At 43.7% G+C, this 144,179-nt stretch overlaps 3 protein-coding genes, 1 long non-coding RNA gene, 1 other non-coding gene and 1 pseudogene across 18 annotated transcripts; 3 read left to right on the forward strand and 3 right to left on the reverse strand.

Annotated features, from left to right (window-relative positions):
* Positions 1-394: 394 nt before the first annotated feature.
* LOC114114979 (tubulin alpha-1A chain-like) lies at positions 395-1,684 on the forward strand (annotated as a pseudogene).
* Positions 716-11,974, forward strand: HNRNPH1 (heterogeneous nuclear ribonucleoprotein H1). 13 transcript variants are annotated; one of them, XM_012177619.4, is made up of 14 exons: positions 2,977-3,011; positions 3,471-3,626; positions 4,904-5,059; positions 5,270-5,413; positions 6,897-7,035; positions 7,985-8,163; positions 8,244-8,315; positions 8,372-8,505; positions 8,647-8,782; positions 9,137-9,196; positions 9,289-9,378; positions 10,033-10,125; positions 10,579-10,628; positions 11,217-11,393. In XM_012177619.4, the coding sequence occupies exons 2-13, from the start codon at positions 3,530-3,532 to the stop codon at positions 10,626-10,628; spliced, it is 1,350 nt and encodes a 449-aa protein (XP_012033009.1). In that variant the 5' UTR covers positions 2,977-3,011; positions 3,471-3,529; the 3' UTR covers positions 11,217-11,393. The 13 variants fall into 13 exon arrangements, with proteins under 13 accessions (XP_060271330.1, XP_012033009.1, XP_042106797.1 ...); XM_060415347.1 differs by lacking the exons at positions 2,977-3,011; positions 10,579-10,628 and adding an exon at positions 716-2,683 and having other exon boundaries at positions 3,498-3,626; positions 11,217-11,974; XM_042250863.1 differs by lacking the exon at positions 10,579-10,628 and having other exon boundaries at positions 2,977-3,340; positions 11,217-11,974.
* A 2,495-nt stretch (positions 11,975-14,469) lies between these two features.
* On the reverse strand, positions 14,470-80,492 carry RUFY1 (RUN and FYVE domain containing 1). 2 transcript variants are annotated; one of them, XM_015095732.3, is made up of 18 exons: positions 80,207-80,492; positions 66,226-66,399; positions 64,771-64,888; positions 61,015-61,116; positions 59,329-59,452; positions 54,908-54,969; positions 51,318-51,383; positions 45,958-46,027; positions 42,010-42,111; positions 41,036-41,152; positions 40,491-40,658; positions 28,884-28,981; positions 23,090-23,209; positions 22,306-22,435; positions 20,612-20,706; positions 18,009-18,057; positions 16,262-16,339; positions 14,470-15,074 (listed from the first exon to the last, which is right to left on the reverse strand). In XM_015095732.3, the coding sequence occupies exons 1-18, from the start codon at positions 80,478-80,480 to the stop codon at positions 14,928-14,930; spliced, it is 2,094 nt and encodes a 697-aa protein (XP_014951218.2). In that variant the 5' UTR covers positions 80,481-80,492; the 3' UTR covers positions 14,470-14,927. The 2 variants fall into 2 exon arrangements, with proteins under 2 accessions (XP_014951218.2, XP_014951217.1); XM_015095731.3 differs by lacking the exon at positions 80,207-80,492 and adding an exon at positions 66,517-66,629.
* LOC132659792 (uncharacterized) lies at positions 66,832-74,375 on the forward strand. Its single transcript, XR_009600597.1, has 2 exons — positions 66,832-66,933; positions 68,030-74,375. It is a non-coding gene; the product is annotated as an uncharacterized LOC132659792 (long non-coding RNA).
* LOC114115093 (small nucleolar RNA SNORA11) lies at positions 68,652-68,782 on the reverse strand. The gene has a single exon (XR_003589591.1). It is a non-coding gene; the product is annotated as a small nucleolar RNA SNORA11 (small nucleolar RNA).
* A 29,287-nt stretch (positions 80,493-109,779) lies between the features above and the next one.
* On the reverse strand, positions 109,780-111,943 carry LOC114114811 (RNA-binding protein EWS-like). Its single transcript, XM_042250870.1, is given in 3 exon segments — positions 109,780-111,035; positions 111,038-111,200; positions 111,203-111,943. Coding segments are annotated over 3 exon segments (1,428 nt in total). The 5' UTR covers positions 111,386-111,943; the 3' UTR covers positions 109,780-109,953.
* Positions 111,944-144,179: the final 32,236 nt, after the last annotated feature.

Consider the following 144,179-nt stretch of genomic DNA (forward strand, 5'->3'; position numbering starts at 1 on the left):
CACCATGCTTGTCCCATCTGAGTCCTCTTCACACCCAACAATAATTTTCCTTTTCAAACAAGTCCTGTGGTACCCGGATGAAGACCTGCCAAGGCCTGCCGCATTTGGAGTTATCACCATTGTCAAGGCCTAAATGGCCTTTCAGGATTGGGCCTGGCCTACCGCTGTGAACTTATCTTGGATTATCCTCTTCTTCTATTCCATTTCCTCTTCAGTTTTCTCAAACCCATTAAAACTGGAAAACAGAGTGTGTTACTTGACTCTTAGCTTGTCGGGGATGGTAGCCAAGACCGGCGTCTACTTCTGTTGCCTGCGCCTGCTGAGCCATAGCCCCCACGTGTGAGTGCGTCTCCATCTGAGTTGGCCAGGCTTATGTCCAGATCCGCAATGCCTGCTGGGAGCTCTACTGCCTGGAACACGGCATCCAGCCCGATGGCCAGATGCCAAGTGACAAGACTGTTGGGGGAGAGGACTCCTTCAACACCTTCTTCAGTGAGACAGGTGCTGGCAAGCACATGCCCAGAGCAGTGTTTGTAGACTTGGAACCGAGTCATTGATGAGGTGTGCACTGGCACCTACCGCCAGCTCTTCCACCCTGAGCAGCTCATCACAGGCAAAGAAGATGCTGCCAATAGCTATGCCCGAGGTTACTACAACACTGGCAAGGAAATCACTGACCTCGTCTTGGACCGAATTTGGAAACTGGCTGACCAGTGCACAGGTCTTCAGGGCTTCTTGGTTTTCCACAGCTTTCGTGGAGGAACTGCTTTTGGGTTCACCTCCCTGCTGATGGGACGTCTCTCTGTCAATTATGGCAAGAAGTCCAAGCTGGAGTTCTCCATTTACCCAGCCCCCCAGGTTTCCACAGCTGCAAGTGAGCCCTACAACTCCATCCTTACCACCCACACCATCCTGGAGCACTTGGATTGTGCCTTCACGGGAGACAATGAGGCCATCCATGACATCTGTTGTAGAAATCTTGATACTGAGTGCCCAACCTACATGAATCTTAATCTCCTTCTTGGCCAGATAGTGTCCTCCATCACTGCTTCCCTGAGGTTTGATGGTGCCCTGAATGTGGATCAGACAGAATTTCAGACCAACCTGGTGCCCTATCTCCGCATCCACTTCCCTCTGGCCACATCTGTCATCACTGCTGAGAAAGCCTACCCTGAACAGCTTTCTGTAGCAGAGATCACCAATGCTTGCTTTGAGCTAGCCAACCAGATGGGGGAATGCAACCCTCACCATGGTGAATACATGGCTTGCTCCTCCTGTTGTACTGTGGTGATGTTGTTCCCAAAGACGTTAATGCTGCCACTGCCACTAAGCATAGCATCCAGTTTGTGGATTGGTGCTCCACTGGCTTCAAGGTTGGCATTAATTATCAGCCTCCTACCGTGGTACCTGGTGGAGACCTGGCCAAAATAAAGTGAGCTGTGTGCATGCCGAGCAACACTACAGCCATCACTGAGGCCTGGGCTTGCCTGGACCACAAGTTTGACCTGATGCATGCCAAGCATGTCTTGGTTCACTGGTACGTGGGTGAGGGCATGGAGGAAGGAGAGTTTTCTGAGGCCCGTGAGGACATGGCTGCCCTCGAAAAGGATTATGAGGTTGTGTGGATTCTGTTGAAGGAGAAGCAGAGGAAGAAGGAGAGGAATACAAATTACCATTCCTTTGAGGCCTGCAGCATGTCATACTCAGAGCTTCAGCATTAGCTAGCTGACAGGCATAAAAACTTTGACTACACTGTCTTCGCTTTCAACTGTGATCATGGATTGCTTTTCCATGTGTATCTGTAAGACTTTTGTCCAGTCTCAAAATGAAGATTTTAAGGAAAAAAACAAAACAAAACACAAAACCCCCAGAACTGGATGTGGCTTCTACACCATTGCAGGGGTGAAAACATGTTTTACTTGTATCTACCCATGGTGGTACTCAAGACAGACCTGTGCTGTGTTACCCCTGGCTTGAGGACAACTGGGATCAGACAAGGGGAGGACTTGGGGGCAACAGGAATGGTCCCAGTTTCTGTAGTGCTGCAGGAAATCTGGGATTATCCACTAGCCTCAAACATCTCTAGTGTCTTACGAGCACACGACGTGACCCACCTGCGGGGAAGCCATAACGGTTATCTGCTTAGCTTTGGGAGAATTAAGCGGGAGCCTGCTCGAGATAGGGCAGTCGGGCGCGCACCGGCGACTCAACCTGCGCTCACGAGGCGCGGCGGGACGCGGCATCCGGCGCCCCACTCTCGTGCGAGCGCCCGGCCGGCTGACCCGAGGCGAGGAAGCGGGGGTCGCAGGGTGGGAGTTCGTTAGGGCAAAAGCGGGGTGCGGGACTGAGGCACGGGCACGGAGACCCCGCGTGGGTCCAAGCCCCAGGCCCAACGGCGGCAGGTAAGGAGCAGCGGCAGCGCGAAGGCCTCGGATGCGCCCCGGATACCGCGGAGGTGGCTTCGGGCGCACAAGCATGCCGTCCCGCAGCGCCCGCTTGGGCACGGACTGGCTCTAGGGAGAAGAGGAGTGCTGACGGCGCGAGGGCTGGGAGCCTGTGTACCTTCAGGCCGGGCAGGCCTGCGGAGAACACGCTAGGGACACCTCACCACAACCCTGAGCCCGAAACCCATAGAGTTCCTATAGAGAACTGGCCGCCGCCATTCCCCTCCCCCTTCTGAAGGGTAAGTCGAGAGCAGTTTGAAGGAAGACGCATGCGCAGGAAACTAAGCCCGCTAAGGCGCGCTAATCGCGGTAAGGCGCAGGCGCAAAACAGCCTAGTGGGTTTAAGGAGGTGGGTGGGGCTGAACCAAATACGCATGCGAATAAGAATTCGCTGGCGGGAGTGGGCCGGCTCGTACAACTACGCATGCGTCCGAGCTCTGTGTGACGCAAGAGGGCGGTGCGGGCACCTGGCTGCGCGTGCGCAGAGCTTGTTCAATGGGCCTTATTTAGGTTGCGCAGGCGCCCACTAGCCATTTCGTCTCAGCCGCGCCGAAGTTGTGTTTGCAGGTGAGTGTTTGTTGTTCGGTGTTTCCCACCCAGCGTCCCCCGAGGCTGTCAGTTTTGCGAGGATTGCTTGCCCCTAGGTCTGTGTAGAGCGTGAGGGTCTTTGGCAGGGTGAGGGCTGCCGTTAGGAGCCAGGAATGGTTCGCCGAGTTGCGGCAGGGCCGCTGAGGCCTGCAGGCCGCGCCGACTCTATTGTGTGAGATGTCGGAGGAGGCGGAGCGGAAGCGACCGCCGCCATTTCCTAGCCTCCACGCTGGCGCTAGGCCGGGTTCCCCCGCGGCTGGAGGCCACGGTACCTGGGGCGCAGAGCGGCTTCGGGCGTCCGGCTGCTGGCAAGTGGGACACCCGTTGCTACATTCGCTGGGGTCGGAACGTCCTCACGGGCTCGACCCATCCTGAGGCTCCGCGGGCAGGCGGGCCGCCACGAGAGCCGAGGGCTGTTTCATTTTAACGTTTTTCCAGGTCTGACTGCGGTCCCCCGTCTTGCAGTCTGATTCGACGCCAGCACCCACTAGGAGACCATGATGTTGGGCACCGAAGGCGGTGAGGGGTTCGTGGTGAAGGTCCGGGGCTTGCCTTGGTCTTGCTCTGCAGACGAAGTGCAGCGGTTTTTTTCTGGTGAGTCTGAAACGGAGGCTGGAGTTAAGCACCTGGGGCCGCAGGGCGGGCGAGCGAGGAGGCGACTGCAACGGCGGGGCCGAGCCCGTGGCGCCCCCTAGTGGGGCGCGGGCGGCAGCTGTTCCCGCTGTCGAGCGCGCCCAGCCGGCTGCGGTTACGCAATGGAAATTGCGAAAGCCCCACCCGCCAGGCGCTCTTGGGGGGGAATGCGGCCTCTGGTGGAATTTTTGTTTATCTTTCTAAGTATTTTTCTGTGGATGTCTTTTCTTACAAAGGATAAATGGGAATAGACCGGATTTTCCCCGCAATCTTGAAAAAATTTGCCGAGTAGCTCAGCAAATAACCTTACAAATTTAAACTGCTAAAACACTTTTCAAATTTGGGTATTGATTTGAAAAGGGGCATTCTGTTTCGGAAAAAGAAAATATCAATTCTTAGTTTAAGACAGTTTTCCTAGTCGGGGTTTGGTAATTGAAGAGTTCGTGGTCCGGCTTGCTTTGCAGTCGAGGGCACTGAAACTCGGGAAAGTTTGCTTGCCTATGTAGCTTTTTTCCAGTATGTAGGTTTCCTTGAATGTCTGCCAAATGCCCGTGTTCTCAGTGTAAGACTAGACTGAAAGATAATATTTGGAAGAAATTTACAGGTTGGAAGGATATTTGTAGTATTGACTTACTATCTGAATTCAGTGTATGTAACGGAAAACGACCTGTAAAACAAGAAGCAAGTACATTGGAAGCCACCTTGCAGTGAGCAAGACTGGGTTTGGCTTCAGCTGTGCCTTTGGAGCATTTTAGCTTGGTAACATTGATCCCCTTTCAGGTGAGTATTGGCCCTGCAGTTCGGATTTGAGCAAGAAACTGATGTTGCTTCTAGTAAGGTAAAACTGTCAAATACCCCGAATCAAAAGTCCAAACCAAGTGTATTCAGAAAAGACCATAGAATCACAAAGTCCAGATTGAAAAATGTGCTGAGGAGTTATTAAAAGTATGTTTAATGGACACACAGGAGTAATGAGTTGGAGATAAGTTCGGTAAGAAACTGCTTTGAATATTGGATTTTCTTGATGGATTGGGAATGTGTTTAGGGGAATAAAGTTTGGTCATGGGAGGAAAACTGCTTAATTACTAAGACACCTTAGGAGTTAGTAACAATGTTGCTCATTCTAGGTTTTGCAAATGACTTCCTTTGTAGTGGGGGTATGTATAGGCATTTTATCTGTATCACCCAGAGGTGGTTTTTCGTTTTAAATTCTGTATTAACGGTTGTTTTCTTTCCAGACTGCAAAATTCAAAATGGGGCTCAAGGTATTCGTTTCATCTACACCAGAGAAGGCAGACCGAGTGGAGAGGCTTTTGTTGAACTTGAATCAGAAGATGAAGTCAAATTGGCCCTGAAAAAAGACAGAGAAACTATGGGACACAGATATGTTGAAGGTTTGATTTACGTTGCCCTAGTAACAGTAAATAAAACATTAAACAAAATAGAAATCTATCTTACCCCTTCTGAATTTTAGGTATTTGACCGCATGGAAATGGTCATCTAAGAGTTTATGGCAGCTCTTCCTAGATTATCTAAAGACCCAGGAAGTCTGAACATTGTTCTATAACTTTCCGAAGTTGACTAATTCTAAGCACCTCTTTCAGTATTCAAGTCAAACAACGTTGAAATGGATTGGGTGTTGAAGCATACTGGTCCAAATAGTCCTGACACGGCCAATGATGGCTTTGTACGGCTTAGAGGACTCCCCTTTGGATGTAGCAAGGAAGAAATTGTTCAGTTCTTCTCAGGTATGTAGTCGTGTTTGTTGTTGAGCAGTGAGTTCTGGCTAGCAGCTGGCAACATGTGATTGAATAGACTTAAAAGTTGAGAAGCTTAGGTATTTAAATAGGTTGTGAGTATATGCAGATGTTTTCTTCTTCCTGGAGACCGTCAAATAATTTAAGCCCATCTTAAAGGTGGATTTAAGCCCATCTTAAAGGTGGATTAATTATTTCCAAAATGCTAACTTTGCTTATATTTAGTATTGTAGTTCAGAGTAGATCTTTGAGGATTGTCCTCAACAACTTAACTACTTTCCTCACATTGCTGTTCAGCAAAATGCTTCACCTTAAAGGTAAGATCCCTTCACATTAGATTAGTGTGTTAGGCTGCTGTAATTTATGGCAGGAGTCTGTATTGTAAGACACAGTAGGTCCTGGGGCCAGAAATGTCTCTAATAGTCTCATTCTGTTTATGCAAGAGAAAATAGGGAAACAATTAGCTCTAGCCAGGGAATTAAACTTACTGAAAGGAAGTGTAGGTTGAATGTAGTCTTAGTATCTGAAGTACAGAAACTGTTTTGAAATTGTTTTGGGCCTAAAGTATTTGAATGTTTAGCAGAATGTTAGAGCATATATTTTAAGTATTGTTGCTTAATATTCTTGATGTTATAAATTGGAATTAACAAATCCTTTCATGGTTTAGTGTAGTATGTATTAAAATTTTGACTATTAGATATGTATCAAGTCCTAATGTTTTGCCAGAATTTTTGAAATCAAGTCTATTTTTACTGTTTTTGTCTAAATTGGTGAGAATTGAATGCTATCTGTCAACATCGTTAAATATGAACATAATTTCATATCTTCTAGGAAAGTGCTTTAAGTCCTTTTTGTAAGCTTGGGAATGTATCCACGGAAAGGATTTTTCATAGACGGAATTTCCAGAAGTGAATCATACTACTATTAGAGAATAAGAGTGCATGATTGTGCTGTGTTAGATCAGTTGTTTGTTGAAAGCTTAGATTGTATGTTTGTCAATTGTATGACTAAGCAATGTTTCAATTTGTATATAAAATGTTTAAATATGTAATTTTTTAAAACTGAAGTTCCACTAACTTTAAAACATTGAAAAATATGAAATGAGGTAAAAGGTGTATCTTTGAATTTAGCAAAACTATTGTATTTAATGCTTGAAAATGTGTATAATTCTTGTATAATTCAACATTAAGTTGCATAGATAAATAAGTGTTCTTAATTGTTGAATTCTTAATGCATCCTGTGTTCAAAGTGTTTTCTTGTATACCATGTCATGGGATGTGTTAAGAATTGAGTTATAGTTTGTAATAATGGAACTTCATATTACTGCAATGCTTTTTTAAAGAGTACTTGTTGAAAGCATACCATTCACCTAAAGTTAAAATTCTGGTTTATTTAAAGCTATAAGAAGAATCATTTCTGGGCTTGTGATGTTAATATTGCCCCCCTACTGGGGTTATTTGTCCTTGGGTTGAAGGGTTGGAAATCGTGCCAAATGGGATAACATTGCCGGTGGACTTCCAGGGGAGGAGTACGGGGGAGGCCTTCGTGCAGTTTGCTTCACAGGAAATAGCTGAAAAGGCTCTAAAGAAACACAAGGAAAGAATAGGGCACAGGTGGGGATGGATGGTTGGTTGGATTTGTCACTTTTCTTATGGTAAACAATTAAATCCATATTCTCTCTGCTTAGAGTCAAGGGAAAAAATCTGATTTCAGAGTCTATTTGATATTTTGCCACAATTTTCAAACTTTTCCAGTGTCAAAAGTCTGATAGTACTTTCGGATTAAATTTTAGATTTTGAAATTGTCCCCAGTTAATTTGATCTACTTCACAATTTAGTAAGATTCCTAAGTAACCCCAGTCAGTGGAGTTGAGAGACTATGGTTTTAAAAATGTTAATGCAAACCTGGCTTTAGCTGTAATAACACCCACCTAGTAAATTAATATTACCATAAGAAAATGTGATACTTTCTGATCTTGTTTTTAAAGTTGAAATGCAACAAACTTTTTCTTGCTGTATAAATATTCTGCATATGTATTAATAAGCATAGCTTTCAAGAAATTGTCACAAAAGGTTTTATATTCTCTTTGCTTGTGACTATTTTTCATTGAAGCATGCGCTTACCTATGCTGATTCCTACTAAAAGCATAGGCTGGGGAATTTATTGGCGGAAGGATATGTGTAGTGTGGGCTAGACTGTTGGTGGAGGCTGGCTTTTTAGCCCACTTGCTATACATGATGCCAATGGATTTAAGACATGAAATGTTGAAAGTTGAGTGGAATTCTTTCCCTCCTGACACATTTACAGTACTCCTCTCTACCCCTAAGGTTGGGCGCTCTGCCTCAGAGGAGGATGTTTTTCTCCTATAAAGTTTACATTAAATCTTAAAATTGAGTGAATTTCTGGTCATTGCCTATGCAAATATAAGAAATCTGGCTTTAAATATTAGTCAGTTTCATGGCTATGACTTCATTGTTTTCTTGTGTAACTAAATACCTGTATGAAATGAACTAATGTTTTCTCTCCCTTCCCCACCTCCCTTCCTCACGAACAATGCTTTAGGTATATCGAAATCTTTAAGAGCAGTCGAGCTGAAGTTAGAACTCACTATGATCCACCACGAAAACTTATGGCCATGCAGCGACCAGGTCCCTATGACAGACCTGGGGCTGGCAGAGGGTACAACAGCATTGGACGAGGCGCGGGCTTTGAAAGGATGAGGCGTGGGGCTTACGGTGGAGGTAGGTAGACTGTGCGCGTGTCGTGAGGTCTGTTCTTTGTGAGTGTTTTCATGTGGTGATAGTCCTTTTTGTCTTTTCAGGTTATGGAGGCTATGATGATTATAATGGCTATAATGATGGCTATGGATTTGGGTCAGATAGATTCGGAAGAGGTAAGGTAAGAATTGAATTTCTCTTCTGAGGGATACTTACACTCTTGTTCATCTAGACCTCAATTACTGTTTTTCAGGAATGTCTGATCACAGATACGGGGATGGTGGCTCTACTTTCCAGAGCACAACAGGACACTGTGTACACATGCGGGGATTGCCTTACAGAGCCACTGAGAATGACATTTATAATGTAAGTGGAGGATGGGTTGGTGCATTGTCTATTTCAGTATAGCGGTAAAAACGTGGTGGTTCTAAAAGTGAAGCAGCATGTTAGAATTTTGCTTCTTGTAACAAGGTTTGATTTTGATTCTTTGAAATACCTTGTATTTAGTTTTTCTCACCACTCAACCCTGTGAGAGTACATATTGAAATTGGTCCTGATGGCAGAGTAACTGGTGAAGCAGATGTCGAGTTTGCAACTCACGAAGATGCTGTGGCAGCTATGTCGAAAGACAAAGCGAATATGCGTAAGTGTGATCTAAGGATTTTGGGGTCTCTCTACAGGTAGTGTGACTAATGATTATAGAGGAATACTGAGGATGTGAAAATTTTTGATCCAGTGATAGGGGTCTGTGGATCTTTAAAAAGTTAATTTGATAAGAACACTGACTTAAGGTATATGCTTGATTGACAGACTTAAGCTGTTTAGATGAATGCTTGACTGCTTTTTAAAACCTGCATGAATTAAATCACCTGAGAACAAGCAGCTAGGATTTTTATACTAAAAGTAATAAGTTCGCAGATCTACTTAAAAGAACTTAAAAAGAGCTTATTTTTCTTTAACCAACAAATGTTTTCAAACTTTTTTTTTCTCATTTCAGAACACAGATATGTAGAACTCTTCTTGAATTCTACAGCAGGAGCAAGCGGTGGTGCTTACGGTAGCCAAATGCTAGGAGGCATGGGTTTGTGTAAATATCACTTTAGTGTCTTTTTTTTAAGCTAACCTTGTATGCCTTTTCTCTCATTTCAGAACACAGATATGTAGAACTCTTCTTGAATTCTACAGCAGGAGCAAGCGGTGGTGCTTATGGTAGCCAAATGATGGGAGGCATGGGCTTGTGTAAATATCGTTAGTTTTTTTAAAAACCAAAACATTTATATCTATATAAGTGAATTTATATAAGTTAAGTTATTTATAAGGGGTTTAGCAAAATTTAGGCAAAGAAAAGTTTTTATTTGAATAGTATGCTTTTTTAAATGTCTGTGAGTTACATAAAATGCTTAGAATAGATAAGTTGGTTTGAAGTACTTTTGGGGGAGGGGCCTGTAGAAAGAAATTAGTTGTAAGTATGAAGTATAAGCCTAAAATATTTAGCAAAAAAGCACAGGATCAAACTAAATGGTTGGGCTTAATTAGGTGTTCAGGGATACCTGTGTATTGAAACACCCTTATTATATGGAACCATGGGGGGAGATCCCATTAAATCCAATTACGCAGTTTCATAAGGTGTGGTCAGAATGCCTCTACTTAAGGGAATGTGGATTCAGTCCTGCTATGTATGCTTTGGGCCTTGTGGTTTTTAAGTGTTTGACTAGCTCATACGATGGATAGAAAGGTAGTCTGGTCATAGGCAGTAGGCAGAAGGTGGTACAGCAGGCTCTAGTGATACTAAGATCAAGACTGGAAGAAAATAGATTTAGAATTACAAGCCGGGTACCACCAGGTACCACATTACATAAGAAACAGGGTTCTAATGTTGTCTTAACTTAACAGCAAACCAGTCCAGTTACGGTGGCCCGGCTAGCCAGCAGCTGAGCGGTGGCTATGGAGGCGGCTATGGGGGCCAGAGCAGCATGAGTGGATACGGTAAGTGTTCTTTTTTAAATATACTTAGAATAAGTTTAAGGCAGGTTTCTTTAGTTGGGAATGTTCAGGCTCCTTTTTTGGTAAAATTGGGTTATTAAATGTATGTTCTTGATCCTAATATAAATATTCAAATAGTTTAATTTTCAGAATCAATCATTGGGAGGGGGAAGTATTCTGTGAATTCAAAATAGTCAATATTGCAACTTTGAATAACGTTGAGCCAGAAAACATCTGCCTCCGTTTGTTAAAACATTAAAGTCTTTCTCTTTTTCTGTCTTTTTGTTAGCAGTAAATCCATGTTAGATGGAGGGAAAATTTAGACTGGTGGTTGGGTTCAAGACCGTATTTACTAGTCAGTTAACCTAGGATTGGTTTTATTAATTAATTTTTTCAGTTGGTCTAAAGAATGGTGATTTTGGTATTATAGTCTTACCCTACAAAATCCTTTTGCAGACCAAGTTTTACAGGAAAACTCCAGTGATTTTCAATCAAACATTGCATAGGTAAATATTTTCTCAAAAAATATAATTTAAATTCCCAATAGCAAATATTGATATGTTGTAATAACACTTTCTATAGCAGTCAATGGCTCTTATTTAACTCCATGGAGGCTGCCATCTTGGGCACAGTGAGTTGCCTTTAGTCCAACCTTGTCTCACTTCCTGCCCACCATGAATAGGAAAAGCAAGAGATTGCCCCTGTGCTCCCTATTCATACATGCCATTCGATGGACACATTGTGAATGTTTATGGTAAATTTTTTTTAAAATGCTTTGTTTAGCTTTAAAAACGACATGAAGTAATTTTGCAATTTTTGAAAAACACTAGTTTTCCTTTAAACTTTTTTCAACGTTGATCCTGAAGCATCCAAGTAAATGGTAGCACAAGAGTCTGGCAAGTTGGTACTGCAGAGAAAAGGGGTTTATTGAGACTTGTTTGGAGTCGGGAGTCCCTTTTCCCAAACATGCTTCTCGCCACTTGGACAGCAGCCATTTGTACTCGTATACTTTTTAAACTTTTTTTGGAATGCTATATTTTAGTTGACTGCTAATCTGATGCTTATCCTGACTTGTCAAATTGGTCTCTTTGCAGGCAGCCAAGGAGCAGTGAGCAGCAGCTACTACAGTAGCGGAAGCCGAGCATCTGTGGGAGTGAACGGAATGGGAGGGATGTCTAGCATGTCCAGTATGAGTGGTGGATGGGGAGTGTAACTGGCCCTGGTCACTGACTCTTGGTCAACATTTTTTTAAAGAAAAACTTAAGTTTTAACAGTTTTGCAATACAAGCTTGTGATTTATGCTTACTCTAAGTGGAAATCAGGATTGTTTTAAAGACTTAAGGTTCAGTATTTTTGAACACACATTCATCTAGGATGTAACAACTAGGTTGAGCGAACTATTACTGTTAAATAATTTTCAGCTTTTCTCAAGTTAGTTCTATTGTAGGATGTACTTAAGCAGTAAGTGTATTTAGGTTAAAGCAGTTGAATTATGTTAAATGTTGCTCTTACATCACATTACATTGAACACTGTCTGGATGCATGTTGAAAGACATGCTTTTTTTTTGTAAAACTCAATATAGGAGCTGTGTCTACAATTAAAAGTGAAACATTTGGCATGTTTGTTAATTCTAGTTTCATTTAATAACCTCTATGGCACGTAAGTTTAAGCTTTTTTTTAAGTTAATGGGGGAAATTTGACACGCAATACCAATACTTTAGGATTTTGGTCTTGGTGTTTGTATGAAATTCTGAGGCCTTGATTTAAATTTTCCATTGTATTGTGATTTTCCTTTCAGGTGTATTGCGCTAAGTGAAACTTGTCGAATAAACCTTCCTTTTAGAAACTGCACTTTGTCTGGTCTGTGCTTCAGGGTCATGTGGACTGTTTCTTGGTGCTTTCTTGCTGCCTGGGGCGTAGGTGAACAGTGGCCTGCCTCTCTGGCTGTGGCACACAGGCTTGGCAGTTGTGGCTGTTGTGGAGATGTCTTCAGACTTTTCCTTCCAGTACAACTGAAGGTAAATTAAGCTTTGGGATCCTGTGGAAGGTCGGTATGTTTGGCCTGGCTGCACAGGATGCGATCTGAATTGCCTTTGACTTGCTAAGCACTTGCACAAGGGCAAGGGGGAGGCAGAAGTGTCTTCTGTTATGCTCTGCATGTCTGTGGAAGCCTTAGCATGGCTTAGTAAGTGCCAGAGGCAATCTTGTGGCGTCTTTTGAATTTTGCTCCTTCTAGAAGGAGCTAGCTCATAGAGGACTTTGAAATGAGATTCAGTTTTTTGTTTTTGCTTCGCTCCTCAAAATCAAGTCTGCTTAGGAGCAAAATTACTTTATAAAGTATGAAGCTATCAAGTACTGAGAACAAATGATTAGTTTTAACTCTAATTGAAATCTTTATCCATAGGTAAAACTCAGTGTCATTTGCTAGGAAGGTAGTAAGCAATACAGATATAGTTCTAGAATTACCTTCAGACACTTAACACTGGGAATTTGGGAATTGCCGCTCATTCATCATCCCCCTAATGTAAACTGTTTGCTGCATGGAGGTTAGAATTCAGAATTGGAGCTGTGAACAAAGGCTTGTGCTGTTCAAAGCCATTTTTATTTGCTGACAGTGCTGAAGGGGGTGGTTAGTACGGTGAATGTAGAAAAACTGCTTAGAATGAGAGCATTTCTTGACGATTGCAGTTGGCAGCGCTGCACAGAGATACACTGAAGTACTCTGCGTATCCTCTTGCCCTTCCACGTGCTCTGAAAACGGGGTGCATACCTTCAGTTGGGTTGGGGATACAGAAGTACTCTAATGTTTATAAATTGTCTTCTGCAGGCTTGGAGAGAATTTTCTGGGGGTGCACTGCTCTAAACCTAGTAATGCCCTTGAGATCTTTACTTGGTCTGTGTCCGGGGAAATCAGGCACAAGGAGTGTTCTTCATCTTCCCTAGTCCTTTAGTTTTTGGTTTTTTAACAAGGAACATCTTTGTTGAAACTTGAAAAAATGCCTAGAAACATTGTGTTTGTTTGAAACACTGTACTCCATGGACCAGCATCTTCACCTGGGAGTTAGGAATGGTCAGTCTCCAAACTTGGTGTCATTTATCATGACCCTTACCCCTCCACAATCTCTATTTAAGCTGGAGAAACACTGCCTTTTATCTGTCCCTTGTTTGCCCAAGTAAGGGAAAGTTTGCCAAACCAGAAACTCAGGGTTCCAAAGTTCAGTTACATAATGGATGTCTTAAATTTTTCTCCATGCAGCTAGATATTTAGTGTCCGGCACAAGCACCCTTTGTGAATGGTGCTTGGGGCATGGGGGCAGGGGCAGGTTTAAGAAATCAGGATGATAAAGTGAGGTAGTGGTGGGAACTGTCAGAACTGTCTTGAAGCAGGAAGGTATCCTGTTCCCCTTCTGTGTGCAGATGAGACAGGCTGAGAAGTGACTTAACCTAAGGCTCCTCAGCAAGTTGGAGTAAAAATTGGGCACACTGCAAACAAGGTACAGATCTAATGCTAGACCAGTTGGCAGACGTGTGGTATGTGAACTTGGAGAAAGTTGGGCCCTGAATGAGGATAAGAAAGCTGCTCAGACTAGGTTAGGGAAGAGGAGAAAGTCCCTTTTTGCTGCCATGTGCTTCCTTAAATAGGACTAAAAAAATCTGCACTTTGGAATGAATGTAGCTTTGAAGCAGGGCACACGGTTTTGGAGGCTGGTCACACAGATCTGGGACCTAACGTCACCGAATCTTCCATGTTTCCCATCCATAACAGTGTATTTAGGTCAGCGGATGTGGAATCGGCTAGGCTGTGGGTGTGCCTTGTGCTAAGACAGAGTACAGAAGGAAGAGAGAGCCAGGCTCTCAAGCAGAAGCTGGACAGCCAAGGTCAGAACACTGGTGGGAGATGGACACTGAAAAGAGGCCTTGCCTACAGATGGGCTGACCTGGTTGTGTTACAGTGCTTGTTAAACTTCTGTAACCTGAATATTCAAGGCCATTAACTGGTGGAGGGAAGTTAGGGGTGTGTGTGTGTGTACCCTGAAATCCAAAATGACTGCCTGGCAGGTGTTTTTCTATGGGTGCCTCCATCTGTAATTAACTACACTAACTCCCTATTAGAGAAGGGAAGACATTCTGAGCTTTGGTGAGATACTTCCTCTAGGCCTGTTGATGAACTTTAACAGCTCAGCTTGTCCTTTATTCATCTGGGCAGCAGCCTGCACCCCAGAACCCAGCAAGCTCAGGCCTCTACCTCAGATGCGGCCACCCTCACTGAGGGCCTCTAGTCCTGAAACGGGGCTTGCTCTGGGCATCCTGTGAGGCTGACATAAGCTTCCTTATTTATACCAGAATGAAAAATAAACAGTTTTATTGCAGGGCTAATGATGGATATTCACAAGGGTATGAATTCTTGACTCTGAAGCAGGGGAAAGCGCGCTGGAGTAGGAGCGAGGAAAAGGACCTGATTACTACAACTAGCTGGGCTGCTGCAAAAGAGGTTAATTCTTTGGAAATTGAAAAACGATAATAGCAAAATCATGAAGTTACATCTGAACCAAAGCCGGTGCTGTCAAGTGAGAGTTTCAATCCAGAGGAGTTGATTCTGTATAGCTTGGAAAGGAGAGGCCTGTGTAGCTTCCAGTCCTGCGTGCTGCGTTCCAGAGGGCCAGCAGCTCAGCTTGGGAACCAACCTTCCAAGTCCCGGACCAACTCAAGACCCAGAGAGTTTGGCACTGTTCTGAGGCTGCCCACAGGCATGAAGGTAGGCTGGCAGCTGGTCTGGAAGGCAGGCCCTGCGGAGGCCCCTGCCTTAGGAGCTGGTGGAGGAGGAGCACCGCTGAAGGAGCAGGGTGTGGCAGCTGTCGCACACGCGGACTGGTCTCGGGTAGGAGGGCAGGGCCAGCTCATTGCTGGAGCACGCGTTGCAGAAGATGTGGCCGCAGTTCCGGCAGTGGTGCTGGAGGGTGAAAAGCGGCAGTTACCGACTGCTGTGCTGCCTGGGCCTGCACACCCACTCTAGCTGACCAACCTTTAAAGCTTAATATGCTACAATCCCTCCTCCAGAGGCTTGTATCATTTTGAAAGGGGGTTCTTCAAGACCTCATGTTTCCACATTTCTGTTCCTGTAAAATCCGGAGTGTTGGAGGGGGTGTCCAATGGCATGAGTAAGGTTCTTTTTCTTTGTGTTTATTGGACTTGACAACTCTCAGTGAGTTGGTAGTCAGTGATCCTTCAAGTGCCTGGGTATGTTCCCTGTAATTGCTGCATTCCACGGTGGTGACCCAAGGTTTCTTTAGCCAGCCACTCATGCTGCTGCTGCTGAGTCGCTTCAGGTGTGTCCGACTCTGTGCGACCCCATAGACGGCAGCCCACCAGGCTCCCCCGTCCCTGGGATTCTCCAGGCAAGAACGCTGGAGTGGGTTGCCATTTCCTTCTCCAATGCATGAAAATGAAAAGTGAAAATGAAGTTGCTCAGTCGTGTCCGACTCTCAGCGATCCCGTGGACTGCAGCCTACCAGGCTCCTCTGTCCATGGGATTTTCCAGGCAAGAGAACTGCAGTGGGGTGCCATTGCCTTCTCCAAGCCACTCATGAGAAGTCCTTTAATAAAGGCTCTCTATTTTGTGTGGCATCTGTATCTTGCCCTGCCCAACTGGTCAATCAAGGCCTGGTCAACCTTGGACTGAAAGCTGGGTCCAAGGTCACGTGTTCCTGGAACCTGAAGGTGGGCTACCCAGGTGGAGGCAGATTCACTGGACGCAAGTGCCCTGCCCAGATTGCCACCGGGAGGCCTGTCTTAAGACTAACTGCCCATAGGTTCCCTATAGATTCTGGTTTTGCCTAACTAGATTTTGGTCCTATTGCTCTCAAAGAATTTTCAGCTTATATACACACACACCTAGACCACTTCTGCAAACAAGCAGCCCCAACTCCCAAATTACTTACAGGACTGTGGTGGAGACAAGGCCTGTGCTAATGGGCTGAGGTCCCTGAAGGGGGCAGGCTGGGAAGTCATCTGCCAGCAGACCAGTCAGCATGAACCCAATGCAGCGAGCCTAGTCCTACGGGCCTTCTCCAGAACCAGGGCCCAGGCAAGGTACCAACTTAGTCCCTGGGCGAGCAAGTGGAGGGCTACCCCACATACCTTTCTCCGGGAAATGGAGAACTCCTTTTCACACTGCTTACAGTGTGTTGCTTCATCGTCTTTCAGCCAAGTATGGCCCTGAGGAAGAAAGAACACACAGTCCTATTTTATGGCTTGGCTCCTGATGAGCCTTTATCTATGTTCATCCTTCAGCCCAGCAGCCACTGTCCCTAATAGCACCTGGTTTGCCTTTGAGGGACTGCCTCTTCTCCACTAGAAGTGGTCCCAGGATTGTCCCCCACCCTGACCACAGCTGGAACTCATGTGCTGCAGCCTGCCTGTCCTGGGGCTTCCTTGTCTCTGCAGGTTGCCAGATTCTCTAGCCTCGCATTAACCTGAGACTCCTCCACTCCCTAAGACCGAGGTGATCAGAATCAGGGTCTGGTGCTTGTAACTCCATCCCTGGCTGAGACATCATCCAAACTGCCCCTAAACTGGCAGGAGGAAGATGGGCCAACACTGGCTGCCAGACCAGAAAATCTGTGACAGCAGTCCCCGCGAAGAAAGAAGGGCAACATGCTGCGGAGACAGGAGGTGCTTCTCCACACACACTGACGTCCTGATTCTCAGAGCTTCCTGGGGAAGCAGAGGAGGCAACTGAGGCTTAGAGAGATGCCTTTCTGAAAGTCTTTCTAAGGGAAAACCGAGATACGCATTTGCTCGGCTCAGAGACTGAGCTGTTTGAGGGTCAAGCGCCCCAGGCACCTTAATGGCGCCGTGGCGCTTCCTTGGTGACGCAGAGATATGACTAGGAGGTGCAGCACAGCCCCACCACGCTATCAGCCGGGGGCTCCACTGCTCCAGGAAGCTCCAGGGTCCCATTTCATGACTTCTATCCCCCCTCTAGCACTGTCAGCTGATATTATGTGCAAACACTTGTTTACATCTTCAGGGGACAAAAACAGCTCACAGCAATGACATCTAAGGAGCTTTTCAGTCTACAAGGGAGGCTAAAATAAAACTGACGTGAACTGCAAGTCCAGGACGCTGTTAGTTGCTATGACAATTTGCTGCTTCTGACCTGAGGTGGGCTGGTAATCAAGCGCCTAGAGACACAAGGGTCTCTGCTCCAGCGTGCGCTGCAGGGTCCCTTGGGAAGAGGGCTGTCTGTACATTGCTGCCAGAGCAGAGCTCAGGCTGAGGGTCAGAAACTCCTACCCTCTCCCACTCCACTCTCGGCCTCAGCAGGCTAGCTCCGCGCCACACTGGGCCACCTGGCCCACATGTCCCTGCTCTCTTAAGTGGCGTGTGCCATTCTGCCCTTCCCAGAATGGTTCAGAAACGTGGCCCAGCTGAGGGCTTAAGTGGTCCCTGGAAATGGCCCAGGGCACTTTAACGGGACAATGTGGCCTCTAGCACCTTACCTGGAGGGAAACGTCTTACTCTGATCATTAAAAAAAAAAAAAAAAAAAAAAGACAACCTGGATCTCTTTCTACCACATTTCATTTCCTTCATTAGGGCACCTATTATCTAGGTCTAACGTCAACCTGCAGCTGATGGCAGAGAGACCAGAACCAGAGGACCTTGACTCCTCCAGGACCAGTCCAGGCCCTGCCGCTTGTCCGCGCCACCATCTCAGCCTAGACACACAGTTCTGGGCAGCGTTTCCTTATCTGTAAATAAGTTATGGGAGCCAGGACTCAACCGCATATTCTCACCTGACTGCTGTGAGAGAACCTAAGAGCATGCCAAGAGCTGGCTGATAGCTACCAGTAGTGGTTCTTAATGACATTAATAGTCCAGTACCTTCAGTGCCTTATTTACTTCTTTGATGTCTTCCATCTTCAGCTTTGACCTTAGAAAAAGAGAGAGAGAAATTCATAGCCTCACTAAGAGAGACTTTCAAGCTCTCATGAAGTAAATCGACAGTCAACCTTTTGGCTTTGTGAGGGCAACAAGAGGAACGTGATAACATGAGTTCTTACAGAATAACTTCTTTCCACCTTTTTACCATCCCAGAGTCGTCTCACTGTATTGGCTCGTGTCTGGGGCGGTCTTGAGGCTGAGCCTCTGGACCGAATCTGGCCCAAGATACACGCTATTGAGTTGCGGCAGGGTTTAAAAAGGCTTTGAAACAGTTACAATCACTTAACACCTGAGAATGACCTCATCAAAGCCCATGTTTCTGGCTTCTCTGAGCAACTGTTCCCGCCTGTGACGTGTGCGAGGGGCAGGGGCACTCCCTCGCCAGGGGCGGGACCCCTCATCTGTAGGCCCCTCTGCCCCTCCTGCTGCTAGCTCTGTCTAGAACAGCCAGGCTCAGGGGGCACGGTTGCTTGTTCTTGTCCCATTCTCATTCATTAATGGAAGAATAATTCCTTCGTTCTCCACATAGAAGACAGGACCCAACATGGTCTAAAATGGCAGAATTGAGCCAGACAGAGGAGAGCACTATGTGTATGTCGAAGCCCTTCTTAAAGAGCTGAGGTTAGCTTAAACTCTCACAGGATTTGCCTAGTCTAAGTGTCAGAGAGGAAGGCTCTGAGGCACAGGTTAGACTTCTAGGGAAGGAAGAGGAAACCAAACATCAAAGCCTTGAAAGAAAACACCCTGTGGCCTCCAGGAATGCTGGCAGGGGCTCCTCCCCTCCCCGCCCGGCTACAGAAGCAGGCGGGTAGACCGACAGGGCCAGAGGCTGCCCGAGACACAGAACTTCCCTGAGAAACACGATTTGAGCATCCAGATGTGTCTGCAGCTGGTGGAGGCGTCTGACAGGAGGCTTTCCCTTCCCTGTCGTCTGGTGGGGGCTTGCACAAAGGAGGGAACGGGGAGAACCCACATCTCGCTGGCAGCGCTGACCCACCCCGGCTGTGAAGGGCACTCGGAAGGTGGAGGCTGCTCAGGGCAGGGGTGTCTTTCCAAGACCAGCCGTTGTCTGCTTTTCTGAGGCCTCGGCCTTACTAGGAGTGTCTCTCTAACTCTGCCGTTTGTCCAACATGAAGAGGACAGGCAGGAGGAGAGAAATGGGGCGAGCCATGTGAGAAGTGGGAGGGTGCCCTGAGGATGCCTCCCTCTCTCTCTAAATAACGCTCGCATCCAAGAAGCGGCAGCATGTCAGCGTCCACAGCTGGTTCTCAGTTTCAGGGAGCGCTCAGAGCTGGCCGGCGCTCTCTGAGAGCTGCCCCCAGGCGGGGGCGGTGCACGGCAAGCTCCGCCTGAAAGGGGGTAGGCAGCCTTCAGGGGAAGGGACCAGCGGCCCTGAGCTGGTCTAGTCTTTCTAGAAGAAAGACTGAATGGGAAAGGAGGGCGGATGGGCAGCATCATCACATTAAGCTACTGAGAAGACCGCCTTCTCATCAGAGCCGTAACATTCTCCCTTACACTTTGGTGGGCCAGCCCCCCGCACTGCTTGAGGCCTTCCAGCTCTGCAGACAGAAAGCTCCCAAGCTTGTGAACACCTGTGCACTACTCGAGTGTGTCTGATCTCCTCTCCACTGAGTTCCTGTCTCCGGCCAGTGTGTCCTGCTTCGGGCCTGAGCCAGGCTCTGCTGCTCACTGAGTCTGCACCAGGACTCAGGTGGGCCGTGAGTCAACCTGGGATCTCTGTGGAGGGACAGGAAAGAGGAACTCTCGTTCCTTTGACAGACAGCCCTGCTGGGGGCCAGGCCCACCTGCAAGGCAAGTGACAGAGAGGTAGAAACGGACTCCTGATGATTTTTTTGCTTAAGCCAGTTTGAACTGGATTTCTGTCACTCGCAACCAAGAGAGTTGTGACTGGAGAAGAAGTGACCCACTTTGTTTAAAAATGCAACAGTCACACAAATGGGCAAGTTCCACCGCCCGCGGTGTGACCTACCAGACTGTCCAGAACAACCTGGCAGGACTGGGACGTCAGGGAGGAGACCTGTGCAGTCAGAGGGCAGACGGAGCCGCAGGGCGTGCACTCCCGCAGTATCGCCCACCCGGCGGAGGCAGGCAGGCAGACTCTGGCAGATGCGAGTTTACAGGCTCCAGGGAGGGACGCGGTCGCCAGACTTGGACTGTGGCGGGCTCACAGTCTCAAGACACAGCACTCCCTCTGGAGCTAAACACACAACCCTCTTATCACCCATCTGGTTCCCCTGCGACATAGACAGTTTGTGACCGTAAGACTTCCGGTCACTAGAAAAGGGTGTTCTCGATGAATTAATTAACCCAAACCAGTGTTGTGTCCCTGAAGCCTGACTTCCTGGGCAGGGGGTTCCCCTTGAACAGCTGGCAGGCCTCCCTGACTGCCCTTCCCTCCTTGGATAAAAGGACACAGGTTTGCGGCTCGAGCGGTGCAGTGGGCGGGCTGGCGCGACTCTCTAGGGGGAGGGGGGCCCAGTGGCCCTGATGCGGGTGGCAGACAAGGGGAGCGGGTTTCTTACTGGCTGAGGTGCAGACCCATTTCCTGGAGGGCTTGCTCCTGCTCATCACAGATCTTCTGTAACTCTGCCTTCTCGTCCTGGAGCTCCCGCAGCTCCTAAAACAAACAAACCAGGTGCCTGACACAGAACTCAAAGTCCTTTTTTAAAAAAAAAGGTTTAGTCATCACAGTGACAAGCAGGTAGGAATGTTTCTTTTCTTTTCCTATTTTTCACTTTGGTCATGCCGCATGGCATGTAGGGTCTTAGTTCCTTGACCAGGGACTGAACCTTTACCCCTCTGCAGTGGAAGCATGGAGTCTTAGCCACTGGACCACCAGTGAAGTCCCTAGAAACAGTTTTGTTGTATCAGTCTCATTCACAACAGGGTTCTTTCGAGAAACACTTGTGTGTTTCTCCAGAATGGACAATTGGAAGAGAAGCGCTTCATGAGTGGCTCTGCAGTGTGGAATGTGGGGCAGGAAACATTCAAAACAGATTGGCACCGTGCAAAAAAAGTTTTTTCTGTTTCTATTAAAAGTCAGATTTATATCAGGGAAAGCTAGTTTATAGGATAAACTGTTTTTTGGAAAGAGCTGGTCAACATTTTCTGAAAATAAATGAGCAAGGCTGATGAAAGCCAAGATCTGGGATCTCCTTCATAGCCCTGAGGGTGGCAAGTCCTTCCAGGGGCCCTGAGCCATGGAGCGAAGCTCAGCAGGGACGATGCTGATGACTGTAAACTGGGGTGAGCGCACCTTGAGGACACAGGCTGGTGAGGGCAGAGACGAAGACCCGGAAAAGTAACTTGGTTTTCAGGGCTGATCCCAGGGCAAGCAGCAGGGCTTAAGGCCCGAGTGGTGGGCAGTTCCCACCTCAGCCACCCCTCGGCCTTCTGCCCCGGAGACCGTTTAACAAGGGCTCACAAGGCTTCCCAGTGAGGTCAGATATGCTGTCTTGTTCCTTTTGCAGGGTGCGTGTAATTCAAATCTTAGACCAAAGTATTCTGAAGTGAAGGGGGAGTGTTCCATCATGCAGAACTTTCTAGAAGTCCTTTCCTCCCATCTCTGAGCTTGAGTAGCTCCTGGAAAGCTCTCTCCTCACTAGCAACCCCCATGCTGGGCCTAGCAGGCTCTCCCATGAGGGACTCTAGGTACTCTCCAATAGAAATCAAAGGGCTTTTACCTCAGACTGCAGTGGTGCCCGTTACCGTGCTCAACAAGACAAAACCCGTGTCTGGGAACCGCCCCAGCGGCACGGGGAGGCCGTCTGGGGTCGCTGCCCAAGCCCTCCTTCCTCTGCTGCCACACCTGGGGCACACAGCCCCTCTCTGGTCTTTCACCGTGACGGCCCCTCACACTTCCGGCGGCTCTGCACGGCTGGCCCTGGCTCACCACCCAGTTCTCTGCCTGTCACTCTCTTCCCAGGCCACCCTCCACCCCACTGTGGGGACACGCTCCTGCTTTCTTCTCTTCATAGCCCTCAACACTGAATCTCTCTGGTTTGCTCGCTCTTTGTCTTTTCCTCCTGAAGCAGAGGCTCCGAGGATGTGGGAACAGGGTCCCAGACCCAGGGCCGGCGTGTGCACAGCGGGGACGGACTCTGCAGCCACAGGTTGAAGAGCCATGCGTGCGTCTCACTTGCTGGCTGGGAGGCTCTTGGGCAGGAGTTTCTGGAGATCTGGAAGCTCTTTTTCTCCCCAAGACAGCCCACCTTACCTTTTTTAACCCTTCTACTTGTTGTAGCTCTGCTCGGAGTAAAGAGGAAGTGTCTTTCTCATGCTGTAACTCTCTCTGAAGAGCTTGTCTTTGTTCTTTTTCTGATTTCAGCTCTTTCTCTAGACTTGCGCTGTTTTTGCACAGGGAACTTGAGTTAGTCTCAATGAGAGATCTTCATGGAAAAGCACAATCCACAGCCCGAGTCACCACATCAGAGACAGGGGATTCACAGCAATGTGAACTGTGATGTGAGCATACAGACCCTTCCACAAAGCATAGAAATAAGGCTCCCGCTCCCCCAGGGCCATCTGCACCTCCGTAAGAAAGACCAGGAGTACGCCAAGGAAGGCAGGCACAGGCGCATATCTGACAGTTACACAAATGGAAAGGGAGGGAAAGAGCGCTAACACTTGTGGCTGCACACAGAACCTACTACTGAGATGGAGATATTTATTCTGCAACACTTATCCTGCTTTTTAAAGGGGCCAGCTAACAGTGGAGGATACTGGGGGGCTCGGGACAAGGAGGAAGCTACTAAGGGGTGGGGGTGACTTTCAGTTTAATCCTGATGCCTTGCTCACCAGCTGAGTAGCCTTGGGGACTACACTGAGCCCCCATGAAGTCATTTTTCTCATTTGTGAAGCGGGGAATAGACACTTCATCTCTCATCCTAGTCCTAGCCTTGCAGGGGTCACCTGTGAAGTGGGGCACTGCCCCACTTGGGAGATGGCCTCCCCAGTCCTTGCCACACCACGAAGCCACCCGCTGCCTCTGGGGCTCCTACCACTGCTCATGCAGCTGGGCAAGCTGCTGCTGCAGGGCGCTGCTCCTCCCACCGAGCTCCTGCTGCAGCTTGCGGCTCCGCTCCTCGGCCCCCTGCCTCGCGCTCTCTGAGTGCCGTAACCTAGGCCAAAGGAACCAAATACTTGTAAGGAAAAGACCACTCCTCACATTTACCACGATTTTTGCATATCTTTGCTGGCTTTCATTTTTAAAAATTAATATATGATAAAATTGACTCCTTTGTGTGTATAATTCTATTTATACAGGTATAAATCCATGTAAGAATTACCACAATCCATTCTAACAGGTGACATAGACTATTTCCATCGCCCCGCAAAACACCTTACCACTGCCCCTTTGAGTCACACCTCTCCACCCCAAATGTCATATATGAATACACAGAATTATATTTCACACAACCTTTTGAGACTGGCTTCTTTCTTTCAGCATATCTTTGAGATCAATCTGAGTTTTTGTGTGTATTAGTGGCCATTCCTTTTTATGGCTGGGTAGAATTTCACTGGGTAGATGACCCGTTTATCCATTTGTCTGATGAAAGACATCTGAGTTGCTTCTAGATTTTGGCAATTATGAATAGAGATGCTGTAAGCATTTGTGCACAGGTTTTTTTTTTTTTGTGAACATGGGTTTTCACTCCTTTTGAGCAAACAGTCAGGAATGGGATTGTTGGATCATATGAGAGGAGCATGTTTGGCTTTTTGCAGAGACTGTTTTCCAAAGCGCATTCCCACTAGTAATGTACGAGTGCTCCGGTTGTTTTGTGGCCTCACCAGCACCTGGTATTGTCATTAAAAAAAATTTTGCTGTTCTAATAAGTGTGCAGTGGCATCTAATTGTGACTTTAATACGTACTTCCCTAATGGCTAATGCTGAACAATTTTTAAAAGTGGAAATATAGTTGATTTTGGGAAAAACGTTATGACCAACCTAGATAACATATTAAAAAGCAGAGACATTACTTTGCTGACAAAGGTCCGTCTAGTCAAAGCTATGGTTTTTCCAGTGGTCATGTATGGATGTGAGAGTTGGACTGTAAAGAAAGCTGAGTGTCAAAGAATTGATGCTTTTGAACTGTGGTGTTGGAAAAGGAAGACCCTTGAGAGCCCCTTGGACTGCAAGGAGATCCAACCAGTCCATCCTAAAGGAGATCAGTCCTGAATATTCATTGGGAGGACTGATGCTGAAATGCCAGTACTTCGGCCACCTGATGTGAAGAACTGACTCACTGTAAAGCCCCTCATGCTGGGAAAGACTGAAGGCACAGGAGAAGGGGACGACAGAGGATGAGATGGTTGGATGGCGTCACCGACTCAATGGACATGAGTTTGAGTAAACTCCAGGAGTTGGTGATGGATAGGCAAGCCTGGCGTGCTGGAATCCATGGATTCGCAGAGTCAGACACGACTGAGTGACTGAACTGAACTGAACAAGATATTGAATATAGCTCCCTGTGCTACAAAGTATCAGAAAATCACTGTGTTCATCTAGTTTAAAGTGGTACATATCTATTAATCCCATTCTCCCAGTTTATCTCTCCCCACTTTCCCATTTGGTAACCATAAGTTTGTTTTCCTGGTCTGTTTCTGTTTTGTAAATAAGTTCATTTGTAACTTTTTTTTTTTTAGATTCCACATATTAAGTGATATCATATATTTGTCTTTCTCTAACTTATTTTACTTGGTATGATAATCTCTAGGTTTATCCATGTTGTTCCAAATCAATATTTTGTTATTTTTTATGGCTAATATTCCACTGTACACACGTACCACATTTCTTCATCCATTCATTAACTGATAGACACGAAGTGTGCTTCCATGTCTCGGTTATTGTGAACAGTCTGCTATGAACACTAGGGATGCACATGTCTTTTTGAATTAGAGCTTTCATCTTTTCTGGATATACGCCCAAGAGCGGGACTACTGGATCATACGGCAACTCTACTTTCAGTTTTTTAGAGAATCTCCATTCTGTTTTCCACAGTGGCTGCACCAATATTTTATTTCCACCAAGTAGAGGAGGGTTCCTCTTTCTCCACACCCTCTCCTGCATTTACCTGTAGACTTTCCACGTTGGCCATTCTGACTGGTCTGAAATGACGCTTTACTGTAGTCTTGATTTGCATTTCTCATAATTAGCCATGTTGAGCATCTTTTCATCTGTCTTCTTTGAAGACATGTTTATTTAGGTCTTCTGCTCTTTTTTTTTTTTTAATGCAATAATGTCTCAACTTTTATTGGCCTCCTGCTCCACAGGGCACACTGCTTCTATTGATTCAATGCCTCAAAACTTCAGCGTCTGAGGCTTCAGACACCACTTTACTATCCACAAGCCTGAGGGTGGTGGTATTCTGGATGGCTTGCATAGAGTTGCTGCTGTCCAGAGCATCATCAAGACTGACGTCTTCCCCATTTTCCAGCAGGTGGCAGGAGGTGTTGATCTCAGCCTCTAGCTTGACCTTGATGTTCAGCAGGGCCTCATATTTCTGGGTCTAGCATTACCCCTCTGCCTCGGTCTGGGCTAGCTCTGACTCCAGGTGCAGGAGGACCCCGATGGCCTGCTCCATCTGCATGGCATATCGGGCCTCCACCTCCCTCAGGCTGTTTTCCAAGCTGGCCTTCAGATTTCTCATGGAGGCCAGGTTGATCTCCGGGGACTAGATGGTATCTCTGCTCTGAGAAAGTCATCTCAGGAGCTCCTACCTCAGACTGTGTCAGTGCCCACTGTGGTGCTCTCCTTGATCTGCTGCGACCAGTACTGGTCTGGCTCCTGCTGGTTCTCCTGAGCCAGCTCACTGCACAGGGCCCAATGTCTGCCACGATCTTGTTGAGGTCCTGAGGTTTGAGGGCATCCAATTCTACGGTAACCCAGAGTTGGCAGTCTGGCTTTGCGGACCCTTTACTTCCTCCTCGTGGTTCTTCTTTATGAAAAGCAGCTCCTGCTTGAGAGCCTCTGGCTCAGTCTCTGGCTGAAGCTGGGTGACACAGTGTCATCAATAACCTGCGGAGTCTGTGGATGTCACTTTCAACAGACTGGCGCATGGCCGGCTCTGCCTCATACTTGACTGTGAAGTCAGCAGCAGCAAGATGGGATGGGGCATTGTCAGTGTGTAGAACGATGCGGGCATTGTCCACAGAATTTGGAAAAATCTGAGCCCCTAGGTCCTCAATGGTCTTCAAGTAATTCTGCCCGCCCCCCCCCCCCCGCCCCGCCACCACTTCCCTGTCTCCCCAGAAACCTATATGCAGGTCAAGAAGCAACAGTTAGAACCAGACATGGAACAACTGATTGGTTCCAAATCAGGAAAGGAGTGTACCAAGGCTGTATATTGTCACCCTGATTATTTAACTTACATGCAGAATACATCACACAAAATGCTAGGCTGGATGAATCACAAGGTGGAGTCAAGACTGCTGGGAGAAATATCAATAACCTCAGATATGCAGATGAATCCACCCTATTTGGCAGAAAGTAAAGAGGAACCAAAGAGCCTCTTGAAAGAGGAGAGTGAAAAAGCTGGCTTGAAAAAGATTAGAAAAACTAAGATCATGGCATCCAGTCCCATCACTTCATGGCAAATAGAGGGGAAAAAGCGAAGCAGTGACAGATTTTATTTTCTTGGGGTCCAAAACCACTGTGGATGGTGACTGCAGCCATGAAATTAAAAGATGCTTGCTTCTTGGAAGGAAAGCTATGACCGACCTAGATAGTGTATTAGAAAGTACAGACATCACTTTGCTGACGAAGGTCTGTATAGTCAAGGCTATGGTTTTTCCAGTGGTCACATACGGATGTGAGAGCAGGACCATAAAGAAGGCTAAGTACCAAAGAAATGATGCCTTTGAACTGTAGTGCTGGAGGAGACTCGAGAGTCCTTTGGACTGCAAGGAGATCCAACCAGTCAATCCTAAAGGAAATCAGTCCTGAATATTCATTGGAAGGACTGATGCTGAAGCTGAAGCGCTAATACTTTGGCCACCTGATACGAAGAGCAGACTCATTGGAACAGACCCTGATGCTAGGAAGAATTGAATGCAAAAGGAGATGGTTAGACAGATAGCATCACTGACTCAATGGACATGAATTTGACAAACTCCAGGAAATAATAGAGGACAGTGCTACAGTCTGTTGGGGTTGCAAAGAGTTGGACACGACTTATTAGCAACTGAACAACAACAACTTACATTTAAGTCTTTAAACTATTTTGAGTTTATTTTTGCATATAGCGTGAGGGAGTATTCTGACTTCACTGATTTACATGAGGCTGTCCAGCTTTGCCAACACTTGCTGAAGAGACCGTCTTTTCTCCATTGTATATTCTAGCCTCCTTTGTCAGAGATTAATTGACGTAGGTGTGTGGGTTTATTTTTGGTCTCTCTAGTCTGTCCATTGATCCATGTCTGTTTTTGTGCCAATACCATACTGTTTTGACTACTATCACTTTGTAGTATTGTCTGAAGTCTGGAAGGGTTATGTCTCCAGCTTTGCTCTTTTCCCGCAGGATGGCTTTGGCATTCAGGGTCTTTCATGGTTGCATATAAATTTCAGGATTATTTGTTGCAGTTTTGTGAAAAATGTCATAGGTAATTTGATAGGGATCACATTAAGTCTATAGGTTGCTTTGGGTTGTATGGTCATTTTAACTATATTACTTCTTCCAACCCAAGAACATGGCATATCTTTACATTTCCTTGAATCATCTTCAGAGTCTTTCACCTCCTTGGTTAGGTTTATCCCTAGGGTTTTTTTTTTTTAAATGTGATTTTAAACAGCAATTTTTTTTCTTTCTAATATTTCATAGTTAGTGTTAAGATATCCAACAGATTTCTTGACTATCTTTTTGTGTGCTTATTTGCCCTCCATATGTCCTATTTGATGCAGGGTCTTTTCAAGTCTTTTGTCTGTGTTAGACTGGACTGTTCATTGAGAGTTCTTTATATAGTCTAGATATGAGTCCTTTGTCAGATACGGGATTTTTATTCTCTTAGCTGTGTCTTCCACTGAACAAAAGTTTTAAATTTTGAGGAAGTTCAATTTATCAAGTTTTTCTCTTATGAACAGAGCTTTTATGTCACATCTAACTCTTTGTCTAACCTAAGGCCACAAAGATTTTCTCCTATGTTTTCTTCTAAAAGTTTTTAGTTTTAAGTTTTACATGTAGATTCATGATTCTTTTTAACTTTTATATAAAGGTGTGGTCTAAATTGAGGTTCGTTGTTTGGCTTATGGATACCCAACTGTTTCCAATATCATTTATTGAAAAAACTATCCTTTCTCCATTGAAATGCCTTTGTTAAAAAAAAAAAAACACAAACACCAGTCACCTATATTTGCAGGAGTCTTTTTTTTTTTTTTTTTTTACTGTATTCTGATCCCTTACTGACCTGCTATTTATTTATTTAACTTTTATTTTTTGGTCATGCTGTCCAGCATGTAGTTCCCTGACCAGGGATCGAACCTCTGCCCCTTGCAATGGAAGTGCAGAGTCTTATCCACTGGACTGCCAGGCAAGTCCCTGACCTGATTTAAATGTGAGCTCACTGGATAGTTCTGACTCCCTGAGATGTTAAAGTGATAATAGTAGCCCCAAAGTTGAATAACTGAATACATGCTTAGGCAAAACTAGGGAATCCAGTCCCCTTTCTGGGCAAGACTAAAGACCTGAAGGAAAGTCATTCCAACTTGTCTCTGCTTTTGAGAGAGACTCTGAGTAAGTCTCCGGGCCCAGACCATGCCTAGTACCTTCTAGGGAATATCTGCCCGGAGGAAGTGTTTACCTGTCTTCCATTTGTTTCATGCTGGACGTGACTTGATTGGTTTTTTCTTCAAAGGATGTAATGACTTCATTCTTCTGTTGTAAACTGCTCTCTGCATTCTATAAAAGCAAGGAAAGAGGGTCATTTTCTGCTTCTGTCTCACCCCCTGCCTGTTCTGCATTACAAGAGGGTTCAACTGTTCTCTCTGTACTTTTTAAATAACACTTTCAAGAGTGTTTCATTAACTGCTGCTCTTCACACAGCGCTGGAAGACAAACTAGGTCAACGCTCCCAGTGTCATCAACGTAAAGAAAGGCAGAGGGGGACCGTCCTAGTGGTCCAGTGGGTAGGACTTGGCGTTTTCACTGCTGTGGCCTGGGTTCAGTCCCTAGTTAGGGAATTAAGATCTCGCAAGCCAAGCAGAGTGCTGAAAAAAAGGCAGAGAGGGAGGTAATGAAGCCCTGTGTTGGAACAGGCCAGATCCCTTTTTGAAAAGGAACTTCAGAGTCAGACCTGACTCAACACTGCTGAGCCTTCTCATGTGCCAGGCACCTCCATGAGTTTCCATGAGTCTTGCAGAGTTCTCACGGTGGGCATTGTGAGCCCCCACTTCTCTGAGCAAGAGACGGAGGCTCGGGAGGAGAAAGCACCTGGGTAAAGGTTACAGCACAAATGTGGTGCAGCTGGGTTGGTACCCACACCCCCGTGACTTTCTCAGCCAAGCTTTCAGCTGTGGCAGACGCTGAGTGATCAGGAGGCAGCAAACAGACAGACAGACAAACATGTTTCTGTGTGTCTACAAGAGACATTCTTAAATGCAAGGAAACAGAAAGATTGAAGACAGAAAAAAGTACTGATATATTCCCAGGAATACACAGACTGTATTTTCTGGCTTTAACATAATAAAACTAGGTGTAAGCAACGGAAGAATAGCTGAACACCTCACATCTGGAAATGGAATAGCATATTACTAAAATACACTGAGCTAAAAAAAGCAGAAGAGAAATTATGAAGTAGAGCTGAAAGACAATGAAAACACTGCAGTATTTCATTCCATTGAAGATGCATCCTAATTTTATATACCACTAGGAAAGGAAAAGACTGCTACTTGAAACACGTCATGACATTGACTGTAAGACGTGTCCTAATTTCAGAGATGATATGAAAAATATGCTTTCTATTGGGTTGGCCACTAAGGTACTTTGGTTTTTAGGTAAGAAATAAAAGACATATTTTTCATTTTCAACAAGAACTTTACTGAACAACATGTTATTTTGTTCCACTACCTTCTGCCATTTTTCAGGCAACTTCATATTCCATCTTCCCCAAACTTTTTATCTTTTTGAGCAAAGAAGTGTTGCAGGTGCCTTTTACATTCTTCCAAGTAACTGAATTTTTTTCCATGAAGAGAATTTTGTAAAGATTTAAATAAATGGAAATCCGAGAGTGCAGTGTCTGGTGAATACAGGGCACGAATCAGAACTTCCCAGCCAGGGACTTTGCTGATGATCCAGCGGCTGAGAGCCCAGTGCAGGGGGCCCAGGTTCGATCCCTGCTCAGGGAACTAGATCCCACATGCAGCAACTAAAGATCCTGCATGCCACAATTAAGACTTGGCGCAGCCAAATAAATAAATAAAACCAAACAAAACCCTATTTTTTTTTTTCCCCCGAAGAACTTCCCAACCAAGCTGTAACAGTTTTTACCTGGTCATCAAAGAAACATATGGTCTTGTGTTATCCTGATGGAAGACTATGTATTTTCTGTTGACTAATTCTGGACACCTTCCATCAACAGCTGCTTTCAGTTGGTCTAATTGAGAGCAGTATTTATTGGAATTAATCGTTTGGCTTTTCTGGAAGGAGCTCATAATAGAGGACTCCCTTCTAATCCCACCATATATATAACATCACCTCCTTTGGATGAAGACCTGCCTTTGGCGAGGTTGGTGGCAGTTCATTTTGCTCACCCCATGATCTCTTCTATTCTATATTATTGTACAGTATCCACTTTTCACTGCCCTTCACAATTTGTTTTTAAAAAGGAATGTTTTTATTATGTTTCAGAAGAGAATGACATGTGGAAATATGGTCAAGAAGGTTTATTTTGCTTAACTTATGTGGAACCCAAGCCATTAAAATGATTAACATAACCAAGGGTTGCAAATAATTTTCAACACTTAATTTGGATATTTTGAGTATGTCAGCTATCTCTCATGTAATTCAACACTGATTGTTGTCAATTGATGTCTTGATTTAATCTCTATTGACTTCAACAGGTCCATCTAACTGGGGAGCATCATCCAGCAAGAAATCTCCAACAGGAAACTTCACAAACCACTTCTGACACAATTGACCAGCACTTTCTCCACACACTGCACACATACATTTTTCTGCATTTCAGTTGCATTATTACCTTTCTTGCAATAATAAATAATAACAACATGCCCCAAATGCTGCTTTTCCCCTTCCATCTTCAATATTAAAACAGCTTTACAAAAATTCACCAATTTTGCTAAGCTTCTTTGAAAATGCAGGCCAATATGACAACTGTCATGATACAATCTAACAAAACTGTTTTGAGTGAAGTTAAAGATTAAATGTTGAGAGAGCTGTCTAATGGAAAAAACCAAACCAACCTTTTGGCCAACCCAATCAATGAAATACTTTTCTCACAATTTGAGTGCCATAGCTAAAGCAGTGAAGTGAAGTGAAGTCGCTGAGTCATGTCCAACTCTTTGTGATCCCATGGACTGTAGCCCACCAGGCTCCTCTGTCCCGGTGTTTACCAGGCAAGAATACTGGAGTGGGTTGCCATTTCCTTCTCCAGGGGATCTTCCTGATCCGGGGATCAAACCCAGGTCTCCCGCACTATAGGCAGACTCTTTGCCGTCTGATCCACTGGGGAAGCCTAGCTAAAATAGAACTTGTGGGCAATTTTAAACTTTAAATAAAATATTTAATGAAATTAAAAAAAAATAAAACAGATGAGGTAAGTATGCATTTCAGAAGCTGAAAATGAGCCACAGAGTAAACCGTTAAGAAATAAGAAAGAATATAATAACAGTGAAGGTAGAGATCAATGAAATAAGAAACAATAACAGTACAGAATAAGGAATATTAGAGAACAAGCCAGTTCTTTGAAAAGATTATTAGAACAGACACAATTCTTGCAAGATTAGACAAGGAGGAAAGACAGAAAATGCAACAAGAAAACACTGAATTAAAGAGACTTAAAAATTCTGCAAAAGAATATTATAAACAATTATGAGCTAGAACACTTGAAAACCTAAATAAAATAAGACACATTTTGTGGAAAAGTATAAAATATACCAATATTGGTCTGAGAAGAAATGGAAAATATGAATAAACCAGTAAGCATTCAATAAATTGAAATGGCAGTCACAGTCTCCTTGACCCAAAAAGCCTAGCCCAGATGAATCCTGTATTATGGATGGGATTCTCAAAACTTTTGGAGAATAAATACTTGCTATCTTATAAGAGTTACTTCTAAGAAAGAGAACAGGAAACCTTATTTTACAATACCAGTCCAACAATGATTTTGAAGCCAAATAAGGTTAAAGAAAGTTAGAGGTCTGTCTCATGTATAAACATGCATATCAGCTACATGTTTAAATATATCATAATCAAGTAGGAATCCAGGAATGTTAATCTATAAATTGCCACATAAATAAGGAAGAAAAAGAACTATTCTATCACAACAGATAAAATGCAAAAAAGCCTAAAACATTTAATAAAGCTCAATTATTTATTTATGAGAAAAATCTCTGAGCAAAGAACAACTTCATGGACTTCTCTGGGGGTCCAGTGGTTAAGAATCTGCCTGAAAATGCAGGAGACATGGGTTCCATCCCTGATCACGGAAAATCACTCATGCCATGAGCAACTAAACCCGAGCGCCACAGCTGCTGAGGCTCTGCTCTAGAGCCCACGCACCACACCTACTGAAGCCCATGCGCCCCGTGCTCCACGACGGGAAGCCACTGCCGGGAGAAGCCTGTGCGCGACAATCAGAGCAGCCTCTGCTCCACACGGCGAGAGGGAGCCCGTGCACAGCAATGTAAATAAATTAAAAAAAAAAAGAACTCCTTTAATTCAGTAAAGATTACACACCAACCATCTAGTAAGCATTATTCTTGATGGGGAAATCCTTTTTAAAAATAATTTTATTTACTTATTTTTGGCTGTGCTCAGTCTCGTTGCCGTGTGGGCTTTCCTCTAGTTGCAGAGAACAGGGGCTACTCTCTAGCTGCGGGGCGCAGGCTCCAGGGCGTGTGGACTTCAGCAGCTGTGGCTCCCAGGCTCCAGTGCACAGGCTTCATAGTTGGGGCACACGGGCTTGGTTGCTCCAGGGCATGTGGGATTTTTCCCAGTCAGGGATGGAACCCGTGTTTCCTGCATTGGCAGGCAGATTCTTTTTTTTTTTCTGATTTACAATGTCATGTTAGTTTCAGGCATACAGGAGAGTGATTCAGTTATTTATATATATACATATTTTCTATTTTAGATTCTTTTACAGGTTATTACAAAATAGAGTATAGCTCCCTGTGCTATCCAGTAGATCCTTGATGTTTATCTATTGGAGGGATTGGGGGCAGGAGGAGAAGGGGATGACAGAGGATGAGATGGCTGGATGGCATCACTGACTCGATGGACATGAGTCTGAGTGAACTCCGGGAGTTGGTGATGGACAGGGAGGCCTGGCGTGCTGTGACTCATGGGGTCGCAAAGAGTCGGACATGACTGAGCGACTAAACTGAACTCAAGTGTATATATGTTAATCTCAACTTGCTAATTTGTCCCTCCCCTGCTTTCCCTTTTGGTAGGGCAGGCGGATTCTCTACCACTGAGCCACCAGGGAAGGCCTGATGGAGACAGTTTTACATGCATTACCTTTAAGATCAGAATCACAAGTCTGCTATTTCTGTTACTATTTAATGTAGTCATGGAGGCCGGTGGGAAGAGAGACAAAAAATAATGGGCACAAGACTTGAGAGTGAAGAGACTAAACTGTCTTTATTTGCCTACAGTATGATTAATCACAACCAACAAGATCAATAGACTTAACTATCAGAACCAGGTGGTGGGCAAGGTCGTCAAATGCAAGGTCAACCTATAAAGCACAAAAGCACTTCTCTATATTAGTAAGACCTCACTCAAAGATGCAGCCAAAATAAGGAAACAACCTCGCTGCCAGCAAGAACTAGACAGAATCAAGGAGCTCACCTGGAGAAAATGCAACTCTTACGGAATAAAAAGGACAAAAGAAGCGTAAGCTTTGAATTCAATGTAATTCCCACTTAGGAAATCCAGCTGGAGTTTTGAAAAAGGAAGTTTATACCTTATTCTAAAATATTTATCAAGAATCAGACTACACTACAAAGTTACAGGAACCAAAGCAGCATGGCACAAAACCAGAGAGAGATCAGTGGAACAGGAGAGAAAGCTCAGAAATAAACCCACGCACTTATGGTCAATTAGTCTACAGCAAAGGAGGCGAGAAAATGGAGAAAAGAACTGTCGCCTCAATAAGCGGTGCTGGGAAAGTGCCCAGCTACGTGTAAAAGAATGAGAATAAAACATTTTCTAACACTATATACAAAGATAAACTCAAAATGGATTAAAGATCAAGGTATAACACTGGAAAACACAGGCAGAACACTGACATAAATTGCAGCAATATTTTTTGGGATCCATCTCTTAGAGTAATGGAACCAAAATGTGACCTTAATTAAACTTATAAGCTTTTGCACAGCAAAGGAAACCATAAACAAAATGAAAAGACCACCTATGGAATGGGAGAAAATATTTGCTAATGATGTGACCAACAGAGGGATTTTGAAAATACACCAACAGCCAGCGTTATAGTTGTTGTTCAGTCCCTAAGTCGTGTCCGACTCTTTGTGACCCCATGGACTGCAGCATGCCAGGCTTCCCTGTCCTTCACTGTCTCCCGGACTTTGCTCAGATTCACGTCCACTGAGTCAGTGATGCTATCTCACCATCTCTTTCTCTGCTGCCCCCTTCTCTTTTTGCCTTCAATCTTTCTCATCATCAGGATCTTTTCCAGTGAGCTGGCTCTCCACATCAGGTGGCCACAGTACTGGAGCTTCAGCTCCAACATTTATGTTTCCTCTTTGTGGCTTGCCTGTTCATATTTTTTGCCCCTTTTTCTTTTGGATTTCCTATCTTTCCCTTGTTGATGAGTAGTAATTCCACGATAGTCTAAATATTAGTCCTTTACTGGTCTACAGATGGTAAGTATCTTCTAGTCATCTACTATCCTTAAGTCCCTCGTTTTGATATAGTCTAATGTGTTGATTTTTCACATATGGTTTGCACTTTGGAGGTTCTGTTTTAGAAACATTCTCATGCTTAGGTGACAAAGATATTCCACACTAGCTTACTCAGCCTCTCACATTTAGGTGTGTAATGTATCAAGAGTTAACTTTTGTATATGGCATTACCTAGGGATCCAGTGTTCTTCCAGTGAATAGTCAGGGTTGATTTCCTTTAGGATTCACTGGTTTGATCTCCTTGCAGTCCAAGGGACTCTCAAGAGTCTTCTCTATCATCACAGTTTGAAAGCATCAATTCTTTGGCACTCAGTCGTCTTTATGGTCCAACTCTCACATCCGTACATGACTACTGGAAGACCAGAACCTTGACTATATGGACTTTTGTTGGCAAAGCGATGTCTTTGCTTTTTAATATGCTGTCTAGGTTTGTCACAGTTTTCCTTTCAAGAAGCAAGCATCTTTTTAATTTCATGGCTGCAGTCACTATCTGTGGTGATTTTGGAGCCCAAGAAAATAAAATCTGTCACTGTTTCCACTGTTTTCCCATCTATTTGCCATGAAGTGATGGGCCTGGATGCCATGATCTTTGTTTTTGAATACTGAGTTTTTTTAAAAAATTAACTTGTTTATTTTAATTGGAGGCTAATTACTTTACAATATTGTGGTGGCTTTTGCCATACATTGACATGAATCAGCCACAGGAAAGGGGGCTCAGGATGGGGGGACACATGTGTACCTGTGGCTGAATGCTGAGTTTTAAGCCAGCTTTTTCACTCTCTTTCACTTTCATCAAGAGGCTCTTTAGTTCCTCTTCACTTTCTGCATTAGAGTGGTATCATCTCCCTATCTGAGGCTGTTGATATTTCTCGTGGAAATCTTGACTCCAGCTTGTGATTCATCCAACCCCTAGCATTTTCCAAGATGTACTCTACATAGAAGTTAAATAAACAAAGTGACCATACATAGCCTTGTTGTACTCGTTTCCCAATTTGGAAGCAGTTATTTCACGTCAGGTTCTAACTGTGGCTTCTTGACCTGCATACAGATTTGTCAGGAGGCATGTAAGGTATTCTGCTATTCCCAGCTCTTTAAGAAGTTTCCAGTTTGTTGTGACCTACAAAATCAAAGTCTTTGGCGTAGTCAATAAAGCAGAAGTGGATGTTTCTCTGGAATTTCCTTGCTTTCTCTATGACCCAATGAATGTTGGCAATTTGATCTGTGGTTCCTCTGTTTTTTCTAAACCTGGCTTGTACATCTGGAAGTTCTTGATTCATGTACTGCTGAAGCCTGGCTTCATGGATTTTGAGCATAATCTTACTAGCTTGTGAGATGAGCACAACTGACTGTTAGTTTGAACATTATTTGGCATTGTCCTTCTTTGAGATTGGAATGAAAACTGACCTTTTCCAGTCTTGTGGCCAATGTTGACATATTGAGTACAACACTTTCACAGCATCATCTTTTAGGATTTTAAATAAATAGCTCAGCTGGAATTCCACCACCTCCACTAGCTTTGTTTGTAGTGCTAAGGCCCACTTGACTTCATACTCCAGGGTGTCTGGCTTTAGGTTAGTGACCATACCATCATGGTTATCCTGGTCATGAAGATCTTTTTTGTGTAGTTCTTCTGTGTATCCCTGCCACCTCTTCTTAACCTCTTCTGGCTCTGTTTCTGTCCTTTATCGTACCTATCCTTGCATGAAATATTCCCTTGATATCTCCAATCTTCTTGAAGAGTTCTTTAATCTTTCCCATTCTGTTGTCTTCCCCTATTTCTTTGCATTGTTTATTGAAGAAAGCCTTCTTATCTCTTCTTGATATACGAAAAACTTACATAGCTTAATATCAAAAAACCAAACAACGCAATCAAAAAATGGGCAGAAAACCTAATCAGACATTTCTCTGAAAGACATACAGATGGCCAACAGGCGCATGAAAAGATGCTCAACGTGGCTAATTATAGAGAAATGCAAATGAACACTACAGTGGAGCATTACCTCACACCAGTCAAAACGGGCATCACCGGGAAGTCTACAAATAATGCACTGGGGAGGGTGTGGAGAAAAGGCCACCACCTGCACTGCTGCTGGGAATGCAAATCAGTACAGACGCTGGAAAACAATACGGAGATTCCTTAAAAAACTAAAAACAGAGCTACTATAAGACCCAGCAATTCCATTCCTGGGCATGTATCTAGAAAAGATGAACGGTCTAATTAAAAAAGATACATGTTCACTGCAGCACTATTTACAATAGCCACGGCGTGGAAGCAACCTAAATATCTATCGACAGATGAATGGATAAAGAAGATACGGTGTGTGTGTGTGTATATATATACATATAGTGCATACAGACGCACATACAATGGAATATTGCTGTTGTTTAGTTGCTAAGTCGTGTCTGACTGTCTTGCATCCCCATGGGCTGCAGCCCGCCAGGCTCCTCTGTCCATGGGACTTCCCAGGCAAGAATACTGGAGTGGGTAGCCATTTCCTTCTCCAGGGATCTTCCTGACCCAGGCATCAGACCTGAGTCTCCTGCATTGGCAGGTGGATTCTTTACCACTAAGTCACCAGGGAAGCCCCACAGAGCCGTCATGAGAAAGAAATAATGCCATCTGTAGGAATATATATGGATGGACCTGGAGATCATCACTCTAAGTGAAGTCAGCCAGCCAAAGACAGATATCCTACCACTTATGTGTGGAATCTAAAAGAAGGACACAAATGAACTTATTTACAACACAGAAACAGAGTCAGACTTGGAGAAAAAACTTACGGTTACCAAAGGGGAAAGGGGTAGGGAGGGCTGCATTAGAAATTTATGGTTAACAGATATATATCACTATATATAAAACAGATAAAGACCTACTGCATAGCACAGGGAACTATATTCGATAATTTATAATAACCTAAAATAGAAAAGAATCTGGAAAAGAATCATTTTACACCGGAAACTAACACAACATCGTGAATTAACTACACTTCAATTTAAAAGAAGATAAAAAAGAACAAACATTTATAAATAGATAAGTCAACTGGAAAATGAAGAGAGAAAACGGGGAAACATGGGCAGGCCTGACCAACATTATAGGCTGAGTCACGTCCCTCCCAAACCTGTTATGTTGAAGTCCTAACCCTCAGTGTGACCCAGGACCTCATTTGGAAGCAGGGTCACTAACTGCAGACATAATTGATCAAGATGAAGTCACAATGGGGTTGGGTGGGCTCCCTATACAATACGACCGGTGTCCTTATACAAAGGGGAGACGCGGACAGGCCTGCACACACAGGGAAAATGCTGTGTGGAGAGGAAGGCAGAGATGCGGTGGTAACTCCTTCAAGTGAAGGAGCCCCTGAAATTGACAGCAACCACCAGAAGCTAGGAGAGACGGCTGGGACTGACGTTCTTACACCCTCAGAGGAAACCACCCCGCCAATACCTGACGCTGAAACCTCTGGCCTCCAGCACTGTGAGGTGGCAAATTCTTGGTAAGCCACTCAGTTTGTGGTGTTCTATCACAGCAGCTAGAGCACACTAACAGAACCAACCAGACATTAAAACCCACTACAAAGCTGTGGCAATCAAAATAAACAGACCGTCAAGCAGAACAGAGACCTCAGAGACAGTTCCATTTATTTGCACGGAACTTGACACATGATGAAGGCGGCACCACACGCCAGTAAGTGAACTTGAAGCAGTTTACTAGATGGACAAAAAGAACACGGGATCCCTGGGTAATGCCATATACAAAGGCTAACCCTTGATAACAGTACAAACCTAACGTGAAAGGTTGAGACAACTCGCGTGGACTATCTCTGGCACCTAGGCATGAGGAAGTTTCTAATACGAAACTTCCGAAGTGCAAACAAAGAACGTGAGAGTGCAAGTCACTCAGTTGTGTCTGACTCTTTGTGACTGCACGGACTATACGGTCCGTGAAACTCTCCAGGCCAGAGTACTGCAGTGGGTAGCCGTTTCCTTCTCCAGGGGATCTTCCCAACTCAGGTCTCCTGCATTTCAGGCCGATTCTTTACCAGCTGAGCCCCAAGGGAAGCCCAAGAATACTGAAGTGGATAGCCTATCCCTTCTCCAGTGGATCTTCCGGACCCAGGAATAGAACCAGGGTCTCCTGCATTGCAGGTGGATTCTTTACCAACTAAGCTATCATGGAAGCCCCCAAAGTGCTAACCATATGTGAAAAATCAACCCATTAGACTACATCAAAACCAGGGACTTAAGGATAGTAGATGACTAGGAGAAGATACTTACAATCTGTAGACCGGTAAAGGACTAATATTTACACTATACATTACTACTCATCAACAAGAAAAAGAGAAAACACAAAAGAAATAAAGGACAAAAAATATGAACAGGTAAGCCACAGAGAGGAAACATAAATGGCTAACTGCCACATGAAAGGATGCTCAAGCTCACGAGACTGAGAAATGAATAGTAAAACAATTGTACACTCACTCACAATACAGGTGCCACATGGCACAGCTGGAGGGAGTGTGCGTTGGTGCAGCCCTTCTGCAAAGCAGTGTGGCTGGACTTGTGCAAACCAGGAACACAAAGGAAGAAAGAAGCGTCTGGCTGGGAGGACACTACGATTATGTCTGCCAGAGAGATTCTCCCAGGTTTCAAAGGGAGATGGGTACGCTACTTGCCAGGGTGTGGCTTGTGCTAGCATAGCAAAGGAAGACCGTCTGTCCGTCACTGGGCAAGAAAGTGCAGTCGGTACACACACTGGGGAGCTAAAGTGTATTAAGAAGCCAACACCAGACAAGTACGCAGATGAATGTCACACTGAGGCAGAAGAAGGAAAAAGAGCGCCACAGCACAATACCACTGATGGAAACTAAAATTTGTATCTCCGAATGGTGCACGTTTTAGAGTGATAAGTACAAATGAAGAGATAAACGCTTTCGAATGCTGGGCTACGGAAAAGAGGATGGGAGTGGGGTGGGGGGTAAAAGGAAACAAGAAAACAGGCGGGATGTTTCTTTCTAGTGCTCCAACCAGGGAGCCAAGTGTTGACGCCACCTCCTGCATCCGGAGCCCAGAGGGACAAAGAGTGTGAAGCAGAATTCTAGCAGCGCTAGAGGGACGTGGGGGTGGGCCTTGGAAGCCAGCTATGCTGTGCTGACTCTGCACACAGGCGTTTGGCGATGCCAAAGCAGGTATCATGAGCCTTGCGAGTTATGGCCGACATTAAGTCAAACTGTCACTTGCCCAAACTTGGAAGACGGAATCCATGCCCACTGTGTCAGGGCTTTGTGTGATGTGGACACAAAGCCAATTCCCACCTGGACTTTGTGAAACATCTGTAAGTTAATGGCCTTGACTTCCTCCAGCTGCTGGCGCAGGGCGACTAGAGTGTCCTGCTTTTCATGGGTGTCCTTTTCTAGCAGCTTCATTGCAATCTCCATTTCGGTTTTCATTCCAATTTGTAACTCCAGTTCTTTTTCTAGTTCCTTAAAGGATATTAATAAGGAGAATATTATTAAAGTAGGTCCGAGAAATGAACTTAACTGATACTGTATTTTGGGCCGTGCTGAAAATACGAAGGTCAGAATAGGTTAGGGAGATGCAGACAAGTCTGTCTGGAGCATAACTAGATTTAATTTTACCCCTTTTCTCATTTTACAATGAACACCGGCTCAGCATCAAGTCAACAGAAAGTAGGTAGGTGGCAATGAGGAATACTCCAGGAATATTTTTTTTAACACGTTAAGAGCCTTATTTCCATAAAACTAATTCATTTTAAAGAAGGCTGAACCAGGTGTCTGCAAAGTGCTGATAGAAGTTAGCTCACAGGGAATGAACTGGGAAATCTTCCCGACACACTCACCAGGCGGGCTTTCCTCTCCTGCTTCAGCTGCTTCCACACATCGTTGTACATTTCATCCAGACCTTGCCGAGTCTGCTTGTAAGTCTCCAGCTCAACTTTTGTATCTTGTTTTGTTATCTGTGACCAAACAAGAGCACCAGAGGAATGGTTTGTTTACAAAGCAAGCTAACTACTGGGTTGGCCAAGTACAAAGTATTTTAACGCATTATTGGCTGGGGAATTATTGCAGAAACTAATGCCTGTGACTGGCGATTTGTTATGTAAGTGAGTAATGAAACACTCTGGTCAATCACGTTCAGGTAACAAAAGATATATTAATACATCTCTGGTCAGTAAGTTGCTAAAATATACCAAATATATGTTTCAAAAAGTAGCATAATTTCTAATTTCTATTTTTTAAAATAATAATAGAGAAAAGTTAAAATTTTAAAGATATTTTAATGTGTCTGAACTTGAAGGATGAAAGCAAACTAATAGATTTTTGAAAAGGTGGGCTCAGAAACTATTTAATTTTCCTTAAAACAGAAAAGTTGTTCTGAGTGGGAAAGGTCCCCATTCAATATTTAGCTAGCATAATTTTTGGCACTGGGTAAATTTCGAGATGAATCAGATACAGTCTCTACCCTCTAGTCACTGGGTGAGACAGCTGCAAGTCAGCAGTTCTACAAAACAGCAAATGGCTTCTATAGTGGAGGGAGACGCGACGAGTGATGAGAACACAGGAGAAGGGCCCAGGACCACTGCTAGGCACCGGGGCGGCACCACAGGGGCCTGGGCGCACAAGAGGAGCTGAGGAGGGAACAGTAACTTTCACTTACAAAGGCCTAGAGGGACTTGGGAAACCCCAAGTGGTCCAGGTGGCCTGAGAGTGACATGAGGGTACCAAGGCATCTTTGAAACAGAGCATCTTAGCACGTTTCAAGCTTGAGGTCTGTGATGGACATGACTGAGTGCCTACAAGGCCCATTTCTCACCTCTACGCTTTTTTCACTTTTCTCACGAATTAATTCATTTTGTTCTCTTAATTGTTGCTGTTCTTCTTGGAGTGAACAAATTCGGTCTGTTGCGGCTGAAAGCTGATTAAGAAAGATTTTTATATTTCTTAACATCAAAATGAATCTTACTGCTCAAATTAAAAGCTAACATTTAGCACCCTCAAAATTGACAATGCATTTTCACATATGTGAATTTTGTTTTTTAATCCTTGTCTTGAATTAGGTAATACAGTCACAAAATTCCAAAGATAAAAAAACAGACAGCAAAATCTCTCTCCCACCCTTGCCCCAGTGATGTCTGCCCTTCCCAGATACTTTTTCACAAAAATGACAATATACCATCTATTTCACATGGGCAAAGATTTATGGACACAAAATATTAGAAACAGCCTGAACATCCAATACTAGAAATGGTTTAACAAATCACAGTGACAGCAAAAAAAGAAACAAGTAGTTATTAAAATATTTATAAAAACTTTTAATGACTTGAGAACATATTTATGATATAATAAAATAAAGAAGGTTATAGAGTATGTTCTCATGACTAGTTTAACAACAACAACAACAACAACAACGGACCTCCCTGGTGGGGGTAAAGACTTGGTGCTCCCAATGAAGGGGACACGGTTTTGATCCCTCATTGGGGAACTAACACCCCACGTGCCACATGGCACGGCCTAAAACAAAACAAAACAAAACCCCAAAACTTAAAAATGCTTAAGAAGAAAATCAAAAGCAAACAAACAAACAAAACTTAGGACACGATGGGGATGCTATATGCCAAGTGTTAAAAAGAGCTGTCATTTAGCCAAGGGATTATGGGTTTCCTGCCCCCTCCCCGCCATTCTTTTTAGTTTTTCTAGCCAATGAGCAAAAGTATATCTTCTCACTAGAGAGATAATTGATGAATGTGGGAGTATAATTACAACCAAACCACTAAAGATGTGCCTGAGGAAAACATCTTCCTTGCCTTGAATGAGTTAACATAGTTTAGGGAAAAGTATATAGGAGCAGGTGCCTTCATGGGTGCCTACATTCACAAGTAGTGAACCCCAACCAGCTTGGCCTTATCCAGCCTCTGAACCAGCCTCGAGAGAGAAGGTGAGGCTGGGTAAGGAAAAAGAAGCAAGACGTGTGCCCCCAGCGTGTGGCTGTGCTCTTAGCGTCATTCACGAACGGGGGGCCCTGAAGCCTTCTCTTGGTCAATGCATCTAGGTCCACTCGGACTCAGAAGCCAGGACTGAGGTTTCTAAACGTAACTTCTGTGCCCAAGCTAAAAACTGTAAGGCTTGAAAGGAGGTGCTAGTTGCTACAAGGGAAGAAGCAGGCAAAAACCATATGGTAATTCCAGTCCTACTCTCTGAGGACACAGAGAGCACGCCCTGAGTGAGAGGTGTACTTTTCTCTAAAGCACATTTTCTATTACAACTGTTTGCTTTTGAAGAAAAAATAACCCAGTTGTTCAGTTTCAAAAGCTAAATTAGACCTTCATTCAAAGTGTGCCAACTCCCCTCAGAGTGGGATAAAATATTCGCAAACAAAGTAACTGATAAGGGATTAATCTCCAAAATATACAAACAACTCATGCAGCTCAGTATTAAAAAAAAAAAAAAAATCCAATCAACAAATTGGTAGAAGATGTAAACAGACATTTCTCCAAAGACATACAGATGGCCAAAGAGCACATGAAAAGATGCTTAACATCACTAGTTATTAGAGAAATGCAAATCAAAACTACAGGTCAGAATGGCCATCGTAAAAAACCTACAGACCGTAAATACCAGGGAGGGTGTGGATAAAAGGAAGCCGCCTTACACTGTTGGTGGGAATGCAAACTGTGCGGCCACTGTGGAGGACAGTGTGGAGGTTCCTTAAAAAACCACTCCTAGAGCTGCCGTGACCCTGCAATGCCACGCCTGGGCGTGCAGCAGAGAAATCCAGAACGCGAGGTTCATGGACCCAGTGTTCACTGCAGCACTGACAAGAGCCGGGACACCGAGGCAGCCTGGATGTGCAGCAGGAGAGGAGGGATAAAGAAGGTGCGGGACATGTACACAATGGAAAAGAAAAGAATGAAATGGTGCCAACTTGCAGAAACATGGATGGACCTAGAGACTGTCATATCGAGTGAGGTAAGTCAGACAGAGAAAGGCAAACATCACATGATACGGTTTATATGTGGAAACTGAAAAACAGGTACAAATGAACTTATATAGAAAATGGAAAGGGTTACAGATGTAGAAAACAAACTTATGGTTCCCAGGGGTAAAAGGGGGAGGAAAGGGGTAAACTGGAAGACTGAGACTAACATATGCACACTGCCATATATAAAATAGTTAACTAATAAGGACCTACTGTATAGCACCAGGGAAGGCAGTGGCACCCCACTCCAGTACTCTTGCCTGGAAAATCCCACGGACGGAAGAGCCTGGTGGGCTGCAGGCCATGGGGTCGCTAAGAGTTGGACAGACTGAGCGACTTCACTTTCACTTTTCACTTTCATGCATTGGAGAAGGAAATGGCAACCCACTCCAGTGTTCTTGCCTGGAGAATCCCAGGGACCGGGGAGCCTGGTGGGCTGCCCTCTATGGGGTCGCACAGAGTTGGACACGACTGAAGCGACTTAGCGGCAGCATAGCACAGGGAACTCTACTCAATACTATGCAATGGTCTATACGGGGAAAGAATCCAAAGAGTGGGTGTGTGTATTTATATAACTAATTCACTTCGCTGTACACCTGAAACTAACATACCATTATAAACCAACTACACTTCAATAAAAATGATTTAAAAAACCCTAAAACAACAACAACAAAAAACAAAGCATGCCACCTCATCTGGGAAAGAGTGAATCTGCTTGTTCTAAAATCAGCTAAGGTCTCTCTGAGTGCCTCTGCATGCCACGTGTCAGGCAAGGCACGTTTATGTGGTATTAACCTAATGTAATCTATACAGCACTACGGAAAGGCATGAATTATCACCCAATTTGGAGATGAGGAAGTGAGGCCCAAAGGCCCACTCCATCCCCAGAGGAATCTGAGTGCTCCAGTCCTAAATGCGATGAAGTCTCTCCTGTGACGCTCATCTCTGAACTTCGCCTCCTCTCACAAATCTGAGCTCCTCTCCTGAAAGCTGTTCGGTCATGGCCCTGAGAAGAGTGTAGGAAGTCTGCAGTGAGCCTTACACTGGAGTCCTCACTAACAGGCGTGCTCTGCGACTCCTCCCGGCCGTGAGCTGCCCCACGCCATGGGCGGCCGTCCTCCGGCCGCTCTCGCAGCGCCTCCCTCCCAGTGAGAGCTGGGGGGCCCGAGCAGCCCGGGACCGCTACCTGCGGGCGCGCACCCCTCCTGCTAGCAGGAGGCGAGCTGTGTCCACCGAGCGGACGGCCGGGCGCGGGCAGCAAGCCTCTTCCTCGGCCTCAGCCCTCCTTCTTCCTGGCCCTTCATTCTCTCTCTTCCTAGTGAGAAAGCAGAGAAAGACCACACTGTGGGGAGACGGGCTCCATGTGCCAGCGAGGCTGAACCACCAAAGGGGCGGGTAAGGGTACTTCCACCCCATGGCAGAGCCTGCGCCTTCCGACAACAGGGAGACACACTCATCACAGCACACGTGGCAGAAGAGGAAGAGAAAGCATGTTCACAAGAGGGCCTGCACTTGTCTCCTACTGGGCCACTGTGGCGTGACGAAGCCTAAGTCACCGAGAGCTGGCTTGCAGTCAGCTGCACTGGCTCATGCGAGTCCTGGCCAGGGCAGAACATAGACATTCCGAGGATGAGAAATTCTGAGAGCGCCTGTCCTGTCTGCAGCTCCACCCAAGGTTAGCACTTCCCATTCCTGCCAGTGAGCAGCTCTGGTGAGATATACCAACCATACCAATTCTCTTAGCCTTGGGTCATTCTCGTTTAAGCATTTCAGGAAGTTACAAACCTCTTCTTGAAGCTTTGAATTAGTCTTTTCCAAGCCATCTATCTTGGTTTGAAGATCCCCAACTGTGCAGCTGTAAAACACAAAATATTAAGTAAATGTGAACCGATGAAGGTTGTCTTCCCAATTTTTAAACAATGAGAATAGAGATTTCCAGATTTCCTGTATGAAATGGAGAGTCAAAGGGTTTCCAATTAACTCATAGATGAGGATTCTAAATATATATGTATATTAACTGAAAAATTTTCAATGTTTTCTTCCCCAACCATGCTGCCCATTTGTTTTTTAGCCAACTGGAAAGAAAACAAGAGTTTCTCCCAACGCAATAGATGGGAACCAAAATGCCCTGGCAGTCATCCATCTAAAGTAATATTCATACCAAGATATTGGTACTTTTGGGTAGTAGGCTCAAAGTTGATTTTTAAATCTTTTTATACTTTGTCCCATTTTTCACATACTCTTCAAGTAACATGCTCTACTTTCATGCTGAAAAATATACAAAAAGCTAGTGTAGACTTCATAAACAACACCAATAGCTACAACAATAATAGCAGTAATTTTCTTTTTGGATGATGGCTCTCTTTTGAGGCTCTCTTTTGGTTTAAGCATTTTAAATGCATCAACTTATGTAATTGTCCCCACAATTCTGTGAGGCAAATTTTATTGTTAATCTATATTACAGATGAGGAAACCATAAATTTACATTGAAAAACTAAGTTCATACCCCTATGAACCCAGGAAGTCTGCCTCTAGAACCTACACTTTTAGGCAACAGATCCTACTACCAAAAACTGATGTTTTTTGTGATGGGGATGTGTACCAAGAAACAAATCTTTCACGGCTAGTGAACCAAGGTTCAAGAATCAGGTGGGAGAAAGATAAAAATACAAATTGACACAAAATGAAAAGGCACAAAACAAAAGATATGGAAGGAATTACAAGTTTAAAGAGTATGGCATTTTCAGTTCTGTACTGACTATATAACTCACAAAGTATCAACAAGATTGCTATTTTTTCTTAGGAAACATAAATTTCCAAACATAAATCTTAGAACAAATCTTAGAAAACATAAATTGCCAAAAAAGATATATCCTCAAGAGGAGAATATCCTCACTAGAGAAGGGAATGGCAAACCACTTCAGTATTCTTGCCTTGAGAACCCCATGAACAGTATGAAAAGGCAAAATGATAGGACACTGAAAGACGAACTCCCCAGGTCAATAGGTGCCCAATATGCTACTGGAGATCAGTGGAGAAATAACTCCAGAAAGAATGAAGGGATGGAGCCAAAGCAAAAACAACTCCCAGCTGTGGATGTGACTGGTGATAGAAGCAAGGTTCGATGCTGTAAAGAGCAAATACTGCATAGGAACCTGGAATGTCAGGTCCATGAATCAAGGCAAATTGGAAGTGGTCAAACAGGAGATGGTAAGAGTGAACATCAACATTCTAGGAATCAGCAAACTAAAATGGACTGGAATGGGTGAATTTAACTCAGATGACCATTTTATCTACTACTGTGGGCAGGAATCCCTTAGAAGAAATGGAGTAGCCATCATAGTCAACAAAAGAGTCCGAAATGCAGTGCTTGGATGCAATCTCAAAAACAACAGAATGATCTCTGTTCGTTTCCAAGGCAAACCATTAAATGTCACAGTAATCCAAGTATATGCCCCGACCAGTAATGCTGAAGAAGCTGAAGTTGAACAGTTCTAAGAAGACCTACAAGACCTTCTAGAACTAACAACCAAAAAAGATGTCCTTTTCATTATAGGGGACTGGAATGCAAAAGTAGGAAGTCAAGAGATACCTGGAGTAACAGGCAAATTTGGCCTTGGAGTACGGAATGAAGCAGGGCAAAGGCTAATAGAGATCTGCCAAGAGAATGCACTGGTCATAGCAAACACCCTCTTCCAACAACACAAGAGAAGACTCTACACATGGACATCAGCAGATAGTCAACACCAATATCAGATTGATTATATTCTTTGCAGCCAAAGATGGAGAAGCTCTATGCAGTCAGCAAAAACAAGACTGGGAGCTAACCGTGGCTCAGACCATGAACTCCTTATTGCCAAATTCAGACTTAAATTGAAGACAGTGGAGAAAACCACTAGACCATTCAGGTATGATCTAAATCAAATCCCTTATGGTTATACAGTGGAAGTGAGAAATAGATTTAAGGGACTAGATCTGATAGACAGAGTGCCTGATGAACTATGGACAGAGGTTCATGACACTGTACAGGAGACAGGAATCAAGAACATCCCCATGGAAAAGAAATGCAAAAAAGCAAAATGGATGTCTGAAGAGGCCTTACAAATAGCTGTGAAAAGAAGAGAAGCGAAAAGCAAAGGAGAAAAGGAAAGATATACCCATCTGAATGCAGAGTTCCAAAGAACAGCAAGGAGAGATAAGAAAGCCTTCCTCAGCGATCGATGCAAAGAAATAGAGGAAAACAATAGAATGGGAAAGACTAGAGATCTCTTCAAGAAAATTAAAGAGATACCAAGGGAATATTTCATACAAAGATGGGCTGAATAAAGGACATAAATGGTAGGGACCTAATAGAAGCAGAAAATATTAAGAAGAGGTGGCAAGAATACACAGAAGAACTGTACAAAAAAGATTTTCACGACCCAGATAATCATGATGGTGTGATCACTCATCTAGAGCCGGACATCCTGGAATGTGAAGTCAAGTGGGCCTTAGGAAGCATCACTACGAACAAAGCTAGTGGAGGTGATGGAATTCCAGTTGAGCTATTTCAAATCCTGACAGATGATGCTGTGAAAGTGCTGCACTCAAGATGCCAGCAAATCTGGAAAACTCAGCAGTGGCCACAGGACTGGAAAAGGTCAGTTTTCATTCCAATCCCAAAGAAAGGCAATGCCAGAGAATGCTCAAACTACTGCACAGTTGCACTCATCTCACACGCTAGTAAAGTAATGCTCAAAATTCTCCAAGCCAGGCTTCAGCAATACGTGAACCGTGAACTTCCAGATGTTCAAGCTGGTTTTAGAAAAGGCAGAGGAACCAGAGATCAAATTGCCAACATCCAATGTATCATCGAAATAGCAACAGAGTTCCTGAAAAACATCTATTTCTGCTTTATTGACTATGCCAAAGCCTTTGACTGTGTGGATCACAATAAACTATGGAAAATTCTGAAAGAGATGGGAATACAGATCACCTGACCTGCCTCTTGAGAAATCTGTATGCAGGTCAGGAAGCAACAGTTAGAACTGGACATGGAACAACAGACTGGTTCCAAATAGGAAAAGGAGTACGTCAAGGCTGTATATTGCCACCCTGCTTATTTATCTTATATGCAGAGTACATCATGAGAAATGCTAGGGTGGAAGAAGCACAAGCTGGAATCAAGATTGCCGGGAGAAATATCAATAACCTCAGATATGCAGATGACACCACCCTTATGGCAGAAAGTGAAGAGGAACTGAAAGCCTCTTGATGAGAGTGAAAGAGGAGAGTGAAAAAGTTGGCTTAAAGCTTAACATTCAGAAACTAAGATCATGGAATCCGGTCCATCACCTCATGGCAAATAGATGGGGAAACAGTGGAAACAGTGGCTGACTTTATTTTTTGGGGCTCCAAAATCACTGCAGATGGTGATTGTAGCCATGAAATTAAAAGACGCTTACTCTTTGGAAGGAAAGTTATGACCAATTTAGATAGCATATTCAAAAGCAGAGACATTACGTTGCCAACAAAGGTCTGTCTAGTCAAGGCTATGGTTTTTCCAGTGGTCATGTATGGGTGTGAGAGTTGGAGTATAAAGAAAGCTGAGCACTGAAGAATTGATGCTTTTGAACTGTGGTGTTGGAGAAGACTCTTGAGAGTCCCTTGGACTGCAAGGAGATTCAACCAGTCCATCCTAAAGGAGATCAGTCCTGGGTGTTCATTGGTAGGACTGATGTTGAAACTGAAACTCCAATACTTTGGCCACCTGATGTGAAGAGCTGATTCATTTGAAAAGACCCTGATGGTGGGAAAGATTGAGGGCAGGAGGAGAAGGGGACGACAGAGGATGAGAAGTTTGGATAGCATCACTGACTCAATGGACATGGGTTTGGGTGGACTCTGGGAGTTGGCCATGGACAGGGAGGCCTGGCGTGCTGCGGTTCATGGGGTTGCAAAGAGTCGGACACAAGTGAGTACTGAACTGAACTGAACAAGAGGAGAAAAGCTAGATGAACTAACAACCAAGGAAAGACTGAAAGCTGGCAAAGTATTGCCACTTTACAGGCACTTCCAATTTTCAAGGAGCTCATGAAGCAGAAGGTATTCCCAGGCACAGAAATAATGCAAAGCTTTCTGATTCATTTTGCAAGGCTGCATTGAGACCATGCCAGAAGGAAAACGATGGAACAATTACATTAGATTATGCCTTAAGAGAATGATTAAATCATTAAAGCTATGATCAAGTAGTTTATCCCTGGGGAAAAGATACATTAGTAAACTGTATCATGTCAATAGATTAAGGGACAAAAGTCAAGCTTAACTTAACGAATGCTAAAAGGCATTTGATAAAATTCAACATGTATTTCTTACAAAAGTTCTCAATAAACTAGGAATGAATTAAGAATCTCTCTCTCAAAACAACAGTCAGCATCATACCTCAGAGAGCTCAGAAATACGCTTCCTACATACTCCTTCCTTACATAAAGGATCTGAACACGCCAGATCCTTGGCCTGATTCATTGGCTTTGGGGGTCACAGAGGCTGCTCCCACAGAGCACTGCTAATGTGCACAGTAAATTTTCTAAATGGGTTGAGGGTTCAGAGAGAGAATTGTATCTCCCAAAAATGTCAGGCTGAGAATCTCCATCCATTCCCCTCAACACCTGCAGCAACTAGTGTTTCATGACACACAGGAGCAGCTTTCCAGTTAAAAAGAAAACTCAAGATAAAGATACCTGCTTTCAAAAAAAAAAAAAACAAAAAAAAACTTGCTATTAAATCACTAGTGAGTTGCTTTCAAAGGTCTAACCCAGTGGTTTTCAACTCCTTTTCCTGCTCAGCACACTGGAGGGATGTGTGCTGATTCCTGGCAGCAATAGTGCTTTCTAGGCAGTGATCTCCAACTAAGTTGTTGTAGGCTGATGGGTGGAGAGTCCGGTTTCATTCATTCCTCTCTAAGTTGCATAACTACACAGAACAAGGGACCAAAGGATTCCCCAAAGAAATCATACTTCTATAACCTGTACACATGAGCACTGAATGACAATCTTTCTTCCTGATTAGGAAAAAAGGTAGTTATGAATATACGGCAACTCAAGAAAGTCCCATGAGGCAATCATTGGGCACTGAGAATGAGCGCTGGACAAGGAAGGGAGTCCTACCTTAAGTGCCGGTTAAGTTCCTCCACATAATTTTTTTGATCAAGGACATCTGTGATTCTTTCATGCCTTTAAAAAAGGGCATAAAAATAGAGAAATTATTTTTTTGCAGTGAACAGGTGTAAAAAATGCATTTACTTATTTGGCTGCATTTGGTCTTTTTGATGCAGCATATGGACTCTGCAGTTGTGGTGCGCGGGCTTAGTTGCTTCCTGCCATGTAGGATGTTAGTTCCCTGACCCAGGATGGAACCTGTGTCCCCTGCATTATCAAGTGGATTATTTTTACCACTGGGACACCAGCGAAGTCCCAAGGAATTCCTTTTACTCAGGGCTAATATTCTGCAATTGTCCCCCAACTTTCCAGTTACATTGTCTGAGTACCAACGTCATTAATGCCATCAGGAGACCAAGAGACAGTCAGAGTGGAGTCACGTCTACACGGTCCTGAGTGAACCAGCACGACTGGCTGGGAAGACATGGAACACACTGGAAAGGCTGCCTGGAAAGGACCCTCCCTACAGATGGTCCTCCCACCTCATCCCTAGCATTTGAGAATGCCACCAGGATGCAAGGTGGAAACACCAAAATCCATACGCGAATGGCTCCCGAGGTAGGAGATGAAGCAGCCCTTGGTATACTGAAGGAAAAGAAGTTGGCTCATAAAAGAAGATCACAAGACTCTTCAAAACACAAAGCTCATTAGTCTGGGTTTGAAAAAAAAAAAAGACATTGGGAATTCCTTGGTGGTCCAGTGGTTAGGGCTCCGTGCTTTCAATGCCAAGGGGGTGGGTTCAATTCCTGGTTAGGGAACTAAGATCCTCAAATCCATGCAGTGTGACAAATAAAACAACAAAGAAAAATGCCATATATATTTATATATATAAAAAAAAGACTAACATTTTAAAGTTAGCCTCCCCCCACCAATTTCTTTACATACGTATGTACGTAAATGAGATTATTCAACCCACACTCATGCCGCAGGTGCTGGATTTATTGGTCAGTATAGTTTATTCTTATTATTTTAACCTTTCTGCCCTCACATAGCTTTCCCAGGTGACACATACGGAGAGCCTGTTGAGTAGCCTCTGTGCATATAATCATAATATCGATCTATATTTTTATATATAGTATATGCAATGAAAATATAAAACAGATTTGGAGGTTTAAAAAAAATGGGATATATATACTTCTCAGTATTATACTTTTCTCACTCAATAATACCTGTGGAAATCCCTCTAAATCTACTATACACTAGCTAAAATTTGCTTTTTCTCGTGTCTGTGTAATATACCACAGTGTGGAATATTTTGGATTTTCCACAATTCATTCAATTACAGATGTCCCTAAGTGTCCACAGGGGACGTGTTCCAAAACCTCTGTGGATACCAAAATCTGCAACTGCTCAAGTCTCTCATAAACATGGCATAGCACGGCTGACCCTCTGTATCTGTGGGTTCAACATCTGCAGGTATGAAAGGCTGACTGCGTTCCCTTCAAGGTGGATCATCAGCTCATTTCCAGTTCTTTTCGACATTAAGAATATATTTTTAATTCCGAGTGAGCAAATCTTAGCACTCTGTGTGCATAAAGCATGCCCTCCTTGGTAAGGCACACTGCCAGGACACTGAGACCAGAAGAGTGCTCAATACGAAGGTGTGTGAAGGACAAGTGGTGGCTGTTTCTGGTAGAGGATTCAAACACAGCCCAAGGGTCTACAGTGAGGCCCTCCCACACCTGTGCTCAGGTCTGTGTGCCTCTCTAGAAGTGACCTATGTATATGGAAGTACAACACAGAAACACAAGTGTTATGTCTTCTTCAATATAACATAGATTTTAGCATGTTATACACATTGTTTGCTTTTCTTTCTTTTCTGTCTCTTTCTTCAGGGTGACTTCTCTGAATGCTCTTGTTAACAAGGATGAAGTAGAGTTACATGCGGCGTGAAAAGACATCCAAGACACCCTGTGATCAAAGAGTAAGTCTAGTGGCAACCTAAATATGTAATAGTGCTTTTCCATTTACATCCAAACAATCTATAAAGCAAACTACACTACCAACAAATATACATCTGCAAGGCATTAATAAAAAAAGACTTGGAAGGACTCATGCATGAGGAGCTTCCTCTGAAGAAGGAGGCGGGGAGTGGGACTGAGATGGAGACTGGGGGATAGTGTGGATGGGGAAATTGCCCTTGTACGCTCTATTCTTCCTCAGAGCCTAATTCCTTAGACAACAAGAACAGTCACGTATTACCACTGTAATTAAAAACAGCTAAATAAAACTAAAATTTCAAACAGTGCAAAAACAAAAGTAGCATTCTTTGTCAGCAGTTACATGAAAGGATGCTCAACATCACTAATTATCAGGAAATGCAAAACAAAACTGCAATATGGCAACACCTCATACCTGTTAGGATGGTTGTCACTGAAAAGACAAGAAATAATAAGTGTTGGCCAGGAAGCAGAGAAAAGAGAACTCTTGTGCAGGGTTGGTGGGTATGTAAATGAGTACAGCCACTGCGGAAAACAGTATGGCAGCTTCTCCAAAAGTTAAAACTAGAACTACTAAATGATTCAGCAATTCCACTTCTGGGTATTTACCCAAATAAAGTGAAAACTTACATGAATACATATATGCACCCCCACACTCATGGGAGCGTTACTTACAATAGCCAAGATACAGCAACAACCTTCCTGATAGCTCAGCTGGTAAATCAGGAATCTGCCTGCAGTGCAGAAGACCCCGGTTTGATTCCCGGGTTGGGAAGATCCACTGGAGACGGGATAGGCTACCCACTCCAGTATTCTTGCCTGGAGAATTCCATGGACTATATTTTCCATGGGGTTGCAAGGAGTCGGACACAACTGAGCGACTTTCACTTCACTCCTTTAGAGCAACAACCTAAGTGTCCATCAATAGATGAATGAAGAAAACGTAGTGTATTTATATAATAAAATAGTATTCATCCATAAAAAAAATCCTACCATTTCTGACAACATGAGTGCATTTGAGGGCATTATGCCAAGTGAAATAGGAAAACTAGTGAAAGACAAATACCTTATGATCTTACTTATCTGTGGAATCTAAAACAAACACACACAGAACCAAGCTCACAGATACAGGGACTGGTGGTGGTTGCCAGAGGCTGGGGAGTTGGGGAGAAGGGGAATGGGGTCATAAGGTACAAACTTCCAGTTATAAAATAAAGGAGGCTTAGTGAGGCAACGTGCAGCATGGTGACTCCCGTTAATAGCAGTTTATATATATAGTGAATGTATATAATTAAGTATAGCTAGGGACCATAGTTAATAGTACAACTGCATATTTGAAAGTTGCTAGGACAGTAGATCCAAAAAGCTCTTGTCACAAGAAAAAAATTCTTTTGTAACTAACTATGTTAAGGTCATGGATGTGCGCTAGATGTACTGTGGGGACCACTTTACAATACATACAAATATCAGACCATTATGTTGTACACCTGAAAATAATATAATGTTATATGTCAATTACACCTCCATTTTTGAAAGAGTAGCATTCTTTGCTAGAATTTCATTAAAATCACGAAGAGCAGCATACAGTGCAGAACTTACTCTTTGCGGCCGTCTAGATCCTGCACGTCTTTAATGTAGAGAGAAAAATCGATCACTCCAACCTGATTGAAAGAAAAGGCACCAGTGTAAATGGAAGATAATTCCCCCACTTTCCACACACCTTACGACCTTTAAAATTCGTGGTGTTTATACGCCTATCTCTTTCCTCAACAGTCAGTTAGATGGATGAGCTTAAAGCAGCAATCAAGCAAACAAACCGAAAGAAAAATAACCCCATCATCTTCGAGAAGAAAACCTTACCAAAAATCAGAATTCAAGGGAATATTCTGAAGTTTTACCACTTAGTAATGATTAGTTTTTCTGTCTTTATTCAACAATCAAATTGTTGACAAAGATCAACAAAGTTCTTCGGGTACAAAGTAATAAAAAAAAAAAAAAAAAAAAGAGAGAGAGAGAGACCTGGATCTTTAAAGTGGTGACCTCAGCTGATAACTCTGACTCCTTCTTTCCCCAAGTTGGGATGAAAAGGTCCAGTCTGTATTTCAGGGAAAATCCTCTGCTATAGGGAACTAGGGAGGTCCACGATCCCTCAACATCTCAAAGTTAGGTGCTTTGTCCAGAAATAAAGCACCTGAGACAGAGTGAATGACAGCCCTAGCCTGCCACCACGGACTCCAGTGAAAGTGAAGCCATTCCTTTGAAATACAGGATAATTGGGTCCATCAAGACAGAAATATGTAAATCAGTCACATTATAGCCATATTGCAGAACCCTCTGCAACCATAACAAAGAACACAGGGAATGAAAATGTAATGAAACGAAGGAAGCTCCAGGATAAAATTTTAAGTCAAAGAATACCATGTACAGCATTAACCCCAATTATATATATAGAGTATAGCAACCCCACTTATGTTAAAAGCCAGAGCTGTATGTGACGTCTTCTGCAGCTTCCCTGTTGAGCCTCCCACCAATCTCCATTCCCAACCCTTGAACCTGGGTGGCCTTACTACCTGTCTTAATGAGCAGAAAGCAGCAGGAAGGAGGCTGTGACTTTTCAGCTAGGTTAACAAAGGCAGTACACACTTCGTCCTGGCTCTTTCCCTTGGGCACATGCCTCTGAAGTTCTGAGCTTCTACGGGAAAAGTCTGGCTACCTTGAAGCACCACGCTGGAGAGCATGTGGAGAGACCAAATGCAGACAGAGATGCCCAGGAAACCCCTGCTGCTCCAGCGCCTGCTCACTGCCCTTCTCAACTCAGAGGGCAGTGACAGCACAGGCCTTCAGCCACTTCAGTCCTAGCCACCAACTGCCTATAATCATAGGTGTCCTTCAGAATCAACCTGCTGAGCCCAGCTACCCATCAACTATGAGTGACTGCTATTTTTAGTGTGACTGTTAATTTGTTACACTGCAATAGAAAGCCAGGAAAGATTTAGTCAGAAACAAAAACCTACGTACACATAAATGCATAGAAAAAGTAGTCCCTCAAGTTTTTACATCACCTGTGGGGACAAAGTGGGACTGAAGGAGGAGGAGAAAAGGGAAGCTGAAATGGTAATACCAGCAAGTTTTAACAAACATTTACAGAAAAATAATTCTTGCTATAACCAACTTTTGCAGAAAATAAGAAGGAAAAGAATATTATCCAGCTTATTTTATGAGGTTATATAATCCTGACACTGAAAAGTTACCAAGACAGTATAGAAAGGGAAGATTCAGACAAGTGTCACTTGTAAGTAGAGACACAAAAATCCCAAATAAACCACAGACATTAAGTCTAGGAGTACACTAAAAGTATATGTACGATGACCAAATAAGATTTATTTTAAGAATGCAGGAATAATGTCACAATAGGAAGCCCAAGAATTAATTCAATTATAATTATGGGCTAAAAATGGATATGACATCTCAATAGATGCCAAAAAGTGTTGGATAGCATTCAATATTCATTTTTTAAAAATTAATTTCTTTATTTTAATTGGAGGCTAATTCTTTTACAATATTGAGGTGGTTTTTGTCATAGGGTTTGGGACGGCGGCACACACGTACACCTGTGCCTGATACATGTCAATATTCGTTTTTAAATAAAAATGCAAAGTTAGAAGAGAACAGCACTTTCTAAACATGAGAAAGAGGGCCTCTCAGACAGCAGCAGCAAATACTCATGCTTCATAGTGACATGCAAGAGGCATTATGTGGACGATAAGAATAGGCCAGGGGCTCAACCACATCTATTATTAAATAAAAATCCCAGACAAATTTTTATTTTGGAATCCGACAAAATAAATGATGTTCAAGGTCATCTGGCAGAATAGAAAATGGACAGCCTCAACTAAATCTGAAAATGTGGCATAAAAAAGTAGGTAGGAGGTGAACTGCCAGAGCATAAAACACACTGTATGGCTTTGGTAGTTTAAAGGCTCTGTTACTAGCATAGCAATAAAAAGATCCAGAGACTAAACAGAGAGTCTACAAACAAGCCTCTGAGTATAATGGATATTTCAACAGATGATAAAGGTGGAATTTCAAATTAGTAGGCAAAATAAAAATATTTGATACACGATACTGAAACAACTGGTTTACTACCGTACTTAATAGGGAAAACCAACCCTGAGAGAGCAGAAAAAAATTTTATAACAAATATTCTGACAAATGGTAAATATCCTTATCCATAATGAAGGAGTGGAAAAAGATGGAATAGTCAAAAAAATGGGCAAAGGATATGAACAGGTGAACCACCGATGGCTTGTTTAGTGTTTGTAATACAAAATGAAAAAACCTTGTATGATATTTATAACAAAACATGAAAAAAAAAAAACAACTCCATCATCCTAGTTTCAAAAACACAAATTTGAGATGAAGAGTTTTTTCTGTCTGATTGAAAAAGACCAAGAACGCTCCCATGCTTTCACAACACTCATGCAGAACTCGTACAGTCTGACGCAGCAATCTCAAAACTTATCCTGAGAAAATAAACGGACAAGACTCAAACACAAGTATAAGGACATTCATAACACTGTGATTGTAACATGAAAATGACTTACATTAATAAGCACTGGTTAGGGAGGGAGAATCAAGGAGGGGATATATATATTACATATATAATTATATGTATATATATAAAATTATGACTGATTTGTGTTGTTGTATGGCAGAAAACAACACAACACTGTAAAGCAATTATCTTTCAATTAAAAAAAATGTTGGTTAAATAAATTTTTGTATATTCATAAAATGGATGACTCACATGGTCATTTAAAATTAGGTTTATAGCTCTTGACATCAAGAGCTGTGTGGAACACATTGTTAAATAAAGAAATTGCAAAATGGTGTTCTTGGAATAATCACATTTTGGTTTAATGAAAAAAGTAAGCTCCAAACATCTGCCTCTGAGATACAAAGATACACACACACTCACACCTTTTATTCATGTGCTGGAAGGATATATCCCAAAATTTAACACTGAATCGGCTGTTTCTATGAAATGGGACAATATGTGATACTTTGTTTCTTTTCAAAAAAACTTATTAAAAAAAAAAAAACAACTTCTTTATATTTTTTGAAAAATATTCAACAGGCCAAAACAAGAAAACTACCGGGGAAAAAAAGAAGCTGATCTGGTCATGGAGGGATTGGGGAAGCTTTAGATTCATGTTCAAACATGTAGGGGGAAGAAGGCGGGGCAGCGGCCCAGCCACAGTTCCTGATGCCCTGAAGTGGGGTGGAAGTTACAATGGGGCAGAGTGTCTGGATTTACAGCCTCCAGCACCTCGAGCTTAGGCCTCAGCCCTGGCTACTGGCTCCCTTGTAGGAGGAAAAGCCCATCACAAGGCTGTCTCCAGCAAGGGGCACTCTGCACCTCACAGCCTGAAAATTCCTGCTCCGTTTTACCATCTGACTTTCCAAATCTCTCCTGAGTCTGTTTTCCCACTCCTCAAGCAGACTTGTCTGCCCCAGACTTCCTGACTTATCTGCTTCATGTTTCTCCATTCCCCATTCTGGGCTGCTTCTAACTCATGACCTGGATGGTTGCTAGCTTCAACTTTCTCAGTCTCAGGCCTGACCATTTCACTGTGCTGCCTAAAAACCTCCAATGGTTCCCGAAGTTCCAGGGACAAAAGCTGACGCCTCTAACATGGCGCTGATGATGTAACACCTGGGCCGGCCTCCACCTCCACCTCACTCACTGAGCAGGCTGTGTCCTAGCCGTGGAGAACCATTTCCTGTTCCCAGACATGCCCTGCTGTCTGTGCGTGCCTTTGTGCCTTTGTCCGAGCTATTTTTCGCTCTTCCCTGAGACTTTTGCCAGCTGTCCCAGCTTTGGTCCAGCACAGCACCCTGCACAGCCCTTTACCAGATACCCCCTGCCATCTGCCCCTTCTTGCACACGTCTGCAAATCCAGTGTAAAATCCCTGGCCCAAATAAGACATTTGATCTAAAGTCAAAAGTCCCATCTTACCTGAGAATCCAAGTCTTCTCCTTTTAAGCAGAGGTTGGCATCAAGCACATTGAGTCCCACCAGCAGACCAACAATCACCGTCCCTTCTTCCTCCATCATCAATGCCTCAGGCTCATAGAACTCACTGAAAGAGATGGATAACACCGGAACACCGTCACCACCTTCTACTGGACCTATCCTGACTTTTCACCTCTTAGCTCGCGGCCTGGCCGCCAGCTTCACCAGGAGCCAGAGGCTGCCTTGTGTGCATGCCCTTCTGCCTCTTATTCCCTCTCTCACTCTAAGTTCTGGGATCTCTTCCCTCTCCTCTCTTCCTGGGGCTTAGAATGGACCCCTCCCACCTCTGGTCTAAGGTTAACTTCTCTGGTTGGGCCCTGGACCCCAGCTCTTCTCATTAGGCCCCTGTGTTCCCAAACGCCACTCTGTCCCTCTTGTCCACCTGGCTGCCTCTTTGGTCCTCCCACGTGAACTATGTCTACACTCACATCCATGTCAACACGAAGTGCAATCCTGCGATCCCCACCGCCCCCGACCCGGAACAACACTCTTCCCTCTCTCCCGCGTCCCGGGAACACTGCCTGCTTTGGCTCCCTTCCCTCCCGGTCCCCCTGGCCACGTGTAGTGAGGCTCTATCCATCCACGCACTGGTCACCAGCGATTAGCTAATATACCAGCATGTGTGTGAGTGCGTAAGAACTTGCTATCCTCAGAATTAGTTATTTATTTATTATCGTTTTATTTTTGGCAGTGAGCCATGTGGGATCTTGGTTCCCAGGCCAGGGGCGGAAGCTGTGCCCTCTACAGTGGAAGTGCGAAGTCTGCACCACTGGACTAGGAGGGCAGTCCCAGAACTAGCTGTTTAGAACAAAATCCGTACCTCAAAGTTACTCAGTATAACGGTCAGAGAAGAGTACAAGGTACGTAAATTATCTGAAATCAGTATTTATCATGAAAGCATTTGTTCAGTAATAAGCCATGACTTGAAAACAATCGAAAATTTTGGATGATAGGCCATACTGTAAAAGATATTTTTATTTCAGTTAGATAAGAGCATTACCTCTATAAAGATTTTTTCCTCATAAATTCTCATATCATAGAGAAAATTCCTCTTATAATGATGTCCTTTGTCTAAAAAGCTATAAATATAAAAAATGAACCCAGTCATAAATTTCAGAGATAGTTTGTCTTTAGGGATGCCAAGAGATATAAAAGTTTACAAACTGAATATGGAATCCTAAAATAGGTAATCTAGGTATGTTCTCTTATAAAAAGCAGGGTTTTATAATTTAAAATTGCCCACTGAATCTAGCTCAAGCCATTTCCCCCCTATTATCACCCAATCAAATACTATTTTGTTGAAACTTAATGGAGTATGCTGTCAGTTACCCGATCTTAGGTATTTTTGAAGAATTACCTTCAAAATGAAAATACGAATCTTCATTCATAAAGATTTCGGACAGTGCTCAAAAAATAAAATTCTGCTATTTAAAAAGTAAGCCACAGAATAATTACACTTCATAATAATCTGAATAAAAACTGTACAGGCTTGTTCAGGTTTTCGCATTAACATCTTACAGAGAAACATGAATGAACCATTTGGCCAAGTCAATATATTCTTATTTTAATTCCTAATGATGTACAAAACTATGTCCTAATTACAAAGCAAAAACTAAGGTGATGAAATACCTCAAGAGATTTTTATTGTCTACAAGCACTTTCAGATAATCTGCCAGTTTCTTCTGCATGAGCGCAAGATAAAGCCAAGCTCTGCCCCTTCCCACAGCCGTCCTGTAATGCAAACAGAGGATCAGCCTATTAAAGCATTACAACAGCAAAAACAAACGGAAAAAAAGCCAACTTGGCCAAGGGGAAATATATTCTCTCACACAGACACACAGACACACAGACACACAGACACGCTTGTGAATGCAAAGCTTCCCTGGGGGTTGCAGGAACACTCTGGGAAGGCTGAGGAAATGGCTCACTGCATTTTTTTGGGGACTACTTGAAGTCTATATCATAGGCATACATTTCCCTCCCTCCCCCTCAAAAAAAAAAAACACACACACACAACAAAACCAGCAAAATATTTAAGCCAGAAACATCTGATTTCTGGAACAAATATAATTAGACAAAACTTTGCATGTACTCATGAATTTCACAGGAAGCCAGGAAATACCAGGTTAGATTGTATCATGGATAAACATGCTTTTACATTTACTAAAGTACTGAACTCACAAGATTTCTAAGGCATTAGCTTGAAATTTATCACGTTGAGTTTATTTTTGGCACAGTAAAATATACACAATATGACGCTTACCACCTCATCCATTTCTAAGTGTACTGTTTAGTACTGTTGGGCACATTCACGTGGCTGTGCAACCAGTCTCAAAGGTACAATTTTGATAAGATCTGTTTTAAAAGAAATTTAAAAAGCCTCCCAAATAGAGACCTAGCTCTATTGAAGGAAAAAAAGATACTGTTCTAAGCAGAGTAACTGCATTTGTAATGTCCAAGAGAGTATTAGAGGTACTGCTGTAATCAATATCTGCCTCAAAGGGCTAGAAGGCACACAACTTACTATAAAAGGCTTTGGATTCCCCCCACCTTTCAATAAATGATGTGAAGTTCGAGTAAAAGAAGAAAAGAAATAGGAAAAATGCACACTGACATGTCCTGCTTGGTGGGAGTACAAACTGGCACAATTCTTCCAGCAGGCAACTTAATGCCAGCAGGTTCTCAAAGTTCTGCATCTAGCAACGTAAGGCAGTAACTGAGGATGTACACAAAGGTGTGTGTTGGGTTTGGTCAGCACTGCAGTTTGGACAATGAGGATTTGAAGACAACCAAGAAGCCCAAAGTGGGAGGGGCTACACAACAGAATGCTATATGCTCACTTCAAAAACAAAGTTGCGGATGAATATTCAATATGGAAAAAGGTTTAAAGTCTACTATTACATGGGAAAAAAGCTACAGTATGTACAGTTTAATACTTGGTGTTTTCCCCAGTTCTCCTTCTCTGTTCATTAATATACTGCTCCTAGTTAAGGTTCACTTCCCAAACATTTTTCTGCACTGGAAATAAATGTTCTTATTTTTCTTCCCTTCTTGCAAAAATATTAGTATGCTACATATGCCATTCACTGAGTATCTGTCATTTTGGCATTCTTTCTGTGCACAGGGAATTTCCTGTTTATGTTTTCATAGCTTTAAGGCGTTTCACCATTGGACTGTGCCGTGACTTATTAACCTAGTCTTTAGGCCATTTCTAACCTTCTGCTGTTACAAATAACGCTGCAACAGACACTTCTGTACATGTGTCATTTTCACATGTTAGGTCTATGAGATAAAAGCCCTAGAAGTGGAATTACTGGGTCAAAAGGGAGACGCACTGGTGGCTTCCGAGGTTAGTGCCAAACTGTCTTCCATGAGGAGCGCAACAGTGATGCCACTGGGGGAGGCAAAGGCGAATTAAAATAGAGTCTTCTTTATTTGTCTAACTTTGTACTGAAAGGATCTACAAGGATATTGACCAAGATATTAATTGTAGTTTTGTTTTTTCCGAGTAGTAAGCTAATAGAAGCATCTTTTTTGCTTGTTCTTATTTCCTAATTAAAAATTATGTAATAAGAAAAAAGACTTTTTAATTTCCAAAAAAGGAGAGAACTTTGTCTGTTGTCTGGGTTTAAATGCCAATACATGAAATCGTATTCATTGTATAACAGTTAATAATGAACCATGATATGAAAACAATGAAAAGTTCTGGGTACTGGGCCACACTGTAAAAGACATTTTTATCTCAATTAGACAAGGAAATTAAACTCCAGAGAGAGGACTCTCAGGACTCAAAGTCTGTCCTGCAAGTTTCAAACTACCTCAGAGCAAACAGTCTCTATTCTCCAAAAAATACTAATCATAACTTCCAAAATACTGTAGAAATTTTAGAACTTTTGCTCCTGTTTAATGAAATAGTAAAAACACCACAGCTCTTTATGGAGCAAAGCCAGTAGTCTTTTCTCACATGGCTCCCAAAAGGCTACTACTCCAGAGGCATCAAGAAGAGGGAGCTACTCTGTATTTTCTTTTTGGCAGTCAAAGGGAGGATTTTGATACTTAAAACTAGTTACTTGTTTAGCATCCACAGTGTTAATAAGGGAACAGAAGCAGTGAGTTCAGCTGAAAAGAAGCTCTTTGTTAGCATAACAAGACTTCAGAGATGCCCCTGTGCCTAAGTGGAAGTAGAAGCCTGAGTGCAGGAGAAGGCAGAACCCTGCTCCATCGGATCAGAGCACCCAAGGACAGGGTCTCTAGAGGGAGCGAGCTGGCTGGAAGGGATGGACAGTAGGACCACACATAGAACAACTGAAGAAACAAGGCAGGTGTGGGAGGCTCGTGACAGTGAAAAGTAAAAGGGTTAGCTGCTCAGTCATGTCCAACTCCTTGCGACCCCATGGACTGTAGTCTGCCCATGCAATTTTCCAGGCAAGAATACTGAGTTGGTATCTATTTCCTTCTCCAGGGGATCTTCCCACCCAGGGATCGAACCCGCATCTCCTGCATCGCAGGCAGGTTCTTTACTATCTGAGCCACCAGGGAAGCCCAGGAAGATCACAGCTGGTGGGGGTGGCGGGGTGGGGTGGTGTCACCAAATAAATATATGAAAGTCTGTCACCTGCTATAGGCTTTCACCTTAGGTGGCACAGGCCCACAGGGCTGAACCCAGGTCAGAGACAGAAGGCTTAAATCCTCAGCAGCAAATGAGTTTAGCAAGATGCAGAGGGTTTCAGAGGCCAGGAGACCTGTGTTCTCTTCTTGGTTCCACCACTTAGTTGCCAAAGGACCTTAGGCAAGTTACTTAACCACTCTGAGTCTCAGTTTCTGCACTTGCAGATGGGAACACCATCAGCTTAGCTCCTAGGGATTTGTGGAGGATGAAATGAAATAATGAAGTGCTAAGGCATTGTCCTTAGCACAATGCCTGGCACTTGGCAGGGCCTTAGTCATGGCGGCTAATACAATTACCCTAAAATGGAATGGGCTGGCTCTGCAGGAGAAGGTCAGAGAGAGCATGGACAGTTAGGTTCCTTGTGGAAGACTCTGCAGGGGGCTCTTCTATCGACCCCAAGATCTCCTTCTCCTCCTGGAACTGCTCTTGCAGTGACAATACTTTTTCATTACAGAACCTTGTATGACAAGCAGGAATCATGGTCCTCATTTTAAAGAAAAGGAAACTGAGGCTCAGAATGGGGCAAATTTTGCTCAAGTTTATGTGGAGATTGAGCAGCAGAGCTGAGACTAAAGTCTAAGTAAAGTGTGGCTTGTGCTACAGTTTGTTCTAAATTAGAAGATGCTTTATTAGCAAGGAATTGAGAAATGGATAAATACAAGGGAGTTGTTTTTTTTTTTTTAAACATCAAATTGATGTAACTACTTCTCACTCACTTTAATTCTGGTAGATTTCTGACACTAGTGGCTATATCTGATGCTTCTGGACAAAGTTTCTCCACCAGCTCCAAAGGACCAAAGAAAGATTTATTTTGGCCAATAAAACTCTTCTTAACTAAAAGGGAAAACAGAAGTATTATTCATAAGAACAGTTTGCAAAACGTCTTCAGGCGCCCTCAGTCTCTCTCCCAAAAGCCAAATGAAAGCTATGGAGCTGCCCTGCTTACTCCTTCTGATTCAGTCTTGGGAACCGGGAGAAGCCAAGTACCAAATGAGCTCTCCCTGCTTCTGATGACAGGGTTTCTCTGTCATACCCATTATGCTCCCTCAAGTATTTATTGCCCACAAAATAAAACAAGTGCTCAAATAATCATCTATGAAATCCTTGCCCTTCTCCCTCTTACCTGATGCCAAAGTCAATTCTTGATTGACTTTGTCAAACCATCACCATCCCTCATCTGAACTGCTGCAATAACCTCCTAATGGGTTTCCTTGCTCCTAATATTGTTACCACCCCACCTTTCTGATCTGTTCTCCACATAGGTGACAGTTTTTTAAAAAAATGTAGGTTAGATCTTATTTTTCCATGGCTGAAAATCCTCCAAATACTCATGAAATAAAATCCAACTCCTAACTTGACCTTTAAAGGCCAACGTGATTCAGCCCATTCCAACTACCCTGACCTCCTCTCCTCCTGCTTGGCATGCCTCACTTACCTGGTGTCTTCAAACCAAAGTTGGTCCCACTCAAGACCTCTGCACCTGTTTTGTTTTTCTAGAAAGGCTCTTGCCCCAAACCTTCGCATAGTTGACTCCTTCTCTCCTTTAGCTCTCAGCTCACATTTCACTCCCCAGAAAGACCTTCCCCCTTTACCCTAACTGGAAAGATTTTCCCTTGATTCTCTATCTTTTAACCAATCTTGCATCCCTGAATTAGTAGCATTTTGCAACTATTCTGCTTCTGAATTTGTTGTCTTATCTCCTCTTTAGAACTGTGCTGTCCAAGGTAGCCACTAGCCACAAGTGGTACTGAAATGTAGCCAGTGCAATTGAGATATACTGTTAAGCGTAAAATACACAGCGGATCTTTAAGCCTCACTTTAAAAAAGAATGCAAAATATCTCACTAATAAGGTTTATACTGACGATATATGTCAAAATGATACTATTTTGGCTATATTGGGTTCAATAAAATAAATTACTAAAACTTCATGCGTTTCTGCTTTTTAAAAACGTGGCTCCTAGGATCTCAGAAATTACACATGTGGCTTGCATAGCATTTCTACTGGACAGCGCTGCTCTAGAATGTCACGTCTTGTGGGCAGGGATCTTGTTTGTTTTGTGCACAGCTGTTATCCCAGCACCCAGAACAATGTTTGGCATTGAAGATGCTGAGCGAGCTTAGCCTGAATTTTCATGGCCCCGAAGCCCCCCGCCCCACCGCCGCGGCTCACCTCTCAGCCCATGTTTGAGGCAATGCTCCAGCACTACAAAGAACTGCTGCAGGGGGGCATGATCTGCATCCAGGCTGCGGCCCAGGCTCAGGGCAGACTGGAGCAAGACCTTGATGCTGAGTTTCATCATGTGCATCAGGTTGACACGCTCCTCCATCATCTGGCCCTTGGAAGCTGTGGAGCGGAGGCAGGGACAGCTTCGTTAGTGCACTGAATGCAGTCCCGGGTGAGGCGGCTAGACGCAGAACAACGAAGGGAAGACCCGTCGGCTGGTCTGCTCTGAGCACTCACGTGCGGATTAACTGGAGTTCTCAGCCAACCGGCCCCTAACCCTGGGAGGTCACAGGCTCATCCGGCGGCTGAAGCCGCGGGTCAGTCTCCGAAGGCTTCTCCCAGGTAGCTCCGCGCGTTGCTACGGCGACGGCCCTATCCGCACTCACTGCGATTGGTGTCTCCCACGCCCTTATTCCATTTTCGACCAATGGAACGATGCATACTCCAGCAAGCCTTGCCCTAACCTAGAAGGCTTGCTGGGAAAGTGATCTACCCCCTCGCGTTCCTATTGGAGGAGTCCAGCTCGAGGCCACGCCCCCAGCGCTCGCGGGCGCCATTTTGACTTCTCTGCCAGGAGGGAGGTGGCGGCTTCCGGGCTTGCTTGGGGTGGGTCGTCTACTAGCCAGAGGGATTCTTGAGCCAGCTGTTTTGTCTGTGAGTGCCACCCGGAGCATTCGGGGAAGCATCCATTCCTTGGTACAGGGCTCAAATTCTCGTTGCCCGTCTTTCGTACACGATTAGTGGACTGTTAGTTTCCCGGTTCTTTTGTAAGGTAAAACAGAATAAAATGCAAGCACTATAAACTGGTTCAATTAATAAAAGTTCAGTCATTCAAGGTTTTTTTAATCTTTATTTTATTACTATTATAAATAATTATAAAATATAATGTGCTATGAAGTTTCTTTGTATTAATTGTATTTATACTTAATAACCACTGGAGTTCAGCAATCTTTCATTAGATTATTTTTCATTTTGTTAGGTCACATTTCAGTTCTCCATCTCCCCTGTCCCTGGGATTCTCCAGGCGAGAATACTGGAGTGGACTGCCATTTTCTTCTCCAGGGCATCTTCCCAACCCAGGGATCCAAGGCCTGTCTCTTGCATTGGCAGGCGAATTCTTTACCACTGAGCCAAGAGGAAAGCTCATTTAATATGTAAAAATGTATAAAGGTCAAACAAAATTTTGCTAAAAAGTCTACCCTGAGTTAATTTTTTTGGGGGGGAGAGAAATTTTTTTTAATAGTTGTAAGTTTATAACAAAATTGACCGGAAGGTACAGAAATTCCCTTCCCTCACATGCATCTGGAGAAGGCAATAGCAACCCACTCCAGTACTCTTGCCTAGAAAATCCCATGGACGGAGGAGCCTGGTGGGCTGCAGTCCATGGGGTCCCTGCGAGTCGGACACGACTGAGCGAGTTCACTTTCACTTTTCACTTTCATGCATTGGAGAAGGAAATGGCAACCCATTCCAGTGCTCTTGCCTGGAGAATCCCAGGGACAGGGGAGCCTCGTGGGCTGCCGTCTATGGGGTCGCACATGACTGAAGCAACTTAGCAGCAGCCGCTGCACATGCATCAGTTCAGTTCAGTCGCTCAGTTGTGTCCGACTCTGCGACTCCTTCACCAGGCCTCCCTGCCTATCACCAACTCCTGGAGTTTACCCAAACTCATGTCCATTCAGTCCGTGATGCCATTCAACCATTTCATCCTCTGTCCTCCCCTTCTCCTCCTGCCCTCAATCTTTCCCAGCATCAGGGTCTTTTCAAATGAGTCAGCTCTTCACATCAGATGGACAAAGTATTGGAGTTTCAGCTTCAACATGAGTCCTTCCAATGAACATGCATAGCTGTTATCAAGACTGGAACTTTTTTTTTTTAAAATAAGGATGAACTGCATTGACACATGATAACCAAGGTCCCAGCTCATCCTCTATATTCACTGATTAAGTAAGTAGTATTGTACCTTCTCTGGGTTTGGACAAAAGTATAACATCATTATATTATAATGACATCATCATATTATAATGAAATTCAAATACTCATGTGAAAGTCATTCAAAGTATTTTCACTGCTCATAAAAACTTCTGTACTCTGTCTATGCATCTCCCTGCTAACTCCAGGCAACCATTGATCTTTTTATTGTCTCCATAGTTTTGCCTTTTCCAGAATGGCATTTAGTTGGAATCTATTTTTCTTTTTTCTTTCTCCTTGACAGGTTCAAAGCCTTTTTAAGACCACTCATGACCAACCCATGCATGGATCAGAACGGCTCTAGGTGGCAAGCTCCCTGACTAAGCACTGCAGCTCTTCTTCCAATATCGAGCCCTGTCCCACTGGTCCTGCCCAGCAGCCACATGGAAGTGAACAAGGACACAGTTTGGATATTTGTTCATTGAAACACTAGAAGTTTTTGTGCCTCTTGTCACAGTAAACCCAGATTCCTGTCTGGTGGGTTGCAAACAGATGAGCCATTTATTTAGGCCCTCTGCTCTACGTGCAACCCAATCCACGACAAATTCTTACCAAGTGACCTCTCAAGCCTTGGAAACTGTCACTCTGGAAATTAAAACTATTATAGACCCTCAAACTATAACCTAGTTCCAGCAGGAAAATAAGCCCTGGTTGGTGCACCCCTCTCTCTGCACCAATGCCACCTTTTGGTCTTTTAAATGTTTGCCCCTTGGATTGGAGGATGGGGCGGGGAGTATATGGTTGTTTACCAGTTGTTCATTATATATGTTAAGCAGACTTTCATGTTTATTGTTTCTTAGTATTATTTCTATGACTTGCCTGTTAAATCTTTTAACTTTCTTGATTTGTTTGCTTTTGTCTTATGGGTCTGTGTATTGTGGATATTAATCCTTTGTTTACCCACTTTCTTTCATCAGCAATAATTAATATGGATATATAGTTAAAAGAGCATATATGTGCATAGCTAAATTGAAAAGAATGATACTACGACTGAATTTATAATACAAGTATTAAGTAAATATGAATGAAACTTAAAGACAGCCTGGGACTGAAAATTCTAGATTCTCAGCAAAACCCAAGAAGACAGCTATTGGGAAAGAAAAACTGGTCTAAATATTTCATCTTGGTTTTGAAAAAAGAAAAACGGATTTTAAGTAAAGCATCTGGGTGGGGATGGTATATTTTAAATATTGAGAGACTCCTATGTATTGTTTATAAATTTGAAAAGTTTAATGAGATGGGTGATTGGGTGCAGTCTCAAAAAGGCAGAATGATCTCTGTTCGTTTCCAAGGCAAACCATTCAATATCACAGTAATCCAAGTTGATGCCCCAACCACTAATGCTGAAGAAGCTGAAGTTGAACGGTTCTATGATGACCTACAAGACCTTCTAGAAGTAACACCAAAAAAAGATGTCCTTTTCATCATAGGGGACTGGAATGCAAAAGAAGGAAGTTAAGAGATACCTGGAGTAACAGGCAGGTTTGGCCTTGGAGTACAAAATGAAGCAGGGCAAAGGCTCACAGAGTTTTGCCAAGAGAACTCACAGGTCATAGCAAACACCCTCTTGCAACAACACAAGAGACGACTCTACATGTGGACATCACCAGGGGGTCAAAAATGAAATCAGACTGATTATATTATTTGCAGTGAAAGATGAAGAAACTCTATACAGTCAGGAAAAAACTCCTTATTGTCAAATTCAGACTTAAACTGAAGAAAGTAGGGAAAACCACTAGACCATTCAGGTATGACCTAAATCAAATCCCTTATGATTATACAGTGAAAGTCACTCAGTCGTGTCTGACTCTTTGTGACCCCATGGACTGTCCATGGAATTCTCCAGGCCAGAATACTGGAGTGGGTAGCTGGTTCCTTCTCCAGGGGATCTTCACAACCCAGGGATCGAACCCAGGTCTCCTGCTTGGCAGGCAGATTCTTTACCACTGAGCCACCTGGGAAGCCCCTGATTACACAGTAGAAGTGACAAATAGATTCAAGGGATTAGATCTGATAGAGTGCCTGAAGAACTATGGATGGAGGTTCATGCTGTTGTACAGGAGGAGGTGATCAAAACCGTCCCCAAGGAAAAACATGCAAAAAGGCAAAATGGTTGTCCGAGGAGGCCTTACAAATAGCTGAGAAAAGAAGAGAAGTGAAAGGCAAAGGAGAAAAGGAATGATATATCCATCTGAATGCAGCTCCAAAGATTAGCAAGGAGAGATAAGAAAGCCTTCCTAAGTGATCAATGCAAAGAAATAGAGGAAAACAATAGAAGGGGAAAGACTAGAGATCTCTTCAAGATAATAAGAGATACCAAGGGAACATTTCATGCAAAGATAGACACAATTAAGGACAGAAATGGTATGGACCTAACAGAAGCAGAAGATACTAAGAAGTGGTGGCAAGAATACACAGAAGAAATACACGAAAAAGATCTTAATGACCCAGATAACCACGATGGTGTGATCACTCACCTAGAGGCAGACATCCTGGAGTGTGAAGTCAAGTGGGCCTTAGGAAGCGTCACTACGAACAAAGCTAGAGGAGGTGATGAGATTCCAGTTGAACTATTTCAAATCCTAAAAGATGATGTTGTGAAAGTGTGGCACTCAATACATTAGCAAATTTGGAAAACTCAGCAGTGGCCACAGGACTGGAAAAGGTGAGTTTTCATTCCAATCCAAAAGAAAGGCAATGCCGAAGAATGTTCACACTACTGCACTCATCTCACACGCTAGTAAAGTAATGCTCAAAATTCTCCAAGCCAGGCTTCGATAGTACATGAACCAAGCACTTGCAGATGTTCAAGTGGATTTAGAAAAGGCAGAGGAACCAGAGGTCAAATTGCCAACATCTGTTGAATAATCGTAAAAGCAAGAGAGTTCCAGAAAAACATCTACTTCTGCTTTATCGACTGCACTAAAGCCTTTGACTGTGTGGATTACAACCAACTGTGGAAAATTCCTGAAGAGATGGGAATACCAGACCACTTGACCTGCCTCCTGAGAAATCTGTATGCAGGTCAAGAAGTGAGTTAGAACCAGACATGGAACAACAGACTGGTTCCAGATTGGGAAAGGAGTAGTCAAGCCTGTATATTGTCACTGTGCTTATTTAACTTCTATGCAGAGTACGTTATGTGAAATGTTGGGCTGGATGAATCACAAGCTGGAATCAAGATTTCCAGAAGAATTATCTATAACCTCAGATATGCAGATGACACCACCTTTATGGCAGAAAGTGAAGAAGAACTAAAGAGCCTCTTGATGAAAGAGGAGCGTGAAAAAGCTGGCTTAAAACTTAACATTCAAAAAACTAAGATCATGGCATCTGGTCCCATCACTTTGTGGCAAATAGATGGGGAGGTAATGGAAACAGTGAGAGACTTTATTTTCATGGCTCCAGAATCACTGCAGATGGTGACTGCAGCCACAAAAAACACTTGCTCCTTGGAAGAAGAGCTATGACCAACCTAGACAGCATATTAAAAAGAAGAGACACTACTTTACCAACAAAGGTTCATCTAGTCAAAGCTATGGTCTTTATGTAGTCATGTATGGATGTAAGAGTTGGACTATAAAGAAAGATGAGCACCAAAGAATTGATGCTTTTGAACTGTGGTGCTGGAGAAGACTCTTGAGAGTCCCTTGGCCTGCAAGGAGATCAAACCAGTCCATCCTAAAGGAAATCAGTCCTGAATATTCATTGGAAGGACTGATGTTGAAGCTGAAACTCCAGTACTTTGGCCACCTGATTCAAAGAACTGACTCATTGAAAAAAAACCCTGACACCAGGAAAGATTGAAGGCAGGAGGAGGACGGGACGACAGAGGATGAGATGGTTGGATGGCATCACCAACTCAATGGACATGAGTTTGAGCAAGCTCCGGGAGCTGGTGATGGACAGGGAAGCCTGCTGTGCTGCAGTCCATGGCGTTGCACAGTCAGACTCAACTGAGCATCTGAACTAACTGATCCTTAAAGAAGATACCAATCCCTAGGGTATAAACGAAGTCTAGTGGTCTTCGAATGGGAATAAATATGCAGGAAGTCCTGCAGAGGGCTAGGCAGGTCCAGATATTTTGAGGAAATTGATTTTTAGATCCTCAGGTTTCACAGGCACTCTTTCTTTACCCACTCTACGGAAGAATCACAGTTCACTCCTTGTCCCATATCTTCCTCCTGAGGCGCTGACCTGAGGTGCGGAAAGTACCACATACCAGATAGGGGTGAAGCTTCCTTTGATGATTAATCAAATCACTAAAAACTATTCCAGTCTTTCATTTGCTGAACTTAAAGAAACTTGATCTTGGGGGAGAGGAGTGGTTTCTACCCATCTGCTGGGTATCCTGAATTTAGAAAGTTTTTTAAAAAATTTATCTACAAGTAAAAATATATGTAATTGTTTTTGGTTTGTCTCAATACTTATTCCTTGGATGTGCTATTAACTTGATGGACATGTTCTCTAAATTAAATAAGCCAAGCTGCAGCCCTTGAAGAACATGTACACTAACTCTTTTTTATTAATTCTGGCCACATCTTGGCATATGAAACCCTAGTTCCCTGATCAGGGATCAGACACGTGTGCCCTGTGGTGGAAGTGCTCAGTCCGAACTGCTGGACCACCAGGGAATTTCCTAAAGTCTTTTTGTCAAAACACAATGTATTGGCAAGATGTAATGATATAAGCAATGTTTAGATGTCTCCAACCATTTTGAGTGTCTAGGTTAAACAAAGTGAAAGAATTATAAGGCATAATTTTAATTTGATAGGTCTTGGTAAAGCCTTTTTTGGAGAACTTCCCGGAAAGAGAAATATCTTTAATGTTTGCAAGAAAGGTGATTTTTATTCGAACAAAATGAAAATCTGAACAAAAATTTTTTTGATCAAAAAAATGTTTTTAGATCAATGCGATTTGGGGCATATAGTTTAGAAGGAGTTCAAAGACCTGAATAACATTACTATAACAAAGCTGTCCATTTCATATCTGAGTTACTTTATTATACAGGAGAAATTAACACAAGATTGTAAATCAACTGTACTTAAATAAAAAATTTTAAAATGTTTGGTAGAATTTACCAATGGGGGAAAACAAACCAACCTGTTCAGTCCTGTTTTTTATTTATATGAGTTAGAGTTCTCAAGGATCACATCTATTAAAAAAACAAAAATAAAATTGATGCTGAGTTCCATCACATTTACATCAGTAAATCATGTATATTCATCTGCATTTTTTTAAATTAAAAAACACACCATTCAGTTCATTAAGAGAAGTAATTCCAAGAAAAAATTATGTATAATTACTTATAAAATTATATTTGTATCCCTTTCCAGTAGTCATGTATGGACATGAGAGTTGGACTGTGAAGAAGGCTGAGCACCACAGAATTGATGCTTTTGAACTGTGGTGTTGGAGAAGACTCTTGAGAGTCCCTTGGACTGCAAGGAGTTCCAACCAGTCCATTCTGAAGGAGATCAGCCCTGGAATTTCTTTGGAAGGAATGATACTAAAGCTGAAACTTCAGTACTTTGGCCACCTCATGCGAAGTGTTGACTCATTGGAAAAGACTCTGATGCTGGGAGGGATTGGGGGCAGGAGGAGAAGGGACGACAGAGGATGAGATGGCTGGATGGCATCACTGACTCGATGGATGTGAGTCTGAGTGAACTCCGGGAGTTGGTGATGGACAGGGAGGCCTGGCGTGCTGTGATTCATGGGGTCGCAAAGAGTCGGACACGACTGAGCGACTGAACTGAACTGAATCAACTTAGGATTACTAATAATTTTAATGGTAATTCATTATAGAAGAAAAAAATTTTTTATACACACAGAGCTAAAGTCACAAGAAAAGTTTATTATATTACAAATTTTTTCTGAGATGTATGATAGGATGACCAATAAAAAAATTTAAAACATACATTAAGTAGATTGGAAATTCAGGGAATAAACGGGAAAAGTGCAAAATTTACAAATATTAAATAATTTTATTATTCATTAACAAGATAGATGGCAGAGTTATCAAGTTGTTAAGGTATTGATCACTTGATACACTTAAAATAATGAAACAGTGGTTTTATTTTAAAAAGTCAATTTTTATAATAAACCAAAACATTTATTGAAAATTATGATGAATTTTATGTATCACCTTTAAAAGTTGAAGTTTTTTTAAGGGGGTCATGTGAACAAAATATGTGAAGACTAGTGTTTCAGGAAGTGGCTCCTACAGTCATTCTTGGGAACACAGTAGTGTTTTGCAGCCATCTCATCCATTCCCCAGTTAGTTTAGTCACCAATTCCCATTCGAGCGCAATTTAGAGTCATGGAAAATTTGATTGGAAGGAACTTTAAGTTGTTTTATTTCTCCATATTACTAGCTTTGTGACCTTGGCTAAGCTATTTGCATCTCTAAGCTTCATTAATAATAGTTCAACACAGCACACAGAATATCATAAAATTCTACACTTATTGAATTGCCAAGTAAATGGTCTGATCAGGGATCTCGACCTTGACTGTTACAGAGGGGCTGAGCCTGTAACATAGAAGAGTGACCCAGTGAGAGGAAAAGCTGGAGAAGACATAAAGACACCTTGCTAGAGGAATGCTAACTGATCATGTATGTCAGATGGGAATTAGAAGAAACTGAGATCTGGATTTTTAATAGAAAACCTGGTAATTGGCTAAAAAAAAAACCTAAATGCTTTTACACTGTGCAGGATGGAAAAAAAAATGCAGCTACCAGCACAAACATCTTAGAGGGATGCCAGTGTGTTGTAACCTTGGTATAGAGAATACATATTCAGGAGAGTGGGCTCTACAGAATTTTTTATTAGGTTCTGAATTAAAGAGAAGTAACTAGAGTCTTTATAAATTTGAGTTTTAGTTTTGATTAGCCCTTTGGTGTCTCAAAAGATCTTATAATACAGTATGGTGTTACGCTGTACTGACAAGAAAACCATTTTACACTTTCATAATTTTCCAGAATTTTCACTTATCACCTCAATGGTAAGTTAAGGAGTTCAGCAATATGCAATGAAAAAGGCGCTGTACTTCATTTTAGAAGGAGGCATATTACTTTGTGCAGTGGAGCTCTCACACATGGAAAATAAAATTTGCCACTGGAAGACAACAAAGAAAGGCATAATATAATCCCACTTACCTAATGGCAAATATATATCTAAATACTTTTAAAATTAAAGAGTGACTTCTTCCGTGAGTTTTGTTACTCATCCTTTAGAAAAAGAATACCCCCAAACCAAACAACTACAGAGAATGCAATCATTGTGGCAAGCTGTGCTACCAGAGCCATGTGGGTTAACATTTTAATACAAGTGGTTTCATGACATTCCACAGCATCTTCCTTAAACCTGGATCACCACAAAAGCTATCTGGCAAGAGCGCTGCTCATATGCAGTCTCTGCTCCTTCACCGCTCCCTCTGAACTCTCTCTGACCTCACTGCTTTTGTAAGCAGATAAGCAGATCAAAGGAAAAGAAATGAGCCAGCCCTGGCTGGAGTGGTGACCACTATCTTCTGACCTGCTTTTCTGAGGCCTCTGCAGAGCATGTTACCTGAGGTTCAGTTCCTTTTCCCCATTCCCACTCCTGCTCTATCTGATGACTTCAAATCTGGCTTACCATTGGGAAACCGGTCACATAGCTCACGCCAGCTGTTCCCCACCCTTTCGCCCTCAGTAAGTCATGCTCACGACTTTTGCCAGATTTCAGTGGCAGCTGTTTACTTAATTGACTAAGAAATCCATATGTATATTATAGCATATTACAACATTATTTAAAAACATCAAGGCATTGAGGTGATGTAACTAAGCACTGGCTTGAGAGGTAGCTTGTCTTGGTTCAAGTTCTGGCTCTGCCATTTCTGAGTAACTTGGCCAATTTAATTTTTAATTCAGCCTCCCTCTTTATAAACAAGGAATAATAATGGTATCTATCACATGGGGCAGGCTACAGGAGTGGAGGCACCAAGTCCACCACCCCTTCCCATGGCCCTGCTGCTGCTGCTAAGTCGTGTCAGTCATGTCCGACTCTGTGTGACCCCATAAACAGCAGCCCACCAGGCTCCCCCGTCCCTGGGATTCTCCAGGCAAGAACACTGGAGTGGGTTGCTATTTCCTTCTCCAGTGCGTGAACGTGAAAAGTGAAAGGGAAGTCGCTTAGTCGTGTCCGACTCTTCGTGACCCCATGGACTGCAGCCCACCAGGCTCCTCCGTCCATGGCATTCTCCAGGCAAGAGTGGGGTGCCATTGCCTTCTCCAATGAAAAATGCACTGTACTTCACTTTGGAAGGAGGCATATTACTTTGTGTAGTGGTGGTCTCATGGCCTTCTCCCATGGCCCTAAGGGACTGCAATTTCCTGCAGGGATGCAGTCCCCATACGGTTGGGCGGGTGAGAAGTCCCTGCCCAGTTCCTGTCTAATGTGCTGCGGTGCTGGCAGCCTGAGGCAGGCCGGTGAACACCTGGCCCCGCCCTGAGAGTCAAACGGCATGACATCAACCCTCCCTGGGGCAGCATGGTCACCCAGTATGTCACAGACAGGTAGGGAGAAGCCCGAGGGAAGTTCAAGTGGACCAGAGTGGCAGAGAACCTGTCCCACGGAGACAGTGGGAGATGGGACCACACAGGAGCCCAGCTCCAAGGCCCCACACCTGTTCCTTTGTCCCATCAGACTTCACTTAACACAAATTTAAAGATAAGAGTTTCTATCGTGGGTACTTCCGAGGGCCTGGCCCTGTGCAATCATACTGATTAAAGCCTGCACTTCATGAACATCATGAAGCCAGTTCAGCTATCACCTAAGATTACTGTCAAGATGAAATGAACTAATATATGTACAGATTTAAGACTAATATCTGTCACCTAGGAAGCACTATATAAGTGCTGCTTATTATTTATAGCATTACTATAAATAGAAAAGTATTTTTCAAATATTTGTTCAACAAATATTATTCTGTGCTAGGCACAGTTCTAGGCACTGGCACATTTCCTCGCCAAACAGCTAACATTATTTGCTTACTGACAAGCCTCTAAGAAGACCTTGGGCCTTGACTCCCTGGACTGAACACCAGTGGGTGGGCATACAGTCAAAACGTGTAAAGATGGCAATTTAGTGGGAACCAGATTCCTGACTTAAATAGGTTCCTTCATTACCTTCTAGTCCTACTTTCCATTGCCAGAGAGATACAGTTTCCCATCTCAAAACAAGTGAGATTTTAAGCTTTCTCAATCTTTCTTGGCCATTGAAACTATCACAATTCACTATCTGTGCTTTCTACATCAAATAGACATTGGATAGGATGGAATCAAGAAACCTCACAGGCACACTATAATACTTCTTAGGGAGTACTTCACAGTCGTTAGTGAGCTCTGCCCCATAGCACTATGATGAAATGTTCTCAGGTCAGAATCCAACACAGTGGCCTCTACCTACATGTAGATTACTGAGCACTTAAAATGTGGCTGTTGTGACTGAGGAACTGAATTTCTAACCATTAAACATCACATGTGGGTAGTGGCTATTGTATTGGTTGGCAGAGCTCTAAATATTTGGCTTTACAGGACTTTCTAAGTCACACTGTGTTAATCATTTAATGTTTCCATTCTTACTCATGTGCTGAAGTATTCTAGATGACAAAGGCTTAAAAGAGATGACTATAAGAGATCATTGAAGGCTATAAGAACTTTGTGAATCACAAAATTCCTATTTTACAGACTGGAAAATGTGATGACTTGCCTGTATCATACAGCTTGTTGGTTGTAGTGGTCGCCTGGAATTAGAATGGGAAAGACTAGAGATCTCTTCAAGAAAATTAGAGATACTAAGGGAACATTACATGCAAAGATGAACACAATAAAGGACAGAAATGGTACGGATCTAACAGAAGCGGAAGATATTAAGAAGAGGGGGCAAGAATACACAGAAGAACTATACAAAAAGATCTTCATGACCCAGATAACCATGATGGTGTGATCATTCACCTAGAGCCAGACATCCTGGAGTGCAAAGTCAAGTGGGCCTTAGAAAGCATCACTATGAACAAAGCTAGTGGAGGTGATGGAATTCCAGTTGAGCTATTTCAAATCCTTAAAGATGATGCTGTGAAAGTGCTGCACTCAAGATGCCAGCAAATCTGGAAAACTCAGCAGTGCCCACAGGACTGGAAAAGGTGAGTTTTCATTCCAATCCCAAAGAAAGGCAATGCCAAAGAATGCTCAAACTACTGCACAATTGCACTCATCACACACACTAGTAAAGTAACGCTCAAAATTCTCCATGCCAGACTTCAACAGTACTTGAACCAAGCCACTTCCAGATATTCAAGCTGGATTTAGAAAAGGCAGATGAACCAGAGGTCAAATTGCCAACATCTGTTGGATCACTGAAAAAACAAGAGAGTTCCAGAAAAACATCTACTTCTGCTTTATAGACTACGCCAAAGCCTTTGACTATATGGATCACAACAAACTGTGGATAATTCTTAAAAGAGATGGGAGTACCACCAGATCCTGACCTTCTTCATGAGAAATCTGTATGCAGGTCAAGAAGCAACAGTTAGAACTAGACATGAAACAACAGACTGGTTCCAAATTGGGAAAGGAGTATGTCAAGGGTGTATATTGTCACCATGGTTATTTAACTTATATGTAGAGTACATCATGCAAAATGTCAGGCTGGATGAAGCACAAGCTGGAATCAAGACAGCTGGGAGAAATATCAATAGCCTCAGAAAGGCAGATGACACCACCCTTATGGCAGAAAGTGAAGAAGAACTAAAGAGCTTCTTGATGAAAGTGAAAGAGGAGAGTGAAAAAGTTGGCTTAACTAAGATCATGGCATCCAGTCCCATCACTTCATGGCAAATAGATGGAGAAACAATGGAAACAGTGAAAGACTATTTTTATGGGCTCCAAAATCACTGTAGATGGTGACTACAGCCAAGAAATTAAAAGATGCTTACTCCTTGGAAGGAAAGCTATGACCAACCTAGACAGCACATTAAAAAGCAGAGACATTACTTTACTGACAAAGGTCCGTCTAGTCAAAGCTATGGTTTTTCCAGTAGTCATATATGGATGTGAGAGTTGGACTATAAAGAAAGCTGAGTGCCGAAGAACTGACGCTTTTGAACTGTGGTCTTTAAGACTCTTGGGAGTCCGCTTGGACTGTAAGGAGATCAAACCATTCAATCCTAAAGGGAATTATTCCTGAAAATTTATTCGAAGGACTGATGCTAAAGCTGAAACTCCAATACTTCGGCCGTGTGATGTGAAGAACCGACTCATTGGAAAAGACCCTAATGCTGGGAAAGATCGAAGGTGGGAGGAGAAGGGGACGTCAGAGGATGAGATGGTTGGATGGCATTACCAACACGATGGACGTTAGTTTGAGTAGGCTCTGGAGTTGGTGATGGACAGGGAGGCTTGGCGTGCTGCAGTCCATGGGGTTGCAAAGAGTCCTACACGACTGAGCGACTGAGCTGAACTGAAGCAGAACCCTCACCCTCTAAACTCCATCTGGTGTTCTGACTCCGCGGTGAGTCGGTATGCGCCATCAACAACTGGAGACGTGAGCTGGGATGGAAGTTTGAGATTTACAGCAGAGAAAAGTACATTTTCATTTCCTAAGTAAGTCTTTTAAAAATAAATACGGACTAAACTTAAATCCGTCCATTTTTTAGTATGAAGTTCACCAATGAGAATAAGAATGCTGTCTGGGGCACGCCATAGAAGTGAAATTGCTCCAATCTCAGGCCACCCACGCCCAGGTATTTATCTTGACTCGGACGCACGGTGTAAAGAAAACTGACGAGTAGTTACGCGTGTTAACAACCTGTCTAACAAGCTGAGTCAGTTAAACAGTCTTGCCAGCCTGGCACCCGTGGCAAAACAACCACCTGTCTGAGGGAAAGCTCACCCGCGGGCCCGGCTGGAGCCTACCTGCGCGCGTCGCGCCGTCCGCGCCGCTGTCCGCGCCGCCCAGGCTCGCGGCCGCGCGCAGCGCGCTCCCGCAGCCGGCCGACAGGGTGCCTGTGGCCCTCCGCGCCAGGGTCAGGATGGGGGCGGACCAGGCTTCCGTCGCCGCCCGCGACTTCGCCGCCCGCCGCAGTTCGCCTGGGCCCGGCACCTGGCTCCGGTCCACGATCTCAAACTCTTCCCCCGGCTCCGGCCCCGGCTCCTGCTCCGGCCGGCCGCCGTCGCCCCCGTCAGCCATTTTGGCCGTGTCACGTGCCCCCGGCGGGCGGCGGGCGAGGCGCGGGCGGGCGCTGTTACGTCCTCGCCGCTCGCTTTCGTGTTCGCGCCCGGTTTTCTTCCTCTTCGCAGTTCTACTCTCGTTTCTCTCAGTTTAGAAAAGCTCGGGAAGGCGCAAGTCATAAAATACGCGTCCACGTTCTCATCAGCTGGGGGGACTTGTTTCCGTTGAAGTTCCTCTTGGGGTTTCTCCCTTTTTCGTGGTGCCTCCTGTAACAGAGCCCCAGAGGCCGTAGTTTTCTTTGTGACAGAATTCCCTCTTTTAAATTTTCATTTCATATTTTGCTTTGCTTAGCCATTATTCTGCGGTAGTTTTCAGAACAAACCCTAAAAGAGCGGGTAAGGAAACTCTGGAACAGTTCAGGCAGGAAGGCAGGACTTAAAAAAAAAAATAACTGGAAACTGACAACTTGGCAGTGTTCTTTTGAACATACTGAGATGGAATGGGAAGCAGGAGGTCCGGTTGCTTTTGCTCAGTCGCTCAGTCGTGTCTGACTTTTTGCAACCCTAGGGACTGCAGGACATCAGGTTTCCCTGTCCCTGACTGACTCCTGGAGTTTGCTCAAACTCTTGTTCATTGAGTCACTCGATGCCATCTAACCATCTCATCCTCTGTCTCCTTCTTTTCCCTTCAATCTTTCCCAGCATCAGAGTCTTTTTCCAATGAGTCAGCTGTTCCCATCAGGTGGCCAAAGTATCGGTGCTTCAGCATCAGTCCTTCCCATGAATGTTCTGACTGGTTTGATAACCTTGCTGTCTAAAAGACTCTCAAAAGTCTTCTCCAACACCACAGTTCAAAACCATCAATTCTTCAGCACTCAGCCTTCTTTATGGTCCAACTCTCACATCCATACATGACTATTGGAAAAACCACAGCTTTGACTACATGGCCCATTGCCAGCAAAGTGATGGCTCCGCTTTTTAATACGCTTTTTAGGTTAGTAGTTGGAGAAGGCAATGGCACCTCACTCCAGTACTCTTGCCTGGAAAATCCCATGGACGGAAGAGCCTGGTGGGCTGCAGTCCATGGAGTCCCTAGGAGTCGGACGCGACTAAGCGACTTCACTTTTACCTTTCACTTTCATGCATTGGAGAAGGAAATGGCAACCCACTCCAGTGTTCTTGCCTGGAGAATCCCAGGGATGGGGGAGCCTGGTGGGCTGCTGTCTATGGGGTCGCAAAGAGTCGGACACGACAGAGGCGACTTAGCAGCAGCAGGTTAGTAGTAGCTCTTCTTTCAAGGAGCAGGCATTTTTAATTTCATGGCTGCAGTCACCATCTGCAGTTGTTTTGGAGACCAAGAAAATAAAGTCTCACTGTTTCCACTTTTTCCTCATATCTTTGCCATTAAGTGATAGGACTTGATGCCATGGTCTTAGTTTTTTGAATGTTGAGTTTTAGGCCAGCATTTTGGATTAAAAAGAGAAAGAACCAACTCTCCTCTTTCACCCAGGGCAAGAGGCTCTTTAATTTTTAAAAAATTTGTTTATTTTTTTAATTGAAGGATAATTGCTTTACAGAATTAGGTTGTTGTCTGTCAAACCTGAACATGATACAGCCTTAGGTATACATATATCCCCTCCCTTTTGAACCTCCCTCCCATTTCCCTCCCCATTCCACCCCTCTGGGTTGATGTGTGTGTGTGTGTGTGTGTGTGTGTGTGTTAGCCGCTCAGTCATATCTGACTCTGTGACCCCATGGACTGTAGCCTGCCGGGCTTCTCTGTCCATAGAATTCTCCAGGCAAGAATACAGGAGTGGATTGCCAGTCCCTTCTCCAGAGGAACTTTCAACCCAGGGATCAAACCCTGGCCTCTTGCATCACAGGCAGATTCTTTACCATTTGAGCTACAGAGAAGTCCCAGGTTTATACAGAACCCCTGTTTGAGTTTCCTGAGTCATACAGCAAATTCCCCTTGGCTCTCTATTTTACATATGGTAATGTAAGTTTCCACGTTACACTTTCCATACATCTTACTCTCTCCTCCCCTCTCCCCATGTCCGTAAGTCTATTCTCTATGTCTGCATCTCCATTGCTGACCTGTAAATAAGTTCTTCAGTGCCATTTTTCTAGATTCCATATATATGTGTTAGAATACGATATTTATCTTTCTCTTTCTGACTTCACTCTGTATAATAGGTTCTAGGTTCATCCACCTCATTAGAATGGACTCAAATGCATTCCTCTTTATGGCTGAGTAATATTCCATTGGGTATATGTACCACAACTTTTTATTTAGTTCCGCTTCACTTTCTGCCAGTAGGGTGGTGACATCTGCATATCTGAGGTTATTGATATCTCTCCCATCAGTCTTGATTCCAGCTTGAGCTTTGTCCAGCCTGGCATTTTTTATGATGTACTCTGCATAGAAGTTAAATAAGCAGGGTGACATACACAGCCATGATACTCTGTTCCCAATTTTGAACCAGTTCGTTGTTCCATGTCTGGTTCTAACTATTGCTTCTTGACCTGCATACAGGTTTCTTAAGAGGCAGGTAAGGGGTCTGGTATTCCCATTTCTTTAAGAATTTCTGACAGTTTGTTGTGATCCACACAGAAAAGAGGCTTTAGCGTAGTCAATGAATTAGATGATCTTCTGGAATTCAATTGCTTTTCCTATGATCCAACAGTTCAGTTCAGTTTAGTTCAGTTGCTCAGTCGTGTCCCACTCTTTGCAACCCATGGACTGCAGCACGCCAAGCCTCCCTGTCCATTTCACCACTCCTAGAGTTTACTCAAACTCATGTCCATTGAGTTGGTGATGCCATGCAACCATCTCATCCTCTGTCATCCCCTTCTCCTCTTGCTTTCAATCTTTCCCAGCATTAAGGTCTTTTCAAATGAGTCAGTTCTTCACATCAGGTGGCCAAAGTATTGGAGTTTCAGCGTCAACATCAGTCCTTCCAATGAACATTCAGGACTGATTTCCTTTAGGATGACTGATTGGATCTCCTTGCAGTCCAAGGGACTCTCAAGAGTCTTCTCCAACACCACAATTCAAAAGCATCAATTCTTCAGTGCTCACAGGACTAGTGGAAAAACCATAGCCTTGACTAGATGGACCTTTGTTGGCAAAGTAATGTCTCTGCTTTTTAACATGCTGTCTAGGTTGGTCATGGAGAAGGCAATGGCAACCCACTCCAGTACTCTTGCCTGGAAAATCCCATGGACGGAGGAGCCTGGTAGGCTGCAGTCCATGGGATCGCTGAGGGTTGGACACGACTGAGCGACTTCACTTTCACTTTTCACGTTCATGCATTGGAGAAGGAAATGGCAACCCACTCCAGTGTTCTTGCCTGGAGAATCCCAGGGACGGGGGAGCCTGGTGGGCTGCCGTCTATGGGGTCGCACAGAGTCGGACATGACTGAAGTGACTTAGCAGCTAGGTTGGTCATAGCTTTCCTTCCAAGGAGTAAGTGTCTTTTAATTTCTTGGCTGCAGTCACCATCTGCAGTGATTTTGGGACCCCTCAAAATAAAGTCTTCCACTGTTTCTCCATCTATTTGCCATGAAGTGATGGGACCGGATGCCATGATCTTTGTTTTCTGAATGTTGAGCTTTAAGCTAATTTTTTTACTGTCCTCTTTCACTTTCATCAAGAGGCTCTTTAGTTTTTCTTCACTTTCTGCCATAAGGGTGGTGTCATCTGCATATCTGAGGTTATTGATATTTCTCCTGGCAATCTAGATTCCAGCTTGTGCTTTATCCACCTGACATTTTGCATGATGTACTCTACATATGAGTTAACTAAGCAGGGTGACAGTAAACAGCCTTAATGTACTCCTTTCCCAATTTGAAACCAGTTCATTGTCCATGTTCAGTTCTAACTGTTGCTTCTTGACCTACATACAGGTTTCACAGGTGTTGGGTAAGCTGGTCTGGTATTCCCATCTCTCTATAAATTTCCACAGTTTGTTGTGATCCATACAGTCAGAGGTTTTTTCTATGATCCAACGGATTTTGGCAATTTGATCTCTGGTTCCTCTGCCTTTTCTAAATCCAGCTTGAACATCTGGAAGTGCTTAGTTCATGTACTTTTGAAGCCTTGCTTGGAGAATTTTGAGTGTTATTTTACTAGCATGTGTGATGAGTGCAATTGTACAGTAGTTTGAACATTCTTTGGCATTGCCTTTCTTTGAGATTGGAATGAAAACTGACCTTTTCCAGTCCTGCAGCCACTGCTGAGTTTTCCAGATTTGCTGGCATATTGAATCCAGCAATTTCACAGCATCATCTTTTAGGATTTGAACTAGCTCAACTGGAATTCCACCACCTCCACTAGCTTTGTTCGTAGTGATGCTTCCTAAGGCCCACTTGACTTTGCACTCCAGGATGTTTGGCTCTGGGTGAGTGATCACATCATCGTGATTATCTGGGTCATGAAGATCTTTTTTGTACATTTCTTTTGTGTATTCTTGCCACCTCTTCTTAATATCTTCTGCTTCTGTTAGGTCCATACCATTTACATCCTTTATTGTGCTCATCTTTGCATGAAATGTTCCCTTGGTGTCTCTTATTATCTTGAAGAGATTTCTAGTGTTTCCCCTTCTATTGTTTTCCTCTATTTCTTTGCATTGATCACTTAGGAAGGCTTTCTTATCTCTCCTTGCTGTTCTTTGGAACTCTGCATTCAGATGGGTATATCTTTCCTTTTCTCTTTTGCCTTTCACTTCTCTTCTTTTCTCACCTATTTCCAAAGCCTTCTCTGACAACCATTTTGCCTTTTTTCATTTCTTTTTCTTGGGGGTGGTTTTGATCACTGCCTCCTGTACACTGTCATGAGCTTTCATCCATAGTTCTTCAGGCACTCTTTCTGTCAGATCTAGTTCCTTGATCCTGTTTGTCACTTCCACTGTATAATTGCAAGGGATTTGATTTAGGTCGCAACTGAATGGTCTAGTGGTTTTCCCTACTTTCTTCAGTTTAAGTCTGAATTTGGCATAAGGAGTTCATAATCTGAGCCACAGTCAGCTCCCAGTCTTGTTTTTGCTGACTGTATAAAGATTCTCCATCTTAGGCTGCAAAGAATATAATCAATCTGATTTCGTTTTTGACCCCCTGGTGCTGTCCATATGTAGAGTTGTCTCTTGTGTTGTTGGAAGAGGGTGTTTGCTGTGACCAGTGAGTTCTCTTGGCAAAACTCTGTTAGCCTTTGCCCTGCGTCATTTTGTACTCAAAGGCCAGTTTTACTCCAGGTATCTCTTGACTTTCTGCTTTTGCATTCCAGTCCCCTATAATGAAAAGGACACCTTTTTTTGGTGTTAGTTCTAGAAGGTCTTGTAGGTCTTCATAGAACCATTCAACTTCAGTTTCTTCGGCATTAGTGGTTGGGGCATCAACTTGGATTACTGTGATATTGAATGGTTTGCCTTCAAAACAAACAGAGATCATTCTGTCATTTTTGAGATTACAATTCAGACTCTTTTGTTGACTATAAGGGCCACTCCATTTCTTCTGTGGCTTCCCTGATAGCGCAGATGGTAAAGAATCCACCTGCAATGCAGGAGACCCAGTTTGATTGCCGGGTTGGGAAGATCCGCTGGAGAAGGGATAGGCTACCCACTCCAGTATTCTTGGGCTTCCCTTGTGGCTCATCTGGTAAAGAATCTGCCTGCAATGCGGGAGACCTGGGTTCGATCCCTGGGTTGGGAAGATCCCCTGGAGAAGGGAAAGGCTACCCACTTCAGTATTCTGGCCTAGAGAATTCTATGGATTGTATAGTCCATGGGGTTGCAAAGAGTCAAACACGACTGAGTGACTTTCACATTCCATTTCTTCTAAGGGATTCTTGCCCACAGTAATAGATATAATGGTCATCTGAATTAAATTCACCCATTCTGGTCCATTTTAGTTCACTGATTTCTAAGATGTTAATGTTCACTCTTGCCATCTCCTGTTTGACCACTTCCAATTTATCTTGATTCATTGACCTAATATTCCAGGTTCCTATGCAGTACTGTTCTTTGCAGCATCAGACTTTACTTCTATCACCAGCTACATCCGCAACTGGGCATTATTTTTGCTTTGACTTAGCCTCTTTATTCTTTCTGGAGCTATTTCTTTGGTCTCCTCCAGAAGCATATTGAGCATCTACTGAGCTGGGAAGCTCATCTTTCAGTGCCATATCCTTTTGCCTTTTCATACTGCTCATGGGGCTGTCAGGGCAAGAATAATGAAGTGATTTGCCATTCCCTTCTGCACATTTTGTCAAAACTCTCCACCATGACCTGTCCATCCTGGGTGGCCCTACACAGCATGGCTCATAGTCTCATTGAGTTAGACAAGGCTATGATCCAAGTGGTCAGTTTGGTTAGTTTTTGTGGTTTCTGTTCTGTCTTCCCTCTGATGGATGAAGATGGGAGGTTTGTGGAAGCTTCATGATGGGAGGGACTGGCTGTGGGAGAATCTGAGTCTTGCTCTCATGGGTGGGGCCAGGCACAGTAAATCTTTAATCCAACTTTCTGTTGATCGGTGGGGCTGTGTCCCCTCCCTGTAGTTTGGCTTGAGGTGACCTCCTTTGAAATATGAAATTCATATTGTAGGTTTATTTCTCTTTTATATTATGCTTATGACATTGTATTAATTTTTTTGTAATTTTGAGTGTTCATAGGTTTATTATATATGTTTCATTTCAGAATATCAAGTGGAACATTATAAAATCTGTATTTTTGATAGGTGGGCAATTGAGTTTGCATAAATTTATCTTAATGGTCCTAGCAAAGTGAAAGTGAAAGTCATCTAGTCGTGTCCGACTCTTTGCAACCCTGTTCCATATAGTCCATGGAATTCTCCAGGCCAGAATACTGAAGTGGGTGGCCTTTCCCTTCTCCAGGTGATCTTCACAACCTAGGGATCAAACCCATGTCTCCCACATTGCAGGTGGATTCATTACCAGCTGAGCCACAAGGGAAGCCCCAAAAGAAACATGGCAATTCCAGGTTCTTTCAATTTTTACTGTATATGAGATCAACTTTGGATAAAACTTGCTAAGGGTGTTTTGGTGAAGAGGATATGTCTGACTATTTTAGGTACAAATAGTGAAATTTAGATGATAATCTAATGCCGGGGGCCAGCGTGAGGAACTCCGCCCATGGCAAAGGTCATGAGGAAGGAGGCTTGGCATACGCAAAGGCGTGATCAAGCCTCAGGAAACCCCCTGTTCCCGAGCATCTAACCCCAAAACCAGAGTCTGTTTTATGCACTCACCTACACCTCTGACTTTACGGGGGGCTCTCCCCATAACCGTTTCTCTCGGAGAAGGAGTAAACGTGCAGCTCCAAGGCAATAAAAATTCCCTGGCGTGACAAGAGTGTTTCAGCTTACAGACTCCTCTGAAGTTTATCTAGCCCACCTGTATAGGTTTGTCCGGCCACATGTGATTGTTTACAGCCTCCCAACCTGAGAGGCACGAGATGTTTTAGACTTACTAAAGGCAAAATCTTTTGGGGAGTTGGAAATTATTAGTATAATGGGTTGGTTAGGAATTATATTGGTGAAGGGTTCTTCATTTGTTGTGTCAATAATTGCTGCTAATTCCCTGCTCTGGGTGGGACAAGGATGTTTCAGGTCAAACCTCTCTGCTGACAGACTAGCTTGTGTGACAGGATTATCCATACTCCTGCCACTATCCACATGATTGTTTACTACCTCTCAACCATAAACAGCACAGAGAGTTTTGGAGTATGTTGAGAGTCTTAATTAGCATAGGGCTTTTCTCATTGTTGAGCCAATGATTGCCACCAGGCCGCCATATCCTTAGGCACCTGGGAATATATTAATCAATGTATTTGGACTATAGAAAAGGAAATATAGTAGTTTTTAAGGTTAGCAATACTAGACTTTTTGAGTTAATGGATTTTCTCCTTTGTAATAGATCACAGTACTTTGTTATAAATCACTGTGTCCTTGTTATGTAAAAATGTAACTTTATCACTATCTTAAGACCAAATAGATCTTAAGGGGAACATTGGTGAAAGGATTTTCATTTGTTGGGCTGATGTTTGCTGCTAAATCTCCATGTTCCCTACCCTTATAATGAATATAACTAACATATAGAGAAATAAGTATTAACCTTTAAGACTAATCATGTTAACCTTGGGTTAAATAAATTCCTTTCTTGATTGTAACTCACTACACCCTCACCCTATAGGAATGCAACTTTATTTGGAGGGTGGTGCCTGGTTTAAGAAAAAACACACTTGGAAAAAATAAGCTTTTTGGTTATCAGAAAGAAAGGATCATAAAATGTCAGCAGGTCTCACTCATGGCCAGAAGATGATGTAATATCCCTAAGATCTTTTTTTATACATTTATGTGAAGCACCTGATTTTGATAAAGGTCAGGACTGCTGACCCCCGCATGACTCTGTATTCATCCCTATGTGTAACAAAAGGTATATAAGCTAACCCCAAAATAAAGACATCGGATCAGTTTCCGGAAAGACTGATTCCCCCATGTCGCTTCTTTCTTGCTCCCGTTTTTCTGGCTGAATTCCCATCTGGAGCATGGATGCTATTCCACGTAATCCAAGTTATTCAGCCTCTTTTTCTCCACTAATCTTCCTACTACACTATCCATTTCTAATCTCTCTATATCTGTGATTAAATATGTATTTTTCCAAAGACGCCGACTCCGTCCCCACCTTCGAATCACCCTGGATCCACCGGGGCTGGACCCCGGCACTCTAATGTATTTGTTATGTTTTTTCTATAATTTTCCATGTGCTAGAAATATTCAATAATGATTAAAAAGTTCCTACCCCAAAATAGTAAAGCAGAAGTAGATGTTTTACTGGAATTTGCTAGCTTTTTATATGATTCAGTGAATGTTGGCAATTTGGTCTCTGGTTCCTCTGCCTTTTCTAAATCCAGCTTGAATATCTGGAAGTTCTCAGTTCATGTACTGCTGAAGCCTGGCCTGAAGAATTTTGAGCATTACTTTGCAAGTGTGTGAGATGAGTGCAATTGTGCAGTAGTTTGAGCATTCTTTGGCATTGCCTTTCTTTGGGATTGGAATGAAAACTGACCGTTTCCAGTCCTGTGGCCACTGCTGAGTTTTCCAGATATGCTGGCATGTTGAGTGCAGTACTTTCACAGCATCATCTTTCAGGATTTGAAATAGCTCAACCAGAATTCCATTACCTCTACTTGCTTTGTTCGTAGTGATGCTTCCTAAGGCCCACTTGACTTCGCACTCCAGGATATCTGACTTTAGGTGAGTGATCACACCATAGTGGTTATCTTTTTTTATAAGATCTTTTTTTCTATAGTTTTTCTGTGTATTCTTGCCACCTCTTCTTAATATCTTCTTCTTCTACTTCTGCTTTATTGACTATGCCAAAGCCTTTGACTGTGTGGATCACAACAAACTGTGGAAAATTCTTAAAGAGATGGGAATGCCAGACCACTTTACCTGCCTCTTGAGAAATCTGTATTCAGGTCAAGAAGCAACAGTTAGAATCGTACAATAGACTGTTTCCAAATTGGGGAAGGAGTACATCAAGGTTGTATATTGTCACCCTGCTTATTTAACTTATATGCAGAGTACATCATGCAAAATGCCAGGCTGGATGAAGCACAAATTGGAATCAAGATTGCCAGGAGAAATATCAATAACCTCAGATATGCAGATGACACCACCTTTATGGCAGAAAGTGAAGAAGAACTGAAGAGCCTCTTGGTGAAAGTGAAAAGGGAGAGTGAAAAAGTTGGCTTAAAACTCAACATTCAGAAAATTAAGATCATGACATCTGGTTCCATCAGGTCGTGGCAAATAGTTGGGGAAATAATGGAAACAGTGAGAGACTTTGTTTTCTTGGGCTCCAAAATCACTGCAGATGGTGAGTGCAGCCATGAAATTAAAAGACACTTGCTCCTTGGAAGAAAAGTTATGACCAACCTAGCCAGCGTATTAAAAAGAAGAGACATTACTTGGCTGACAGAGGTCTGTCTAGTCAAAGCTATGGTTTTTCCAGTAGTCATGTATGGATTTGGGATTTGGACCATAAAGAAAGCTGAGCACCAAAGAATTGGTGCTTTTGAACTGTGGTGTTGGAGAAGATTCTTGAGAGTCCCTTGGATAGCAAGGAGATCAAACCAGTCAATCCTAAAGGAAATCAGTCCTGAATATTCGTTGGAAGGACTGATGCTGAAGCTGAAGCTCCAATGCTTTGGCCACCTAATGGGAAGAACTGACTCACTGGAAAAGATCCTGATGCTGGGAAAGATTGAAGGCAGGAAGAGAAGGGGACAACAGAGAATGAGATGGTCAGATGACATCACCAACATGATGAACATGAGTTTGAGCAGCCTCCAGGACTTGGAGATGAACAGGGAAGCCTGGCGTGCTGCAGTCCATGGGGTTACAAACAGTCGGACACAGCTGAGTGACTGAACACAAAGCACGAACATGTTCACACACACGCATACTACATCTTCTTTATTCGTTCATCTGTTGATGGACACTTAAGTTGTTTCCGTGACTTGGTTCATTCAAATTAGAATTTTTGTCTGTTCTGAATATATGCCCAGAAATGCACCCCAACATTTTAAACAAATGCCTTTTTTGTGGTTAGGCCTAGACCTTTTCTCCCTTCTCTGACTTATTTCTTGTGGCTTGGGTTTCGTGCGTCTGCTCCCTCTTGAGCCTGATCCATCCTGTGCCCATTGCAGTCCCTCTCACTTAAAAAAAATCCTTTGGAGGATTCTCATCACATTTCTTAGACTCCATCTCTCACTTCAGGCCCTGCATTTCTTTGGCCAGTGCCCCTGCCTGAGTGGATTCTTGCCTGGTTTGTAGTCACTCGCCGGGACATTTCCTTGTGCCAAGAAGGCTGAGTGCCGAAGAATTGATGCTTTTAAACTGTGGTGTTGGAGAAGACTCTTGAGAGTCCCTTGGACTGCAAGGAGATCCAACCAGTCCATTCTAAAGGAGATCAGTCCTGGGTGTTTTTTTGGAAGGACTGATGCTAAAGCTGAAACTCCAGTACTTTGGCCACCTCATGCAAAGAGTTGACCCATTGGAAAAGACTCTGATGCTGGGAGGGATTGGGGGCAGGAGGAGAAGGGGACGACAGAGGATGAATGGCATCACTGACTCGATGGATGTGAGTCTGAGTGAACTCCGGGAGTTGGTGATGGACAGGGAAGCCTGGCGTGCTGCGATTCATGGGGTCTCAAAGAGTCGGACATGACTGAGCGACTGAACTGAACTGAATTGGGGCTTTACTTCCTGCATCTGTTCCAGCTCAGCCAAGGACTTCCAAGACCCAGGGCTGATCCTTTCCTTCCTGTCTTCAAACCTCCTTTTGCTTCCCTGTGGCAGGAGGCTGCAGTTTGCAGATTGCTCATTTTCTCCTTGGCGTGGGCTAGATATAGAGTTATGCAGCATCCAATGGTGGTTGGATGATTTGTGAGTCTGAAGTGAGAGCCAAAGAGATGGATCCTTGTGGCTTCAGTAGGATTGCAATTGGCCTATCAGTAGACAGTGCTTTACTAATTGTGTCCCATGTGTGTATAATTTGTGCACTTTGATTGGCATTTTATAATCTAAACGAGCCTCACTATCTGGACATAATTGGTACCCTGTGCCAAGAACAGCCAATTAAGGTCAAATCATTTTTCTGAATAACACAATGTGCCATTGGCTGTGGTCTTCTGCCAAAAGTGTTTACCTAAAGCAAAATATGCTTTTTGAGCAGCACTGTCTGATAGAACCCTTAGCTGTAAATGTTCTGTACAGTGGCCTATGACTGTACAGGAGTCACAGGCAGCTGCTGAGCACTTGCAATGAAGATCATGTGACTGGGTTATAGGAAATGCAAGGGAGAAAGGAAGAAGAGAAACAGCGCCTGTAGCAAGCAGTGAGACATTCCTACAACGGGCAGCATCTGCCATGACCTGGTAGAACAGGCAACCCTGATGAGACTAGAACTACCTTCTGAAAGACTTCTTTCTAGAACATCAAGAAAGTATTTGGTGTGAACGTGGCAAGATCTTGACAGTTTTGAAATCTAGGTAATGAGTGTAAGAGAGTTATTATTCTACTTTTTTGAATGTCTGAATTTTCATAATAAAAAGTAATATAAAAAAGTGAATCCATATGAAATGGGAACCAATGTGTCATAAAGACTGAGAAATCCTAGGGAATTTCTTGACAGTCCAGTGGTTAGGACTCTGCACTTTCACTGCTGTGGATCTGGGTTCAATCCCTGTTTGGGGATCTAAGATCCTGAAAGCTACACGGCATGCCAGAAAAAAAGAAGACTGTAAAACTCTCAAAACAGTCTTGATTGAGGTGAACATAGATGCAAAAATCCTCAACAAAATTTTAGCAAACTGAATTCAGCAACACATCAAAAAGGTCATACACCATGATCAAGTTGGGTTTATTTCAGGAATGCAAGGATTCTTCAATATACACAAATCAATGAATGTGATACACCATATTAACAAATTGAAAGATAAAAATCACATGATAATCTCAATGCTGCTGCTGCTGCTAAGTCACTTCAGTCAAGTCTGACTCTGTGTGACCCAATAGACAGCAGCCCACCAGGCTCTCCTGTCCCTGGGATTCTCCAGGCAAGAACACTGGAGTGGGTTGCCATTTCCTTCTCCAATGCATGAAAGCGAAAAGTGAAATCTCAATAGATGCAGAAAAAGCCTTTGACAAAATTCAACGCCCATTTATGATTAGAACTCTTCAAAAAAATGGGCATAGAAGGAACCTACCTCAACACAGTAAAGGCCATATATGATAAGCCTACAGCAAACCTTATTATCAGTGGTGAAAACTGAAAGCATTCCCCATAAGAATAGGAACAAGACAAGGCTGTCCACTTTCATCACTATTATTCAACATAGTTCCAGAAGTCCTAGCTACAGCAATCAGAGAAGAAAAAGAAATAAAAGGAATCCATATCAGAAAAGAAGTAAAGCTCTCACTGTTTGCAGATGACATGATACTGTACATAGAGAACCCTAAAGATAGTACCAGAAAATTACTAGAGCTAATCAGTGAATTTAGCAAAGTTTCAGGATACTAAATCAATACACAGAAATCACTTGCATTTCTATATACTAACAATGAAAAATCAGAAACAGCAATTAAGGAATCAATCCCATTCATCACTGCAACAAAAATAATTAAATATCTAGGAATAAACTTACCTAAAGAGACAAAAGACCTGTACAGAGAAAATTTTAAGACACCGATGAAAGAAATCAAAGATGATATAAACAGATGGAGAGATATTCCATGTTCCTGGGTAGGAAGAATCAGTATTGTGAAAATGACTATACTACCAAATGCAATCTACAGATTCAATGTGATCCCTATCAAATTACCAATGGCATTTTTCACAGAACTAGAACAAAAAAATTTCACAATTCATATGGAAAGACAAAAAGACCCCAAATGGCCAAAGCAGTCTTGAGAAAGAGGAATGGAGCTAGAGGAATTAACCTTCCTGACTTCAGATTATACTACAAAGCTACAGTCATCAAGACAGTATGGTACTGGCACAAAAACAGAAATATAGACCAGTGAAACAAAATAGAAAGCCAAGAAATAAGTCCACGCACCTCTGGGTACCTTATTTTTGACAAAGGAGGCAAGAATATACAATGGGGCAAAGACAGCCTCTTCAATAAATGGTGCTGGGAAAACTGGACAGCTACATGTAAAAGAATGAAATTAGAACCATTCCTAACACCATACACAAAGATAAAATCAAAATGGATTAAAGACCTAAATATAAGACCCAAAACTAGAAAACTCTTAGAGGAAAACATAGAACACTCAATGACATAAATGAAAGCAAGATCCTCTCTGATTCACCTCCTAGGAAATAAAAACAAAAGGAAACAAGTGGGACCTGATTAAACTTAAAAGCATTTGCTCAGCAAAGGAAACTATAAGCAAGGTGAGAAGACAACCCTTGGAAAGGGAGAAAACAATAGCAAATGAAACACCTGACAAAGGATTAATTTCCAAAATATACAAGCAGTTCATACAACTCAATACCAGGAAAACAAACAACTCAATCAAACAGTGGGGAAAAAAGACCTAAATAGACATTTCTCCAAAGGAGACATACAGATAGCTACAAACACATGAAAAGATGCTCAACATCGCTCATTATTAGAGAAACGCAAATCAAAACCACAATGAGATATCACCTCACACCAGTCAGAATGGCCCTCATCAAAAAGTCTACAAACAATAAATGCTGGAAAGGATGTGGAGAAAAGGGAAGGCTCTTGCACTGTTGATGGGAATGTAAATTGATACAGCCACTATGGAAGAGGGTATGGAGATTCCTTAAAAAGCTAGGAATAAAACCACCATATGACCCAGCAATCCCACTCCTAGGCATATACCCTGAGGAAACCAGGGTTGAAAAAGACACGTGTATCCCATGGTTCACTACAGCACCATTTTCAATAGCTAGAACATGGAAGCAAGCTAGATGCCCATGGACGGATGAATGGATAAAGAAGTGGTAGATATACCCAATGGAATATTACTCGGCCATAACAATGAACACATTTGAGTTAGTTCTGATGAGGTGGATGAACCTAGAACCTATTATACAGAGTAAAGTGAGTCAGAAAGAGAAAGATAAAAATTGTATTCTAACCCACATATATGGAATCTAGAAAAATGGTACGGAGGAATTTATTTACAGGGCAGCAATGGAGAAACAGACATAGAGAATAGACTTACGACATGGGGAGAGGGGAGGAGAGGGTGAGATGTATGGAAAGAGTAACATGGAAACTTACATTACCGTATATAAAATAGATAGCCAACAGGAATGTGCTGTATGGCTCAGGAAACTCAAACAGGGGCTCTGTATCAACCTAGAGGGGTGGGATGGGGAGGGAGATGGGAGGGAGTTTTAAAAGGGAGGGGATATATGTATACCTATGGTTGATTCATATTGAGATATGACAGGAAACAAAATTTTGTAAAGCAATTATCCTTCAATTTAAAAAAAAAAGAGAAAAAGTCTTGACTGAGATTTTGATACTATAAACAAAAATAAGTTTATTTTATCTTGCACTTAACAGAATTGAAAATGTTTGCAACCAGGTACTAGTTTGTATAATGAGCAAAGAATGAATAAATGCTAATTTTCTTTGCACAATTTTTCTGAAGATAATCACATTGTATAGCATTATTTATTTCACATCTGATTCACAATGGAGTGAGAAAGAGGGTCCAAAAATATTTAGGCTTCATATTTTTTCTCAAGGCCCCTTTAATCCTGAGGTAGATTAAACCACACCCTATTTTGGCTACCTTTTCATTTTACTTGTATCTCTTTGCATGTACATAGAATTCAAGCTAGTTGGCCCAAAGTGGTAAAGTAATTATCCTGTTTATAATGCTATTCCTCCTTCTGGATATTTTGGTGGGATATCTCATAGGAAAAAACAAGCCATTTTGCCCATCTAAGCTCACTCTTCACTTGTCATATGTTTTAAATTTACTATTTCTTCCCAACTATTCTCTTTTGAAGCTCCTATTGGATCAGCAGCATTAATTTTCTTTTCTGCTGATCTTATATGTCGGTGGCTTTGTGTGGGATTGGCTGGGACTTTAGTATCACTTTTGTTTACTCCGTGAGATCTTGCAGTGTGTGCAGATTTGTAGCTTCACTGTACAATTGATTTGCTTCGTAGACATCTGACAACCAGCCAGAGACTGGCTAGCCATTGGCTCAGTACCTGAGGTATGGTACTTTGGGGTTCAGCAGGAAGTGAGCTTTGAGCAGGGATGGATTTTATAAGTGGTAATACTAATATCCTCATTAGTAAATATTTTAGCATTTTAAAGACTTCGGCTTCTCTTAATGGCCTTGTGACTACAGGGATTTGGGTAAAATACCCTACAATGATAAGTTGAATCACAGAACTTGTGGTGGTTGGTTGTAACTGAACGAGATGTAAGTACTCGTTGCTGAAATGGCATCAAAGTGTGACAGTTTAAAGGGTAACCAACTGAAAGGAAAACTTGTCTTCCTACTCACAGTACTTCTGACACTGACTGTCTGGAGTTAGTGTGGATCCCACGGAGTGAGGCCTCAGTCCCACAAGACTGACCCCTCCTGTGGCTAATTCATGTTGATGCTTGACAGAAAGCAAGAAAACTCTGTAAAGCAATTATCTTGCCATTAAAAAAAGATAAGAAAAGACTGTCCCCTTATTCAGAGGCCAATCTAGGCCTCCAGTGAAACTTAAAGTGAAGTCACTCAGTCATGTCTGACTCTTTGCGACCCCGTGGACCATAGCCCACCTGGCTCCTCCGCCCATGGGATTCTTCAGGCAAGAATACTGGAGTGGGTTGCCATTTCCTTCTCCAGGGGATCTTCCCGACCCAGGGATCAAACCCAGGTCTCCCACATTGCAGGCAGACGCTTTAACCTCTGAGCCACCGGGGAAGTCCCCCTAAAACTGAGTTCCTTTACCGAGTTTATGATTAATCTATTTAAAACTTTATTCCCTTTCTTGTCCCCTCTGACCTCAGTCCTATGCTACCTGAACCCTAGCCAACCAGAGTCAGATGACTAAAATTGCTCTTGTCAATAATATTGTTGATGTACTCAAATTGCTATTGTAGCCATCATCATTAATGTAAAAACTCAGGTTGTTTCTCCAGGGCAATATGAGCTCACAGACCCCGAGCCGTGGACCACACATGGCTCGAGAATCTTAAACCGGACATATCCTGACCTCTGAAATTAGGATGAAGAATTGTTACAAGATAATGTTTAAACACAGCTTCTTTGTTCTTCCCTTTAAAAAACACCCCCAACCCGAAGATCAGGTTGGAGTAGATCTGGGGCTTGTCTTCCATTCCCTTGCTTGATGCCCTGTAAATACACTCTCGTTTTCCTGCAGACACCTGCTGTTAGGGTTTGGCTGTCTGTGCTGCGGGCACAGAAGCCCTTGTTTGGTGACACAAGTACTTCTAACTGACTGGCTATCAGTAAGCCGTTCCCACTAACCCCTCCTCAGGTTTCATAACTTGCTGGGATGACTCATGGAACTCAGGACAGTGCCTTACTTAACTATCCTCTTTGTGGTAAGGACGTAGCTAGGAAACCAATGGAAATGAAATGAAAGAGATGCACGGGGCAATGTACATGGGAAGAGGTTTGGGGCTTCCACGCTCTCTTTGTGTGCATTACCCTGTCAGCACCTTGATGTGAATCCTGCTGCTTAGGGTTTTAGTGGAAGTTCAGTTAGATAGGTATGATTGATTTTTAACCATTGGTGATTGAACTCAATCTCCAGCCCCTTACCCCTCCCAGGAGGTGGGCGTGGGGTAGGCATGAAATTTCCAACTCTAATCACAGTGTTGGTTCCTCTGGCAACCAGTCTTTATCCTCCAAGAGGCACCTTATTAGCATAAACTCAGGTATGGTTGAAACAGGCTTTTTAGAAATAACAAAAAAGATGTTCTCATCTCTCTTTCACTCAGGGAATTACAAGTTTTAGGAGCTCTGTTCTGGGGACCAGGAGCAGAGTATCAAATATGTCTTCCTTACTATGCAAGACAGTTATTCTAGGAAACTAATCTTGTATCAACTTAAAAATAAATTGTTGCTTAGTCACCAAGTTGTGTCCAACTCTTTTGAGATCCCATGGACTGTAGGCCCCTAGGCTCCTCTGTCCATGGGATTTATTTCCCAGGTGAGAACACTGGAGTGAGTTGCCATTTCTTTCTCCAAGGGATCGTCCTGACCCAGGGATCGAGGCTACATCTCCTGCATTGGCAGGCAGATTCTTTACTGAGCCGACGTGGTGCTGGTGGTAAACAACCTGCCTCACAATGCAGGAGACAGAAGAGACACGGGCTCTAGCCCTGGGTTGGGAGAAGATCCCCTGGAGGAGGGCATGGCAACCTACGCCTGTGTTCCTGCCTGCAGAATCCATGGACAGAGGAGCCTGGCTGGCTACAGTCCACAGGATCGCAGAGTCAGACCTGCCTGGAGTGACTTCACATGCACGCGTATCTTTGTGTACTTGTCTCCTAAGTAACTTTCTGGGAGTGGAATTTTGGGGTCAAAATGTTTCATTAAGAATAGATTTTGGGACTTCCCGGGTAGTCCAGTGGTTAAGAACCCACCTGCCAATGCGTGGGACACAGGTTCGACCCCTGGTCTGGGAAGATCTCATATGCCTTGGAGCAATTAAACCCATGCATCACAACTACTGAGGCCACACTTTGTAACTAAGGAAGCTTGTACACCTTGGAGCTTGTGTTTTGCAACAAGAGAAGCCTCTGCCCGAGAAAGCCGTGCGCTGCAACTAGAGAGTAGCTGGCGTGCAACAACGAAGAACTAGCACAGCCAAAAACAAATAAAAAAATTAAAAAATCTTGATTTGTAGTAGATGGCCAGATGAAGACTGTGTGTACACGTCTACCAACAAGTTATGAAAATGTTCACTTTCCTCCATCTTTCCAACACCAGATAGTATCAGCCTTCAGAGATGTGGGCCAATTTGATAAGTGAGAAAGAGCTCTCCTTTTTTTTCATTTCTTTGTTTATTAGTGGAGGTGTTCTTTTTTTTTTTTTTTTGCTAAATAAATGCTGATTTTGTTAATAGGCTCAACCCTAGGTGGGATACTGATGTTTATTACCTCCCTGGCAGCTAGGTGTGCCATGTAGCATAATTCTGACCAATGAACTATGACTAGAGTGTTGGGGCTTTTGGGAAGTCTTTTGCTTTTCCTGATACGTGGGAAGCCATATAACATTAACCAGGTCTATCTATGTATTCACCAGCTGCGGATCCACTTCCTTTTCCTTTTTTCCCTGCCTTGAATGTGGACACGATGCCTGGAGCTATGCCATTTTGGCATCATAATGCGACAAGCATGAGGGTCAATAACTCTGTTTAAGCCACAGTAAATGGCTTACTTCCATCTTGCAGCTGAAAGTATTCCTAAGCGATGTACTGGGTGAACCTGCACTTCATTTTGTGTGCTAGCGGCACAGTGTATTTATTACTGTATGAGAGTATTTGGTTTGTCTGTCTGGCTCCTCTCTACAGTGGGAGCTCCTTGAAAAAAGGGGCCACCTGACAATAACATTCACTTCTGTATGGCAGAGAAGACACAGATTGAGTGGTCACTAAGTCTATTTGAAAGGAATGTATGATATTATTTAATTACACATGCAAATTGTTTTTAAAATGGAGAGCTCAGGGTGGACATTTACTTTTTCGGTAAATTTCAGGTAGACGGCTGCTCCAGGTCATCACACTCTGTGGCCTTTGTACTCCTTTATCAGTTTGAGAGATTCTCATTCCTAAAGCTGTGCTTCCTAACTTTTTTCATATCATGAATCACTCGGAACATGGTCATGTTTGTGGTAGAACACTGCACTGGAAATGAATGGAAGATTTCTTGCCGCAGAAGTGGCACCTTCCTCAGACTTCACTGGGTCACCCCTGGGCCAAACATATCAGCATCTCTGAACAGCTAACTACTGAGTAGCCTTATTAGTCTGGAAGCTCTGCTCTGCCGACAGGGGAAGGCTTTTCTACTTTCCAGTAGGGAACATCATGAAGACTTTTAAATTTATGCCGTAAGACACGCATGACAATGTAACAAGGATCAGTGTTTGGCTCCATCTAGTGGTCTAAATGGAGCCAAACACTGATACATCTCCTGGTCTAATTGGAGAAGGCAATGGCGCCCCACTCCAGGACTCTTGCCTGGAAAACCCCATGGATGGAGAAGCCTGGTGGGCTGCAGTCCATGGGGTCGCCGAGGGTCGGACACGACTGAGCGAGTTCACTTTCACTTTTCACTTTCACGCATTGGAGAAGGAAATGGCAACCCACTCCAGTGTTCTTGCCTAGAGAATCCCAGGGATGGGGGAGCCTGGTGGGCTCCCGTCTATGGGGTCGCACAGAGTCAGACACAACTGATGTGACTTAGCAGCAGCAGCAGCAGCAGTGGTCTAAATACTTCCTCAGATCTCAGTGATACTTCATTGCGACTGTGCTGCTAAGTATAGTTATCATCTTGATTTTACACACTTTCATCAGCCTTTTTGGAGAATGAAATGGCAACCCACTCCAGTATTCTTGCCTGGAGAATCCCATGGACAAAGAAGCCTGCTGGGCTACAGTCCATGGGGTCGCAAAAAATTGGACACGACTGAGCGACTAACACACACACAGAGTGGTCTAAAATGGATTTGGGTTTCTAACAATCCAGGCTTTGACAAGTTGGGTCAATCTATTCTTGTTGCTGTTCAGTCACTAAGTCGTGTCCGACTCTTGGCAACCCCATGAACTACAGCGCGCCAGGCTTTCCTGTCCTTCACTATGTCCTGGAGCTTCAAACTCATGTCCATTGAGTCACTTGATGTCATCCAACCATCTCACCATCTTCTGTCCACCCCATTCTACTCCAGCCTTCGATCTTTCCCAGTATCAGAGTCTTCTCCAATGAGTCTGCCCTTCGGATCAGGTGGCCAAAGTACTGGAGCTTCAACTTCAACATCAGTCTCTCCAGTGAATATTCAGGACCGATTTCCTTTAGGATTAACTGGTTGGATCTCCTTGCAGTCCAAGGGACTCCCAAGAGTCTTCTCCAGCACCACAGTTCAAAAGCATTGATTCTTCCGTGCTCAGTCTTCTTCATGGTCCAGCTCACATCCATACATGACTACTGGAGAAACCATAGCTTTGACTATGTGGTCCTTTGTTGGCAAAGTGATGTCTCTGCTTTTGAATTGCTTTCTAGGTTTGTCATAGCTTTTCTTCCAAGAAGTAAGTGTCTTTTAACTTCGTGGCTGCAGTCACTATCTGCAGTGATTTTGGAGCCTAAGAAAAATAAAATTTGTCACTGTTTCCATTGTTTCCCCATCTATGTGCCGTGAAGTGATGGGACCAGACGCCATGATCTTCATTTTTTGAATACTGAGTTTTAAGCCAGACTTTTTCACTTTCCCCTTTCACCTTCATCAAGAGGCTCTTTAGTTCCTCTTTGCTTTCTGCCATTACAGTGGTATCTGTATACCTGAAGTCGTTATTTCTCCCAGCAATTTTGATTCCAGCTTGTGATTCATCCAGCCCACATTTTGCATGATATACTCTGCATATATGTTAAGTAAGCAGGATGACAATATACAGCTTTGTCATACTCCCCCTTTCCCAATTTTGAACCAGTCCATTGTTCCATATCTGTTCTAGCTGTTGCTTCTTGTCTTGTATACAGGTTTCTTAGGAGGGGGCTTCCTTTTTGGCCCAGCTGGTAAAGAATCTGCCTGCAATGTGGGAGACCTGGGTTCGATCCTTGGGTTGGGAAAATCTGCTGGAGAAGGGAAAGGCTACTCACTCCAGTATTCTGGCCTGGAGAATTCCATGCACTGTGTAGTACATGGGGTCGCAAAGGGTTCGACATGACTGAGCGACTCTGGCTTCTTATGAGGCAGGTAAAGTGATCTGGTATCCTCATGTCTTTAAGAATTTTCCACAGTTTGTTGTGATCCATGCAGTCAAAGACTTTAGTATAGTCAGTGAAGCAGAATAAGAATTTTTTTTTTTTGAATTCCATTCCAAGATGAAAGGAATTCCTTTTTCTATGATTCAATGGATGCTGGTAGTTTGATTTCTGGTTCCTCTGCCTTTTTGAAATCCAGCTTGTATATCTGGGAGTTCTTGGTTCACGTACTGCTGAAGACTAACTTGAAGGATTTTGAAAATAACCTTGCTAGCATGTGAAATGAGTGCAATTGTACAGTAATTGGAACACTGTTATTGCCTTTCTTTGGGATTGGAATGAAAACTGACTGAGTTTTCCAAATTTGCTGACATATTGAGTGCAACACTTTCACAGCAGCATCTTTTAGGATTTGAAATAGCTCAGCTGGAAGGGTTATGTAGGCATACATAATTTTCTTTCTTTCTTTATTTTTCCTTTCCTCTTTTCCTTCCAAGATCCCTAGCTCCTCCTTCCCTCTCTCCCTTACTCTTCTCTCTCTTTCTTTTCATTTCTGTTATGGTTGGAGAACAGAGGTGTTATGATATTGAATTTTTGGAATTATGAAAGTGTACTTTAGGGTGCATTCATATGTTTAATTATTATAAATGCTCTGAATTACATAATTACATATATAATTACATAATTGTGTTTATTGTGGATATAGACACATACATGTAAATTTAAAAAGCATTTTGTAGCTCTGACCTAAATCAAATCCCTTATGATTATGCAGTGGAAGTGAGAAATAGATTTAAGGGACTAGATCTGATAGATAGAGTGCCTGAAGAACTATGGACGGAGGTTCGTGACATTGTATTGGGGACAGGGATCAAGACAATCCCCATGGAAGAGAAATGCAAAAAAGCAAAATGGCTGTCTGGGGAGGGCTTACAAATAGCTGTGAAAAGAAGAGAAGTGAAAAGCAAAGGAGAAAAGGAAAGATATAAGCATCTGAATGCAGAGTTCCAAAAATAGCAAGAAGAGATAAGAAAGCCTTCTTCAGCGATCAATGGAAAGAAATCGAGGAAAACAACAGAATGGGAAAGACTAGAGATCTCTTCAAGAAAATTAGAGATACCAAGGGAACATTTCATGCAAAGATGGGCTTGATAAAGGACAGAAATGGTATGGACCTAACAGAAGCAGAAGATATTAAAAAGAGGTGGCAAGAATACACAGAAAAACTGTACAAAAAAGGTCTTCATGACCAAGATAATCATGATGGTGTGATCACTCACCTAGAGCCAGACATCCTGGAATGTGAAGTCAAGTGGGCCTTAGAAAGCATCACTACGAACAAAGCTAGTGGAGGTGATGGAATTCCAGTTGAGCTGTTTCAAATCCTGAAAGATGATGCTGTGAAAGTTCTGCACTCAATATGCCAGCAAATTTGGAAAACTCAGCAGTGGCCACAGGACTGGAAAAGGTCAGTTTTCATTCCAATCCCAAAGAAAGGCAATGCCAGAGAATGCTCAAACTACTGCACAATGGCACTCATCACACATGCTAGCAAAGTAATGCTCAAAATTCTCCAAGCCAGGCTTCAGCAGAACATGAACTTCCAGATGTTCAAGCTGGTTTTCGAAAGGCAGAGGAACCAGAGATCAAATTGCTAACATCTGCTGGATCATCAAAAGGGCAAGAGAGTTCCAGAAAAACATCTATTTCTGCTTTATTGACTATGCCAAAGCCTTTGACAGTGTGGATCACAATAAGCAGTGGAAAATTCTGAAAGAGATGGGAATACCAGACCACCTGGCCTGCCTCTTGAGAAATCTGTATGCAGGTCAGGAAGCAACAGTTAGAAGTGGACATGGAACAACAGACTGGTTCCAAATAGGAAAAGGAGTACGTCAAGGCTGTATATTGTCACCCTGCTTACTTAACTTATATGCAGAGTACATCATGAGAAATGCTGAGCTGGAAGAAGCACAAGCTGGAATCAAGATTGCCAGGAGAAATATCAATAACCTCAGATATGCAGATGACACCACCCTTATGGCAGAAAGTGAAGAGGAACTAAAAAGCCTCTTGATGAGAGTGAAAGAGGAGAGTGAAAAAGTTGGCTTAAAGCTCAACATTCAGAAAACGAAGATCATGGCATCTGGTCCCATCACTTCATGGCAAATAGATGGGGAAACAGTGGAAACAGTGGCTGACTTTATTTTGGTGGTCGGGGGTGGGGTGATGGGGGCGGCGGTGGGCTCCAAAATCACTGCAGATGGTGACTGCAGCCATGAAATTAAAAGACGCTTACTCCTTGGAAGGAAAGTTATGACCAAACTAGATAGCATATTCAAAAGCAGAGACATTACTTTGGCAACAAAGGTCTGTCTAGTCAAGGCTATGGTTTTTCCAGTTGTCATGTATGGATGTGAGAGTTGGACTGTGAGAAAGCTGAGTGACGAAAAATTGACGCTTTTCAACTGTGGTGCTGGAGAAGACTTTTGAGAGTCCCTTGGACTGCAAGGAGATCCAACCAGTCCATCCTAAAGGAGATCAGTCCTGGGTGTTCATTGTAAGGACTGATGCTAAAGCTGAAACTCCAATACTTTGGCCACCTGATGCAAAGAGTTGACTCATTGGAAAAGACTTTGATTATGGGAGGGATTGGGGGCAGGAGGAGAAGGGGATGACAGAGGATGAGATGGCTGGATGGCATCACCGACTCGATGGACGTGAGTTTGAGTGAAGTCCAGGAGTTGGTGATAGACAGGGAGGCCTGGCGTGCTGCAATTCATGGGGTTGCAAAGAGTTAGACGCGACTGAGCAAGTGAACTGAACTGTGGCATTTCATATCTCTGCTTACGGTTTTATCTGCTATGTTTATTGGTTCCAAGAGAGATGTTAAAATTATTGATCTAGCTATTACTCCCCACAGTTCTATCAGTTTCTGAGAATGTATTATTAACTTATTATTTCTCTTAAAATTTCTTCCAGTTGTGGCTTTCTCCATAACTAGAGAACAAATTAAGCTGATTTTGCATACATATTTCAAGCCATTGTATTGTATGCTGCTAAGTCGCTTAAGTCGTGTCCGACTCTGTGCGACCCCATAGACGGCAGCCCACCAGGCTCCCCCGTCCCTGGGATTCTCCAGGCAAGAACGCTGGAGTGGGTTGCCATTTCCTTCTCTGATGCAGGAAAGTGAAAAGTGAGAGTGAAGCCGCTCAGTTGTGTCTTACTCTTAGCGACCCCATGGACTTCAGCCTACCAGCCTCCTCCGTCCATGGGATTATTCAGGCAAGAGTACTGGAGTGGGGTGCCATTGCCTTCCCCAGATTTGTATTGCATACCTTAAACTAAAACAATGTTATGTGTCAATAATATCTCAATACTGCTGGAAAATTTTCATTCATTTTTATGGTGCAATAGTATCTCTTCATCAGCTTTCATCTCAACAGAGTTTTACACTGCTCTGACACCACCTCACAATCTGTAACACCCATGGTTTAACTGCAGGTTTCTAGGGGGACATGGTGTCCCAAGGGAATGGGTGGGCTGGGATCTGGGGGATGGAGTAAAAAGCTCTACTCCAACATGCCTTCTCATTGCAACTTCTGCCTTTACTTACGTTTTAGTCTTTTCAGAGCTTTCTTGGGGATTATTATTTTGGTGGGATGGTTATTTCCTGGTATTCATGTTTCCTTCTCCATTCTTGGGAGCAAGTCTGGCAGCCTTGGTTTGCTAAGTTGGCAGAACTTAGGGCTGTATGGCCCCTTGATTTAATTTTTAAAATTCCAATTTTATTGATTTATTTTAAATTTCAGTTTTATTGAAATATAATTGACATAGTCCATTGTATAAATTTAAGGTATGCAATGTGATAACTTGACTTACATATATTGCAATATAACTAACACGATAAGTTTACTTACCATCCGTCATCTTTTCTAGATACAAGAAAAAAAGGAAAAAAAAAATTTTTCTTGTGATGAAACCTTTTGTCAGCTCTCAAATAGATTACACAGCAGTGTAAACTAATCATCATGTTGCATATTTCATCCCCAGTGGATTTTGAATTACGATTTGAAAGGTCATTCTTCTAACTAGTGGGCACTTTTAATCTCAAAACTTGTATTCTGCTTTTCTGGGAATGGTTTCACATTATTTCTTTGATAAACCTGTCTGCTTAGTTTTCTTGGATTTCTCTTTCTAGACCTTATATTATTCTTTTATTTTATGTCTTTGCGGTTTTTTTTTAACTCCCCCCACCACCATCTCAAGATTCTAAACACTGACTCCTATATTTTGCTTTAGTAGTATTACAAATTTATTCTTTATATTGATATATTGATCTGTATGGAATTTATTTTGGTGTCTGATATAATATAGGAAATTAACTTCTCCCCTAAATGTTAGCCATTTATTCAAACACTGTTTATTCAGTAGTCTATCTTTCCTCCACTTACTTGAAATGTAAAATTTTGATTTTTTATTTATTTATTTTTAAAAATTTTATTTTTACTTTATTTTACTTTACCATACTGTATTGGTTTTGCCATACGTTGACATGAATCTGCCACGGGTGTACGTGAGTTCCCAATCTTGAACCCCCCTCCCATCTCCCGCCCCATATCATCTCTCTGGATCATCCCCGTGCACCAGCCCCAAGCATCCTGTATCCTATATCGAACATAGACTGGCAGTTCGTTTCTTACATGATAGTATACATGTTTCAATGCCATTCTCCCGAATCATCCCACCCTCTCCCTCTCCCTCAGAGTCACTTTATTCTTTTATTAATTATTCACCTATCAGTTGACCCGCTTGAATTTTCTAGGTAGGCAATCACATCTTTTGCAAAACAGTGTCAGTTCCCCCCCCACCCCCGCCTTTTAGGATTTATGTCTTTGTCTTTTGCTCCTATTATTACTGATTGATTGCTTTCGACTATGGTATTAGTTTCTTGTTATAGATTTGTGGGGAGACATTTTTTTTTGATTTCATGAAGTTAAATAAGCTTCTTTCTCTTCTTCAGCTTTAAAATAAAATCAGGAATGGTATCAAACACTATAAAATGGTTTACAGACAGAGATAACCCCTGCTTTACACCACTTCACTTTTACAAAGACTTACCTGAAAAGACCTGTTTTTAACCTATTTTGAGGACAGGAATAGAGAGGAACATGTAGAGAGAGGACTTGTGGACACAGAGGGGAAAGAGAGGGCAGGACCAGTTGGGAGAGCAGCATTGAAATATACACAGTGCGTGCACAGCATGCTCACTTGTGTCTGATTCTTTGCCACCCCACGTTCTGTAGCCCGCCAGGCTCCTCTGTCCTTGGAATTTTCCAGGCAAAAATACCATGTGTGAAATAGGTAGCTAGTGGGAAGCTGCTCTATAACTCAGGGAGCCCAACCTGGCGCTCTATGATGACTTAGAGGGGTGAGAGGCTCACGAAGGAGGGGATATGTATATACACATACACATACATATGTGCACATACTCATGGCTGATGCAAGTTGTTACATGGCAGAAACCAACACAATACTGTGAAGCAAGTATCCTTATTCAATTTAAAAAAGACCTGTTTTTGCTTTGAACTGCAATACATCTGAAGAAGACTTTTGCTTTTGCAAAAAAAGGCAAGGCGCTAAAACAGCATTCAGCTTTTTTTGCTAGCTAGATGAGTCTGTGTGGAGGCAGCTGAATCCCAAACATAGAGTGCCCCGCCCAGCTCCCTCCCTGGGAACCACTTGGCACCTCAGCAAGGAGCTGCTGAAGCTGTGAACCATGTCTGTGAGCATCTGTGCTTTGTCTAGATGTATTTCATGTGTCCTTTAGCAAGATGTATCCTGAGGCAATCACTTCTGGCTTTATTGCCCTTTTGTAGTTTTACAGAACTTTTCATGGGAACGCTCTACTTTTGGATAGTGGGAAAAATGTGTTTATCAAGATAGTGGTTAAATTTCTCTCAGTAATCTGTTAATGTGATGAAATTTCTACTCTTGAACCATTCTTATATTCTTTAAATAAGTTCCACTAGATTGTTATTATTATTCTTTTAATACAATGCTGGATTCTATTTCCTGATATTTTATTTAGAAAATTTGCATTTGGTTTATAAGGAGTTTTTTTTTCTCCTTTCGCATTCTTTTTCCTTTCTTCCTGTCTTCCCTTTCTTCCTTCCTCACTTCTTTCTTTCCTTCTTCTCTTACTTCTTTCCTCCTTCCATGTTTCTTCCTTTTAAAAAATATTCTAGTTTGTCTAATTTTGGTGTGATGGTTATAGGAACTGCCAAGAATATTGCGGTCAGGGAAGGCAAATTCATACACTGAATCTATGTCAGTCTCTATTAAGACAAATTGCTGTCCCCTTCATGACAGAAGTGCCCAGTGTGCTCACCTGGAGTGGGCGATCCCTTTCATGACAGAAGCGCCCAGTGTGAGCCCCTGGAGTGGGCCGATCCCCTTCCTGACAGAAGTGCCCAGTGTGAGACCCTGGAGTGGGCCGATTCCCTTCCTGACAGAAGTGCCCAGTGTGAGACCCTGGAGTGGGCCGATCCCCTTCCTGACAGAAGTGCCCAGTGTGAGCCCCTGGAGTGGGCCGATCCCTTTCATGACAGAAGTGCCCAGTGTGAGCCCCTGGAGTGGGCCGATCCCCTTCCTGACAGAAGTGCCCAGCGTGAGCCCCTGGAGTGGGCCGATCCCCTTCCTGACAGAAGTGCCCAGCGTGAGCCCCTGGAGTGGGCCGATCCCCTTCCTGACAGAAGTGCCCAGTGTGAGCCCCTGGAGTGGGCCGATCCCCTTCCTGACAGAAGTGCCCAGTGTGAGCCCCTGGAGTGGGCCGATCCCCTTCCTGACAGAAGTGCCCAGTGTGAGCCCCTGGAGTGGGCCGATTCCCTTCCTGACAGAAGAGCCCAGTGTGAGCCCCTGGAGTGGGCCGATCCCCTTCCTGACAGAAGTGCCCAGTGTGAGCCCCTGGAGTGGGCTGATCCCTTTCATGACAGAAGTGCCCAGTGTGAGCCCCTGGAGTGGGCTGAATGCTCTCCCTGGAAGCTGGTGCCATCTGCCTTTGGCAGGGTAGGCACTCAGCAGCTGTGTGGCCAGAGCCACCTCTCTGAGGGAAAGTCCACACAGAGCCTCCGTCTTGTTTGCGTGGCCACATTGTACCCAGACTTAATGAACAAGCACTGGGCGAGTGGGGAAGAGGCTGACTGACATTTACGAGAACATTCTCTTCAGGAGACAGATGCTGTTTTCTAGGTATTCTACTTCTTTCCAAGTCCTAGACCAGCTGGCCAATCTATTAGCCACGGCATGTGAACCACTGTAGACCCATATCACAGGCCATCTTTCCTTCCATACAACATGGACCACCAGATGTCTTGCCTGAAGTTCCGTCTTTCGGAAGATCTCCAAATACTGTTTTCTAGCATTTTCCCTGAGAGGTTGTCCACTTTAGGCTGGTGCTGGCATATTGTGCTTTTTTCTCTTCATTTTATGGTCATAGGGAATACCCATGAGATCACAGAATAGTGGTGGGCCTGGCAGCAAAGCAGCAGGGGCAGGTCCTGTGGAATCTGACACACACACACAGGTATTTTATTGGGTCTTTTGTTTGTTTGTTTGTTTTTTTAATAAACATTTGTAATTTTATTAAAAAAAAAATCACAACCATGAACATTGTTACAGTCAGAGGCCCTCTTGGTTCTCCACAACCATACTGAGCATGCTCACAAGGGGTTCCCATTGTTTAGTCTTAAACAACCATCTTTAAAATAAGAAAAAAAAACTCAGCACACTACCATTTAACTTGTTTTAATGTTTCTTCACAAATGGTGAAAAATACTAAAGTACAGACAAGGAATAATCATAATGTTGTGGCCAACATTATAAATATGGAATTATAAATTTAAAACATTTTCTGGTTTAAAAAATAAATCTGGTAGTCAATGCAGCTCTGCGGGTCTCTGCGTCTAGTAGGGCCGGTCTCTGCGCTCCTGACGGTGCTCGCCTTTATCCATCTTTCCAGGTCCTCCTCGCCCGCCTCGTCGTCCTCCCATCTGTTCCATCAGTGGTCCAGGGGGTCCCCCAGGGCCACCTCGTCTTCCACCACCAAAGCCACTGCGGTCCATGCCCCGGCCGCCACGGAAGCCACTTCTGTCTCCACCACGGCTGCCTCTGAACATTCCACCAGGACCCCCGCGGTCCATGAGGCCACCTCTTCCTCCCCGCATACCTCCAGGGCCACCTCTGCCGTGGTCACCGCGCGGGGGCGGGAAAGGTGGTGGGAGGAAGCCTTCAGGCTTTGGGGCCTTACACTGGTTGCACTCTGTTCTCCAGGCGAAGTTCTGGTTTCCACAGCCCGGGTTGGGGCACTGCCAGTCGCCAGCTTGGTGCTGGACGTTTCCTCCTCCAGACAGGTTCCCCCGGGAACCGCGGGGCCCTCTTGGTGGGAAGCCACCTCTGTCTCCTCCACGGCCTCCCATGCGCCCCATGGGTCCTCCAGGACCTCCTGGGCCCCCTGGACCTCCTCGGAGCAGCGGCGGCATCCCCCTGCCCTCGCGCGGCGGCATCCCGCCCCACATGCTGTTCATGGGCGGCTTCTTCCGAGCAAGAGACACTTTAAGTTTGCTCCCTTGGAAATCTTTGCCATCAAACCACTCGACGGTAGTTTTGGCAGTTGGTGGGTCTTCATAAGACACTGTAGCACCGCCTTTGGGCTTTCCTGTTTCCTTGTCCAAGTAAATATGGATCATGGGTTGACCAGTCCTCTTGTTCATCTTAACGACTCCACACTGCTTAAAGAAGTCGACCAGATCATCGAGAGTCACACTGTCACTCAGTCCTTGCACGTAAATGGCACTGTTGTCAGAGTCTTCATCTGGATCTACAGGTGGGCCTAAATCAAGATCTGGTCCTTCATCCATGGGTCCACCACGCTTATTGAAGCCACCTCGCTCTCCAGCGCCCATTCCACCGCGGCCTCCTCCCCGCCCACCTCTGCTCATGCCTCCACGATCAAATCCCCCTCTTCCCCTGCCCTGGTTATCAGGCCACTCATGCTCCGGTTCTCTCCTGGTCCGGAAAATCCTCCAGACTCCTGCCCATAAACACCCATGCTACTGGGGTGGTCCTGTCGGAATGAACTCTGCTGCCTGTAGCTGCTGCTCTGTTGACTATATTGACTTGGAGCCTGGCTGTAGGATCCAGTCTGGGGGGGGGCGGGTAACTAGTGGGTGGCTGCTGCCCATAGCTGCTTTGCTGGCCATAGCTACTCTGCTGCCCGTAGCTGCTCGGCTGCCCATAGGTGTTCTGCTGGGAGTAACTGCTCTGATCGTAACTAGTCGGCTGCGTAGAGGAGTAGCTGGTAGAAGGATAGGATGGTGGTGCCGAGACTGGCTGCATGGGGTAGCTCCCAGGTACCTGGGGATAACTGTAGTTACTCTGTCCGTATCCTAGGCTGGGCTGGTTGTAACCCCCTGTGCTAAACTGAGGTTGACTAGTCTCAGCGGGTTTGTTACCATCCTGCGGTCTTGCGGTTGCGGTGGCTGCTGGCTGCTGTCCATAAGCTGGGTAGGCAGGCTGAGTACCATATGCAGGCTGAGCTGCATAGGAGGCCTGGGTGGTTGTAACTGTGGCAGTGGTGGTGTCGTAAGTGCCAGTGCCGTATCCCTGGACAGGCTGACTGTATGCCTGGGGGGCAGCTGGAGTTGAATATCCAGTGGGAGGCTGTCCATAAGAAGTTGCATAGGCGGTCTGCCCATAGGTTGCAGTGGTCTGAGCCTGGGTATAGCTGACATCAGTGGGCTGTCCATAGGTTCCATAACTTTGCTGCCCATATGCCTAGGTAGTCTGTGCATATCCTTGAGTGGGCTGGGCGGTATAAGCGCTGTAGCCCTGCTGGGCTGCAGCTTGGCTGTACGTACTATAATCCGTGGATGCCATTTTCTCTCCTTCCTTCTCATTCTCTCCTATTGGGTCTTTTGGAACCACTCAGACTTTTCCAGTATGTACCCCTTACATGTCATAATGAAATGCTTCTGAACACATCCAGTTTTTTGATTTGGTGGTTCATATAACACCTAGTTCCTAATGGGCAGTTTAGTAAAGTTATTTCACAAAGCACATTATGGTTTTAATTAGATTTCTCATTCATCAGTATTCCTTGTATACACTGTCTTCTCTTGTCTTGAAGTCACTGTTCTGATTTAATTTTCACGTTCATGAAACTATTCTTGAGTTATTTCCTTAGAAAGGACACGTTTATTGTAGGCCGTATGAGAAATGCATTAGAACTATGGTTATCTTTGACAGATAGCCTGTTCTTTCTTTCTGGAAGCTCCTAAGATTTTCTTTTGATAATCACAGTTCAAAAATTTACAGGAAATGTCATATTTATGACTTTGAAAAGTTAACTCTGCTTGGTACTTAGCTTGTCATTTTCAATCAGAAAATTCAAGTCTTTTTTTCAGATAAGGAAGTTTTCATGTATTATATCTTATATTATTACTTTCTCTACTGTTCTTTTCTTTCATTTTGGAACTATTATTATTCACTCTTTTTTTCTCCATGCTTCTTTTCTTGTCATGAATATGTGTTTGTGGTGTTATTTATTTATGTATTTATTTAACAAACATTTTTGAGTACCTCCTCTGTGCCCAAATTCAGGCAGTTGGGTTATAACATGAGTAACGCAAAGAACCCTGCTTGCAAGGAGCTTGCATTTTAGCGAGAAGAGATAGATGACAAAGAAGTAAATTCCATAATATATTTGGAGATGATGAGTACTAAAGAAGAAAGAGACAAGTAGGGGAGGGCAAGGAGAGTTGGGAGTGGTATTAATAATATAGAGATGATCTGCAATTTTAAATGGGTTGTTCAGGGTAGGCCTCTTGAGAAGGTGAGAATTAGTAAAACAAGGTGAGGGAGTGAGCCTTGCAGGACCTGGGGAAGAACATTCTAGGAGGAAGCTAGTGCAAAGGCCCTGAGAAGGGAGTGTACCTTGTGTGTTGGATGAAGAGCAAGAATGCTGGTATGACTGGTACAGAGTGGATATGGAGGTTCTGATGGATAACAAAACCTATAGGGTCTTTATAGACCACGGTAAAGACTTTGGATTTACTCTGGCTAAAATGGGAAGCCACTGTAGAGTATTGAGACAGAAGAATAACTTGATCTGACTTATTATAAAAGGGGGAGAGTGTTGGGGGAAGGATGGAATAGAGGCTTGGAGTTAGCAGATGTAAGTTATTATATGTAAAATGGATAAGCAATAAGGTCATACTGCATAGCACAGGGAACTATATTCAACATCCTCTGATAAACCATAATAGAAAAGTATATGAATGTGTATGTATATAACCGAGTCATTTTGCTGGACAGCAGAAATTTATACAACATCGTAAATCAGCTATACTTCAATAAGATAAACATGTTTTAGTATAGTTTCATAAAAAATAAAAAGCTCTCCCTGGCTAATCTGTTAGGCATATAGTGTACAGGTATCAATTGTATAGGAATAGATTGTAGAGGTAGAAGTGGGAAAACTAATTGGAAGTGATTCTTTAACTATGAGTGTGATAGTGGCTGGGATCAGGGTGGTAGCAGTGGAGTTTGGTAGCAGTGGACTGTAAAGGCTAGCAGAGTTTCCACTAGCTGAAATGAGGAATGCTATGAGAGTAGAATCAATAATTTGGCTTGGGATATGTTAAGTTTGAGACGTCTAATGTTTCAAGTGGAGGTATTGGGTAGGTAGTTAGATATTTGAGTCTAGAGTCCAAAAGACAAATTTGGCAAAATCTATAAATTTGGGAGTAACTGGCATATGTAGTTAGTAGTTAAAGGTATAAAACTGGGCGAGGTAACTGTATTGGTCAGAATAGATGAGGCCTCTGCCTTTGTAACAAATATCTCCCAAATATGAGCAATTGATACACAGATGTTTGCTCAATGATATGAAGCTTGAGGCACATCTGGGCTCATTTCCAGGACATCTGTCTTTTATAGAGTGACTCAGAGAACAGGCTGCTTTAGTTTTTTGGTCCCACACATCAACATGAGGAATTCTCTAAATAGCTACAGCAGGAGAAAAGACAGCTGGAAAATTTTATGCCAGGCTTTGCTGGGAAGTGACCTGTCTCTTCTTCTCAGTCTGTTGGCCAGAACTAGTCACATGCAGTCTTCTGGTTGCTGGGAAGGAGTGGGAGGAGATGTGGATGTCATCAGGGAAGTTAGGGGGAAAAGAAGGTCATGGAGAGGAGGAGGAGATAGCAAAGGAGACAGGGAAGAAATGTTCAGGGGATGAAAGGAATTCCAGGAGATGGTATCCTGGAACCCAAGGATGAAACTATTACAAGGACGGGAAGGTGGCCTTGCTGGGACAGTGAGATGCGGACAGGCCATGGGATCTATATGGAAATGATCTGTAATCTGGAGGAGAGCAATTTATTACTGTCACGTGGAAAAGCCTGATTGAAGTGAGTTAAAGAGAGATGGTGGACGGAGAAGAATTTGAGACAAGTACAGACAAGAAATGGGACAGATGTTGGCAGAAGAAGTAAGTTTGAGACTAGGGTATTTTGAGGACTTCCCTGGCCATCCAGTGATTAAGACTGCATGCTTCTGCTGCAGGGGGCATGTGTTTGATCCCTAGTTGGGGGACTGTGATCCCACAAGCAGTGCTATGTGGCCAAAAAAACAAAAACAAGACTGCAGTGGTTTTTAAAAAAATTTATTTTAGTTGGAGGATAATTAGTTTAAAATATTCCATTGGTTTCTGCCATATATCAACATGAACCAGCCATAGGTCCATGGGGTCGCTAAGAGTCAGACATGACTGAGCGACTTCACTTTCACTTTTCACTTCCATGCACTGGAGAAGGAAATGGCACCCACTCCAGTGTTCTAGCCTGGAGAATCCCAGGACGGGGGAGTCGGGTGGGCTGCCATCTATGGGGTCGTGCCGGGAGCCAGCGTGAGGAATCCCACCCGTGACAAGGTCATGCAGCAGACATCTGATTTGCAAGGTCGAGTCAGATCTCAGGTTTTCCCCCTGGAATTTCCTGAGCATGCACCCCCCAAGACCAGAGTCTGCCTGCTTTACTGTGTTATGCTTTCCACCTACTCTTCTGTCATTAACAGGGGGCTGTCCCCCCACCGCCTTTTTCTGGGGAAAAAATTAATTTAGAGCTTTTAGATAATAAATCTCCTAGGCATAATATGAGTGTTTCAATCCAAAAACCCCTCTGATGGCTTTCTAGCCTGCCTGCAGGACTCATACAGCTGCGCATGTGATTGTTTGAGGCCTCCTGACCGCAGGAAGCACAGGAAGCTTAAAACATCCTAGGAATGTAGGGGCTTCCGAGGAGTCAAAATCATTAGAATAGGACTGATTAAAGGTTTCATTTGTTGAGCCAATACTTGCTGCCAAATTTTCATATCTTTTATTTGTAGAGATAGTTGGTATATAGAAAAACAGGTAGTAGACCTGGTATTAGCAACATTAGATCTTTGAGTTAAGTACTTTCTTTGTTATAACCCACTGCACCTTTGTCCTACAGGAATGTAACTTTATTTAGTAATTTGAGGGTGATGCAGAGTAAAGAAAAAACACTTCTAGGGAAAAGGAGTTTTCTGGTTGATAGACAATTATCCAGGAAGAAAGCCATAAAAATGTTAACAGGCCTCTTGGCCAGAAGATAATGTAAACCACCTGAGACCTTTTGTATATGGGAGGGTATGCAAAAAGAAAGCCTTGTTTGTTTCAGTGAGGGTCAGGACTGCTGCCCCTGCATAACTTTGCATATTCCATTATTTCTTTATGTACAACTTGGGGTATATAAGCTGATTTTGAAAGTGGAGTCTTTGGAGTCTTGCACCAATGCTGGGCTTCCCCATGTCGTTCTTTTCTTTTTCCGGGTGAATTCCCATCTGGAGCGGGGAGGCTCACCATGTCTACTTACTTGTCCCGCCTTCTAAGATCCGTAAAAGAGAGAGCCCAAGGCGGGGCACTCTCCGATATTCAAACGGATGCCCGTGGCCTAACATAGATGGTGCAGGTTCCTTGTCTGGAATTTTATTGGTTTTCCCCGTAAGCCAAGTTATTCAGCCTTCTTTCTCCACTAAATTTTCCTACTACACTATTTCTTCCTAATCTAATCTTATATTAATAAATAAATAAGTTTTTCCTCGCCAATGCCGTCCCCGCTTCGAATTCCCTGGATCCACCGGGGCTGGACCCCGGCAGGGTGGCACAGAATCGGACTCGACTGAAGCGACTTAGCATAGCATATGTATGTCCCCTCTCTCTTGAACCTCTGTCCCACCTCCCACCTGATCCCACACCTCTAGGTTGTCACAGAGCACCAGATTTGAACTCCCTGCATGACACAGCAAATTTCCACTATCTAATTTTACATATGGTGAAAGTATTGTCCAATTGCTCAGTCGTGTCCAATTCTTTGTGACCACATGGACTTCTCCAGGAAGTCCATGGAATTCTCCAGGCCAGATACTGGAGTGGGCGGACTTTCCTTTCTCCAGGGGATCTTGCCAACCCAGGAATTGAACCCAGGTCTCCCACACTGCAGGCAGATTCTTTACTAGCTGAGCCACAAGGGAAGCCCAAGAATACTGGAGTGAGTAGCCTATCCCTTCTCCAGCAGATCTTCCCTACCCAGAAATCAACCGGGGTCTCCTACACTGCAGGTGGATTCTTACCAACTGAGCTCTCAGGGAAGCCCCTTGCACATGGTAATGCATATGTTTCAATGCTATTGTTTCAGTTGGTCCCACCCTTTCCTCCCCGCCCCGCTGTGTCCACAAGTCTTTTCTTGATGTTTGTAACACTAGGGTGTTTTTGCTTGTTTTATTTCAGCCGGGAGAGGTAACAGCATTGTAATATACAGTTGAAGAAGGTCCAGCAGAATGAAGGAATGAAGACTGATGATGTAGCAGAGAGAGCAATGTTGTTGGAGCAGGACCCTTGCATCGGTTAGGAGGGACTGGCTCTGGGTGGCAGCTTGGACAATCCATCTTAGATTGTGGGTGGAAGGTGGGAAAGGTGGACAGACTCCGGTGGAAGGGGGCTGGCAAAGGCAGAATATTGGGGGTTTGCGGTGAGAGAGGAAAGGGAGAAACAGCCTCTGGAGACTGCAGAGTGGACAGATGAGGGACGTACATGACCTGGGCAGGGCAAACTGCCTCTTGAGGCTCGCAGTCAGGGATTGGAGTGAAGTCTACCCATGCGACTTGTGAGTTTCCCAGCTATCTTCTGCTGGAGAGCTGGATTTAACATGGTTAAGGTTTCATTAAGAGAGTTCAAGGAAGTTAGGGGCAGGAGTTCGGGGTGTGTGTGGGAGTGATAACTATGATAATGCCAGAGCATCTATTTTGTTTTGCATTACCTCTACTGGTTTTTTATAATTTGAATTGATGTATATATGTTCTGTATGTATATAGAATAAAAACTGTAATAAAAATAAAATAAAAAATAAAGTACACAAGTATATAAAATGTAAAAATAAATAAGTTAAAATTATAACAAAAATCTAAAAAATTAACTGTAATGAGAACTCTTAAGGAGAGTCAGGAAGATATTACCAAGGACCAATAAGAATAGATAAAGATTTTGGAGTATATCTATACCAAATCTGTACCTGATTTCTCTCTCCCTACCTATCTGTATAGACGTATTTCCTTAAGGGTTCTCATCACAGTGTCTCTTGTGTTACTCTTAGTACTGGTTTTGTTTCCTTTCTGAAGTCTGCCTCTGCTGGGGCCACCTCCTGTGATGGCTGGCCTCTGTCCCCTTCCTTCAAGCCACCTTGGAGGTCCTTTGAATTAGTGCTCTCACTGTGGCCCCGGGCCAGGGCGTTAGCGTCACTTGGGAGCTCTGTGGGAATGCAGATGCTCAGGCTCTGCTGGAGACCCCCTGAATCAAATATTTGGGGGGCAGGGCCCAGGAACATGTATGTTTACTAGCTCCCCAGGGATTCTGTTGAGAACTGCTGCTTGTATCCCTGTGGCCTTTGCTTTCCTACTCATGTGAGGGATGTGGTCCCCTCCAGGCCTGCACTGGTGAGATTCGGGGGCTCTTGCCCAACCACACTGGGGAGTTGGCATGAGGCATGAGAGCAAGTCCTTCCTTCCCTGGGGGTGTGGGGGCAAGAGAATGGTGAGTGAGCTGGCCAACAGAGGTTTGCATTCCCGTTTCTCTACTTCTCCATCCGTAGGTTTTGGGTTGAATCAGCACCAGCCAGCCCTGTGCATATTAATTACCATTCTTACCTCACTGTGGTCCTTGTAGGCTTTCTCGGGCCTCTTCCTGGCTCAGGGAAGAATGGAGGAAACTAAGATCTCAGACCCAGAGAGAACACAAAGACAGCCAAGTTTCTAAATGGATTAACTTAAACAACCAAGGAAAGACTAATCTGAAAATCATGATATTTTTGATTTGCTTAGGCAAATCCTGACAGACTCATCCAAACATTTTTTCTGCATGAAGAACTGAATGGGGAAGACTGCAGGTTGATGTGAGAAAGCCTTCCTCAGCGATCAGTGCAAAGAGATCAAGGAAAACGACAGAATGGGAAAGACTAGAGATCTCTTCAAGAAAATTAGAGATACCAAGGGAACATTTCATGCAAAGATGGGCTCCATAAAGGACAGACATGGTATGGACCTAACAGAAGCAGAAGATATTAAGAAGAGGTGGCAAGAATACACAGAACAACTGTACAAAAAGATCTTCATGATCAAGATAATCACAATGGTGTGATCACTCACCTAGAGCCAGACATCCTGAAATGTGAAGTCAAGCGGGCCTTGGAAAACATCACTAAGAACAAAGCTAGTAGAGGTGATGGAATCCCAGGTTGAGCTATTTCAAATCCTAAAAGATGATGCTGTGAAAGTGCTACACTCAAGACGCCAGCAAATTTGTGTAAAACTCAAATTTGTGTAAAACTCAGCAGTGGCCACAGGACTGGAAAAGGTCAGTTTTCATTCCAATCCCAAAGAAAGGCAATGCCAAAGAATCCTTAAACTACTGCACAGTAGCACTCATCTCACAATTCTCCAAGCCAGGCTTCAGCAATACGTGAACCGTGAACTCCCTGATGTTCAAGCTGGTTTTAGAAAAGACAGAGGAACCAGAGATCAATTTGCCAACATCCGCTGGATCATGGAAAAAGCAAGAGAGTTCCAGAAAAACATCTATTTCTGCTTTATTGACTATACCAAGGCCTTTGACTGTGTGGATCACAATAAACTGTGGAAAATTCTGAAAGAGATGGGAATACCAGATCACCTGACCTGCCTCTTGAGAAATCTGTATGCAGGTCAGGAAGCAACAGTTAGAAGTGGACATGGAACAACAGAGTGGTTCCAAATAGGAAAAGGAGTACGTCAAGGCTGTATGTTGTCACCCTGCTTATTTAACTTATATGCCGAGTACATCATGAGAAACGCTGAGCTGGAAGAAGCACAAGCTGGAATCAAGATTGGCGGGAGAAATATCAATAACCTCAGATATGCAGATGACACCACCCTGATGGCAGAAAGTGAAGAGGAACTGAAAGCCTCTTGATGAGAGTGAAAGAGGAGAGTGAAAAATTTGGCTTGAAGCTCAACATTCAGAAAACTAAGATCATGGCCTCTGGTCCCATCATTTCATGGCAAATAGATGGGGAAACAGTGGAAACAGTGGCTGATATTATTTTTTTTGGGGGGGGGGGCTCCAAAATCACTGCAGATGGTGATTGCAGCCATGAAATGAAAAGATGCTTACTCCTTGGAAGGAAAGTTATGACCAACCTAGATAGCATATTCAAAAGCAGAGACATTACTTTGCCAACAAAGGTCTGTCTAGTCAAGGCTATGGTTTTCCCAGTGGTCATGTATGGATGTGAGAGTTGGACTGTGAAGAAAGCTGAGCACCAAAAAATTCATGCTTTTGAACTGTGGTGTTGAAGACTCTTGAGAGTCCCTTGGACTGCAAGGCGATCCAACCAGTCCATCCTAATGGAGATCAGTCCTGGGTGTTCATTGGAAGGACTGATGCTGAAGCTGAAACTCCAGTACTTTGGCCACCTCATGTGAAGAGTTGACTCGTTGGAAAAGACTCTGATGCTGGGAGGGATTAAGGGCAGGAGGAGAAGGGGATGACAAAGGATGAGATGGCTGGATGGTATCACTGACTTGATGGACGTGAGTCTGAGTGAACTCCAGGAGTTGGTGCTGGACAGGGAGGCCTGGCGTGCTGCGATTCATGGGGTCGCAAATAGTTGGACACGACTGAGTGACTGAACTGAACTGAACTGAACTGAACTGTAGGAGCTGAGAGATGAGCCCACTGGCTGGGAGCCTTGCAGGACTGCCGGTGGGCTGTGTGTGAGCAGGGAAAGCCTGCTGACTGCGGGGTACCAGGGCCTCAGCACATCAGGACTTCGGGCAGGAAGTTCAGGTGAACAGCCTGGATCTCTTGAGAGAGGAGATCAGGGACTTTCTCAGCAGGGACAAAAGCATGAAGAGTGCCTCCCCTCCCAGCAGGTGGCCATGGCTGGGGGTGGGCTTCCGTGGAGGCACAGACGCTCGTCTGTCACGCGTTGTCTGGGAGGATGCTGGTGGAGCTGAGCCCAGGTGTCAGTCTTGCAGCCAGGGATCCACCCAAGAAAAGGAGGGCAGGGTGGGATGAATCTGCCTGAAGTGTCTGAGGGACCGAAGATGGGACTAAGTTTTCCTTCAGGAGGCTGGAAGAAACTGTACAGAAACTGGAATCAGAAATTCAGACTGGAGAATTCCCTGCTGGTTCAGTGGTTAAGACATGCACTTTCACTGCTGTGGACCCAGGTTTGATCCCTGGTTGGGAGATCCCACAAGCCATGCAATGTGGAAAAAAAAAAAAAAATCAGACTGCATTATGAAAAATAGAGCTAGGTTTTGAACATGTGATTTTGAGGCTGAAAATTTGTATTTGTTACGTTTATACTTGAATGTGAAAATATGCGCAGTGCCTGGCATACAATCGGTGCCCAGTAGGTGCTAGTTAATATCTTTTCAATTATTCATGTAGCTTATACATGTGCCCACACACCAGTGGAAAGGGTAATGGAGCAGAGAAAATGCCCAGGTGATGCTATTTTCGTTTGGAAATTTGTTTGCCTTTTAACATGCTGCTGCTGCTGCTAAGCCACTTCAGTCGTGTCTGACTCTGTGCGATCCCATAGACGGCAGCCCACCAGGCTCTCCTGTCCCTGGGATTCTCCAGGCAAGAACACTGGAGTGGGTTGCCATTTCCTTCTCCAATGCACGGAAGTGAAAAGTGAAAGTGAAGTCGCTCAGTCGTGTCCGACTCTTGGCGACCCCGTGGACTGCAACCCACCAGGCTCCTCTGTCCATGGGATTTTTCCAGGCAAGAGTCCTGGAGTGGGGTGCCATCGCCTTTGCCTTTTAACATATTTTGGATCATATCATATAGGTGATTTTTACAACTTAGAAGCAATCATTAGTGCAGATGACTAAATTCCAAGTTGATCAGAAGACCCAGGTCTGAATCCTAGGTCTACCACTCACTAGGTATGGAACCTTGAGCCAGTACTTTACCTCCAAGAATCTTCCTTGTCAATGAAGATAACGCCTGATTCATGAAGCTGGTGGACACCAATGAATGTCTCCTGAGGGCTTACACCTGTCTGGAGCTGTGCTAGGCAATCTAAGAGCACGTGTTCTCTCGTGTTCACATACTACACACACAGCACACGCACAGCACACACACACACACACACAATATGGGCGCTGCAGCAGGACACACTGCAGGCACACACTCCACACACATCCTCACCATGTACACGGTGTGTTCACATACACAGGCCCCACGCATGCCTGTCACACAGACACCCAGACGCACAGCACACGCACAGCACACACACACACACACACACACACAGTATGGGCGCTGCAGCAGGACACACTGCAGGCACACACTCCACACACATACTCACCATGTACATGGTGTGTTCACATACACAGACCCCACACATGCCTGTCACACAGACACCCAGGCACAGCACACGCACACACACACACACACACACAGTATGGGCGCTGCAGCAGGACAGACGCACAGCACACGCACAGCACACACACACACACACACACACACAGTATGGGCGCTGCAGCAGGACACACTGCAGGCACACACTCCACACACATACTCACCATGTACATGGTGTGTTCACATACACAGACCCCACACATGCCTGTCACACAGACACCCAGACGCACAGCACACGCACAGCACACGCATGCAATACATGCACACACGCCACAGCCTCATGTGCACCACATGCCGCCCACAGCCACACTTGCGTCACTTGCATGCTCAGTACACGGCATCACACGCATGACCTATGTGAGCGCATACCTGCACACACACTCCACACACTAGACGCATACACACGTGTGGTGACCAGTACTTGCAATAATTAGAGATACCACCAGGTGGCAGAGTGGCACTTTTATCTGGGCGTTTTTACTTGTCTATACAGTAGTTCTCCCAAGTGCAGCCAAGACTATCTTCATAATAATACTAAGATGTCATTTGCCTTTTTAAAGCTCTTTCTCCCAGGTGCATACAGTGGAGTTTTCAGGAGACTACAGGATGTGTGACATGGCAACAGACTGAAGGCTGAAGTAGATCTGAGAATCCAGCCGTCATCTGCAAAGCCAGACCTTAAAGAGATTCGTAAACGTAAGACAATACCACTACATTTTTAGAAGATACAGTTAATTTTCATAAAAAGTATTTTATATTAACATGCACTAAGTTCATTAACGCTATTTTAAAATAAATAAATATCTCAAGATCTCCTCAGTTTCACTATCTAATACAGTTAAAATTGATAGATACAAACTCACATAACAAAAGTTATTTTGGGGGTCTGCAATATAGTTTTTAAAGAGTATCCTGAGGCAAAAACATTTGAAATCACTATTTCATATGTAATCACATATCCAGATACATTTCAAAATTTTTCTTTTTTTTTAAAAGTCTTTATTGAATTTGTTACAACACTGATGCTCTTTTATGTCATGGATTTTTGGCCTAGAGGTATGGGGGATCTTAGCTCTTTCACCAGGGATTGAACCCACGCTCCCTGCATTGGAAGGCAAAGTTCCAACCACTGCATCACCAGGGAAGTCACCAGGATTTTCTTTTATTATAAATTTGTAAAGAACCAAAACATTACAGAGAAGAGGAAAATCACTTTTAAAAGTACATATTTCATTTTTTATTACCAATAAAAAATAAATTCCATAAGTATGTATGGTATGGGTGTCCTCAGTCATGTTCGACTCTTTGCAGCCTCATGGCCCGCAGCCCGCCGGGTCCTCTGCCCATGGGATTTTCCAGGCAAGAGCAGTGGAACAGCTTGCCATTTCCTCCTTCAGGGAATCTTCCTGACCCAGGGATTGAACCCACGTCTCCAGGGTCTCCTGCACTGCAGACGGATTCTTTACTGCTGAGCCACTGGTGAAATCCCTAAATTCCATGCATTGTTTCGCAAATGTTATTCGCTGTTTTGTGACAAAAGAGTCACACTCATGACAGTGCCAAAGTAAATCACAAAATTATACAAATTAAGGTCTTATGCAAGACAAATGTGAGTTATCTGCTATGCTGGCTGTGTCTTGCCTTTCCATTTGGAGGCCCCTTGGGAAAGTCTGCTCATGGGCAGACACAGGGGGTGGGCTGGCTCCAGGGCATGGCCAAGAGACCAGAGATGATCGCTGTTGATGTCTTACCATGTTTTGTCCCAGTGTTTCTGCACGTATTTCTGCACAGTTGAGGCGTTCTGAGTATAAACTCAGAGTCCCGGGTTGTGTCAGCCGAGTCCTGTTTTGCTGACATTGCCGTGTGTATGTGGCAGCTCGGAGCCTTCATTTGCTCACGCTGCCACCCGGGGCCCAGGTGGGCCCTGCCCCTCAGCGTCTTTATGGGTCTTACTTGAGTGACCCAGCTGCCTCTAAGGTGTCACCCGTGGATTCCGGCTAAGGTGTGTTCCCAGGTGTGTCTTCCTTCGAACAGCAGCCCGTGGCCCTCCCCGTGGGGCCCTCTTGGCCTCTGGGCCGTGGCGGCCGTCTCCCATCCTGTGCGGGGCTGTGGCCTGCGGTGCCCTGGTCCTGCTCCTCTGGCCTTTGCTCACTCTGCCCTCTCAGGTGAGGGGCACCGGCGCGACCTGCTGCTCCGCTGACACTGTTTTCAGACTCTGTATGGGCCCCAGTGTGTCCACTTCATTAGTACCTGTAGTAGGGCCAGCTCCCAGGAGCTCCCCATGCATCTCCCTCCTCTGACAGAGATGAGAAGAGCCTGCACGGGCCACGTTCCCCTCTCACACGGGAAGGCCTGCTGGACTACAGACTTACATAAGTCTCTTGGCGAGCCAAGGTGGGAAGGGGGTTCACTGAACAGAGCAGCCTGTGAAGCAGGCTCTCCCCTGCCTCCCCAGGGCCATGGGACTCCAGGCAGGACTCCCCTGGAGGGTTCAGCCATGCCCTGTTTTCCGTCTGCTCACCCGCCTTCTTCAGCCTCCTTCCCATGCAGCAGGTACGCTTCACTGCAACTGTCAGCCCAGTTGAACTTCTTTCCCAAGATTCGTCTGGGCCCTCAGAAATATCTAGAGGTGTGCCCAGACCCCAAGCCCATGAAAAGTGTTCCAGAGTCTTCATGAGAGTGCCAAGCTTTGTCTACCTAGAGCCTGCTGAGTGTTGGGGGCTGTCCAAGTCCACAGATGGGCCTTTCTGTCCCTCAGCTTCAGCCGGATATCATCTCCAACTCCACACACATACATTTTAAAACTGAGGTATAGTTCAGTCAAATGCACACACCTTAAGTATATTTAGATCAATGACTTTTTTTTTTTACAAATATTTGCATATCTGTGTGGCCAATACCCCAGTCAACTTATAGAACATTGTTATCACCTTAGAAAAAATCCTGCCTGTTCCTGTCCCCTCTGTCTCCCTCCTGCCCCCCCATCTTGCTCCCCAAGCAAACACTGTTTTGATTTCTATTCCAAAAGATTAGCCATTTTTTTGTAGTTTTGAACCCCATATTAACAGATCATAAAGTACGCACTCCTTTGGATCGCATTTAGCTCAAAGCACACTTTTTAAGGGTATTCTGTTTTTGCTTGTATTAGTAGACCATTCCTTTTGGAAACTGTTAAGTAGTGTTCCGCTGTGTTGTTGTCACTGTTGTCTAGTTGCTCAGTTGTGTCCGGCTCTTTTGCAACCCCGTGGACTGTAGCCCGCCAGGCCCTTCTGTCAGTGGAATTTTCCGGGCAAGCCTACTGGAGTGGGTCGCCATTTCCTTGTTCAGGGGAATCTTCCAACCCAGGGACTGAACCTGCGTTTCTTGCGTCTCCTGCACTGGCTGGCAGGTTCTTTACCACTGAGCCACCGGGAAAACCCATACCACAGTTTACTTATTCATTTTCTTGTCGATGAGCATTTGAGTTGTTTTCAATTTTTCCATTATGAATAAAGTTGCAATAAACATTCTGGTACAAGAATTTGTGTGGACACATGTTTCCTTTCCCTTGGGTCAATGTGTAGGGGTGGAATTGCTGGCTTATAAAGTAAGAGAGGGCTTCCCAGGTTGCACTAGTGGTCAGTTTATTTCATCAATGTCTTATACTTTTCAAGGCCTTTTACTTCCTTAGATAGGTCTATTACTAGGTACTCCCAGGGATACAAGGATTTTTCAATATCCACAAATCAATTTATATGATACACCACATTAACAAATTGAAGAATAAGAAGCATACAAGCATCACAATAGATGCAGAAAGGCTTTTGATAAAATTTATGATAGAAAATTTCCAGAAAGTGATCATAGAGGAAACATACCTCAAAATAACAAAGACTACATATAACAAATTCACAGCTAACATTATACCCAATCTGAGATGCAATGTGTACATGCTAAGTCACTCCAGTGTCCGACTCTGCAATCCTATGAACTGTAGGCCCACCAGGCTCCTCTGTCCATGGGATTCTCCAGGCAAAAACACTGGAGTGGGCTGCCATGCCCTCCTCTAGAGGGTCTTCCCCACCCAGGGACTGAACCCGCATCTCTTATGTCTCCTGCATTGGCAGGCGGGTTCTTACCACTAGCACCACCTGGGAAACCCTGACACTATACCCAATGGTGTAAAACTAAAGGCCTTTCTTCTAAGATCAAGAAAAGGACAAGGATGCCTAATTTTACCTCTCTTATTCAACATAGTTTTGGAGGTCCTATCCACAGCAATCGGGGAAGAAAAAGAAAAAAAAGGAACCTAAATTGGAAAGGTAGAAGAAAAATTGTCATTCTTTGAAGATGACATGATACTGTACATAGAATATCCCAAAAGCGCCAAAAGAAAACTGAAAAATTCATCAGTGACTTTGGTAAACAATAAATAAAATTAGGAAACAAATTTGGTGCATTTCTATACACTAACAATGAACTATCAGAAACAGAAATGGTAGAGACAACCTCGTTTAGCATTGCATCAAAAAGAATAAAATTATTGTGTGTTTTAAAGTGGCTGCATAACGGTCCAGAGTGAGTGAACCGCATGCTTTCTTTTGGCTGTTTTAGGCGGGACGGCATGGAGGTTAGGACCATGGGCCCTGGAGCCAGCAGTCCAGGTTTGAAGGGGAATGCACTGGACTGCTGGTTCCCGGGCCCATGGTCCTAGCCTGCATGTTATACTGTCTACAGCAGAAACTAACAACTATACTCCAATTAAAAAAAGAAAATGCATGTGGAAACCTTACTGGGATAATTGCAGTAAATGCTTCTTTTTTCTTTTGTTATAAACCACATTAGTATCTTGCACAAAGCTTGTTTCCTTATCTAAGATTACTCTTTTAGGATCAATATTCAGAAGTAAAATTACTGGGCCAGTAGATGTGAGTATTTTTAAGAATCTTAATATCTATGCCCAAATTGCTTTCTAAAAGGATCCGTTTACCCTCCCACCAGCAGCATATGAGAGTGTCCTTGCCACCACAGTGTTCCTGAGAAGTGGTGACTTTTTACGATTGTGGAATGTTCTGTCTACAATGGGAGAAGTCATGTCAATAGGCAGTGACTCAGAAGTCACTCTTTACACCTGCTGCGGTAACACCCAACACCTACCCAGTATTAGGTATTGCGACAGTGATGCTGCGTAACAGCATAACTTATGTGTAAATGACATACAGTAATACATATTCAATTTTTACTCATGAGTTTGTGGGGCTTCCCAGGTGGTAAAGAACCCTCCTATCAATGCAGGGGACCTAAGAGATGTGGGTTTGATCCCTGGGTCAGGAAGATCCCCTGGAGGAGGGCATGGCAACCCACTCCAGTATTCTTGCCTGGAGAATTCCATGGATGGAGAATCCTGGTGAGTTACAGTCCATAGGGTCGCAAAGAGCTGGATACGACTGAAGTGACTTAGCACCTGCTGTATATGGCCTTAGGCACCATGAGTTTGCAGGTTGCCTGGTGTGGCTCTGTTTCATGCTTCTTGGGACTCTTACCCTCCTCCTGCACTAGCAGGGGCATATTCATCTCTAGGTGGTGGCAGGGGTCTGAGAGAGGGCACTCTTGACCACTCAAACATATTTCAAATTTTTCTTGTGTCAGAGCTGCTAATATATCATTCAGTTTAGTTCAGTTCATTTGCTCAGTTGTGTCCGACTCTTTGCGACCCCATGAATCACAGCACGCCAAGCCTTCCTGTCGATCACCAACTCCTGGAGTTCACTCAAACTCATGTCCATCGAGTCAGTGATGCCATCCAGCCATCTCATCCTCTGTCATCCCCTTCTTCTCCTTCCCCCAATCTCTCCCATAATCAGAGTCTTTTCCAATGAGTCAACACTTCGCATGAGGTGGCCAAAGTACTGGAGTTTCAGCTTCAGCATTAGTCCTTCCAGTGAACACCCAGGACTGATCTCCTTTAGGATGGACTGGTTGGATCTCCTTGCAGTCAAAGGGGCTCTCAAGAGTCTTCTCCAACACCACAGTTCAAAAGCATCAATTCTTCGGGGGTCAGCTTTCTTCACAGTCCAACTCTCACATCCATACATGACTACTGGAAAACCATAGCCTTGATTAGACGGACCTTTGTTATATCATTGAGTGAGCCCAAAGTCAATGGGAAAGTCCAAAGGGGTGGGGAAGTGCCTCCCACATGGAGCCTGTGATGAGGGTGTGGGTGCAGGGGGAGGGGAACAACTGGGGAGATGGTTCAGGCTACTACTCCTTGCATCCTGTTGTTATAAGTTAAAAGAAGCTTCTTTATTGGACTTAAAAGGATAAAGGAGAGGTTTCTTTTAAGCTTAATATGCTGATATGTTAATAATGTATTTGTTAGTGATTTTAGAAAATTTTCATGCTCAGCAACTCATAAGAGAACCTGTCAGGATACAACTTTTCCTGTACAGTTGCTGATCATATACGATTTCTGTACCATCTCAGGCAGCTCTCCACCTAGTATGATCTGATTTACTGAAAAGTATATGTGACAGTTTAAATCAGTATCTTAGTTGTACTCCTCACTTTGCTTCTGGCCTGAGTTAATTCAATGACAAACTTTATAAACACGTTCATTAGCTTAATAAAAAGCAACACTGGTTTACTAGTCCAACTATTTAGTGAATCTGAGCAATTTATTAAAAATACATATTTGAGTGATTTTTATAGAATATGGCAGTTATAATAAGATGTTTTGTTAAAAAAAGATCTGTTCTTGCAGTCAGACAGTATATACACTTTGGGAATAATTTCGCTTCTTTCTCTCCTGTTTCCCATTAACCCCGCAACCAGTTCCTTATCACACTGAGCTCACTGAGATTTTAATTTCATATTGAAATGTAACTTTTTGTTGAAACTAGTGCACCAACTTTAAGTTTTTACTTTACCTCTCCCTCCATTATTTATAGGGTTCTATATCTTCCACTTTCTTTGATTCTTTGGGGCAAGTTTTACCTGGTACGAACTGACACACGCATGAAGATGTCTTTATTTAGCATCCCCACTTGAATGCTAGTTTGGCTGGGTATTACATTCTAGGTTAACAATGCTTTTTCTTTCAGATTGTTAGAGAAATTGCCCTACTATCGTCTAGCATTCAGGGTAATGGAGGTGTCTGATGTCAAGCTGTACTCAATTTGTGCTCAGTGTGAAAGTGCTGCACTCAGTATGCCAGCAAATTTGGGAAACTCAGCAATGGCCACAGACCTGGAAAAGGTCAGTTTTCATTCCAATCCCAAAGAAAGGCAATGCCAAAGAATGCTCAAACCACCACACAGTTGCACTCATCTCGCATGCTAGCAAAGTAATGCTCAAAATTCTCCAAGCCAGGCTTCAACAATATGTGAACCATGAAATTCCAGTTGTTCAAGCTGGATTTACAAAAGGCAGAGGAGTTGGAGATAAAATTGCCAACATCCCTTGGATCATAGAAAAAGCAAGAGAGTTCTAGAAAAACATCAATTTCTGCTTTATTGACTATGCCAAAGCCTTTGACTATACCAAAGCCTTTGACTGTGTGGATCACAATAAGCAGTGGAAAATTCTGAAAGAGATGGGAATACTAGACCACCTGACCTGCCTCTTGAGAAATCTGTATGCAGGTCAGGAAGCAACAGTTAGAACTGGACATGGAACAACAGACTGGTTCCAAATAGGAAAAGGAGTACATCAAGGCTGTATATTGTCACCCTGCTTACTTAAGTTATATGCTGAGTACATCATGAGAAATGCTGGGCTGGAAGAAGCACAGCTAGAATCAAGATTGCCGGGAGAAATATCAATAACCTCAGATGCCGGGGTCCAGCCCCGGTGGATCCAGGGTGATTCGAAGGTGGGGACGGAGTCGGCGTCTTTGGAAAAATACATATTTAATCACAGATAGAGAGAGATTAGAAATGGATAGTGTAGTAGGAAGATTAGTGGAGAAAAGGAGGCTGAATAACTTGGACTACGTGGAATAGCATCCATGCTCCAGATGGGAATTCAGCCAGAAAAACCGGGAGCAAGAGAGAAGCGACATGGGGGAATCAGTCTTTCCGGAAACTGATCTGATGTCTTTATTTTTGGGTTTGCTTATATACCTTTTGTTACACATAGGGATGAATACAGAGTCACGTGGGGGTCAGCAGTCCTGACCTTTGTCAAAATCAGGTGCTTCACATAAATGTATAAAAAAAAGGTCTTAGGGATATTACATCATCTTCTGGCCATGAGTGAGACCTACTTACATTTTATGATCCTTTCTTTCTGATAACCAAAAAAAAACTTATTTCTTCCAAGGGTGTTTTTTCTTAAACCAGGCACCACCCTCCAAATAAAGTTACATTCCTATAAGGTGAGGGTGTAGTGAGTTACAATCAAGAAAGAAATTTATTTAACCCAAGGTTAACATGATTAGTCTTAAAGCTTAATACTTATTTCTCCTATATGCTTAAAGGTTAATACTTATTTCTTCCTATATGCTAGTTATATTCATTATAAGAGTAGGGAACATGGAGATTTAGCAGCAAACATCAGCCCAACAAATGAAAATCCTTTCACCAATGCTCCCCTTAAGATCTATTTAGTCTTAAGATATGGTAAAGTTACATTCTTACACAGCAAGGACACAGTGATATATAAGTACAGTGATCTATTACAAAAGAGAAAATCCATTAACTCAAAAAGTCTAGTATTGCTAACATCAAAAACTACTATATTTCCTTTGCTATATTCCAAATACATTGATTAATATATTCCCAGGTACCTAAGGATATAGAGGCCTGGCGGCGATCATTGACTCAACAAGAAGAAAAAGTCCTATGCTAATTAAGACTCTCAAAATACTCCAAAACTCTCTGTGCTGTTTATGGTTGAGAGGTAGTAAACAGTCATGTGCCTAGTGGCGGCAGTAAGGATAATCCTGTCACACAAGCTAGTCTGTCAGCAGAGAGGTTTGACCTGAGACATCCTTGTCCCACCCAGAGCAGGGAATTAGCAGCAATTATTGACACAACAAATGAAGAGACCCTTCACCAATATAATTCCTAACCAACTATACTAATAATTTCTAACTCCCCCAAAGAATTTGCCTTTAGTAAGTCTAAAACGTCTCATGCCTCTCAGGTTGGGAGGCTGTAGACAACCACATGTGGCCGGACGAACCTATACAGGCGGGCTAGATAACCTTCAGAGGAGTCCGTAAGCTGAAACACTCTTGTCACGCCCAGGAATTTTTATTGCCTTGGAGCTGCACGTTTACTCCTTCTCAGAGAGAAACGGTTATGGGGGGAGAGCCCCCCGTAAAGTCAGAGGTGTAGGTGAGAGCATAAAACAGACTCTGGTTTTGGGGTAAGATGCTCGGGAACAGGGGGTTTCCTGAGGCTTGATCACGCCTTTGCGTATGCCAAGCCTCCTTCCTCATGACCTTTGCCATGGGCGGAATTCCTCACGCTGGCCCCCGGCACTCAGATATGCAGATGACACCACCCTTATGGCAGAAAGTGAAGAAGAACTAAAGAGCTTCTTGATGAGAGTGAAAGAGGAGAGTGAAAAAGTTGACTTAAAGCTCAACATTCAGAAAACGAAGATCATGGCATCTGGTCCCATCACTTCATGGGAAATAGATGGGGAAACAGTGGAAACAGTGTCAGACTTTGTTTCTGGGCTCCAAAATCACTGCAGACGGTGACTGCAGCCATGAAATTAAAAGATGCTTGCTCCTTGGAAGGAAAGTTATGACCAACCTAGACAGCATGTTAAAAAGCAGAGACATTACTTTGCCAGCAAAGGTCTGTCTAGTCAAGGCTATGGTTTTCCCAGTAGTCATGTAGGGATGTGAGAGTTGGACTATAAAGAAAGCTGAGCCCTGAAGAATTGATGCTTTTGAACTGTGGTGTTGGAGAAGACTCTTGAGAGTCCCTTTGACTGCAAGGAGATCCAACCAGTCCATCCTAAAGGAAATCAGTCCTGAATGTTCATTGGAAAGACTGATGTTGAAGCTGAAACTCCAATACTTTGTCCACCTGATGCAAAGAGCTGACTCATTTGAAAAGACCCTGATGCTGGGAAGTATTGAAGGTAGGAGGAGAAGGGGATGACAGAGGATGAGATGGTTGGCTGGCATCACCAACTCAATGGACATGAGTTTAGGTAGGCTCTGGAAGTTGGTGATGGACAGGGAGGCCTGGCTTGCTGCAGTTCACGGGGTTGCAAAAAGTTGGACATGACTGAGTGACTGAACTGAAGTGATGTCAAGCTATTTTTCACTGTATTGGAATAACCTATTTTCTCTCTTTTGAAGCTAGTAGGACTTCCCTTTCACCCTTGGTGCTCCAAAATTTTACCACAATATGTCTAGATTTTTGAAATTCAATTGTATTTTTCATTCACTCTGCTTAGCACTTAGTCTGAAGACTAATAACTTTCTTGAGCTCTGGAATTGCCACCCACCATCCCATTATTTCTTCACTTCCATTTTAGCTGTTCTTTCCTTTTGGAACTCCTGTTACACACACAGTGGGACTTCTGGGTCTACCCTCCATATCTCATGACTCATGTTTCCTTTTTCTTTGTCCTTCTAACTTAGCTTTAGGAGAATTCCTTGTTTTGCTCTTCATGTCACTAGTTTCCCTGACCTGTGTTATTCTGATAATGCCTTATTTTGGAAGTTAATCTTCAGTTTTTGCTAAATATTTGCAATTAATTTTTAATGGGTAAAATATCCCCTCATCTCTCTAAAAATAGAAATTCTAGTTGTTATAATTTTTTAAAAGGAATAATTTAATTTGTTTGTTTATGACTGTGCTGGGTCTTTGTTGCTGTGGGGGCTTCTCCCCAGTTGTGGGGAGTGGGGGCTACTCTTTCCTCACTGCAATGTGCAGGCTTCTTATTGTGGTGGCTTCTCTTGCTGTCTCCAGGCTCTAGAGCACAGCCTCAACAGCTGTGGTCCACGGGCATGCTCCAAGGCACGTGGTTCTTCCCAGACCAGGGGAAGAATCTGTGTCTCGTGCGTTGGCAGGCGGAGTCTTTGCCAGAGAAGTCCTGTGATGTCTTTGTGTCCTCTACTGATTGGTTGTAGTTCTTCTTTGCTATGTTTGATTTTATCATGGTGTTGCTTTTCTCAAGAGTTTGGAGATTCGTGATTACCATTATGTACTTCTTTTTCCTTTCCTTTTCTCCCCTCTCTTGTTTTTTGCTTCTGTTAATTAAATGAGTCTTTTCTGTCATTTATAGGGTTTTGATTAGGAAGGAGGTCAGATGGGGGTGCTTGATCTTCCATCTGGATCTGATCTGCATTTTTAGCAAAGCAACTAAGTTTGGAAGTTTGAAACTAGAGACACTAAGGCTGAGAGATTTCTTAGTGTAAATATATTTCAGCAGAGTTAATGAAAACTTGGAGTGCTTACAAAGTTGGATATATTACATGTGTGACAAATTATATATAAACCAGATTTCATTTCCTGTTTTTTTTTTTTTTTAATCAGCAAAGGAAAAATGGCAAGAGACCGAAATCTCCTACATTTTAGCAATACATTTTAAGGGATAACATATACTTGAACATTTTCAGCGTTTGCTGTTAAAATGAATAAACCTTTACAGTAAATCCCCCCTGCCAAGCCTAAGTTCTAGCCAGCGATGAGCCCCTCATTGGCTACAGCCCAGGTTTTGTTCAGAGGGCCTGCCGGCCACAGGCTGCTGCTGTTAGCAACCGCAGAGCCATCTTTCTCACTTGTCTCTCATCACTATGGTGATTCTTGTTAAATAAAGTGAACAGTCCTGATCGTGTGCCCTGGTACCTTATTTCGTGTATTATCTGTGGCTGTCAGTTTCTACAAACAGCCGCCATCTAACCAACAAATACTTGTGAATGCCTACTATGAGCTTGGACCTAGAGACACAAATAGGGCAAAATGCTTTCCCTCAAGGGAGGAAAATGCAAAATCCATAGATTTCATGGATCATCCAGCAAGTGAAGCCCAACTTGATACATTTTTGTGGTTCTTGAATTTAAAATGTTTTGTTTGCATAGGTAAAATCCTTTAAAAATCATGCCTAATTTCAAACAGGAGATAACTTATAGGGTTCAAAAATCAAAATGACATTAAAAGTTATCCCCATTCACACTATTTCCTCATCTCCCACTCCTCTAGGTGACTTTTTTTTCCATTAGATTCTTGTTTCTACTAGTGTTTCCTTATGCATTATGTATGGATGCATATTTAGATTTTTCTCTTCTTAACAAGGGTGACATGCAATGCATTTACCAATATACCCTGGAGATCTTTTCATATTGGTTCATAAAGATCTCCCTCATTTTTTTTTCACAGCTCTAGGTAGTCCCCTCGGTTGATGTATCATAGTACATTAATGACTCCCCTATTGAGGGACACTTGGGAAGTTTTCAATCTTTTGCCATTGCAATGAACACCCCAATTAATAATCTTATGTCTGTCATTTCTATGTATGCAGGAGTATTTGCAGAATTGATTTTCAGAAGTGATACTGGTGCATTAAAATGTACTTTCATGTATACTTTTGGTAGATTTTGCCAGCTGTCCCTTTAGAGCTGCCCTTCACATCTTTCCCTCTCTCAACAATGTCTGAGAGCACCTCTTTCTCCTGGGTAAGACTATGTCGGATCCTTTCTCATCTTCTCAGTTAAATCGCTCGGTCGTGTCCAAGTCTTTGCAACACCAGGCTTCCCTGTCCATCACCAACTCCTGGAACTTGCTCAAACTTGTGTCCATTGAGTTGGTGATGCCATCCAACCATCTCATCCTCCGTCGTTCCCTTCCACTCCTGCCTTCAATCTTTCCCAGCATCAGGGTCTTTTCCAGTGAGTCAGTTCTTCGCATTAGGTGGCCAAAGTATTGGAATTTCAGCTTCAGCATCAGTCTTTCCAATGAATAGTCAGGACTGATTTCCTTCAGGATTGACTGGTTGGATCTCCTTGCAGTCTAAGGGACTCTCAAGAGTCTTCTCTAACACGACAGCTCAAAAGCATCAATTCTTCAGTGCTCAGCTTTCTTTATGGTCCAACTCTCACATCCATACATGACTACTGGAAAAGCCATAGCTTTGGAATAGATGGACCTTTGTTGGCAAAGTAATGTCTCTGCTTTTTAATATGCTGTCTAGGTTGGCCATATTTTTGCTTCCAAGGAGCAAGCATCTTTTAATTTCATGGCTGCAGTCACTATCTGCAGGGATTTTGGAGCCCAAGAAAATAAAGTCTGTCACTGTTTCCATTGTTTCCCCATCTGTTTGCCATGAAGTGATGGGACAGGATGCCATGATTTCATTTTTTGAATGTTGATTTTAAGCTTGCTTTTTCACTCTCCTCTTTCACTTTCATCAAGAGGCTCTTTAGTTCCTTTTCACTTTCTGCCATAAGGGTGGTGTCATCTGCATATCTGAGGTTATTGATATTTTTTTTGGCAATCTTGATTCCAGCTTGTGCTTCATCCAGCCTGGCATTTTGCATGATGTGCTCTGCATATAAGTTAAATAAACAGGGATACAGCCTTGATGTACTCCTTTCCCAACTTGGGACCAGTCCATTGTTCATGTGTGGTTCTAACTGTTGCTGCTTGACCTGCATACAGGTTTCTCAGGAGGCAGGTAATGTGGCCTGGTATTCCCAGCTCTTTAAGAAATTTCCACAGTTTGCTGTGATCCACACAGTCAAAGATTTTAGCGTAGTCAGTGAAGCAGAAGTAGATGTTTTTTCTGGAATTCTCTTGCTTTTTCTATGATCCAAGGGATGTTGGCAATTTGATCTCCGATTCCTCTGTCTTTTCTAAATCCAGTTTGAACATCTGGAATTTCTCAGTTCACATACTGTTGAAGCTTAGCTTGAAGAATTTTGAGCATTACTTTGCTAACATGTGAGATGAGTGCAACTGTCAATAGTTTGAAGATTCTTTGGCATTGCCTTTCTTTGGGATTGGAATGAAAACTGACCTTTTCCAGTCCTGTGGCCACTGCTGAGTTTTCCAAATTTGCTAGCATATTGAGTGTAGTGCTTTCACAGTATCATCTTTTAGGATTTGGAATAGCTCAGCTGGGGTTCCATCACCTCCACTAGCTTTGTTCATAGTGATGCTTCCTAAGGTCCACTTGACTTCTGGCTCTAGGTGAGTGATCACACCATCGTGGTTATCTGGGTCATTAAGATCTTTTTTTGTATAGTTTTTCTGTGTATTCTTGCCACCTCTTCTTAATATCTTCTGCTTCTGTTAGGTCCATACCATTTCTGTCCTTTATTGTGCCCATCTTTGCATGAAATGTTCCCGTGGTATCTCTAATTTTCTTGAAGAGACCTCTAGTCTTTCCCATTCTATTGTTTTCCTCTATTTCTTTGCATTGATCCCTGGGAAGGCTTTCTTATCTCTCCTTGCTATTCTTTTGGAACTCTGCATTCAGATGGGTATATCTTTCCTTTCCTCCTTTGTCTTTCGCTTCTCTTCTTTTCTCAGCTATTTGTAAGGGTGAGACCATGTCTAATCCTTTCTTGTCTTCCAGTACCATATAATACTTGCAGATTTCCCCCTTTCCCTCACAGTATTCTTTTTTCTCCAATATTGTGCAAGTCTCTTGTAGAAGAAGTTTCTTTTTTTTTAATTTTTATTTTTACTTTATTTTACTTTACAATACTGTGTTGGTTTTGCCATACATTGACATGAATCCGCCACGGGTGTACATGAGTTCCCAATCCTGAACCCCCCTCCCACCTCCCACTCCATATCATCTCTCTGGATCATCTCCGTGCACCAGCCCCAAGTTTCTTATAGACACTTATAAGTAGACAGAGTGTAACATTTACTGTGTGGTGTACCAGATGAAGAATTGTTGAAGGAAACCCAGAATATTTAAGGGATGATGTGGACTGCAGGTGGCTGGGGTCCAGGTTCAAGCTGCTGAGTAGCGTGAGGGAAGCTCAGGGACAGATTGTGGAGAACTTGGGCTTCCAGACACCAAAGGATTTGGATTTTTCCTTCAGGCAACAAGCAGCCATTGAAAGTTTCAGAGTAGAGGGAGAAGATGGCCAGAGCCATGTCAAGGCAGATTAATTTCAGTGGCCTCAGGATGGGAAGAGACTAAAGATTCCAATTTTTAATTCTTACACATACCTGCTGTGGCTTGCTATGATAAGAAATGTGCAAAATTGCTATTTACCAGCTGTGTGTTACCTCACATGCAGCGGTTTGGGGGAGAATTCCTTAGCCAGAAGGGATAATGTCTCCATTAGCTTTCTGACTGGAAGAGGGGAGGGGTCACTTTCCCTTTGGCCCCTCAAGGGTTGTCCTCATCATTGTCATTCAACTCACAGTAACTGAAACACCAGTCCCTTTAAGCTCACAGAGCAGCTGCTGCCTTTGAGCCGAGGTTTCTTACCTACTGTTCTTTTGATATTATTTCCCGGGGAGAGGCGGTCCCGCTGGGGCAATCCCTCCTTCCAGACAGAAGAAGAGAGCGTGTCACAAGCAGGAGAAGAAGGCGCGCTTCCCAAGGCTTCTTTCGGCTGTTTTCTACCCAGCGGGTGGCCTCGCGGAACAGGGTCACCGGCTTGGTGCGGGTGCAGGGGCAGCGATGCTGTGCGCGGTTTCCATGGCAGTGAGCTCCCGAGGCCCGCAGCGACCCGCCAGCTTGCTGGTTCGCTCCCGCTCCGCACGGGCTCAACTGCTTTGCTGTTGGCAGCCGCCCTCTCCGCTCCTCTTAGTTCCTGGAGCTTTAGAATTTCTTTGGTTACTCCCTTTATGAGTCTGGTCTCTGAGTGAGAGACCTGAAGCTCTGAGCTTATGAAAAGTGCGACTTTGTCTCTGAGCAATGCAATGGCAGGAATTCAGAACGTGAGGGTGGAAAAGTACCAGGAGACGGACCTCTCTGGAAGGAGGCTGGAACTCCGAGGTGAGGCCGATTCTGAGGCCTGAGCTTCCTGCGAAGGGTGGGGGGAGGACGCATCCCATGGCAGAGAGGGTCCCCCCGAAAGGGCCACGGGATTCTCCTCCCAGAAGTCATCGGCACACAGGTTGTTAGAATTCAGAGTCTGTCCGTCTTCGTTTCATCTGATCTCTTCATTTCATTAACTTTAGGGAATTTCCTGGCTGTCCAGTGGTTAGGACTCTGCCCTTCCGCCACAGGGGGCCTGGGTTCCATCCGCAAGGGGTTCAGTCTGCAAAGGTGAAGGTTAAATTCACCGTTAGAAGATTGTATGTGTTGCAGTTACTTGCTGACAGAAATGTCTGCAATCGTTCTCCTTAACTTTTCAGTGAGGACACAGTATCACAGGATTACTAGGAATTCGGGGTCACCGAAGGGAAATGAAGGACCTTAAGTAGAGAAGGAGGTCAAGGTCAGGCGCAAGGTCACGCGTGCTCTTTCAGCAAGTGCTTCTGGAGTACCTGTCAGCCGTGTTTCCGACGCTGTGTCTTCAGCCCCGTGGTGCTGGGGACCAGGCAGCTTCACAGGCCTGGGACCCTGTGGGCTCTGCCCATCAAGGACACCCGGCTCTGGGCTCTGCCTTGAGGCTAAGTCCTGGTTAACCAGGCTTATCTCCAAGTCAACACTTAGAAGAGTTTCATGGCAGGGATGGAGACAAAGGCTTAAGGCTTAAGGGTTAAGATTCTGTTTGGGAAATGAAGATGCTTTGGATGGGCTCTATCCGAAACAGTCACGATGGCAACAACGGCAGGGGCTGCCAGGGCGTGGAGTTCTTCCAACTGCTTAAGGCTCTGAAAAAGTGGCCCTGAAGTCACATTTTCTTCTAGTACATACTGAAGAATCACTGAACAGAATGTATTTTAGTATCAAGCACTACTGGAAAACAAAAAATTAAACTCAATTTAAGCCCCGAAATGAGTCGAAGCAATTTATTTAGTTTTCTTCAGGGGCAAAATATTCTTTGTCCTAAATCATCTGCAGTTAAGTCATAAACTTAGAATGAAATTCCCTTTAGTAACCCCCTAAGCTAATTAAATGCATTTCTTTGGTTCCATATCACAAGCAGCAAAAGGGAAAGGAAAGAAGGAAAGAGCGAGTAAATTAGTCCACGTGATGACTCTGTGGTTAGACATGTTTTTCACCACTTACTGTGGTTCTTGACTCTGAAACAGGAAGCGAGTGAAGCCAGCCCAAACCCTTGCCAGCAGGGGCTGAATGTGCTTGGGATTCAGGGAGGCAGGCAAACAGCCAGGTGATAGTCCAAGGCTCGGCAACTTGGATTTGGCCCACTGGGGTAGTTGAGGAGGTGGGGGAAGTGGAGGCAAGGTGCAGAGGTGAGAGAGGGAGGCCCACCCAGGTGTGGAACCGAGGCTGGAGGAGCTGAAGGAGGAGGCATGGCGAGAGGCGGGCAGAGCCCACTGGCTTGGAGACGTGGGCCCCACGCTGCGTGTGCAGAGGCCTTCAGATAGGGGAAGTGGGTTTCTCAGATGACTCCGGCTGGTGAGTGAATAAGGAAGGTGAAGTTGTCATGGGTACAGGGAGTCCAGGGAGGCAACTACTGCCAGATCCAGAGGGAGAAGAGATTGGAGTGGGGTTGGAGGGCTGGGCACAGACTCGAGAGAATTATACTCCCCTGCTCTCTCCTTCCACCCAGCTGACGGAGTAGAGGAGGAGCAGCAGGGAGGAGTCAGTTCACACCCCAGGGCTTCTGACTTGGGGAGCTGCCAGACAGACCATGCAGTCCATCAGGATAGCATCATGGCAGTGTGCCTGGGTGGGCTTGATGGTGGGGCAGAGGCAACAAGAGTAATGAGTTTGTGTTTAATTAATGGTATTAGGCACTGTATCAGTCAGGGTTCTGCCAGAGAAACAAAATCAGAAAGATATTCAAGAGAGAGAGAGGCCGATTTATTGCAAGGCTTACGTGTAGGGCTGCCGAGGCTAGGTGAAAATCCACAGGGCAGGCTGTGAGGAAGTGCGGGCTGGGACCGTCAAGGAGGAGCTGACAGTGCTTCTTCCTCAGGGAATCCTCAGTTTTGCTCTGAAGACTTTCATCTGACTGGATGAGGCCCATCCAGCTTACCAAGGACAATCTCCTCTACTTAGTTTCTGAAGAGTGTATGGCTTCCCTGGTGGCTCAGACAGTAAAGGGTCTGCCTACAATGAGGGAGACCCGGGTTCGATCCCTGGGTTGGGAAGATGCTCTGGAAAAGGAAAGGCAACCCACTCCAGTACTCTTGCCTGGAAAATCCCACGGATGGAGGAGTGTGGTAGGCTACAGTCCATGGGGTCGCAAAGAGTCGGACACGACTGAGTGACTTCACTTTTTCACTTTCACATTTAAGCAAAGTTGGTACATAACACTAACCTTCACAGATAGAAAACTATAGAATCGTGAAATATTCAAGTAGTAGGGAATGAGTAAAGGAAAAATGGTATTCCTCCCATCCCAAACTCCTGGAACTTCTCCCCAGAGGAAACCATAGTTAAGAGTTCCTGTGTCTTTATTCAGATGGACGAGGGACCTGGGCAGGAAATGAGAGTTTTTCAGCATTTGGGTAGGATGCAAAGCCATAGGACTGGGTGGAAGCACCCAAGGAGAGTGTGAAAGTCACACAGGAAGAGAAGGGCAGACTGTGAGGATGCCACAGATGGGGACTTGGCAGGCAAGAGACAAGAGAGGGGTATATGGAGGCTTGTCCTGCAGAATCCCAAGCAGCTTATGCATGGCGAGTGAGTCCAGAGCAAGCGCCCAAGAATTCACGCTGGGCGAGCAGCAGAACAGGCAGCAGAGCCCCGGGGAGGATGGCCTTCTTGTCTCTGGTCTGGCGGGGGGAAGCACCTTACCCTCGCCTACCCCTGTGGCTGGGGCCCTGTGTTCAGGGAGGAGGGGTCGAAGCTTTCTCTATGCTGCTGACAGCAGAGACCAGGGGTTCTTGGCGCTTTGCTTAGGGCTCACCTTAGTGAGTTCTTAGTTGAGCAGAGGTTGTCCTGCAGACTCATTTGGGATTGTGTACAGGAATTTGAGGCCAAGAGGCTGGTACTGTGGGAGGAGAGAGGAGCAGACCCAGCCGTGGCAAGAGGCAGGGTGAGGAGGAAAGATGGCCGGGGAGCCCTGGGCAGAGGGGCTTTTGCAGACGGTGCAGTGTTGATGCTGTACCCTGTTGTAAACCTGGAGGGGCAGAGTGAGCACAGACTGACAACACGTTTACTTGCTGTGCTTTACCCTGTGGAGCCTGATGCTAGCTCTTGATTGTTAGCATCAGAGCTGAACTGCAGGACTGCACTCTGGCTTAATAATCCCAGCGTAAATGTGGAATTGAGCGTGCACGCAAGCGGGCAGCAGCCTCTGTTCCTTGGTGATAGGCATGGTGGTATAGCCTAGGGCTCCCCTAATACCATTGGCTGGGATAGCTCCCTGTGCCCTCTCACGTGAGCCACGATCGAGACTGAGTTATCTGGTGAGAAAACCCCTCGGAAACCTGGGAAGGACTCAGGCAGCAGTTTGGCAGCAGTTTGGTTACAGACCTTCACACTTTTTGTCCTAAAAACCCTGCAGAAGAACACTGAGTACGCTGAACTTTCCTCCATATCTCAATAACAACATGGAACGGCACCTCTGGTGACCCTAGGAGACAGGGGAAAGCTCCAAGCCGGAGTTACATTTAACTGCAGTCAGAGGCTCTCACGCTTGATCACTAGGACTGGCAGAGAAGAAGGGCGAGTTGGGGAGAGTCTAACAAGAGCTTCCTAGAAGGAGAAGGTCTTACCCCGAGGAGGAGCTGCTGTAACAAAGATTGAAAATCAGTTGGAGGAGGTCCAGAGAAGATGTAGATGGGCCTGGAGGGCGTCTAGATGTGGCCAACCTAGCAATAACTGCTTTAGGAAAAGAGTGGGTCCCTGGAAGGCAGACTCAGTGTTCCTTGGAGACAGCAGTTACTGATAAAGGAACTGGAGATGCTTAGAGGTTGGGAAGAAACCCTTCTGCAGTTTAGTTTGCCCTCCTTTTCCCAGTGTTTTGAGGTAGACCATTAGGTTATTGGTAGGCTCTTTCTTCTCTGTTGATAAAGGAGATGATAGCTATAAGTTTTCCTCTAAGCACTGTTCAGTTGCATACCATAAGTTGCGGTATGTTGTCTTCATTTTTATTCATCTCAAAGCATTTTCTGGTTTCCTTTTGAGTCCTTCTTTGACCCATTTGTTGTCTAGGAGTGTGTTGTTTAATTGTCACATATTTGTGAGCTTTGGGGAGCCCTTCTACGCTGGTGGCCTGGCTCTGCAGAGAGTAGGTGAAAGAACCTGTCCTTTGTAGTCACAGAGGAGGGGGCCCTGTACTACCAACATACAGGATTGCCCACTAACAGCTGGTCCAAGAAAGTAGAACTCACTGAAATATCAGTAACATAATAGGTATTACAACACATTTATAAGAATATCATAAGAAAAATAGTGAGAAAGAAAAACAGAATTATTCTGCATATGAAGAAAATACACCAGAAAAAATGTTACTAAAAGTGGGGGAAAATTGTACCCTAACCTTCCAATATATATAAGGCAAAACCAATTCAATATTGTAAAGTAATTAGCCTCCAATTAAAATAAATAAAGTTAAATAAAAAAAATAAAGGCATTAGCCACACACACACAAAATAATAATAGCTCAGTGAAGTAGTTGCAGCTTTGAAGAAAGACCACACAGCAGAAATTTAAGACCTTAGGAGAGAAGGAGCTAAATAAAAGGAAGAGAGTGAACTATCAGGTCTTGGTAGAAATCAGGAGAGAAACAGAAGAAAATACAAAATCAGAAATGAACACTAAATTAAAAGGAGCTTGAAAGAGAGTAGAGCGGAAAGCACAATAAGGCATATAGAGGTTATCAGTGAGGAAAGAACCTGAAACAGCAATAAGGGAATGAAGCAGGTTAGAGAATCAGTAAAAACTGTGAAAGACTTTGAAATAGGTCAAAAGGATTATGAGGTATCTTTAATGGAAAACTATGCTTTGGAGTGGAATGGAAAGCTAAACACGACTTTCTGGATTATCCCCTCCTGGGTCTGCACCTTTGTGCTGTTTTATAATTTTGTAAATTGTAAATGGGGCTTCTCCGGTAGCTCAGTGGTAAAGAATCCACCTGCAGTGCGTAAGGTGCAGGAGATACGGGTTTGATCCCTGGTTGGGAAGATCCCCTGGAGGAGGAAATGGCAACCTGCTCCAGTGTTCTTGCTGGGAAAATCCCATGGACAGAGGAACCAGGCAGCCTGCAATCCACGGGGCATGCAGAGTTAGACAGGACTGAGCAACTGGACATACACATATATGCAAATTGTAAATAACCAACAGCAATGCAAGTGATTTCTTTCTTTCTTTTTTTCATGTGGACCATTTAAAAAGAGTCTTTATTGAATTTGTTACAATCCTGCTTCTGTTTTACATTGTTTTTTTGGCCATGGGACATGTGAGATCTTTGCTCCCTGACTACTTGCATTGGAAGGCAAAGTCTTAACCACTGGAATGCCAGGGAAGTACCCAGTGCAAATGATTTTAATCTTATATATGCAAATTAATTATTTATGATGGAAGGAATAATTGACCCCCCATTTTTGTAAGCAGAATAATGCTCCCTGCAAAATGTCCGTGTCATAATCCTTGTAACCTGTGAATATGTTACTCTACATGGCCAAAAGGGTTTTGCAAATATGATATGTTAATGATCTTGAGATGAGGAGAGTCTCCTAAATTACCCAGAAGGGTCCAACGTAGTCGCAAGGATCCTGTTACCAGCAGGGTCAGTGTTAGAGAAGGAGACGTGACAACGGAAGCTGAGGCTGGAGTGACACAGTCATGAACCAAAGAATGAGGCAGTCTCTTGAAGCTGGAAAAGGCAGGAAACAGACCGGAACACCCGTATTAGATTTCCGACCTCTAGAATTGTAAGGTAATAAATTTGTTGTTTTAAGCCAGTAAATTTGTGATTGCAGCAATAAGAAACTAATACACCCCCCAAAACGTCAATTTTATTTATATCTATTTATAGATTCATTTTATGCTCTATGTATGTCTCTGTCCTTTGAATTCTCCTTTAAGCTGGTTGCAACATCTTATTGATTTATCATTAATCAATGAATTAAATATTTTGTATTTGCTTATTTTATATTTTATGAATTCATGATTTCACTCTTTTAACAAAGTAATTTTTGACAA

Source organism: Ovis aries, chromosome 5 (genome assembly GCF_016772045.2).
Source record: "Ovis aries strain OAR_USU_Benz2616 breed Rambouillet chromosome 5, ARS-UI_Ramb_v3.0, whole genome shotgun sequence".
Taxonomy (NCBI): Eukaryota; Metazoa; Chordata; class Mammalia; order Artiodactyla; family Bovidae; genus Ovis; species Ovis aries.

Coding starts and splice junctions, on each gene's coding strand:
- HNRNPH1 (XM_015095735.3), top strand. CDS start 4,777: ATGTTGCTCATTCTAGGTTTTGCAAATGACTTCCTTTGTAGTGGGGGT. Junction 5,060..5,269: donor GGGACACAGATATGTTGAAG/GTTTGATTTACG, acceptor CACCTCTTTCAG/TATTCAAGTCAAACAACGTT. Junction 9,379..10,032: donor GATGGGAGGCATGGGCTTGT/GTAAATATCGTT, acceptor TTAACTTAACAG/CAAACCAGTCCAGTTACGGT.
- RUFY1 (XM_015095732.3), bottom strand. CDS start 80,480: ATGGCTGACGGGGGCGACGGCGGCCGGCCGGAGCAGGAGCCGGGGCCG. Junction 64,889..66,225: donor CCTCAAACATGGGCTGAGAG/GTGAGCCGCGGC, acceptor TTTCCCTTTTAG/TTAAGAAGAGTTTTATTGGC. Junction 46,028..51,317: donor GAACTTAACCGGCACTTAAG/GTAGGACTCCCT, acceptor TGTGTTTTACAG/CTGCACAGTTGGGGATCTTC.